This window comes from Scardinius erythrophthalmus, assembly GCF_964197995.2.
Source record: "Scardinius erythrophthalmus genome assembly, chromosome: 14".
NCBI lineage: Eukaryota > Metazoa > Chordata > Actinopteri > Cypriniformes > Leuciscidae > Scardinius > Scardinius erythrophthalmus.
In genome coordinates, this window is record NC_138234.1 from 14,390,819 (window position 1) to 14,534,997 (window position 144,179).

The 144,179-nt window shown below is 37.2% G+C and overlaps 9 protein-coding genes across 14 annotated transcripts; 6 read left to right on the forward strand and 3 right to left on the reverse strand.

Annotated features, from left to right (window-relative positions):
• Positions 1 to 14,179: 14,179 nt before the first annotated feature.
• Positions 14,180 to 31,713, reverse strand: LOC308701858 (uncharacterized protein). 2 transcript variants are annotated; one of them, XR_014031520.1, is made up of 8 exons: positions 31,170 to 31,713; positions 29,986 to 30,324; positions 29,103 to 29,423; positions 28,632 to 28,772; positions 21,620 to 21,928; positions 20,632 to 20,925; positions 15,906 to 16,738; positions 14,182 to 15,625 (listed from the first exon to the last, which is right to left on the reverse strand). XR_014031520.1 is itself a non-coding variant. In XM_081384327.1 (7 exons), exons 1-7 carry the CDS (start codon positions 31,201 to 31,203, stop codon positions 16,638 to 16,640), a joined length of 1,539 nt encoding a protein of 512 aa, XP_081240453.1. In that variant the 5' UTR covers positions 31,204 to 31,713; the 3' UTR covers positions 14,180 to 16,637. The 2 variants fall into 2 exon arrangements, 1 of the variants encoding a protein (XP_081240453.1); XM_081384327.1 differs by having other exon boundaries at positions 14,180 to 16,738.
• Positions 31,714 to 37,917: 6,204 nt separating this feature from the next.
• On the forward strand, positions 37,918 to 40,675 carry LOC308702631 (uncharacterized protein). The gene is made up of 5 exons (XM_081385629.1): positions 37,918 to 38,169; positions 38,501 to 38,815; positions 38,974 to 39,282; positions 39,544 to 39,834; positions 39,920 to 40,675. The coding sequence occupies exons 1-5, from the start codon at positions 38,121 to 38,123 to the stop codon at positions 40,105 to 40,107; spliced, it is 1,152 nt and encodes a 383-aa protein (XP_081241755.1). The 5' UTR covers positions 37,918 to 38,120; the 3' UTR covers positions 40,108 to 40,675.
• A 1,876-nt stretch (positions 40,676 to 42,551) lies between these two features.
• LOC308702632 (uncharacterized protein) lies at positions 42,552 to 52,835 on the forward strand. Of its 2 annotated transcripts, none has more exons than XM_081385630.1 (5): positions 42,552 to 42,956; positions 50,037 to 50,363; positions 51,013 to 51,333; positions 51,458 to 51,618; positions 51,772 to 52,835. In XM_081385630.1, the coding sequence occupies exons 1-4, from the start codon at positions 42,911 to 42,913 to the stop codon at positions 51,568 to 51,570; spliced, it is 807 nt and encodes a 268-aa protein (XP_081241756.1). In that variant the 5' UTR covers positions 42,552 to 42,910; the 3' UTR covers positions 51,571 to 51,618; positions 51,772 to 52,835. The 2 variants fall into 2 exon arrangements, with proteins under 2 accessions (XP_081241756.1, XP_081241757.1); XM_081385631.1 differs by lacking the exon at positions 42,552 to 42,956 and adding an exon at positions 44,151 to 44,222.
• A 285-nt stretch (positions 52,836 to 53,120) lies between these two features.
• Positions 53,121 to 59,075, forward strand: LOC308702452 (uncharacterized protein). 2 transcript variants are annotated; one of them, XM_081385303.1, is made up of 6 exons: positions 53,121 to 53,447; positions 54,166 to 54,483; positions 55,270 to 55,647; positions 55,792 to 55,896; positions 57,336 to 57,395; positions 57,529 to 59,075. In XM_081385303.1, exons 1-6 carry the CDS (start codon positions 53,405 to 53,407, stop codon positions 57,588 to 57,590), a joined length of 966 nt encoding a protein of 321 aa, XP_081241429.1. In that variant the 5' UTR covers positions 53,121 to 53,404; the 3' UTR covers positions 57,591 to 59,075. The 2 variants fall into 2 exon arrangements, with proteins under 2 accessions (XP_081241429.1, XP_081241428.1); XM_081385302.1 differs by having other exon boundaries at positions 53,150 to 53,447; positions 57,333 to 57,395.
• Positions 59,076 to 60,177: 1,102 nt separating this feature from the next.
• LOC308702514 (uncharacterized protein) lies at positions 60,178 to 70,187 on the forward strand. 2 transcript variants are annotated; one of them, XM_081385431.1, is made up of 6 exons: positions 60,178 to 60,332; positions 63,540 to 63,851; positions 64,946 to 65,230; positions 67,932 to 68,243; positions 68,795 to 68,908; positions 69,444 to 70,187. In XM_081385431.1, exons 1-6 carry the CDS (start codon positions 60,281 to 60,283, stop codon positions 69,458 to 69,460), a joined length of 1,092 nt encoding a protein of 363 aa, XP_081241557.1. In that variant the 5' UTR covers positions 60,178 to 60,280; the 3' UTR covers positions 69,461 to 70,187. The 2 variants fall into 2 exon arrangements, with proteins under 2 accessions (XP_081241557.1, XP_081241558.1); XM_081385432.1 differs by lacking the exon at positions 64,946 to 65,230 and having other exon boundaries at positions 60,200 to 60,332.
• A 46-nt stretch (positions 70,188 to 70,233) lies between these two features.
• On the reverse strand, positions 70,234 to 73,498 carry LOC308702524 (CD48 antigen). 2 transcript variants are annotated; one of them, XM_081385448.1, is made up of 5 exons: positions 73,237 to 73,498; positions 72,835 to 73,158; positions 72,463 to 72,756; positions 72,220 to 72,358; positions 70,234 to 70,987 (listed from the first exon to the last, which is right to left on the reverse strand). In XM_081385448.1, exons 1-5 carry the CDS (start codon positions 73,280 to 73,282, stop codon positions 70,984 to 70,986), a joined length of 807 nt encoding a protein of 268 aa, XP_081241574.1. In that variant the 5' UTR covers positions 73,283 to 73,498; the 3' UTR covers positions 70,234 to 70,983. The 2 variants fall into 2 exon arrangements, with proteins under 2 accessions (XP_081241574.1, XP_081241573.1); XM_081385447.1 differs by lacking the exon at positions 70,234 to 70,987 and having other exon boundaries at positions 71,955 to 72,358.
• Positions 73,499 to 76,151: 2,653 nt separating this feature from the next.
• On the reverse strand, positions 76,152 to 77,965 carry LOC308702657 (uncharacterized protein). The gene is made up of 4 exons (XM_081385665.1): positions 77,689 to 77,965; positions 77,231 to 77,536; positions 76,788 to 77,078; positions 76,152 to 76,595 (listed from the first exon to the last, which is right to left on the reverse strand). The coding sequence occupies exons 1-4, from the start codon at positions 77,735 to 77,737 to the stop codon at positions 76,444 to 76,446; spliced, it is 798 nt and encodes a 265-aa protein (XP_081241791.1). The 5' UTR covers positions 77,738 to 77,965; the 3' UTR covers positions 76,152 to 76,443.
• A 2,058-nt stretch (positions 77,966 to 80,023) lies between these two features.
• Positions 80,024 to 100,995, forward strand: LOC308702519 (uncharacterized protein). Its single transcript, XM_081385438.1, has 5 exons — positions 80,024 to 80,161; positions 85,614 to 85,937; positions 95,747 to 96,058; positions 99,397 to 99,499; positions 100,055 to 100,995. The coding sequence occupies exons 1-4, from the start codon at positions 80,047 to 80,049 to the stop codon at positions 99,489 to 99,491; spliced, it is 846 nt and encodes a 281-aa protein (XP_081241564.1). The 5' UTR covers positions 80,024 to 80,046; the 3' UTR covers positions 99,492 to 99,499; positions 100,055 to 100,995.
• Positions 100,996 to 125,856: 24,861 nt separating this feature from the next.
• LOC308702516 (uncharacterized protein) lies at positions 125,857 to 138,992 on the forward strand. The gene is made up of 6 exons (XM_081385434.1): positions 125,857 to 125,963; positions 128,357 to 128,692; positions 132,228 to 132,515; positions 133,731 to 134,042; positions 135,482 to 135,569; positions 137,062 to 138,992. The coding sequence occupies exons 1-6, from the start codon at positions 125,918 to 125,920 to the stop codon at positions 137,069 to 137,071; spliced, it is 1,080 nt and encodes a 359-aa protein (XP_081241560.1). The 5' UTR covers positions 125,857 to 125,917; the 3' UTR covers positions 137,072 to 138,992.
• Positions 138,993 to 144,179: the final 5,187 nt, after the last annotated feature.

The following is a 144,179-nucleotide window of genomic DNA, read 5'->3' on the forward strand; positions in this document are numbered from 1 at the left end:
CAGAAGCCTTTCGTTTGTTGGTGTGGAAAGAGTTTTTCACGAATGGATTATTTTAAAATACACCAGAAAAGTCACAGCGGTGTGAAGGATCATATGTGCTTTGATTGTGGAAATACTTTTGCTACTGCAGCTGTTCTGAATCTGCACCAGAGAATTCACACAGGAGAAAAACCTTACAAGTGTTCACACTGTGACAAGAGATTCAGCCAGTCTGGAGCTCTCAAAAATCATGAGATGATCCACACAGGAGAGAAACCGCACACATGTGATCAATGTGGGACGAGTTTTACGCTAAAACCATCCCTTAAGTCACACATGAAGATCCACACTGGAGAGAAACCGTACTCATGTGATCAGTGCGGGAAGAGTTTCACACATGCATCCACTCTTAAATCACATCTGCGTTTGCATTCTGGAGAAAGACCATATAAATGTCATCAATGCGGTAAAAAATTTCCTTGGGCAGGACAACTGAAGGTCCACATGAGAGTTCATACACAGGAGAAGCCTTACACCTGCACTTCATGTGGAAAGAGTTTTAGTCAGCTGGGTAACTTAAAAAAACACCAGAAAAGACACAGCGGTGTGAAGGATCACTTGTGCTTTGAATGTGGGAAGACCTTTACTGCAGCTGAGACATTGAAAAAGCACCAAAGAATTCACGCTAGAGAAAAAAACACGAGACGATCCAGTGTGGAGAGAAGCCTTTTGCATGTGATCATTGTGGGAAACGTTTCACTCAGTTAAGTTCTCTACGTCGTCATGCTAAAACCAGCTGTCCGAAATCAAAGTAGGGCTGCACAATTAATCGAATTTCTAATCGCGAGTACGATTACGGATGCCACGATTACGTAATCGTTCAAAGCCGCGATTACAAAGAAAATCCACTCTATATATATATAGATTATAAATATTTCTAAAGACTTTTTCTGCAGTAAAATTGTAAAACCTTCCGTTTGAACTAAAGCTGGATGTAATTATTGTGGACAGAGTTTCATGGACTCATCTGTTTTCACTCTTGGTCTTTCATCTGATTTTCATCTTAACCAATTAATTGATTAAATTAATTTCCTTAATTATGTTCCTGTTATACCTTTAACACCTTGGTTTGCTGATTCAAGTGTGTTTGATTCAGGTTTGAGCTGAACTCTGGATGGTTGCCCTCGATGAGCAGGAGTTAAAGACCTCAAATCCTTATGGAGAGACGTCTGAATAATTATGGTAAACTAATTAGCCATTATATTGAACTAAACCAGCAAAAATATCTGAACATATTAAGTCAGATGGTTGCTTAAAGTGGGAACTGGCTCTGATTTTGTACATCAGTTATTGAATAACAGTGGTTCTTTTCGGTGTTGGGCAAGCTACTTGGAAAATGTAGAGAGCTAAGCTAGCAGTTACTCTGTAGCTTCGCTACACTGAAGCTACTGTTGTGGCCAATTCATGATCTTCAGTTCAGGTCTTCAATGTCTGGTTTAGGTCTCAGAAGAAATCGTTCAGAGTCTAAGTTTCAGGTCTCAGAAGAATTAACTTTATTGACAAACAATAAAGTGAGAAGCCGGCTGGCCATCCGGACATCTGATCTTACAATGGTCTGCACTCATGTTTTATACCCTTTTTTTACATCATTTAATGTACACTTGGTGTCCAATTAGCATTCATATAGTTATATTTTTCTCTTTGCTCCTCCTATCACTTCACCACGATTAGAAACACCTGCATTAATGTCTAATTTCTATTGGTGGCCATACTGGCGCATGCGCTTTTCTGACAATGACTTTGCATATGGTTTTTCGGGTACTTTTCCATCTCTAGTCTTATTCTACCTTTCACCCAGTTTTCTGTCTTATCCTCACACGACTCTTATCCTCACATGCACTTTTGACATGTCCTGTGTTTCCCATCATACTTTGTTTTCTCTTTCTCCCTTAGTTGTAGGCCTTGTTTTCTCTTTCTCCCTTAGTTGTAGGCCTCCCTTATCCTAGGCCTAGTTCCTTCAATGTTTGTATCATGCATTTGGACTCATGTATGAGACAGATATAATTCTCCAACATAGACTCATGTATGAAATTCTCCAACACTACCACCCTGGGAAATGTAGCTAAGCTACAGCAATATGGCAAAAGTAGTTTACTACATCTAAGCCAGGGTTTTTCCTGCATAGAGAATTATGAGGCGGCCGCCTCCGTCAAATTTCGTGCCGCCTCCGGCTCTCGACAAAACTCGGACAGACAGTCATGGTCAGATACACTTTTTCCACCGTGACGGTTCTGTTGCGGTTACCGCATGTGTCCATTCTCAGTCAAACCGTATAGTGCTGCTGCTGCGCGCGGATAAGTAATAAAAACATTCCATTCCAATTAATCGAGGGTGGATGACAGATAAATAATTTTGTGTTGAGTTTGTTGAAAGACACGGAACTCTCATCACGGTAAAACGCAATGAACGTGCATCACTCTACTTTCGTTTTCCTGAATGCCATCAAGATTGAAACCGAGACTGATTTCATAACAGTTATAAACAAATAGTTAAAATTAAGTCATTTACATTTTAGACGCAATGACTGTTTTTGTTCTATTTCAGCAGCGAAAATAATTCCAAACAAAGATCACAGCAGAACAACCGCAACACTCACAGCAACACTTCAGCCATGTTTCATCACTGAATGATTCAGCGTTTTGAACGAATCGGTTGAGTCAAAGATTCAATTACCTATTCATAAACTGCCTCATTCGTAATGAATCAGCCTTTTGAACGAATCGTTTGAATGAATGACTCAATGACTCGCTCATTAAGACGGTCGCCTGCCGCCTCCTACTGGTGTTTTAGTTTCATAAAGTATCATTCTTTTCAACATTCCTTATTTGTATATTCAAAAATATTTAAAATAATCTAATTTAATAAAGTTATACTTTTTCCAATGTAAATTATTTAATTTGATTGGAAACAGCCTAATGCCTTATTTTAATTGAATGTATTGATTAAATTTAAGAATTTGAAATGAAAGATGGAGCAAACATTTAATAAAATAAAACCTTATAAAGGTACAAAAAATTATTCTGTTTTCAAACAGTGATGTAATGAAACATTGACAATTTAAGTTTGAATGGAGTAAAGCCTCTGTTAAGGATATTAAGGAAATGTAATTTTGCCAAAAGAAGAACTTTTATTTTAAATAAATGTTCATTTATAATTAGCCAACTTCAGTGTGATATGTAGCCATATTATCATGCTTAACACTGAAAATTTGAATAATTATAATGTGGTGATCAGATGCAGATATCTAAATCAAAGAATATGGGCGGTTTGCGGGTGGATTTTTTTATTTTTAACAGTGGATTTGGGTGACTCAAAGTGCACCAGATTAATGAATTTATCTTTAAAATATACAAAAATTTCTTCCGGGGGGGCATGCCCCCGGACCCCCTAGGGGTACAGGCCCCACCCACAAAAATAATGCCGAAAAACACATTAGGCTATATGATGATCTATGAAAAATAACATTTAATTATTTAACATTTAACATTAACATTATTAACATTTGTTATTATTAAAATACATTATTAGGATTTTACCACCTCCGCCTCATTTTGCGCCAGGAAAAACCCTGTCTAAGCTATTTTTTAAAGTTTCATTTTTATATTGAACCAACTTCAGTCCAAGTCAATGCTATCTCAGTGATCAATAAAACTGTCAGTCAGACAGATATAAAATTTAAACAATATGCTGCAATGCTTTGAACATGGAAAACTGATTAAATAGGCCTATCTTTAATATTTATCAAAGTGAAAGTGATTGATTCATGAAATGGTCTCGTCCCAGGGACAGTGTGCTTTTAAAATACAAGGATATTCATAATACTTTTGTACATTTTGAAGATTTTCAAAGTATGTATTTTCAGTGGCTCATGTGTGTATTGTTTTCTCTCTTCTCTTCTGGTTAGCATGGCTTACTTGTAGATAACTACACTATCTGGAGGCACAATAAATCTTACTAAATCAAAGAAGTTTTCATGTGTGAAGTATTCATGTATTTTGATTGAAATTGATTTGCAAGTAACAAAATTATTTCAGAATCAAATTCAGAAAGATATTTTTTGCTTGTGTTACCTTGGTACTGTAGCTTCCAGTACATACACATACATACAACAAGAAGCTTCATAAAATGTACAAATAAAAATAGACAGATACTGTAGGTTTAGTCAAAAACGTACAGATATTTAAAAATTGTTACAGTATTGTGAATAATAATGTGCAGAAAATGTGTACAGCAACATGACTCTCCTAATGCAGATGACCATGTTTATATGAATATGGAAACAATGATTTTTCACCAGAGACTAAAATGAGGAAAAATTATTAATAATCAATTTGGTTCTTTGAATATTTCCTATATTAATTCATATACATTTTCATTGTCCTCAAGCAAAATTTCAGTCATGTGGTCACCTCCTGATTCTGACACATTTTTCCTCTTAAACTGATGTCTCAGACTGGATTCCAATTATTGAACATCATAATTTTATCATTGTCATCATCAAGTTAACATTAATTACATTTGACCTCATTGGATCCGCCACATTCCTGCTTACAGCCACTAGACATTTGCTGTTACAGCAAGTTTTGCTTTGCACAAGATATTTGGGCCGATTTTATTGGAGAATTTCATCTGTCTCATACATGAGTCCAATCCAAATGCATGATATAAATATTAGGGATACTAGGCCTAAGATCTGGGTGGCCTAAAATTATGGGAAACAGAGAGAACAGGTCAAAAGGGGACAAAATGATGGGAAACACAGAACATGTCAAAAGTGTATGTGAGGATAAAAACTGGGGAAAGCTTGTGTGAGGAGGACAGGATAAAAACTGGGTAAAAGGTTGTACAGGGATAAGAGTGGAAAGTACCCAAAAAACCATACATGAAGTCATATTTAATAAGGCGCATGCGCAAGTATGGCAACCAATAGAAATTAGACATTAATGCAGGTGTTTCTAATCCTGGCGAAGTGACGAGGAGGAGTAAAAAGATAACTATGTTAAAGCTAATTGGACACCAAGTGAGGTAATTGGACACCAAGTGTTGAGAAAAAGGTATAAGACCCAAGTGTAAACCATTGTAAGATCAGATGACTATAGCTACCATCTCACTTTGTTGAACTGCTCAATAAAGTTAATTCTTCTGAAACCTGAAACTTCGACTCTGAAAGATTTCTTCTGAGACCTGAACCAGACATTGAAGACTTGAACCAAAGACTGAGAATTTTGTGTGTGTGTGAGTGGGGTGTTGCTTTAGAAAACAGTGCAGAGAAAGATATTGGATAAAGAGTCAAATAATCACAGGTTTCCAGAAGAGCTGAGGTTAAAGAACTAGACTCTAAAATTATATTATATTCATTATTTTAAACCTTTTATACTTTTTTTCAAAAATAAAACTTTATTCTTGGTTGTCTTGAATGCATTGATGGATATAAGCTGCATAACGCACGTAGGCTTGAGTGAAATATGGTGGGATATCTTGTCCCTAGTGGGCTGTGTTCCCACATAGGAAAGGAAAGGAAGTGTGCTGTGTTCTAATTAATAATTACTCTGTTTTTCATATCAAACTTGTTTTTCATATCAAACTCTATATTTTTTTCTGTGCACGCATAAGAGCAGGATCAGCAGAACTGAACATGCCATATAGGGTAATTTGTTTGCTGATACACCAATAGCAAATAAGATGAGAGGTGTTAAGGAAGGGTGTGGATGCTGTAGAAAGTACTATATTAACTTTGAAAAGAGGAGGACACTTTGCCTTCTCATGCTAGACATTGTCTGTGTGTAGAACGCCTTTCTTGCAAGAAATAAAGCATTGCTTATTCACTTTTGAGAAGTATCACTGTGTCTCTTATTTGATAAAGTCTTAGGATAAAGAAATTTCCACGACACAGTACTCTGCAGTCAAATGACATCTTATGGGTTTGAGGGATAAAGTTGTGCGTAGGGTTAGGGTGTGGTTAGATATTCTAGCTACATTTGCTCCTTCTCTCTGGTTGTCTAGCGGGGAGTAGCTAGATGTAAGCTCCACCCATTTTAACAGTCCACCTGGAAAACCATCGTGATGCCAAACACTCTCACTGTGACAATGAGCACTTATCAGGATCAACTAAACGCTGGATTTTCAAAAGCATGTGAAGTTAGCAGCACCACTTTTGCAGTAAACTTGCACAAGGTTCTTGAATGAATAGTTCTCTTACGAGAGTTCTCTCGTACTGCGTTTGAATAAACGCTGCGGGAAAAGTCTCTTTTCACGAAATACTGAAGCAAAATTATCCTTAATTTTCATATTTGTAAAACGCATTGCAGCAGTGCACAGCCATGGCGAGACGGCTCGCTCACTCATTGGCTGTTCTGCGGCAACTGCATGAGCCTATCGAGCGAGGGCTGATGCAACATCAGACCAATGAGAGCGCTTCGCGCGCTCCTCGTCACATCCCGCCGAAACGGGTGTGGCCATCCCCTATAAAAGGAGCTCGAGTAGGCTGATTCAACTGATTTTCATCTCTTCAGCGAAGCTCACGCATCGCTGGATCACGAAGAAGCAAGCGTCGTCAAGGCAAGCTTTTCAGCGGGACGAGCCCTTGAAGCCGCTGGCCTTCGCCGCCTCTACTGCCGTACCTGCTGCGCTTTCCGGCGCTTCATATCCTTTACCTGCTCTGTTTTGTGTGTGTGTGTGCAGTGTTCCCCGAACACTCACCCCTAAAAGAGCCGCGTCTTTTTCAAGATGCCATCCTGTGGCTCGTGCCGAGCCCCGCTCACCGAGGGAGACCGCCACGTTATTTGCGTCTCCTGTCTGGGCGAAGATCACGCAGCGCTCGCGGACTCGCCTGGCACACTTCTCCGAGCCTGCGCCCCCCGCCGCGGTGCCGCGCCGTAAGAAGCGCCGCTCGCAGCGGGCCCCGGAACCCACCTCTTCCCGACAAAGCCTGCCTGCTCGCCCGCCAGCTTCGCCGGCTTCCCCCGAAGCACTTCCCGATGCTCAGCGCCCGCAGTCTGCCGCCGCTTCATCTGAGGAAGTTGTTTCTGAAGTCGAGTCGGTCGATAAGGATTCCTGCTCTCTGCTAGCTTCAGGCAGTGAGGACTGGGCGAGCTCTGCGGATCTCACGCCTCCTGCCCGAAAGCCGTCGGCTAGAGCTAGCATCGAGGGGGAGCTCATGCGAGTACTCGCGTTGGCCGTGGCGAGCCTCGGCCTCGAGTGGTCTGCACCGGAACTCCCCTCGCGCACCCGGCTTGATGGTAGCTTCCTCCCTGGTGAGCGCACTTCTCCTGTGTCTAAGCCCGCTCCGTTTCTTCCTGAGCTTCATGAAGAAGTGGCGAAGGCCTGGAACGCTCCCTTTTCTGCACGAACACGTTCGTCTGTATCCCCAGCATTTTCCTCCCTGGATAATGCTCAGGACCGAGGCTACCTCACTCTGCCGCCGGTGGAACAGGCGATAGCAGCCCACCTTTGCCCGCCCTCTGCTGGACGGCGGACTAAGCCAGCGCTGCCGTCAAAAGCCTGCCGCATGACGTCGTCGCTGCTCGCGCGGATCTTCTCCGCCGCTGGGCAGGCGGCATCGGCGCTGCACACCATGGCCACGCTTCAGGTTTTCCAAGGCGATCTCCTCCGCAAACTGGACGAGATAGGACCTGAAGCTATCTGCATCACGGACCTGAGAAGCGCGTCGGATCTTTCCCTCCGCGCTACCAAGGCTGCAGCACAAGCCATGGGACGCTGTATGGCTTCCGCTACCGTAGCCGAGAGGCATTTGTGGCTGACGCTCACGGAGATGGCTGATGCAGAGCGCAACGCGTTCCTCGACGCCCCGCTATCCTCCGCTGGCCTCTTTGGATCTTCTCTCTCCGAGTTCGTGGAGAGATTTTCCGAAGCCCAGAAAGCGTCACAGGCGTTCAAGCACTTCCTGCCGAAGCGCTCCAGTTCTGCAGCGGGCCGTGAGAAACAGGCCCCTCGGAGCTCACAGCCTCAGCCCCCGGCCGCCCCCTCACAGCGACAGCAGCGCAGCTCACGCCCTCGCTCTCGCTCTACCAGCCGCCGCCCCACTCACCGCGGGCCGCGACCAAGGGTTGTGTTGAAGCCGGAAGCCCCAAAGAAATCCTAGCACGCCTAGGAAAGCGCAGGTGTGTAAGCCCCGTTGCGACCGGGCCCTCACCAAAGCGCACCGCTGTCTCAGTCCCAGGAATTGCGACTGCTTCAGCGTTCTCAGCAGAGCACAAGCCCGCACAGCTGCCCGCTTGCCTGCACACAAAAGCCGTTTTTACGGCTACCCAGATAAATCCCGAAAAGAGTGTATTTTCTGGTGTCCCGGCCAAGGCCGATGGTGCTATAAATGTAGTGTTGATGCCCACTTCTCTGTGCCCATCCCTACACACAAGCACAGCCCTGCACACAGGGCCCGTACTCATAAGATCGACGCAGTTCGATCGCCCCCCAAACATAGTCAAAGTGCCCACTTCCCAGTGCCCACAAACGCTATGTCTGGCAAGCCACAGGCTCCCTGTAAAAACGGGACCTGTGCGCGCCCGCTCTGTTCAAGCAGACAGCGCGGCCAAAGCAGTAAACGTGCCCGGTCCCCGCCCACGTTCACTTGTAGGCTGCATGAGTCCCATGAGACCTTCTCAGACCTCCCTCGTTCAGATAAACACTGTAGCGGGGTCGAGGATGAGCGTTTTGCCCGCTGTATTACGCGCGCTCCCCGCCTCAAATGTCACAGGCGTAACGCCTATGCTAGCGCGCCCCGAAGCGCCGCCGTCGCACAGCGATCAGAGCGCGCTTCGCATCCAACCCCTAGCCGGCCATGCAGACGCATGGGCCGCGCTTCCAGGGGTTTCGGACTGGGTGCTAGACATTATAAAGAGAGGCTTCTCGCTACAGTTTTGTCGACGCCCTCCACGCTTCACAGCGCGCGTCGAAACTACGGTGAATTCAGAAGTAGCACACCTACTTCGCGCCGAAATATCAAAACTGTTGAGCAAAGGGGCGATACAACATGTATCCCAAGCTCAAAACGAAGGGGGGCTATACAGCAGATACTTCCTAGTCCCCAAAAAGGACGGTGGTATCAGACCCATACTAGATCTAAGACGACTAAACAGAGCTTTAGTGAAACGCAGTTTCAAAATGCTCACGACCAGCAAAATCCTCGCGCACATTCGCCGAGAAGACTGGTTTATGTCGATAGATCTAAAGGACGCGTATTTCCAAATACAGATAGCGTCACGCCACAGGCGATTCTTGAGATTCGCCTTCGAGGGTCGGGCATACCAGTATACAGTCCTGCCATTCGGCTTGTCCCTGGCACCCCGTACATTTACGAAGTGCATGGACGCAGCGCTCGCTCCCCTCAGACTCAGGGGCATGCGAGTGCTGAACTATTTGGACGACTGGCTGATCATAGCTCAATCACGATCTCAGCTCGTGGAGCACAGAACCATGTTACTCGATCACCTCGAGAATCTTGGTATCACGATCAATTGGACGAAGAGCTCCCTGAACCCCAGCCAAACTATATCGTTTCTGGGCATCGTTCTGGACTCTTGCTCTATGACGGCGCGGCTGTCGCAACAGCATACAGCACGCAGCGAGGTCCTTCCGCTGCGGCGCGATTATCCCGCTCAAACGGTTTCAGAGGATGCTGGGCCTCATGGCCTCAGCATCATCAGTTCTCCAGCTGGGCCTGCTTCGCATGCGCCCTCTGCAGTTCTGGTTGAAAGCGCGAGTGCCACGCGGAGCGTGGGCACTCAGCCGATTGCGCCTCAAAGTCGATCAAGACTGCGCAGCAGCCCTGAGACCATGGGCGGCGGGCGATTGGTACCGTTCAGGTGTAAGCCTGGGGACTTCCTCGAGAGTGAAAGTGGTGTCTACGGACGCATCCACCTCGGGATGGGGAGCGCTGCTCGAGGGCAGGCCGTTCTTTGGCCTTTGGTCAGAACGAGAAAAGCTCCATCATATCAACTGCCTGGAAATGCTGGCAGTTCACAACGCGCTGACGCGCTTTTGTCCCCACATCAAAGACCAACACGTCGTAGTCCGCTCGGACAACACGGCCGTGGTGTCCTACATAAATCGCCAGGGCGGTCTCGGATCCAGTTCCCTTTACAGGCTGGCCGAGCGCCTCCTAATATGGGCTCAGCGCAACCTGAGCTCGCTGAGAGCGGTGCATGTGCCCGGGACACTCAACCTGGGTCCAGACAGGTTGTCCAGGAACAATGTTCCCACGGGCGAATGGTCTCTACACCCACAAACAGTCCGGCTGTTGTGGCAGAGATTCGGCAGGGCGGAGGTGGACCTATTCGCGTCCCCAGAAAACGCTCATTGCCCCGTGTTCTTTTCAAAGAACGACAGCGCGCTGTCCCACAAGTGGCCGCACTGCCCGCTATACGCGTTTCCCCCAGTCTCCCTCCTACCTCAGGTGCTGGAGCGAGTCAGGGAAGTGAAATGCCCAGTACTGCTTATAGCACCGTTCTGGGACAACCAAGCCTGGTTTCCAGTCCTGATGCAGCTAGCAGACTCCGCTCCATGGCCAGTGCCATTGAGGAGAGATCTCCTCTCGCAGGCCAGGGGCTCGATTTGGCACCCACACCCAGAGCTGTGGTCTCTTCATGCGTGGACGCTCAACGGTTACCCGTTAGCCTCACGGATGGAGTGCTGAACACCATCACTCAAGCTAGAGCGCCTTCCACCAGGCGGCTTTATGCCTCGAAGTGGTCGGTTTTCTCCAGCTGGTGTACAGCTCGGGGCCTGTCACCCCTCGATTGTGAGGTGACGGAGGTTCTCTCCTTCCTACAAGAGCTGTTGGACAAGGGCAGATCCCCTTCCACGCTCAAAGTCTATGTGGCGGCTATCGCAGCGTGCTCGACAGCAACGCCAGGCCAGTCACTAGGAAGGAACGATTTAGTCATCCGCTTCCTCAGGGGAGCTAGGAGGCTGAATCCCCCCAGACCTCCCTCAGTCCCGGTGTGGGACCTTTCTACGGTCTTGGCAGCCATGAAAGGTCCCCCCTTTGAGCCTATCCAATCTGTTAGCCTCAAACATCTGTCTTTCAAAACGGTGTTTTTGATGGCCCTCGCTTCGGTGAAGCGCATAGGCGATCTGCACGCGCTCTCTGTGAGTCCAACGTGCTTGGAGTTTGGGCCCAATGACTCCAAAGTCATACTCAAACCTAAGCACGGCTACGTGCCGAAATCCCTCAACACTCCGTTTAGGGCTCAGGTTATTTCCCTGTCTGCCCTGCCGGGGTCAAACGAGGAAGGGGACTCGAGCTGTCTTTGCCCCGTTAGGGCTTTAAGAGCTTATGTGTCCCGCTCCGCTGCCTTCAGACAGACGGAGCAGCTCTTTGTCTCGTTCAGTGGACGTTCCAAGGGAATGGCTGTTTCGAAACAGAGCCTGTCCAGATGGGTGGTTGACGCCATAACAATGGCTTATACTACCAAGGGCCTTCAGTGCCCGTTGGGCATTAGAGCGCATTCCACGAGAGGCGTTGCCTCATCGTGGGCCTGGTCTAGCGGGATTTCCTTACAGGAAATATGTACGGCGGCGGGCTGGGCCTCGCCGTCTACATTCATAAGGTTCTACAACCTAGAAGTTCCCGCCTTGCAGGCCAGGTTGTTTTCGGTTTAGCCGTATCAGCTGTCTACCACGACACTGATTTCGCAGGCGCACAACGCCACCGAAGACTTCACCGCACTTGCAAGCCAAGTATTTTCGGTGTATTCGAGTCAGCTGTCTAAACACGGCACTGATATCGCAGACGCACAGCGCCGCCGAAGTTCTCTGGGCAGAATTGTGTAAGACCCATGTTTTTCCCACATTAGCCAGGCTCCCTCCTGCCTATGTGATGTTATATCGCGTCTAGAACGCACCTATTTGGGCGAAAGTGTGTAAGTCCCACATTTCCCACATCAGCCAGGCTCTCCCTGCCTATGTGACGTTGTATCGCGCTTAAGGGCGCATCCATTGGGCGAAATTACGTAAGACCCACATCTCCCACATCAGCCAGGTTTTTCCCCTGCCTATGTGGCGCTGTTTCGCGCCTAAGGGCGCATATATCTGGGCAAATTTGCGTAAGACCCACATTTCCCACATTAGCCAGGCCTTCCCCTGCCTATGTGATGTTATATCGCGTCTTAGGACGCAGCTATCTGAGGGTGGTTGTCCCCCCCCCCCCCCCTCCAGACTCTCCGAGTCTACCGGGTGATTATGCACTGTATACCTGGACTAGCTTCCAGTGGTCGGTGTTTTCTCATCCCAGCACGCACGGCGTCTTACAAGTGGTTCCCGCAGCGTTTATTCAAACGCAGTACGAGAGAACTCTCGTAAGAGAACGTACTCGGTTACTAACGTAACCTCGGTTCTCTCTAGAAGAGGGAACGAGTACTGCGTTCCCTGCCGTGCGCGCGGTTCGCTCTGGTTCGCTTCGGCAATGAAAACCAGTTGAATCAGCCTACTCGAGCTCCTTTTATAGGGGATGGCCACACCCGTTTCGGCGGGATGTGACGAGGAGCGCGCGAAGCGCTCTCATTGGTCTGATGTTGCATCAGCCCTCGCTCGATAGGCTCATGCAGTTGCCGCAGAACAGCCAATGAGTGAGCGAGCCGTCTCGCCATGGCTGTGCACTGCTGCAATGCGTTTTACAAATATGAAAATTAAGGATAATTTTGCTTCAGTATTTCGTGAAAAGAGACTTTTCCCGCAGCGTTTATTCAAACGCAGTACTCGTTCCCTCTTCTAGAGAGAACCGAGGTTACGTTAGTAACCGAGTACGTTTATTGGATGCAAGCCAGTCTGTTATTGTCGGGACAACGTCTTTACATTTTAATGCCCCTTAACATGATGTGGATCAAAACGAAATTTGATTGGTTGCTTTATGTCAGTCAGACGGTTTGGGTTGTCTTTGGCCAATGAAAGCTGCGACATTCAGCCGTCAGTCTGAAGCTCTGGCTACGCGAAACTATGTAACCTGTAACTAACATGCCAGTTACAGTTCAGGTTTGACTTGATAGTATGTTCAAAGATTATATATCTAACTAATTTTCATAAAAAATAATGTTTTTCAACCACATATGGGCAATCTAACAATCATACAGGCAGTCTATTAACATAGACATTTAGGTGCCCATATCATTCACCTGGCGGCGCAACAGTTTTTTGCTAGGTTCAGGCCGACGCGGTGATAATTTTCACATCCTTTACCACGCTGGTTAAATAGCAAATGCATCTGTGCCCCCATGGGCGTGCTGGTCTGAAAAAGAAGTGTGTTCAGGCGCATTGTCGGCTCATTGCTATTTTGACTGAGGCAACTGAAATAGACTGCGCCATTGACCAACTGAAACCTGGTCTAAAGTCAATGGCACCGTATTATTATTATTTTTTTTTGTTATCTAAAGATTGTCCCATAGATGCGTTTCTATGCTAGAGAAGCGTTAATTTATTCTGCTTGCATAATCCGTAATGTAAATAGCAAAAGCCATGGCGTGAGCGCATCTGGCTTTTAAAGGGAATGGGAGATGACTGATTGGTTTATTGCACGTTATTCCCAAAACAAACCTTTTAGACCAACGCCGACCATTTATCCCGTCATTAAACTAGCAAAAATGGATTCGGACGCCCTAAATACACTTGCGCCCTGTGCTTTTGATCATGTGCTCAAATCTTTAAAATAGGGTCCTGCTAGATCCAGATTATCTTGCGTTTTGCATTAGTTCAAATGGGCAAGATGGAAACAGTTTATTTACATACTGATGGTGTGTTGTGACCATTGCATGTATAACACCATGGAATTATGCATTATGAATTTAGGCCCCACAAAGGTCTAACTTGACGCGCAATTATTCCAACATAGCCCTTGACAATCAGAATTCTAGAGTTTAAACCATAGTCGTTTGAGTGTGTGCAATATAGGCTGTATAGGGACGTTTACAGCCTTTTATAGCTATTCCAACATACATATATGTTTCAGAGAACAACCATAGGACATATACCTATTTAAAATACTACTATACTTACATTATTCACATGCATACATTTCAGAAAGCTGCTTCACAAATGCATTGAAGTTCATATTCTCTTTGCAAATGCATTGGAAATGCCAATAGCGGTCAAATATAATAGATCATAGTCAAATAATGCCATGACTTTGTAGCTGCATTTCTTCCACTTCTCAATTTTTATTTTTTAAAAACAATATGTAACATGGATATAGCAAGTTTTTGGCAACATTACCGTTATTATACAAAGTTTTTCTGAACATATGTACAGAGGTCACAACATAAATATCTTTAAGTAGTGTATGAGATGCACTCAGATGAGGTGCTGGAACAGATTTCGGAGGTGCCAGAACAAGTAAAACTGTTATGTTTATTTAAAATGCTTCAAGCCTTTAAAAGTTTTTTAGTCTTAATATGTCAATCCTTCTGTTAATTTTCTTCTTAACAATTTTCTTTAAATGTTTGTTTAGCATTAAATCATACAGGGACTTGTGCTAAAATTGTTGGATTAGAAAAGTTCCACCAGCCGCCACTGCTTCTGAAACTGTCAAAAAGCAAAATAATCTTTTAAGTGTCAAATAGTTCAGAGTTTCCCTATATCTGCACCACATTGACTGTCTGGAATCAGTTCAGATGTAGTGAACAATAAGCTACACAGCTATTCCAGAAGTGAAGTTTGGTAATTGTAGCACCATAGATCATTTGTAAGAGTCACGTGTCCTGAGTGAAGACAGCGATTGGTTAACTGAGGATTGTGTCTCTGTGTAGTGCCCCTGAAAGGGAGTTTGTTTATCAGTAACCACTCAAAATGCGATGCTTCACAATCACAGCTTTCACGAGAATCAATTGTGACAATAAATCAACAATTATTACACACAAAAAATGCATCAGCTCTTATTTAAACATATTTCTTAAATCGATGCACTTCAAGTTTCACAGAGTAAATAAACCTGAGTATGTAGACTATGAGGTAGTGTATATCTTACATTAAAGCATTTACACTCCCTGTATTCACAAAATTGCATCTCATTTAAAACACACATAACGATAATCACACATTCACCTTTTAACCAAACATAATAACTCTCAAATAACATTTATATTTAATCATCTTACTCTTTTGCTTTTTAGCTAATAGCTTAATGCTGTACTCAACCCATATTGCAATTTAAATTTATAAGTTTATAAAACACACAATATTTAGTTAAATTTAGAAAGCATACTATATATTTGTGTGCAATGTGCATTATACATCTGAAAGGGAGTATGTTTATCAGTAACCACTAAAAATGCGATGCTTCAGAATCACAGCTTTACAGAGAATGAAGTGAATCGCGAGAGCTCCCTGATAACGAGAATATGCATGCACACACGCATGCAACCAATGAACCCATTTTAACAAGCACCCGTGAACATTTCGTTTTTTAAAATCACATGAATTTACTTTACATTTTAATTAATTCAAAACTTAAAGGGATAGTTCACCCAAAAATGAAAATTCTGTCAGTAATTACTCACCCTCATGTTGTTCCAACCCCGTAAGACATTCGTTCATCTTTGGAACACAAATTAAGATATTTTTGATTAAATCTGAGAGTTGTCTAACTCCTCCATAGGCTTCTAAGGGACCGAAACTTGCTGGCCCAGAAAATGTATTAAAGACATTGTTAATATAGTCCAAGTGACTACAGTGGCTCAATCTTAAGTTTATAAAGCGACGAGAATACTTTTTGTGCGCAAAAACAAACAAAAATAACGACTTTATTCCACTTTTCATTTCCTTCTCTCTGGGCCTCGGGTCTTTTCACGTAGTGTTTAAGCGTAGCACATTTTCTGGGCCAGCAAGTTTCAGTCCCTTAGAAGCCTACGGAGGAGTTAGACAACTCTCAGATTTAATCAAAAATATCTTAATTTGTGTTCCGAAGAAACTGAACTATCCCTTTAACATTTTTAAAGTAGTTGACAACATGTAGCCTGGTTGACACCAGACCCTTCTCAGTTGTAACTGGGGATGGTTCATTCACAGCCCATAAAGGGGCGTCACCAACAGACAATGCTCAAGTACAGTCTAGGCGCAAATGGATAGACATAAAACCAATCGGAGTGATCGTCATTGTGTAAAGCACACCTCAAAAAATGGAAAATCCAAATCACAAACGTGCCTTGAAAAATTGGAAATGGGCTTGAATAGGCTCTTGGCCAGACGGACTTGCAGAGTAAATCTCAAATTTGCCGGAAGTTCGTCAGTGTTTTCCCAGGCTACAACATATGAATATTTCATAATTATTTAAACTAATTACTCTTTGTATAAACTGAAAAGGTCCCATGAATTAAACCTCAGGAAAAACACATAACTCTTCAGCACATTACATGTGCTCATGCTTCTCAGTTCTCAGTAGTTCTTCAGCAGTGAGATTAGTGTCAGTATCTCGACTCAACACGTGTCTTCTGTAACCTGCTGTTAGTCATGTGCTCATCACACAAGAACTCATTCCAACTTTTTCCAGCACACAGGTTCATTTCTCCCTTTCATAAAAGCAGAAATATTTTGTTGAGCTCGATTGTTGATGATGTCACAGTGATTGACAGTGGTGTTGGGCGTGTCTTATCGCATTATACTGAACTCTGCTGCTCATTCTCTCCATCAGGAAAATCTCCATTCAACAGCGGTGATATTTCAGCCATTGGTTCATTCACTCGGTCTCCTGAAGAATCTGACAGAAATAAAGAGACAATCACAGAAATTAAAATAAGAGAAAGAAATGCTTTTGCTGCATTTACATCTACATATGGATGATGTCAAAGCTACACAATCTCAAGAGTTTCTAAACATGTACACTAAACAAAAACAAATATAGCTAATATTTTTACAATATGAATAACTACACATCTTTTTCCTTGAAAAACTTAAAGAAAAATGTTAGGTTTTGTTCACACTTGTAGTTCGATTAGCTTGGTTCCTTTGGTCCGGACCAGTTTTTTAGAGTTCACATTGCCATTTTTAACACTGAACCTAAAGGCATAGGGATATGTTCACATTCTGACTTGTTGGCTTTATTACGTATATTTTGAGACGGAACTTACCAAACATCCAAAACAATGCTGTGTTCTGGGATAAACACGCTCGTTGTGTGTGCGTAGCCGAAACTATGAGCTATTTTGAGCAGCTGACAACTTGCTAAGAGCTTATAAAATTAGGGGTGTGCGATATCACAATTTTTGACCGTGGATGATTAAAATGTCCCCACGATCTGCTTTTGAAGAAATATCATAGTTGTAGTATAATGTGTGAGTTGTCACGTGAAGATACAAGAGTGGGAGAAGTTGCGGGAAGTTAGAAAGGAGAACGAGATGAGTGATTTGACATGCAGAGCTTAGTTTAATAGTGTAAGAAAGTGTAAGAAATTGTAGTCAGCCTCGACCCAGATTCCACTCCAAACTATATTTTAGAATGAGCTCATCCCCAAAATGGCTTAATTATCATAGAGATGAAGGAAGTCAAGTTATATTGTTTCTTCACCATTGATCACATCCTGAGCAGATGGTGGTCAATTGTAGTATGGGACTGGGTGTGGGACACAGAGAACTGTAAGAACTGATTTTTCTGCTGAGACAAAACTCACCCTGCAATAAAGCAATAAAACACACCCTGGACAGAAGATAGCAAAGACAGAGCACAGGACAGGATTGTCCTGTCCAAACTTTCCTCCTACATTATCTCTGCATCCCCCTCTCCCTCCACCCTTCCTCTCCCCCTGAGTCAAGTCACCAAAAGTTCATTAATAATGTCCATATCTCACATATGATGTATCTTGTGAATGCATTGTTTTTCCTTTTCATGTTTGGTATCATTTTAAGTATCTCAGTGTGATTGGTAAAATGGTCTTAATTTCATTGCAGTCAGTGGTTTAATGAGAAAGATTGAGAATTTAGGAGAATCCTGTTCTCTGGGTGATGACTCTTCAAGATATCTCCCGAAACCAGATGCTACCTCCTGGGGTACATGAATTGACCAAAAAATATTGGTACAACCCTTTTGTTCTGGTCTGGGTATTTAAGGGTAGGTGACAGAGCAGTCTTTGGGACACTTTAACCAGGATCATCCCCCATACAGTGCTGTTTCAGTGTTTTCCTGTTGGATAGTTTTCCTGTTGGAAAACACTCACACACCACTGTGTGTCTCTGTCAGGAATGCATTGCTTACTTTTAGAGTCATTTACTCATAGAGTCATCATGAGTAATTGATGTCATGTATTTATTATTTCTGAATTGGCTTTTAATCACTTGTGTAATTGGCATGATACATTTTACCTGACAAATAAATGTTGCATCTTGATTTATTCTGCATTTTTCAGAAATCATTATTACCAGGGCCCAGTTTTTCAAAAAAATGTAATCTGGATCAAATTGATCAGGATTTGGAAATCCCATGTTTTGCTATCCAGGTTCACCTGATCCATTTTACTTTTATGCCAGTTTTTTAAAGGAACCTTGGATTGGATCACTGTGATCCAAATACCAAATTTCAGGATTACCAAATCCTGTTTACTAGAGCCTTAAATGGAACCAACAGTGTAGCCTACTGGCTTAGCAAAGAACAACAGTTGGCAAAATACCGGTGGCCACAAATAACCATTGTTTATTTTTATTTTAAGAAACAGAAACACTGTAATAAACAGAAACATTTTACTTTCCTTATTTTGTTATAATGTTAAATTGTAGATTTTTTTGTTTTACCATATCTCATTAGATGTGACATGCTTCATATATGCTTCAAATATGAAGAAATGTATATATCATCAGTAAACATTGATTTTATGATCATTCACTTAAAAAAAAAACTCTCTGGTTTTATTTGGTTCGAAAAATCACAGCTGAATCCACCCTTCTGATGGGATCAGGATAATCCTGTTTTTTTGGATCAAATAGATCCCAAACCGAGTTCAAAGTTCTGAAAAACCCAAAGGGCAGGTTTGATCCAGATCAAATTTAAGATCGGATTTCATGATCTGATCTTAGTTCAGAATCCCTCTTTTGCTTTTGAAAAACCCATTTCCAAGATCTGATCCGATCCGTGATCCGAAATCCCACTGGATTACTTTTGAAAAACTGGGCCCAGTAGATTAAAGTGCAGTCTGGTGTTTCCATAAATCTCTGTCCAGGATAGATCACACCGAAGGCACTATGAATGGAGCATGGGGCACATCATAGGGAGACCTTCCGATTTCAGACTATCACTGACTTAGCACATTGCAAGTTCACAACTATTAAAAAAACTGCTTGTCAAATGCATGTATATTAGATGCATCGCATGCAGGTCTTAAAGAGACAGTAGCCTAATAGTAAACATTGCTGCCGCTTGTTCTTAAAGGGATAGTTCAACCAAAAATAAAAAAAATCTGTCATTATTTACTCTCTAGTGTTGTTCCAAACCTGTTTTAATTTCTTTCTTGTGCTGAACACAAAAGAAGATATTTAAAAGAATGTGGCTAACCAAACAGTTGCTGGTCCCCATTGACTTCCATAGTAGGGAAAAATATACTACGGAAGTCACAGGGGTACATCTACTGTTTGGTTACCCACATTTTTCCAAATAATTAATTTTCAACATAAAACTTATTTGGGTTTAAAACAACTTGAGATAGTAAATTATGATTTTACATGATAAATTTTACATTTTGGAAGGACTATCCCTTTAATGTTAATAAAACAACAAAACACAAATGACTCGCTGCTCTTGACTGAGAACTTTAATAGTAGCTTTAATAAGAATCAAAGTATAATTTATACAGTGAAGTCTATGTTGTGTTTTATTTTCATTTGTTTATTCAATTACTTTCTTCATTGCCACTGTTAAATACACCACCTGTAGCTGAAAAAATAAAGCACTGTTTATTTCATTTGTATATTAAGTTGTGTATGTGTAATGTGTAATTTTTAATAATAAATAATGACAAAGATTTTTATCTTCGCCACTTTGGCCTAAATGTCTGCCATTCTTTTTTATTTTATATTTTGTTACCTAAGGCTTTGTTTTTAAAATAGGCACATTAGTTTGGCTGTAATGCTCAGTCACTTGCAAAATAGTTGTGAATCGTGATTTTCATGAAAAAAATCGTGATATGATATTTTTGCCATATTGCCCACCCCTATATAAAATGTGTAAAGGAGTCAAAACATATTCAGCAATCCCTCCATCACATAAACAAATGAAGATCTGCTGCAAGGAGACGTGGCTCTGATGCCTGTACTGAACTGCCATGGGCAATATTATGACGAGAAAAAACAGGTATGCTTGAGCATTCGGTCCTTCTTAGGGTCACATCAAGTGACATCATGTCAGGTTTTTGGTCCGATTACATGTCATTGGTCTGTATTGTGTTCATTTTTCATTTAAACCACACCAGAGTTAGTTTGGAAGTGGATGAGACCCATCTTTTTAGTGGTCTCGATCTGCTTGTTTGGTTCGGATGGCAGTGTTTACACTCATTCAAATAAACTGCACTAACTAACTAACTAGTGATTCGCACTGCTCACATAATCTGGAATGCAAAAGCACTGTTTGAAAACTGTTGAGGACTGTTTTTTAATAAATGTTGTTACTCACCAGTGACCGTCACATTGAATCTGCTGAATGTGGTCTGTTCTTTGTTGATGATCTGTAGTTTAAAATGTCCAGAGTCTGTAGGTCTGATGTTTTTGATGATTAGAGCTCCAGTCGTCTTGTTCAGCTCCAGTCTGTCTCTGAATCTCTCATTATTAATATCAGTTGTTCTTGAATCAGCTTTAACAACAAGACGGTTTTCAGCTCCAAACGTCCACAGTATCAGATCATCTGGCTGTATTGTAGCAGCAGTCTGGAGAAGGGCAGAATCTCCCTCCTTCACCGACATTGAACTCACTTCACAACACAGCAGCACGCAGAAACAGAGAGAGACAGAAAACAAATGTTTGAATTCATTTTGTTTGCTTTTTCAACATCACATACATTTAGATGAGATTTTGTCAACTATTTTGGCATGTTACTAAACATGAACTTCATTTTAATTAGTTTAATCCCATAAGGGTGCAAGAAAACTAAACATTCATGAGCAGAACCATCTATTTTGCTTTGGTTTCTTATGAGGTATGCAAAATTGTCTATACTTTAGTGCTGTCAATCGATAAAAAATATATATCGATATAAAATATAAAATATATATTTTAACAAAAATAACTTACAAAAATATTTTCTCTTTAATTAATCGTGATTTATCACATCTACATTAAAGTTTTTAATATATATATACGTTTACACTGTGATAATATTAATGTAGAAACAACAAGGACAGAAGCCTATATTGTAATGATTTGTTTAATGATGTGTTAAACTGAAAATAATCGTGTTAATTTTTACAGCACTACTATATTTTTTACTGTTCGATGAGGAGATACATTGTTTGTATACACATTATGAATTCATAACGTGGCCCTATACTTGCAAGCAATCTAAAAGTAATTAAAGTTTGAGCACTTTGAAAAAGCTTTAGTTTCAGATCATCTAAACTGATTACTTAGTGCATGATAACACATTGGAAGAGTTGATAATACTTTACCATTGACAGTAAGACTGTATTTGGTTCTTTTGCCGCTGCTGATCTGTAGTTTATAGAGTCCAGAGTGAATGGTTCTGATGTTACTGATAGTGAGATTCCCAGTTCTCTCATCCAGCTTGAGTTTGCTTCTGAATCTCCCATCAGCACCTGCCAATGTTCTGGTCCCTCCATTGATTTCAGCAATGAGATTGTCTTCAGCTTCATAGCACCACTGTATCGTATCAGTTCCCTGTATTTGAGTAAGACCGGTGCGTAGAGTGACAGATTTCCCCTCCGTCACAGTCTCTTCCTTCTCTTCACATGTCACAGCTAAACAGAAACCAAATGTGTTCATGAGTGTGCAGGTGGACATCTCTATTACTGTACATTAATTTATACCAGTCCATATGACTTATGACTCATGATATATTCCAATTCCTAATCAATCCTTCTTCCAAAACAAGTTTTTAACCTTACCCTGATTCACTATTAAGCCTAAAATGTGTTTTAACATCACTATTAGTGAGGATAGTATAATCTCTGTATAATATCAGTCTTTATATGTAATATATTTAAAGTGTACCTAAAGTATACTTGCAATAGATCCACTTTATTACAATCAAATCAAATATACACAAGTATATCTTTAGTTGGACCTCAGCATTATTTCGGGATAACTAAAGAACATTAAGTACAATAATATTTGTTACAATTTAGCTAAATTACAATTGCAGGGTATTTATATTAAGTACATAAATATGTAAATATATTTGTGGTATTCTTAGCATATTTATTTATTTTTTTAACCCATGTGATAATGAGCTGATGAGTTGAATCAGGTGTGTTTGATTAGGGAGACAAAGAAAACGTGCAGTGTTGGGGTGCCGCCTGCCGGCAGGACAGGTTTGGGAACCACTGCTCTAAACAATACTTTTGTTGGGAATGATAGGCTATGTAGATTTTACTATGATAAAAAGGTTATTTTATGAGAGAATGCAAAGAAGGGAATGTCATGACTCATGACAGGTAGGATCCATTTGCATCATTACCATAGTATTTAATAGTAATAGAGTGATATTGTAGGCTATATAGTCTAAAGAAAATATAAAATAGGCCTACGGATGTTTTCTTTCTTTGACTTTCAAGTTTTGCCAGTTATGATAAGACTTGAATTGTAACTGCATGTATGCATATGACATTGATATTATGCATTTTAATAAATAAAGACAACATGAATTTAATTATAAATATTTGTATGCTGTTTAATTCAAATAAAACATTAAAGGGGGGGTGAAATGCTATTTCATGCATACTAAGTTTTTTACACTGTTAAAGAGTTGGATTCACATGCTAAACATGGACAAAGTTTCAAAAATTAAGTTGTACGTTTGATGGAGTATTTCTGTAACAAAAATGCTCCTTCCGGTTTGTTACAAGTTTCGTAAAGGTTTTTTTCGAGTACGGGCATGTGCGACGTCAGATGGGGCGGAATTTCCTTATATGGGTCCGAAAGGCACTTCTCCCGGAAGGGCGCGCGCGCGCACCCGTAGACCAGAGCCAAAGAGTATAGAAGCCCAAGAGGCGAAACTCAATAGAACGCTCCATAGCAACAGTTGCTCCCATGACGTGACGGCGCGGCCGCCATTATGGACTGAAAACTGAAGGAAAACGCCGAAAAATAATGGGAGTCAATGGCACTGAAAACTTAACATAACAAAAACTTAACATAACTTAATTTTTTTCTGGCCGTCATATCTCAATATGAAAACAATTTGAAATACATTAATGAGGATGACCGACGTTAAATGACAGAAAATATACGTCTATGTGTTGGTTATGCATGGCCTAATTACCCTTTGGAAAATAGTATTTTGGGACAAACTATTACTACAGAAGTACTATAAGACTACTATAGAAATACTATAGTGGCTCTAGGATATTATAGAGGTATTACAGAACATAACAGAGCATAACATACTTCTGTGATGTTCTGTAATACCTCTATAATATTTTAAAGCTGCTGTAGTATTTATATACCTGTAGTAGTCTAAAGGCCCGTTCACACCAAGGACGATAACTATAAAGATAACGATAAAGATATAATTCTAAAAATCATTCTCCATATTAAAGAATAACAGAGTTCACACCACAACTATAACGATAAAGATATGAGGAACGATAGGCCTACCGTTGGGATCAGTTTCAGAACGATTTTTTTCCAGCTGTCGAACGATAAAACACTGACAGCCAATCAGAATCCATTCTAATTTAAAGGTCTCGCGCATTTAAAATGGATCTGGATCATATGGGCGCGCGTGTGCTTAGAATAAAAAGACCGTTATCGGTCGTTGGTGTGGACACATATATAGTTATCTTTATCGTTATCTTTATAGTTATTGTGCTTGGTGTGAACGGGCCTTTATCGTACTTATGTAGTATGTCCCAAATTACTATAGTATTCCTATAAGATTACTATAATATTTTGTCCCAAAATAATATAAGACTCCTATAGTACTTTTTCGTAAGGGTATGTCCCCCACCGAATCGGCTTCATAACCCCTCATTTACACCGCACACGCCTGCGGCGCATTACGGCTGCGACACGGCTACCGGAGCTGATCGCGCCCATTCTAGTCAATGCTTGTGTTTACACCGGCCGCGACGCGGTGCGTTTCAGAAGATTCCCAGAAGCGGCTCTTCGCGCCGCTTCGCTAAATATAGGCGCCTAGTCTATTTTTGACGGACGCGCGTCCAAGTCGCACCGGGAATACAAAATAAAAGTAAAAAAAAAAACATTGTAAAATTCAAAATAAACACCCTGTGCAAACTCCCAAACGTATTACACACCAATATCCTTGGTAGAAACCATAGACTGTATGGTAGAAACTCAAAAATCAAGAAAAACCACGTCTGACAGGCAAATCACGTGGTCTCGCGCATCCAGTCGCTCCGCTTCTGAAATGCTCCTGGTGTGAAGCCGCCTTTCCACTGCGCATGACATTCGCATTCGATTGTCGCATTTCGCCCCCTGGTGTCAGTCGCACGGAACTTTGAAATTGGTCGTGAAGCAACCGTTACCCTCGGCTATTCACAATGGTAAAATGAATGATGTTAATGAATGTAATGCATGCATGAATATATCCACACAAAACGAATGACCCTCAATACATCTAATATAAAAAACAGTCGATTTTATAGAGCTAATCAATATAAATATTGATTTAATAATGATACAAATATTTTTTCAGCCATAATTATTAATAACCGTCATTTTGCAGGAATAGCGTTTACATTAAAGTATTAAAATATTGGTAATTCTAGCTTCGCGCTCATAGTTTTGATTATAATACATCACATCCGGTCGACCGGTCGCATACGGTCTAGCCGCAGAAGTTCAGATATTTCAACGCATCCGAAGCTCAAATCGGATCCGAATTTTCCGCATACGCATATGATCGGAACTCCCCGCAGCTCCCGTACGACTCATTGGAAATGAATGACTTCCGGTCCGACGGCTGTCGTTTGTCGTTTGCAGTGGAAAGGCGGCTTTAGTTGGCACCGCTTGGAGGACGGAATAAAACCTTGTCGCAGACGTAATGCACCGCAGACGTTTGCAGTGTGACCCCTCATTTACACTGCAAACGTCTGCGGTGCATTACGTCTGCGACAAGGTTTTATTCCGTCCTCCACGCGGTGCCAACTCACACCAGGAGCATTACAGAAGCGGAGCGACTGGATGCGCGAGACCACGTGATTTGCCTGTCCGACGTGTTTTTTCTTGATGTTGGGGTTTCTATCATTTAGTCTATGGTTTCTACCAAGGATATTGGTGTGTAATACGTTTGGGAGTTTGCACAGGGTGTTTATTTTGAATTTGACAATGTTTTCTTTTACTTTTATTTTGTATTTCCGGTGCGACTTGGACGCGCGTCCGTCAAAAATAGACTAGGCGCCTATATTTAGCGAAGCGGCGCGGAGAGCCGCTTCTGGGAAGCTTCTGAAACGCGCCGCGTCGCGGTCGGTGTAAACACAAGCATTGACTAGAATGGGCGCAATCAGCTCCGGTAGCCGTGTCGCAGCCGTAATGCGCCGCAGACGTGTGCGGTGTAAATGAGGGGTAAGGCCGGTGACACACTGGATGCGTGGCGTGAGCGTCTCAGCTGCGTGGCGTGTCCGTTTTTATTTCGGCTCCCATGTTAACAGGTTAGAGCTTGCACACTGCGTGCGTGACACGCGCGTCTCAAGCCTTGGTTATACTTTCGCCTGGCTCCTCAGCGCGAGTCTCCGCAGACTGCGCGCGCACCTCCCCAAACGGACAAGGCGTTTATACTCGACGCGCTCGCCGTTGTAGTATTCTTTGAAACGATAGGGGGCGACTCCAGTAATTATCCTCTAACCATCAGGAATCAGCGATGAGAAGAAGAAAGCTATACACACGTGACAATGTTTATTTTAGTACACGGCCACCAATACCACACTACAAAAAGAATCCTGTAAAACCCAGTAAACCCTGAGATTATTGCTAGTGACAATAAAACAAAATATATGGATATGAGAATGTGTATACAACATAACTAAATTAACAATCTCTTACATATTTTCTAATTTCACTAAACATTTAAGTTTTGTGAACATTTTTATTAAACATGGACCTTTATGTTCTTTAAAAATACTTTTTATGCTATTGTATGCTCATTTTTAAAATGTAAGCAACTCATTTAGACGTGCAAACTGGGTGCCAGTGTGGTGAGAAGTTCGAGCTCGGCCAGATTCGGCTCGAAGTCGTTCATCTTCGGATGCGGCGCCGCGCGCGTTGTTACAAAATCTGCCGTGCACACCGCCAGGCGAAATGGGCCCTTGCGCACCCAACGCGCGCGACCGCCCACTCCGCGATGACGTCATTTTTGCCGCGCGCACCTTCGCGCTCGTGCGGACGCGTCGAGTATAAACCAGGCTTCAGGCGCGGCTCGAGCCGCGCGGAAAACGCGTGCTTGCTAGAAATAGAACCGACGCCTATTTTTCACGCGACACGCAAGCGTCTTGGAAGCGTTTCCAAGCAAAATTGAATAGGAAAAGATGTTTATATGAAATTTTGACACGAATACATGTTAATAAATGTTATTTTGATGTTTGAAAGTGTCTAGGGTTTGACATAAATGCAAATATAAATGCAATTTAAAAAAATATTATCGATTTTCAAATACTGCACCTGTCAATACAGAACGAAATATTCTATAGTCTATATTGCCGTCAACACTGCCGACGTTGTCTTTGCTGCTATATATTTATGTTTAACATGAAGTATAGGCCTTCCACAACTCTCTCCCCATGTCACCAATATGTCACCTAGCAGCAGCAGCGCCGCGTCAGACACGCTTCTGGTGTGCAAAGACACAGAAAACGCGACGCAGCCGCCAGGCATCTGACACGCTTCAGAAACGCCACGCTCACGCCACGCAGCCAGTGTGTAGCCGGCCTAAACCCCTCATTTACACCGCACACGTCTGCGGCGCATTACGGCTGCGACACGGCTACCGGAGCTGATCGCGCCCATTCTAGTCAATGCTGGTGTTTACACCGGCCGAGACGTTAATATTTTACATAGAATATCACAAAAATATTAACAACTTGTTTTTTCAACATCTTCAGTGAAAGTGCACACAGTGAACGTTTCAATGGCAAGTACAAAAACAATCTGTGAATGTCCTATTACAGGCAAAAGCAATCTAGCAAGTGCACACATTAACAGTAGGCTACTAAAATGGATTTTGCCATTGACTGGCGCTAACGATTTCAGCAGCTTTCAGTCCATAATGGCGGACGCGCCTCCGCAGCGCCATCTACAGACTGTTACCCATAACACAACAGAGTTTCGCCTCTTGGGCTTCTATACTCTTTGCCAGAGCGAGAGAGCGAAAGCAGTACCTCATCTAAGTGCTGTGCTCGCTGCAGTCACAGGACTTTGTTTGTTCCCTGCATTTCGACGATGATTGTTTTATAAACAAGGCCCAGTTCGACGCCGGATTTAGCAGTCCCAACGATAAAGGTTCACGGTCGTGCGGGGAGTAAAACTCATAGACAAACTGCTTCAAATGTCTGTGTGTTGTTAGCTATCGCCGCGTAAGCACCGCCCAAACGGCACGCCTCCAGCCGCTCATTTTTTTCCGGAAAGACTCGGTACAGCCTATCTTTCTTTTATAAATATAATAAAACTAAAGACTTTTTGGAGATATGAAGGATGCAATACTACTCTATAGGTACTCAAGATTAATATGAGATTGACTGAAAATGAGTGTTTCACCCCCCCTTTAAGTGTTGTGTCAACTGCTGTGCTTAATGATGATGATATAATGCTTTGTCATGAATGATGGTATAAAAACTTTTTAATGAATTAAATATGTATTAAATTACAATTAGGTTTTTAGTGTAATCTTAAATGTAGTTGTTTGCGGCCTGCAATGACTAGTACTTTGCAGCTAATAGAGATCTTCATACTTTTTTCCCCACAGTAAAGCACAGTCCACAAACAATATAGAATATAGAACATTTATTCACAAGACCAAAGCGCTAATATTCCACAAGAAACTGACTGTCATAAAACTTTGAACTGTGTGCACTGTTGTCACTGCCATTACATATAGGTTGAGGTGCCTCGTGGGATCCAAGTAAGCAGTTACGCTAGGGATGAGATGAGTGTGCAAATCTCTGGAGGCATGCTACAAGCACAATCTCATCTCATCCCTTCCCTATTCTCACATTTGTAGTAATGACACTATAATGCAAAACGGAAATTGTAACGCGTGAGCACGCCATAGTTTTCTCATGCGCACTCGAAGTTTTCTTGTGAGCACGAGAAAGTCTGTATATTTTTTTATATTTGCAAAGGACCCTTCAGGAGCTCCGTAGATTTTGGAAGAAATTGATAAACGAGTGGCTCAAAATAAGGACTATAATGTAATGTGTAGACAGTATAACAAAAGTTTTAGCAAATTTATAGGAAACAGAAATTTTCTTAAAATTTTGTCATACTTACCCATTTGACTTTTTAATTTAGAGATTCTGCGGCGATAGTAAATCAGAGCAAAAGCTGCAGCCCCAAGCAGCAAAACAGGAACTAAAACACCAAAAAATATTCCTGCTATAGTACCCGAAGACAGACCTGGATCTGGGACAGCTATAAAGAGAGACAGTGAAAGTGTCAGTCAATGTGATGATCTGAAATGACTTCAAATATATGCTAATAATATTGTGTGCCAGGGTTTCTCAAATCTTGCCCTGGAGGGCCAATGCCAATGCAGAGTTTAGCTCCAACCCTTAGCTAAATCACCTGAGCAAACTTATCAAAGTCTTCAGGATCACTAGAAAATCACAGGTAGGTGATTTTGATCAGGGTTTGAGCTAAACTCCAGGACCAGATTTGAGGAACCCTGCCGTATGCCATTACACTGAAAGTTACTCACTCTTTCACTCACTCACACTCTTTCAGTTACTCAGAGTGACTCACCAGTGACAGAAAGAAGGAATCGCCGTGAGCTCTCACTGCCTCTAATCTGTAGTTCATAAAACCCAGAGTCTGTGGTTCTAGTGTTTCTGATAGTCAGAGATCCATTCTGATTCAGCTGCAGTCGGCCTCTGAATCTCTCATCAGCATCGTTTAATAAGGCGTTGTTAGTTTCAATATCGATTTTAGCTATGATGATGCCTTTATCTCCAAATCTCCACAGCATCAGAGCATCTTTGTGCATTTCAGCATCAGTGTTTAGAGTGACAGACTCTCCCTCCTTCACTGACACTGACTTCACTGCCTCCGTCTCACCAACCATGTCTGCAAAACAAGCAGAACATTAACAAAAATGTGTTTCACGTTTACATTCACAATTCTGACTTTTTTTTTCTCAGAACTGTGTGATATAAACTTCAAGTCAAAATTGCAATATAAAAGTCGCAAATGTAAGAGAATTGTGAGCTAATTTTTTTCTTCAGATTGGAACTTTATAACTCACAATTGTGAGTTTATCTCACATATCTAAAGAAGAAAAGTCAGAATTGTGAGAAACTCGCAATTGAGAGAACAAAAAGTTGGTTTTTATTTTTATTAATTCCATGGCAGAAAAAATTTGACAAGTTAACACAAGTTACTAATACAGTAATAAAAAATAAAAAATGCATCCTCCAAAACGTGGTTTCTATTTACATCTCATATCGTCTCATATAATTTATATTACACTCCAAAGAGCTCCGTTATTAGCTCCACAATGGGAAATTAAACCATATCCGTACCGGCTGGGGCCGGATCAGCACGGAATGGAACTGTTAAGCAATGGGAACAGTTAGGCCCAACGGTGGAAGTGCAACTAAAGTTACAATAAAAGACTTGAGATACTCACCACTGACAGTAACATTAAATATCTTTATCGTGATCTTTTTTCTAGAGATGGAGAGTTTATATTGTCCTGAATGTCTGATTCTGGTGTTTCTGATGGTGAGAGATCCAGTGTTTTCGTCCACTTGTAACCTGCCTCTGAATCCCACATCCTCATTGGTGACAGAAAATGAAGTCAAGTCGCCCTTTCTCCTTATTTGAGAAATGAGAGAATCTGTTGGTCCAAACAGCCACAGAATAGTATCATCGTTCAGTAGTTCAGTCAGATTAGTGTGTAGAGTGACAGAATCTCCCTCCATCACTGACACTGGCTCAGTTTCACCCGTCTCTGTACCAGACACACCTGGAAACAAACAGAACAATTTTTACTGAAACTGTAATATGCTGAAGAGTTAGCCTAATGTAAGTGTTTTCTGAGGTTTAATTCATGGGACCATTTCAGTTCATACAAATAGTAATCAATTTAAATAATAAATATTCATATGTTCTCAAATACTTAAAAATGTTATATATTGCATTAATTAATATGTTTAGTAAATTAATATGATCAAAAATCTAAATGTTAACGCTGTTAAAATGGATGCATCTGATTGGTCGCGTGTGTGAGTGCGTGTTCTCGTTATCAGGGAGCTCTCGCGATTCGCTTCATTCTCAGTAAAGCTGTGATTGTGAAGCATCGCATTTTGAGTCTTTACTGATTAACATACTCCCTTTCAGGGGTACTACAACACCAGAGTCATTTCAGTAAACAGATTCGATTGAAATATTTGTGTGAGCTGCTGAAAAGACAAACAGATCTTGGATTAGGCTACCTTTTTAGATTGTGACGGGAAAAAACTAATAAAAAATGTATGACCATACACACCCAAGCTAACCATTAACAAGATAAATGTAGCCTAGCCTACTTGAGAAGCAACGCTGTATTTAAGACTTATTTTCATAGACTGTATCTGTGTGGGAAAAAAAAGCATTCTCTGAAACAAAATCATGATAATATGCTTCATGTTGCTTCTCAAATAGGCCACAATGCATCTCGTCTCAGGATAAAAATACTCATCAAGAATATGATTTTTCCAGTATCTCTATTGGGTTTGTTAGTTCTTCTGTCATCACTAAATCTTGAAATCATTCTAAAAACTTGTAAATATGTCTAAATTGAAACCGAAAGGAAATAGAGATTCGACTTACCGTACATAAATGATAAGAACAGAAAGACCAACATGTTCCAAGTGTTTTTGTAGAGCTGTAACGAATCTGACTTGAACAAATATGATCAGTGAGCTTTATGTTTGTGTTCCGCTGAATCTCCGATGTTTGTCGTCCTATAGCTGAGTTGACCGTAGCAAGACAGACAAGCCTGAAAACTAAACTCAAAACAGTCACTAAAAACCTAGACTCCAAGTTCAGACTTTTCTCAACGTTTAAAGAAGACCCAGTATGTTATCCCTGAAAGAAATATACAGCAAATGTCAGGCGAGCAGGGCGTGGCACGAATTGCAGCCAGATTTCTAAGCTTAAAAAGCCTTGTACCTAACATGATTTATACACTTTTTCATGTAGTCTACTCTAACGAAAACCGTAAAGTATTTTACGAAGTTGCCTTTGCGACTCAGTTGTTTCGAAGTGCGTATCAAACTATCAAAATCAAGTGATTTCACTAGCCATTATATTTCAATGGCCTTCCTCAAACAAAGTAAGTTCGTCGGTGTTTGATGACGTAGCACGGTGTGCCAATGAACGCAGTCAAGTACTGTACAAAACCTGCAAAAACGCCTACTAGAGATACCAGCCAGTCTATACCAGCAACAGTGGTCGCTTGTGATGTGAACGGGAGGTTTTAAAGTGGTTTGCTGCGTTTTTAAGTGGTTGACATACGGCCAAGGAATATGGTTAATGCTTTTATTTTGTTCTTTGTATGCTTGTGGCATCTAGTTGGTAAGTGTGTTTTTAATAATGACGTCCCTTATTTTTTATAAATAAATTTGATGCATTACGTTGGTTTTCAAAGTTTATCAATTTCGTATCTCTTTAATATCTTTACAGACATAATTTATTAGTTCTAGGACATGCTGCGAATTTTAGTGGAAGGAATTCCAAAACAAAATTTGATATTTAGTTTTAAATCAGTCTGCGAAAAAATTTTTTGTAGTTTCACTTCTGTTTGCACACGAAAGTGAGTGCTGGAGAAAAATCACCTGACATTGAACTCCTGAACTTTTAATTGTTATTCTTTAAAAGTTTACTGCAATTCATTAAACATTTACTAAAGAAAATGTCTATAAATACAAATCACTGATAAGTGATAACTGTACGTCTGGTCATTAATAACAAACATCATGTCTGTTACAAAATATGTTCCCTTTTTTAGACATGACAGATGAAGTGAATACATGGTCAGTGATGGAGGGAGATTCTGTCACTTTAAACATTGATGTTACTGAAACACAGCAATATGTGTTGATACAGTGGATGTTCGGAAGCACTCGAATCGCTGAAGTCAGCAGACTCACAGAAACAAACTCGACATATGATGGTCCTGATGAGAGATTCAGAAACAGACTGAAACTGGATCAAACCGGATCTCTGACCATCACAAACACCAGAACCACAGACTCTGGACTTTATCAACTAACAATTATCAGCAAAAAGACCAGTTACACGAGTTTCAATCTTAAAGTCTATGGTGAGTAGAGAATAATAGTAATATTTTTAAATGTTTATTTTCCGTCCTTTTCACTATTCCATAATTGTATGATGTCTCAATGGCTTTAGTTCAATTTAAAATATGGATCTACTATAAAATAAGATCAGAAGTGTGTGATGAGACTAACGTCACAGTAACATCTGTCATTATCAGAGTCTGCTCAAAGTACTTTATCACCAGAAAGATCATCAAGCTCCAACTTTTTCTCGTCCAGCTGTGCTGTGAACAATTCAACCGTCAATCAGACTGAGGACAGCAACATTACTGAACTCTATCAGCCAAGTTCAGGTACATCACTCACTCTTACTCTGTTAATGTTTTCAGTCAGTGCGATATTAGTTCCTATAAAGATTATGTCAGAATGGAAACACTCGTGCAGTTGTGACCAAACATATTCATAGGTGTTGTTTTGTTCCTGCTGATGGGGCTAAACCATCAACCACATAAACCAATTAAAATTGCAAGATTTTTATTTACAATGCATTTATGCATTTGACAGATGCTTTTATCCAAAGCGACTTACATTGCATTCAAGGTTTGCATTTTATCACGACATGCATTCATAAAGAGATTGAACTATTTGTGCACACAAGTGCATTTGCTGTTTGTTTTTTGTTGTGATTAAACTGGAACAGAGAACAGACCGCAGAAGAGCGTCATAGATGTGAAGCAGGTGTGTGTGTGTGTGTGTGTGTGTGTGTGTGTGTGTGTGTGTGTGTGTGTGTGTGTGTGTGTGTGTGTGTGTGTGTGTGTGTGTGTGTGTGTGTGAGTGTGTGTGTGAGTGGGGTGTTGCTTTAGAAAACATTAGTGCAACAAAAGAGTCACATAATCACAGGTTAAACAAGGGACTGAAGCTTTAGTAGGCTCCAGAATTGTATTATTTTCATTATTTTAAAAAAAAAAAAGTAAAAAAAAAGTAACTAGATGCACAATTCTGATTTAGTGTTTTTCTTTTTTTTTTTTTTTTTCCAGGCCATATCCACTGTTGTGGTTTTACTGAAGCTGTGATTCGATTGGTCGTCTCTGCTCTGGTGGGCGTGTCTACTGTTGCTGTGCTGGTTTATGACATCAGATCTACAAGAAGTGAGCTGATCAGAGAAGAAGAGACCAGACATCACTGTCAGACCTCTGGAGTCAAATCAGACCAACAGTGTGAACTGAGCAGAAGGTTTAGTTCCAGATACGTTTGCTGAAGTTTACTGGTATAAACATGACTTCCTATACTTGCACAGCTGTTTATTAACAGAATGTTTTTCATCAATTGTACATTTATTGATTGTATTTGCACAGTATATATATATATATATATATATATATATATATATATTAGGGCTGTCAAAAGATTAATTGCGATTAATCGCATCCAAAATAAAAGTTTGTGTTTACATAATATATGTGTGTGTACTCTGTATAATTATTTTGTATATATAAATACACACACATGCATGTATATATTTAAGAAATATTTGCATACATATACTGTATATATTTATATATAATTTATATTATATATAAATATAATTTTTTTATATATAAACTACACATTTTTCTTAAATATATACAAGCATGTCTGTGTATTTATATATACAAATTTAATTATACACAGTACACACACATATATTATTTAAACACAAACTTTTATTTTGGATGTGATTAATCGCGATTAATCTTTTGACAGCCCTAATATATATATATATATATATATATATATATATATATATATATATATATATATATATATATATATTATTGATCTATTAAATTAAATTGATGGCTTCTAAACAAAATAACAATTAGCACCACATTTTATGCATTAGAATGAACTCATAAGCTTTGTTCAAAATTACTCTGTGAATGTTTTTCGTGACTTTTAATAAAGATTTTGTATTACAACAACTATTGTCAACTTTTATTTTCCTTCCTTAAACAATATAGTTCAAATATAGGTTGTATGTGATTGACAGAATTCATGTGACACACTAGCAGCTCCAGATTGTGAGTTGAAACCTTTTGTGGTCTCGGTTATTCACATCTGTACAGCTGTGGTTTGATCTGATGGATGGACAGACTGTAAAATAGTATAGCTAATAGAGAAATTAAGGATATTAGGAAATGAAAAACAGTTAAATGTGTGTATAGGCAACAGACCTGATTAATAGGAATTATGCAAACTTGTATGCAGAGTTCGGACTTGTAGGCTAGTCAGTGGGTAACTACTCTTTTCTATTTCTATGAAATTACTACGTACAGCCTCTAGGTGGAGCTCCAGCAGCGTCATCTAATTCAGGAGACACCTGTCACGAACACAGCATAAGGCAGACAAGATCATCGAATTACTGTTCTTGGAGATTATGTTCCCGTGAATTTTACATTTTTCAATAAACATAGAAAATTGGTAAAAGAAGTATCTTTTTTTACTTCAAAAAGTTAAAAAATAAAAACTATAACTTTTTATCCCACAAATCCAAAAACATTGATGTGTCCAAAAATCCCTCATATTATGTTAATCGTGTGTAGTAAAATGTACATGGTCACTCAATGGCTGTATCCCAATTCAAGTTTGCATCCTTCGAAGTCTGCGAAGTTCGGACTGAGAGTTGTTAAATGGGACGTCTCTAGCCTATGGAGGATTGTTCTTGTCGCCTAGCAACTGTGACACTGACAGCTGCCTTTGATGAATGACAGTAACATTTGTAGGCTACTAGGCTTTTTAAAAGTTATATTAAACTGTCTGAAAAAAACAAGGATTCACGAACTGTCTAATTATGCTCACCATGGTCCATTTCTGTATAAGAGTAGGCTATATACATTATGTATAATCACATCTTAGTAAGTCAACATTTGAACCGCTTTAAAGGTTTTGTTTTATTTTTACATATCATTAGACATTTGAGTAAGATTTAAAAGTGTAATTCGGCAATTTCTCTCTCAAAAAACATCCTGTCTTCACGGGCACTCAGTGAACCCTGGGACAGGCAAGCCACGAAGGATCTGATGTAGCCTATATCCTACATTTCACTGAAAATGAAGGACGAAGGACGCATTTCGAGACCACTGGATTCAGCCTCTGAATTGTGACCTGATTGTGACTCAGCAAATGTGTTGATTAGTGTTTAGTTAGATTTTATTACAACTTACAAACACTAGGTGGAGCTCCAGTATTAAAAAAAAAAAAAAAAAAACGTTTAACCAGGGGTGTCCAGTCCTGCTCCTGACAGGCGGCAGCCACTGTCCTGCAGAGTTCAGCTTCAACCCTTTTTAAACACACCTGAATCAGATAATCAAGCTCTAACTAGATAAGAGCTCAACTCTGCAGGACAATGGCCCTCAGGACTTGGACACCCCTGGTATAAACTGCTATTTTGAATTAAGAAGGATGCATTGTGGATCCTGATGGTGTAGTTACCAACCAAACACTGATATGTTGATGGAAACCATCTGGGCGGACAGGCTGTAAACCTGTGACCTTTGACCCACAACATGCAACTCTGAACATCATATTACACTGTTCTGTCTGGCGCTTTTCAAGCAAGCAATATTTTTCGGCCAGTTGCCCCAGAGAGACACTGTGGTAGCCTATAAACGATATGTAGGAAGCTTTTTTTTTTTTGTAACGTGACAACCAAAAAAACAGGAAATGACATCACAGATAGGACCCCTGTAGACCCACATGACTGCGTGTAAAGGTCAGTAAATATCTTTAAAATGATGCAAGATATCTATCATATGGCAAGATTAGTTTAGTTTCTGCCGAATGATTAGAAACTTCATCTCATGATTTTTGTACAAAAAAAAAAAAAAAACACTATATACTTTTAAAAAGTGTTAATGTATATAGCCAACTCGTGTGTATTCCATGAAAATACAGTTTTGGTAAAATCTGAAATGTGAAATATGATATAGTTTGTGCACGTAAAATATATTTTTCAAAAATGTATCTCTCTAAACTGCACATAGAAAACTGTAACCTTTCATCTTTAGCACTGCTAGTTTCAGGTTATTTCTGGCAAAGGTTAACAGAACCAGAAAAGTGTTTTTGAAATCACACCTACACCCACGTCCTGTAACATCTTCTTGTAGAAGAACATATCCTGTTTTTGTCTTTCCATGTTTGGGACAAATTCAAATTTACAACATTTTAACAACATTGTTTTCACAGATTTCTGCAGTTTTCATAGAATAGGCTAATCTTGAATCACATGCGTGTCAGTCAGATGTTGCCCTGTTCCTCTCCATACACATTCTATACATCTACACAACTTTCTGTTCTTCACTAAATAATTCATTATACATTATTTTCAACACCTTTCTCCTCGTTTGCCTTTGATCCATTTAACACTATAGAATTTCCCAGGTGAAAAAGACGTAGGCTAATGTTAAATGTATTAAAAATGTATTATAGTTGGCCTATATTTGTATTGTACTAAAAACATACTTAAGTACATTTTAATACATTTAATAGTACGTCTTTTTCACCTTTGTTATGTAAAAGGAAATCAGCCTGTGAGGTTCATGCTAATAGGACAGGAAGGGGTTCACAGAAGCGCATCTACAAGATGTGTGTCCATCTACCAGACCAAAACCACATACTTTCCAGATCTAAAGGAATCAGACCACGTCATGTTTCGTTTTGACTCGAAACTGAACTTGTAGAGTGTAAAAAAAAAATAATTAAAAAAAATTCATTTGATGGAATCATTATTCACAAAAAAACCACTGACATGTCTTCTGTTGGTCAGCCTTGATGTCTTATGATGATAGTACTTAAATGTGTAATATATATATGAAGAGATCATATGCAAAAGCCTCTAAGTGCCATCTGAAATTTTCTTCTAGAATGATCATTTTTATCAAGCTCGTATATTTAAGTTCAGTAATTTCACTTAAAGGGCAATGAAAATGACCTATTAATTGTCATGTAAGTGAAATTACTGAACTTAAATATACAAGCTTGATAAAAATGATCATTCTAGAAGAAAATTTCAGATTGCACTTAGAGGCTTTTGCATATATATATAGTATATACTTTAGAGAGATATTTAAAATATGAAATTCAATAAAAGGTAAATAAATAAATATACAACAGCATTAATGAAATTAATACATATAAATGAAACCCTGTCCTGATCAGAACTAAACATCAACACAAAAGCGTTCACTGATAATCGAGCGCGATCACAAGCGCGCGCACGGCTAGGCGCGCCCACACACACACACACACACACTCACGGCGGCGCGCAGAGAACTTCAGAGATTCGACGATCGTTATTTCGCTATTAGACTACGCCGCTTCAAGTGTACATTTTAAACGCAGATAGTAATTTAAATATAATATATTAAATATCGTAATAAACCCACGAGAGCCATCGTCAGCAAAGTTTTAGGAAATTCGTTTTTATTGCGTTTATTTTGCAGAAGTGATACAGTCAGAGAAAATGCTTTATGCATTTGTTTGGTTCTGTTTGTATTATGAACGCCTGTTTGGTAAGTAAATTGTGTTTTGTGTGGTATAGGCTCGAGAGTTACAAGATAGCCAAACCAGTGAGGATGATATAAGATAGGCCATAAATCAATATTTATTTTGGGGGAGAATCCTCTTGGGAAATAAATATTCTAATAAATTTGCGAAAAATGTAGATGTAGCTGTTTTCGTCCAGGTCCGAACTGGTCATCGTAGTTGACGAGCTACCATTTTACAAAAACCACCTTAAAGTGGTTTGTTGCTCGATCGTCCAAGATGGTCTACCAGCTTACAATGATGAGTTTGGACCAAAAAATTCTATTGAGTGACAGTTCCTGTTCCACTGTTTTCCAGGTGTGTTTGGTGTTGAGACGGGTGAAATAACAAAGGTGACGGAGGGAGATTCTGTTACTCTGAACACAAGAGGTGAGGAACTGCTTTGGATGTTTGGACCTCAAAATATTGTCATTGCTCAAATCAATAAAAAGGATGGAGACTTCAAAACAAATGAAGATGCTGATCATGGGAGATTCAGAGGCAGGCTGGATCTGGACTTGGAAACTGGATCTCTGACCATCAGGAACATCAGAACTGATCATGCTGGACGTTATCAACTACAGATCATCAGTAAAACGGTCTCATACAAGACATTCACAGTTTCTGTCTATGGTGAGGAGAGGCATACAGTGTTAATTGTTCTTCATGTTATGTTTTATTTGTTAGACCATAATTCTGCACAATTCCCTTTAAAATGAATTGAATTTGATCAGAAACATTAAAACACTTATTTAATGTTATTTTACTTATTTTAACTTCATTTTTTTCAGCCCGTCTGCCCATTCCTGACATCACCAGAGACTCTTCACAATGTTCTTCTTCTTCACCATCATCAGGATCATCATCATCATGTTCACTGGTGTGTTCATCAGTGTTGAATGTGAGTCATGTGACTCTCTCCTGGTACAAAGGAACCAGTGTATTGTCCAGCATCAGTGTGTCTGATCTCAGCATCAGTCTCTCTCTACCTCTGGAGGTGGAATATCAGGATAACAACACTTACAGATGTGTGATCAACAATCCCATCAGCAACCAGACCACACATCTGGACATCAGTGGACTCTGTCAGCCATGTCCAGGTACAACCGTGGTGATATTAGCTCATATTTAGTATGCAGCTCTGTTAAAAATGTGTGAATCCAATGAACTAGGTTATTTACTAACCAATGCTTCTTGCAAATGGCGCGTTGTTGTGATCAGTTTGAGTCTGTGCATTAAAATGTTAGACCTCATGTGGAAAAGAGAGTCTGTGAACATCTAAATGGTTCATTTAACAAAACCACATACATTGTAAACTCAGTCCTTTGTAAGGTTTCTCTCCATTCTCTCATGTTTTCCAGCTCCTCTGCCGATTCCTGTCATCAGCAGAGACTCTCCACAATGTTCTTCATCGTCATCAAATTGTTCACTGGTGTGTTCATCAGTGTTGAATGTGAGTGATGTGACTCTCTCCTGGTACAAAGGAATCAGTGTATTGTCCAGCATCAGTGTGTCTGATCTCAGCATCAGTCTCTCTCTTCCTCTGGAGGTGGAATATCAGGATAAAAACACCTACAGCTGTGTGATCAACAATACCATCAGCAACCAGACCACACATCTGGACATCAACACACTCTGTCACACATGTGCAGGTACATAAGCTGGGATATTAGAGCTGTATCAAGCATGTTGATCTTGAACTTTTTCAGTGGGTTTTTTTTATGTGTCTTTCCTCAGGCCGCGTCCACTGTTGTGGTTTTACTGAAACTATCATCCGATTGGCTGGCTCTGTTCTGGTGGGCGTGGCTATTGTTGCTGTGCTGGTTTATGATATCAGAACTAGAAGATCTTACCAGAAGAGGAGAGAGCAGACACCACCCCAATCACATGATGGTGAATATGATGATGTCACATCGGGCCACTAGGGGGCGATGATGTTAAGCTGTATTTTATGTCTCTCAGGAATATAAATAAGGGATATTACCAGGCATCTCAATCTCTATGCATGTTGTCAATCATAATGAAAATAAACCTTGAAAACCAATGCTTTTATCAACAGACAGTGTGTTTTATAACTGATACTGCTCTCTGGTGGTTGCTTTTGGTACCTACTGTTTTGCTTTTGAAGAACAGCTGTATCTGTTATTTCAAACATTTTCTTTTACTTTTAATGTAAGTTTTAGGTTACGCTTTATTTTAATGTGTCCCTGTTACAGTGTAATTATACATTAAAAAATTGAGTAATAGTATAAAACTACATGTACTATAGGGTTAGGGTTGGATTAGGGTTTGGTTTAGGGTTAGTTGCATGTAATAATGCCTAATTTATTGTTATTACTTTACTAAATACATGTAACAAGGTCACGTTAAAATAAAGTGTTACCAAATTTTATATTTTTATACCAAGAAAAAATATTTGTTATTGTTTCATAAAGTTTTTTTATTTACATGTGAAATTCTTTATTACATTACATTAAAAAAAAGTCTTATTTGAATACCCCTTGCTCATGTTTTTTTCTGTATTTTCAGTTTTACGTATGAATTATTGTAACATCCAGCAAATTCTTTAAAATCTAAAAATGTCATGAGAATGTTTCATGAATATATTAACCTGTTATTCGGCTGTCTTGATCAGCATAGATTGCAATCCCGTGCTTTTAGTTATGCTGGATTAGTTTTGTGTGTTTAAATCACATGTTTTTTTCTTTCTTTTTAGATATAGACCAGTGTTATTACAATTCTTCTACTTGCACCTTTTTTCACCCCAAAATAACTATAAGTTAAGATTCAGTCATTCAAACATTTCATTTGGATCATACTTTTTTATGCACATATTGTAGGTAATACTCCATGTATGTATGTAATCTATTAAAAAAAAATCAAAATACTATAGAATAAATGAAAATGCAGGATTTCAAAAATATATTTTTTATTTTCCATTAGCACAACAGAAAACACATACAACATCACTGACAAACAGCAAACTCAAAATAAAGTTAATTAGATGGTGGAAGAATCAAAAGAAGCCGTCTATACATGGCCACAGATAATATTAACACAGACAAAATGTATTAACATTTGTTATGGATTTACAAATGTTCTGAGATTCCTCAATAACATATTTTAAAGTCTTTGGACTCTGCATTTTCTTTCTAATCAAAAACAAAGCATCTGTGTACAATCTCAATTAACATCAATGTAATTATTGATAATTTTTTTTACAGGTGCAATTATTTTATGAACATGCATGACACATTTTAAATGAGTGATACCCTTACATGTTCTATTTGTATTAGAGAAGTACAATAATTTTAGTTATAGGTCAAGCTGAAAGATATTTCTAAACTCATTTCCAATCTCCACTCTTCAGATGTCAGATGCTGGCTGGAACGATGATGATCATAACTGTAGAAAAGATAGAAAAAGTAGTCAAGATTTCCCTATAATACATTTGTTGATATAACAGGTTTTTTAATAGTTTAAATTATTAATTGTAATATAAATTTAATTTGATAGCCACAGTAGATGAGATGACTGATTTACTGACATGATCAAACTTGTTTACAGAATTTAGAATTTTTATTAAGACTGTGAAAATCAGACAATAGTGAATTAAAATAATATTTTTAGTTATGAATACATAAACTAACTTTTATACTCAGTATCAGAGAGAGAATCCATAGCATGGCAATATATCTGCCATAAATATATTGCCATATATGAAAGCCATTATAGGGACATTAGGTCCTATCAGACCAAACACTACTTAGTTAACAGCATTTATTTTTATTAATCAAATGTAAATAAATCAATATCTAGTCTATAATGTACTTAGTGCAATACACCAGCTTTGAATGAGGAAATATAAAGCTGAATTTCACCTATGTAATAATATCCGAATAATATCAATTGAAGGGAACATGTAAATGGAGAATAGCAATGGACCTAAGACTGAGCCTTGAGGCACACCACACTTTATCCATGTTACGTAGGACATCTGTTAATTTACGGAAAAAAATAACATGGTAGTTGTCGGACAGATAATATCTTAAGCAGACTACCTGTCCACAAATGCCAATATGATTCTATATGCTCAAAAGAAAGTCATGATTTATAGGGTCAAATACAGTGCTAAGTAATGCTAAAATAGACTGTCCAAGTCAAGTGCTAAAAAACGTATTTTGACAAGTATAGGTCCATCTTGAATAACTCTATTTAAACTAATTTTTTTCTTAATTGCATATGCATTTCTTTTGAATCCTTACAATTAAACTCAAGATTTCGTCACAATATTTCTCTAAAACTGAGACTGATGTCAACTCACGACAGCACAGGTGCACATGTATTTTTGTACATGGAGGGGGGGGGGGGGGGGACAGTTGTTTGCGCATGTACGGTAGGTGGCGTTATGAGTCTGTGTCGTCCCGCGTCACGTTACCTGCCAGACGGAAGATTCAGCCATTTCGAGTTGTGCGCTCTCTTGTATTTGTAGCCTTTATGGAACGTAAACCATTTCCCACATCGTACATATCTTAAGGAATATCGCCTGTAAATCGCAGTCAATTTAAATAGTCTCGGCCATTCTTTAGCCGTTTTTTTTAGTAATTGTCGTTATAAATCTGGTTGGGTGCGGTTGAGAAACGACAGCACGACGGATTTATTTGGATATTTATAGCTACGATCTTCACCGTTTTTAAGCTCCAGAAATAACTCGACTCTTCAATCAAAATGGGAAAAGCGTGTTATATGTTTCTTGTCTTATTATCCGTGAAGGGTAAGTAGTAATGTTATTTTTTTGTAGCTATAACACTTTCGATTTTAATTAATAACCGGAAATAAATAACGCGTATTTGCTTAACGCGTATTTGCCTATATACCCGTATTTTCTTATTCCTTGTGGTTCTTAACGTGCCAATAGTGTTCGCGTTTATTAGGATGCATGACAGAGAGTGGAAAATGAATGGTGTGTGTTCTTTATTTTACGCTATTTGCCATTAAGAAGCCTCAGACACCATATTGGGTTTCAAGTTCAGGCCTTGCGATTATTATTATCAGCCTTTTGGAGATCGATGTCCAAATCACGTCGGGTCTTTGAGAATTACAGTTTATGCGGTTGTGCTATTCAGGTAGGCTAAATTAAATGAACATATGTTTCTCGAGTCTCTATTCAAGCTTTTTGCGTAGGATAATATATTTTTTTATACATAGCTATTTTAAGAGATGCCAGAGATGCCAATAGGCCTTACAATTCCTGTGTATCTGTTGTTAATATTTGAATATTTAGGTTTAAGATTTGAAGATGTCGGGGGTTTAATTGTTGATACATTTTTGTAGATAGTCGAGGCTGTTGCAGAAGACTAGGCCTATGTCTTTTTTTGCGTTATGTCTGTTGTTCTTCAGCCTAAATGTCCTTATTTTTCTCAAAGGTTTGGTAATCATAATTTGTTAACAGCTTTTAATCGCAGACTACATATGATGGTGAAATGCGTCAGGGTATTTCATGTAGGCCCATGTTACGCCAGTTCATGACGTTGTGGTGGTGTTCAGCTGCACGATCCAGTTTTTCATGCGTGTTTAGAAATGTCGTAGGCTACCAGCTTTAAAACTGAATCAACCGCATTATATGAAAATAATATTAGGCCTATATCTATAAGCCATGCGTTATTGCGTTAATTCTAATTCATGATACAAAGGCAAATAGTGGAATTAGTAGCCTAATTAACTTAATCATTTATTAGACGTTCTGTTACTAAAAAAAATATTAATTTTGTACATATATGTAATTTGGGTTATCATTAGCATCTATGCCATGCAGCTGATTATAACAGAACGCGTTTTTGTAAACACCAACATGAAATGCCTTTACATTAATGTGCTTGCAATGAAGATCTAGCAGGCATTTACATCATGATGACATGACAACTGGTGTGACGTGTGATATAATTTTCGCGAGAATAGTTGCGTTGTTCTGACAGACTTCAGTACTCAAGGGGGCGATAGAGTACATTTCTGACATCAAACCGGATGTGTTGTTGCTCAGGTGAGTTTGTATAAACATATCGACTATAAGTCATATAGAATATAACTTGATTTTACTAGTTTTGTCATAGTATTTTCAAACTCTTGCTGCGCCATGGCATTAGTTAGCGTTAATAAGTTAACAGTATTTCGTTACAGTGACTTTACGTTACGTTGCGTTATGAATTTGCGTAGCGTTTCTGAATGCAACGGCGCGTGTTTAACCCTTGATGTGTATTTTATGGTGGGGACATATTTATATTATTTGTGTCATTTGCTATGGCTGATAATTTTGTCCAAACCACTTTATAAAAGACTTGTTTTTGCTGAAAAGGGAAGTATAGCTTACTCCAGGAATTGTTTCTAATGCAAAGGAATTGACAAACAGCAGTGCACTTCGTTAGTTTGCATTATAATAAGTGGTGGATTTTAAGTTTGTGATTTTCTGTTATGGTTTTTCCTCAGTAGTGGATACAGATATAGGGTTGCAATGTTTTTTTTTTCCCCGGCATGCAATCAGCTTTCCTTTTATTCATGCATGGGATGCAAACAAATGTGTGTTTCTAAAATTCCCTTTATTACAGTTTATTAAAACTAGGCCAAGTTCATAGGTTTGATTCCCAGAGAAAGCATGAGCTGATAAATTATATTCCTTGAATGCATTCTATGTAGATTTGGATAAACATGTCACCCAAATTCATTAATATAAATGTAATCTATGCATGTTTTTTCAAATAAATGTCACAAGATCATTTTTAACTTAGCAATTATCTTTTTTTAAGATTAAAATTATTTTTAAATAGAAACACTGCCATTAACTGTGCTATTGCAATTGTTGTGTAGTATATTTAGTATGTTTTGGGTTTTAATAATCAGGAAAATACAAATTGACCAACTAACTCTACTATCAAGATACAATATTCACACAGGGGTTTTTTTTTTTTTTTTTTTGTTTTTTTTTTCAAAATTATTTTGAAATCTTTGAGCAAATTTTTCACAGAGACGTTTTTCAAAAAGAAACATTTAGAATGATGTAAGGGTGAATAAATGAAAGAATCTTAATTTTTGGGTGAGCTATCTGTTAAATAAAAATTTAACCAGGAATATAAAAAAATTCAGATATAAGGAGTTAAGACATGTGACCCAAAAATGGAAATTCTGTCATAATTTACTCACTCTCATGTTGTTTCAAACCTTTATGAGATTCTTTCACCTGTTGACCAAAAAAATATATATATATTGATGAATATTGTTAGCCCGACACTTGATGGTAGCATTGACTTCAATAGTAGGGAAACAAAAATACAATGGAAGTCAATGGCTCCCGTCAACAGTCTGGTTACCAACATTCTTCAAAATATCTTCCTTTTAGTTCAACAGATGAAAGAAAGTCATACAGGTTTGGAACAACATGAGGATGAGTAAATGATGTCAGAATTTTCATTTTTGGGGGAACTATACCTTTAAGGCCCGTTCACACCAATGAAGATAACTAATAACCAGGCTTGGGAGGGTTACTTTAAAAATGTATTCCGTTACAGTTACAAATTACTTCATAAAAAAAGTATTCAGTAACGTAATCCAAGTACTATAATATGAAAGTAATGTAACTGATTACTTTTGGATTACTTCAAGGTCACGTATATAAATAAAAAGTCAAGCAAGAAGAAATATTATAAAAAATAATAATATGAAATGTATTTATTAAGAATTTGGTCCAGTGTACAATATTTGCTAAATATACACACAGGCTAGTCTCAGCCTCAGACGTCACGCCCACGGAACGTTGGCTAAACGTCTGATGCATATGGTACACTTAACTGGAAACACTTCAGGAATGTCGAAGTCGTCATCTAATTGGTTGAATTTTATCGGATTTCCGGGGGCGCGAGTGTCGCGTTTATTTTCGGTCAGCCGGGAAACAAAGCGCAGACGTGTGATTGCGGAAGAAAAACTGTTGTGTTTACATGAGTGACACTGAGCATTTATCAAGATCAGCTAAACATAGGATTCTCAAAAGTATACGTGCACGAACAGATCAATGACTTACTGCTTGTTTTCTTCTCCTTCTTTGATTTTCTATGCTGACTGACTTGTTGCACGCCGGTCTGTTGTTGTGGGGACATTTCCACGCCCCGAAACGTGACGCTGAACGAAACAAACTGTAATTGGTTGTTTGACATGTCGGTCAAACGGCCTTATGGGCGGGCCTTGTGCAAAGAAAGCTGCTATGAATTCCAGACCTTCAGCCATCAGTCTGAAGGTCTGGCTACGCGAGACTACACACAGGCCTGAATATATATTTAAGAGCTATACAGACATCTAGTGGCTTATGTATGGTATTACAGATTATTTAGTTTTATTTTTAACTAATTTTGAACAAAAAAATAAAAACAAAACATTTAAATTTTTTACACAATCTACATATTAGTTTATTTTTAAATAGGCCTACATGTTGACTAAAGCCGTGATCTTTCTTAATTTGCCTGACTGAACTTGCAGCGTTGGCAGTGGGAGTTCCCCTACGTTACCTAGACAGCGAACATCCCGTTACGCGAGAAAAGATTACGAAAGGACATTTTGGGTACTAAAAAAGCTACTCTTCTAATTTCTACAAAATAGCAGCGGAATTTCCATGAATTAAAAGCGATTTTACCCGCAGACAGCATCGTTTCTACTAGCAGCAGTGATTCAATCTGCGTCTGAGGAGATTGTAGAAAGCTGTTATTTGCGCATGCACCAGCGCGTGGCACATGTGAGTCATTACTGGCAACAGAACCAGGAACTACTGTTAGTCAAGCAGCGCTTAATTTAGTGTTATTATGCCAAAATACTTATTGATTTAGTTTTAAATTAAACCATTGTAATCCTGAAAAGTATTCCCCCTTTTTTTCAAAATGTTTACTACGTTTTGTGACGTAACTGTAACGGATTACAGTTACTGGATTTTTGTATCCTGATTACATAACGCCGTTACATGTATTCCGTTACTCCCCAACCCTGCTAATAACAATAGAAATATAGTTTTAATGTTACAATTTCACAAGGAAAATATATCGTCTGAATCACTTCAGAACTTTTTTTTTAGATGATGAACAATAAAGACATTGACAGTCAATCAAATCTATCCGGCTTAAAAGAGCTTGAACATTTAAAGCGACAGACGACAAAACAACTGCATGCACTTACAATAAACAGAACGATATCGTCCGCTGGTGTGGAAGCTAATACAGTCATCGTTATAGTAATCATTCTTGATGTGAACGGGCCTTTACTCTGCACTGTATAAAATTGATCTTATAGCTGGACATCAAAGAAGGCAGATTTTGACCATCAATATGATCATTTAATCGATTTTTGACATTAGTTAATATGTCAATGTTTTTTTTTTAATTGTGGTCTGTTTTCAACAACATCTGTTATGCATTATATAAAATTATGTTTAATTTCCAATTGGCCAATCTTTTGTGGAACTATAAAACAAGTTGTTCCCAATCCTAACAGGAAGAATGATATGTTGAGGCTTAGCAGTTATGAAAGAGTTTCGCAAGAAAGAGCCCATCCCCCAGTAAGAGCCTTCGGCGTTTACATAAAAAGTAGTAACTGATAACTGGGAGAAAAGAGGCCCTTCTGTTTTGAATGGAAGTCAGTGGAGGAGAGGCCTCAACATGTTGCTTTTGTGTGGAAACGGCTAATCACTTAAAGGGATAGGTCACCCAAAAATGTTTTTCACCACTATATTATTACACTCTAAAAGAGTTTAAAGTTATCTGTATAAACCTGTTTTTTTCATCATGAAAAAAACTGACATGGCATTAAATTACAAGCATGCTTTGTCTGGATGCAGCATATGGTAGTCCAACTGTTAGTAACTGTTTCAAAAGGGCAAGTGTGACATGCTAAACTCCATTTAAAGTCATTTAAACAACATTTTTTTCTACTTTAATTATTACTTATAATAATATGATTGTTGTGAATGCCGTTTCATGGCCTCATATGAGTCGTGGGTCTACATAAAATAATTGAACTTTTCATTTAAATTCATTAAATGTAATACAAGAATAAGAAAAATGTTGTGTAAAATGATTTTACACTACAGCATGTCACAGCAGGTCACTTGAAATTCTTCTCAATTATATATGAGAGCAAATGAAAAACGTGTGCAAGCTTGTAAATGCTTTGAAATGATTTGCACAGTGTACAACCTTGAAATGTCCTGCGAACAGTTCTTTTTTTTTTAATTTATTTTGTATTATTGTTTGTTCTTTGGTGTTCTCTGTTAGCTCTACGTTTATTCCAGAATTCTGTTGGCCTTTCAGTGGCTATTTAAGTGTTTCTTAGTCTGATAAATCGTGTAATTCATTATCTAGAGTAGACCGCAGTTCATTGATGGCGGTGTCACGTGGTGTGTGTTACTTTTCTCAGCGGTGATTGGAGTCAACTAATCACAGCAATTTGTGATTTACATGAATCGGATTTAAAATGAATAATTGTATGGAAATAGCAGGGGCGTGAATTTTGTTTTATTTTGAAGTACCTATTCGTGTTACTAATGCATTTAAATGATTATACTTTCATTGAACACATGTATTTAACACAGCCAAAACCCTCCATAGATGTGTATGCTACTCAATGGAGAAATCGTTGTTCTGAACCGTAAAGCGCCCTCTCGTGGAAGAAACTGACTTGTGTGGGAAAACATTAACCGCCCAAAGGGCGTCAAGTCCGCTCTGGTAGTAAGAAAATCAACGTAAGGAGAAAAACAATGTCCCTGCCTGTCAAATTGTTTAACACATCAGTGTAAATTGTTATTTTGGTCAAGTTAATACGGCGTATGTCACTAATTCACCCGGCCGTTGATTATTTACCAAAACTTTTCAGTGAATTCGTATCATCCACCATTTTTGTGCTATGACAGATCTCTGTTTAAACCTAAACGAATGGCATTATACAATGAATTTCCTCCGTGGTGTTGAACACAGATACAAAACGGCTTCGGTGTACATAAAAATATGTTCCTTACCCGTATTTTGGTGACTAGCCGTCACAACGTAGGTCCTACAATGCATTATCCACCGCGTCGGTTAATATTCTAAACGCGTATAGGTTTCTATCAGCATTTTATTTTTCAAAAATAATACGTTACAGCTGTGCTAAGCCGTCTAAATGATTAAACAAAAACAAATAACGTAAATCCCTTATTAGTTGATTTATCAGAAGAAAACTATCATCGTCTCTATATACTATACAAAGCGCTACTGTATGATCCAGTTTCAATTTTAATATCGTAGCCACACAATCGCACACCAGTTTCCGCATTCAGCTCGTCCCCTATCTCGCGAGATTTCATTTAAAACTGTTTATATCGAGTGACAGTTTTTGTTTTATTCGCATCCAGCCATACATATTCTACTAAGATTTCCTCAAATGGTCTGTAGATGCTCAGTTTAAAAGTCTGACCATAGTTTGTTCCCATTATATCATACATTTTATGTTTCATTAAAATAGAATGTATATTTGTGCAACATATAGGCTGTTTAAAATCTAAATATGTATTTCTCAAACAAACCTAGGAATTTAACAAATAGTAGTACACTGTATGTAGTCTGCATTCAATTAAAATGCTTTGTTTAACCACCATATTGTGTATTTGTGCACACGTTTGTCTATTTATAAATATTTTTTTTTAGAAAGCCTGTCAGTGGGCTTTATATAAAGCCCATTTTTAGTCCTGAATAGTAGAAACTACACTGTTGAAATAATATATATATATATTTTTAAATGATCTCAGCCAAATCTGTTATAGGTGTTTAATATGTTTCTGATTGTTCTCCAGGTGTGTTTGGTGCTGAGCCAGATCCATTGAAGACAATAGAATTGGCGGAGGGAGATTCTGTTAAACTAGAAACTTGTGTTACCAAAATACAGAAAGATGATGAGATGGAGTGGAAGTTTGGACCTCACGTCATAGCTACAATCAAGGCCAATAATGTCTTATTATATGACACTGATGATGCACTGTTCAAAGACAAACTACATCTAGATGAGCAGACTGGAGATCTAACCATCAGAAACACCAGAACCAAACACTCCGGGCTTTATGAAGTGAAGATCGTCAATATCACCCATACAATTCACAAGAGATTCAGTGTCACTGTCCTTGGTAAGAAATCAATGGCTGATTGTGATTAAAGGGATAGTTCACCCAAAAATGCAAATTCTGGAATAATTTCCTCTGCTGAACCATTGACTTTTGTAGTATGAAACAATTCCATTAATTGTTTGGTTACCGACATTCTTTACAATATCTTCTTTTTTGTGTTTAAAAGAAGAGAGACATTCGTACAGGTTTAGAACAACTTGAAGGTGAGAAAAATTATGACAATTTTCATTTTGGGTGAACTATCCCTTTAAAGTATGCAAAAATAAGTTTAAAATATGTGTTATGGAATGTTATCTAAATTGAGCAACAGAGTGTTCTTTTAATACTTTAAACATTTCTGGATAATGTTCCTTCATATTGGGTAAATACCAATACAGAACGTTGCACAAATGTAACGAATCAGATAAAGAATATGAATAGTTTGAATTTAAATATGGAAATCATTGTCTATGTTTATGCATATATTTAGTATATAGTGACCCAGTGGGGAACTGGAAATATGTATGTACAATTTATTGGAATAATTATAATATCAATATATTGAGCTAGTGAGATTTCATGTATTTAAAAAGAAAAATTATAGAATTATTGTCTGAACGCAATCATTAACATCTGTTATTTCTGTGCATTTTGTCTATATGTATTTCAGATGCGATCCCTAAGAAAGTGTCAGTAACGGAGGGCGATTCTGCCGTTTTAAAGCATGATATTGCTGATATAGAGATTTATGATATGATCGTGTGGATGTTTGAAGATGGAGAGACTTCCATAGCTCAAATCAACAAAAAGACCAGTAAAAACCCCTCATATGATGAAGACGATGAGAGATTCAGAGACAGACTGCAGCTGGATCAAACCGGATCTCTGACCATCACAAACACTAAATCCACAGACGCTGGACTCTATAAACTAAAGGTGACCGGTCAAAACAAAGCGGTTAAATACAGGAAGTTCCGCGTTACTGTCAGTGGTGAGTAGATCAAGTGTCTCAAAGTAATAATTGTTTGTGCTAGTTTGTGCTAGCAATTGTTTGCGCGAGATGCTTGTACGTATGATTTATTACCGAACTGACCGTCTCCCTTTGTCCATTGCAGAACCGGGCCTGTCCACAGGTGTTATAGTGGCCATATGTGTGGGTGTCACTGCTTTAATCCTGTTGGGGGTCGGGATTTGGTGTCGCAGTCGAAGACATCAAGCTTCCTATTAACTTCATCTGATACTACAATGAGGATAATCTAAACTTTATTGTACAAGAGTAAGCGTTTGTACTATATATACATAGACATTTGTGATTGTTGAAACAATATTAACAGTATTTCACTTAATGGATTCGTTGATTGTGTAAATACTTGCATTTTTTAGTTGTAAGGAGTGATGCAAACTTTATTGTTTCTGTGTCTTCTTTCAGATGAAGACAAAGGGAATGGGGTACAGGATCCATTGAAAGGACAGCAGTAGTGCAGAGCCTCTATATACAATATGCACGAGCTGCGGATAATGAGTAGTGAACTTCTTTCAACGACTTCTTTGGCATAAACCGAGGAACATGCTCATATGCGTTGTACATTTGCTGGAACGGTTTGCACTACATGTTGATCAATGATCCTGTTATTTTAGGGTACAAATGCATATCATTACCTGTTTTCAGTACATATATAATCATGTTGGCTGGTGGGACTGTTCACTGCTGCTTTAAAGGTTTGAGGTGGATGTTTTATTAGGTCAAATGGCATCAACCGCAGGTTTCATTTTTATTAAAAAGATAGTTTTTCTTAGTGATTTAATTCATGCTTTACAGGGCTAAAGAGGGAATTATGTGATGGATGCTTTTTTTTCATGTGCAGGATGAGCCGGTTTTGGGGTAATAATATTAATGCTTATTTTCTTAGTCTTTTTTATTTTTCATAGTTATGGAAACTTTGTGCCTCATTTTTGCTCTAGAAGTATATTTTACTGTCACTGTACTCTGTTTACATTAGGATAGTTTATGATTAACTGCTGTTAATTTGATGCTGACATGGATGTTGAATGTGTCCAGTTATGTAAGCCCACATAATTATTTTTTCTTTTAATGTGAAATTTGAAGTTTTATTGAAATTAATGAGGATTCGTAAGTAATATGAATGTCAAAGTTATTGCACTTATTGTAAAGCCACTGAATGGCTTGAATTGATTTGATTTGTAGCCAAATTTTTTGTTATACAAATCTCTGCTTGGTTGTAATTGAAAATTACGATGCTTTGATGCCTTTTTGCTGTATATTTGGAATAATAAAAAGGGAAAATATATACAGCAGCACTATAACTATTTAATCACAAAAACATGACTTTTTATCTTGAAGCTCAGTTTTTACAGCATCTGTTTACATAAATGATCAGTGAGCAGTTTTGTTGTAATCTTGTGCCGGTTAATATGTTTATTAATGTATGATGTTAATATTTCAGAGGGCAGGTAAAATGAATGGTTTCAGATATTTGAGAATGTAGTTTTTGAATCATTTAAAATGTATCAAGTTCCGTCTTTTGCTTTGTTCTGTCTAGGCCAAGATTCTTCTGTTCTGGTTCTAAAAGTTTAACATTCTCAGAATGTAAATTTGAAACCATAACTGTCATTTTTAGCACAAACACTGGAAACATCTGCGGTACAAGAGGAAGTGGTACCTAGATGTTCAATGGTTCAGTTCCTGGTATTGTGCACCTTTGAAAGACTGGTAAGATAAATCTCAAACCACCTTAACAAGATTTCTTTATTTCCGTTCTCTAGGCGGCGCTGTCCAACTAATCGATATCCCAATAACATGCAGCTGTTTCCAGCAGACGTTTTTCAGCGCCTTTCCCTCAAACACAAACGAACTGATTTCTCTTTCTGCATTATGAAAATCATCCCTTAATCGTTCTCTATTTCGTTCTTCAGAGGGTTTTTCATTCCTCTGTTCATCAGTGAGGGAGCGGCTCGGAGACTGTATTCAACAATCAGAAACCGCACATATTTATATAAAAATCGGCTTATAGAAGTCAGATTTTACTATCTTGTCCAAAAATATGAATAGTCTAATTTTCCCCACTCTCTTAATTTTTGCTGAAGGTAAGTCGTTGAACTGTTTATTTTTTCAGCACTTTCGTTTTCACGCTTTAGAAACCATGTGGGACGAACGCACGATTATATGTTTCAAGGTGTTTGAATAACATGTAATAATGCCTTTGTTTTGGTGACGGGATTTCATAAATTAATCGACACAATCCATAGTTTCCGTCCGATGTAGGCTACCTTGTGCGATTTGCATGTGGTCATTGTCCGTAAGCGTTTCTGTATAGCCTATACGTTTAAACGTCGTAACGCCATTGTTGTAGTTTTCTTGGATTAGCCGAGTTTGCATTTTGTGTAAATGCATACACTTTTATTTACCTATTTTACAATATTATTGTTACATGTAGTTACTATATTAGCTTCTAACTTTATATTAAATGCAGCTAAACCTAACCCTATATAATAGCATATAGTTAGGCTACAGAATATTACTCAGTACCTAAATGTATAATTACAGTGTAACAAATACACCTTAAAATAAAGTGTAACCAAATCTTAAAATAAGCAGTTTGTGTATCTTCGTTACCTTTATTAACAAATGCTTTTTTTAGTCAAATTAAAACCCTAAAAAGTAAAATTTACCCTTTAGTAAAATTGTTCATTTAGCATCACATATTTCCATCATTTTAGTTTATTAGATCAAATTCAGTGAGCTTGTGTGCTTACAGTGAGTTTAATGTGATTAACTCTGTATATCTTTTTTTTTTTTTTTTAGGTGTGCTTAAGGTGGATGGTGTGAAATTCGTTTCAGTGAAGGAGGGAGATTCTGTCACTCTAAACCCTTGTCTAAATCAAATACAAGAATACAATTCGATACAGTGGATTTTTAAAAACCATGTCATAGCTAACATCAAAGGCCAAAAACTGTCAACAGAAGACGGTCCTGATGGGACATTCAGGGACAGACTGGAGCTGGACTTTGAATCTGGATCTCTGACCATCAGGAACATCAGAACCAACCACTCGGGATTTTATCAAGTGAACATGATCAGCACAAATATAACCTCGAAGAATTTCAGTGTGACTGTAACTGGTGAGTTGCGCAATAAGGGTTATATTTACCAGCAGCTTAAACACATTGATTATTTTTCTGTTAATATGCAGTTTATTGTAGTTTTTAAAAGTAAGCATTTAAGTAGGTTGTTGCATTAAAGATGTAAGATAATTATAAAGTTCACTTACAGTTAAAGTCAACTGACATACATGACCAGAAACTCTCAGTGATTACAAAAACAACAACAGCATAAATGATGAAAGAAAATAGTTCTAATATAAACAGAATGATCTCACCCGCTTGGTCATTCCATTCTAACTTTATAATAGTGAAGATTTAATCCGTATGTGATGAAGGTCCCGTCAGGATCAGCCTGATTCCTAATGTTGTCCTGTTGTGAAATATCTCTCTCTAGGGTCGTGTATTTCCTTCCCCCTATCTGGCCGTTTCTGGCCCACAGTTTGGGAGTTTTTGGACCACATTGTAACAGTTAGGTGGACAGATTATAAAAATGTGGTTTGAAATTATTATGCAAATGTGTCCAGGGGAAAGTTGTCACATGTGTTTACCTTTATACATTTATTAATTACAAGACCTGGTATCCTATAATGCATTTTAAATACAGATATGTCTATGTTTTTAAACCCTGCTATAAGGTCAGATTGATTTAAATGAACTGCATATTTTTTCCCCGATTAATAAGAGTGGAAATGGGTTCAATACATTCTACGAGAGCTAAAAAAGGTGACAACATGCCCCGTTCTCCCCTATGTACATTATTATGATGTATTGCAGTGCAAATAATCAACTGTGAAACTTTTCCAGGTGTGTTTGATCCAGACGCAGATCAAATAAAGGCAGTGTCGGCGATAGAGGGAGAGTCTGTCACTCTGAACACTGATATTAAACTACAGAAAGATGATCTGATGCTGTGGAGGTTTGCAAAGGCCACAAAAGGCAATCCAGTTCATCACAACCCGTGTCAAAGCGATGCGCCTGCCATCGCTAAAATTTACGGAGAAACTCTGGAGATCTCATTAGATCCTGGTGACAATGATTTATTTAATAATATAGTGAGGTTGGACAAACTGAACGGATCTCTGACCATCACAAGCATCAGACCTGAACACTCTGGGATTTATATACTACAGATCAGCAATAACACTGGGACCAAATGCAGGAGATTCAGCGTTACTGTCAATGGTAGGATTGTATTCGTTTTACTATTCTATTTAGTATATTTTATTTGAATAAGATGCATGCAGGTAAATGAGATCCTCATTTCATTTGTGCTAGTATGAAAAGTAGTTGCCCAACACTGAGTTAATTTCAGTTCATTTCTTTTAGATGCTACAGAATCCCACTTGTGTGTAGTTTGGATGTCAGTCGCTCTAGTACTTATGGTGATTATGACGGTTGTGTGTTTGGCTGCGGGCATTCTATACAGGAAAGGTGAGTAACAGAAATGCAAATCTTTTGAACTGTTTTTATTAGTTGTGATTATTGTAATAATGCTTTAGTATGAAAGAATATCCATGCACTTAACGCTTCAAAAAGTGCTTAAAGAGATAAAAGTAATCCATATGAATTGAGTGGTTTAGTCCAAATTTTTCTGTAGAGACTCAATCACTTTATATGATGAACAGATTTACATTCAATGCACACATCAGGTATAGTAAACAAGCTCAGTCATGCTTGATTCATTATTGTGTGTCATGGCAACACAATCTCACAGCAATTTGTAATTATTTTACGTTTTGGTGAATCGGTGGCTAATTCATATCTCATTTGTACATTTTCGCAAGATCTGTTTAAACCCCAGTGATGGGTAAGTTTAAGGACGGGGTTACGTGTGTTCCTTCTTAATGACTTCATTCTAAAAATCATTTGTTTTCATTTAATTCAAGTACGAATTCATATGAACTTAAAATAGTTATGTTTTCTTACGCTTGAGCTTCAGCAAGAACCAATGAGGACTCATGCAACACACTGTGGTCTCTCTTCATTACCCACTTATGTACTTAGGAATACATACCAAAGAAGTTGGTTTATGTGTATAGAGTAAAATATGGACTTTTCCCTCATTTTTCATGGACAAAGTGTTTAATTGAATTCTGGCCTCCTTTCAGGCCCCTAGGCTGCAGCTTTCAGCCCCACTCTTTTTATTTAGTACTTTACCGCAGCCCCACTCGCACAGTGCAGCCTGCAGGTTAACGATGACGTAATTATCTTTTGACGCCCCCGACAGCAGCACCATGTGACCTTGCTAAAAAAAAAAAAAAGTCAGTTGTTGGAGATATGCGAGCAAAAAATAAGAGATAAAAAATGTATAGTAGAAAGCGCAAAGACGGCACTGAAAAAGCCAGAATAAAAGAAAAGAAAACTCTAGAAACTGACGCGTACCCTTTTCCTCAAAACCAACAAGAGTTACAAAAAATAAAGACGATGAGACGGCTGGTTAGCGAACATTTTTAAGCTAGTTAGGAGCAGTGGAAGATGCTAGTGGCCGAGCAAAACAACGTTGCCAGCAAACCACCGTTCATGTTTAGGTATCAAACTTTTTCTTGAAGCTCTTCAGCAGCAGAAGCCTCTAGTCCAGTTCCCTAGCAGTAAAGAGTCAGGCCCAGTAACATCACCAATGAGCCCAACACACCAGAATGGGCAAGTAGGATTGTCATTGAGTGAATATAAGAATTATAAGTATCACTATTAATGAAGAGCATTGTGTACACCTTCTCAATGAAGAATGCCCTGAGATAATTAATGCTACCTGACGATTCAGCATTGCATCAATGAAACTGACTTGATTTGATCAGAAAGCTTTGTAAAAAGGGGAGATTTGTGGTGAGAAATATAACCATGATTTCTAAAATTTTATTTTGTCTCAGTAGCAAAGCTAAGATCCAGTTATAGGAAGCAAGAGACTGAGGCTCTCACTTTGGAAGTCACAGGTAAGCTGTTGTACCACACTGTGTGAATAAGCAAACGTGATCACATTAGTTACAATGAATTACAAGGCTGTAGAAAATAGTGCACAATTGCAGACTTATATACTGAGGTTTTAATAACATTATTTTAATATAGGTAGTCATGAACTAAAGTCTAAGACTGAAGATGAGTCCCACTCCGGCCTACCTCCTTTGTAGATGAATCAGGAGAAACAAAGTCATTGAGCAAGTGAGAATCTGTCCCTCTCAACTCACATAATGAACGATGTGTAAAGTGGATGTATAAACATCATTGCAAGAATCAGTAGAGCAGCCAATAAGACCTGTAAGAAGACATGATGGTGCTGATGGGAGATTCAGAGACAGGAGCTGGACGGTAAGACTGGAGCTCTGACCAATCAAGAGCACCAGAACTACAGACTCTGAAGATTATCAACTACAGATTGCCAACAATGGATAGTTCTGGTCCTTGATTCTGATTGGTTGAGCCACGTTCAAAGCTGTTGTACATTACTCTAAATATACACCTGTGAAATAGCTAAATAAATTTGTTTATGGACACTGCACATCGTGGCTACCAACACACCTAACCACGGCTTCTTGGGGCTTATTGCTTTAATTGATCAAAACAAAATACTAGTCTCAGAGATAGAGATATTTCAGTATCTATAAAACACTTCACACTCATTATTGGTCAAGAACTGACCTAATGAGAAATGTCTCATACTGTATAGATAATATAAGAGGTAATGCACTACACTTAATGATTCTCTGACTGATGTTCGTATATTTCAGTGGATATTCATTAGCCTATATAATCAAAAGTGCAATTAATGAATGTGGATGCTTTGTGTTTTTGTACATATCCTATATGCTGTATCATGCTGATCGTCTGTACGGGATTATTGTAATGCATTAATTACAGAAAAAGTGTGTTTTACTGATTGACCTCAACCATTGTAATTTTCACACAGACATATCTCTTCTGCAAAAACGTAACTGACTTAATCGTATCTATTAAGGCACTTTCCATGGGTGTTTAAATTATTTATTTCCCACTGTTCTGTACTTTAAACCCTGCTTTTGGTCAGTACTGTTATGAAACACTTGAAATTCAGCACTGTAACTTTATTTTTTAAGTTGTGTTGGATAAAAACATGTGCTGCTCAATGAATAAATGTGGATATCAATTATTCCCCATTTTCACAGACAAGGCTTCAGTCTAGGCTTAGACTAAAATGCATGTTTGAGCTGTTTTAACTGAAAATAACTTGCACTGATATATCTTAAAATATGTTAGTGTCATTGTTTTGTCTCAAGATGCACACCAGTAGTGTTTTATTTTTCTTTCTAAGGCACATTTATAAAAGCTACTAAAATGTCCTGATTAACTAAAGTCTAATCCTGATTTAATCTAAGCCCTGTCTGTGAAACCAGGCCTTTCCTGTTGTTGTTGTTTTGTTGTTTTACATTCAAATATTATTAAGTCTTGTGTAAAAACTGACACTGTTGTGTGTTTTGTCAGTTAGTAATGGACCAGATCTGAGTATGAATGTGAAAACTACTGGTTCACTGCTATTTGCTTTTATTGGGAATAATGGGTCTAGGTTTGTTTTCGCTTTAAATAAAAAAAAATTCAGTGTAAATGAGAATTATAACAATAAAAAAAGAAGCAAACTGTCATGGAAATAGTTTTGTATCTTTTTTTGTTGGTTTGTTGAACAATATCAGTCGTTTGGCTGCATTATGATTTTTATCATCATTTTATAGAGATTGCTTTGCTGGAGCATGGATTTATTAGGCCTACATAATCACGTTCTAGTGTAGCAATAAATGCCTCCGGATGGAGTTCACGTGCAACTTTTTTCTGTCCGCGCGCGTATGTGTATATTTTGTGCGCATGCGTCTGTCCGCACGCGCAGAGAAAATGCGGAAAAGTAAAATAAAGCTTTTCTGTTAAAGGAGAAGTTCACTTTTAAAATGAAAATTCTGTCATCATTTACTCACCCTCATGTTGTTTCAAAGCTGTATGAATTTCTTTCTTATGCTGAACAGAAAGGAAGATATTTAGAAGAATATCAGTAACCAGACAGTTTTTGGGTCCCAATGACTTCCATAGTAAATTTTTTTCCTACTATGGAAGTCATTGGGACCCAAAAACTGTCTGGTTACTGATATTCTTCTAAATATCTTCATTTCTGTTCAGCATAAGAAAGAAATTCATACAGCTTTGAAACAACATGAGGGTGAGTATATATGACAGAATTTTCATTTTAAAAGTGAACTTCTCCTTTAAGTAGGCTACCTGATAAAGAACTTTTTGTGTGTTCGATTAGCCTTTAAACATCAGCCACCCAGTTTTCAACCATCAAACGAGTATTTATTTTTTTAATTAAATGTTTAAATTATTTGTGTTTATTTTTTATTCTGGGCCTAATTTAATTAATTGTTCTGAAAAATTTAAGTTTTGATGAACAGTGGAATCAAAATATGAGGCTGAAGGATAGCACATTATGGTTGTTTTTTGGTGACTACATGTTGTAAAATAAAATAAAAACACATTCTTATAGGACGTTTAGCCTAGTTTATTAAGGTTTATTCTTACCAGCCCCATTTATTATGACCTGGACACCAGAACTCACACTCTAAAAGTCTTAGAATAATCTGAAGATCAAAAACCCCGAATAAAAACATGAATAAGTTTCTGTATGAATTGTCCTTTTGATTAAGTCTAGGTGCACTTTGGGACGCTATGAAATAGTATGACGTAACACACCTCTTCCTCAGAAGTCACGTGACCTGGTTGGCTTAACACGAACCCATCATCAGTAGGCTACCCTGCATTACTTCTGTCATTTATTTTGTATGCGGTCAGAAGCGGCATCAGGATGAGGAACCATACTTTCCTATTTTGGGTTGTATTAGGCATACTCGTGCATGGTGAGTCACATTCATTCGTATTTATTCGACACTTTCAGTTTCAATATAAAACGGAAACAGACTATACATTTATTGTATAGCCTACCTCCGGTATTTCATGACATACACGTTTTATTAATTTTCTTAAAATAGATTGTTGTGATAAATCAATGACAGGTGGACATTTAAGTGTATTTTAGGGTAAGGTGTGTGTGCGTGTGTTTGGTAGCCTAGTGAACACTAGAGAGCGCAGATTGCCTCTAAAAACACAGTAGTCCTGTCAATCATGATGCGACTCACAACAGATATATAGAGCATTAAGATGTTATTGATCTCTGGATGACGTCACGCGCCAATTTTGGGTCTTGCACTATCTAATGAGCTTATGAGTTGGAACAAATGTGTTGGATCGGGAGATAGCCCTATACAAAATTTGAGTGGTGTGGAGATGGGGAGAGGTTCGAGAAGCACTGCAAGCAAGCAAAGAAAGAAACATAGTCCATAGTCCAAACAACCATTGTAATTATCATTATTAGTTTTAAAAGTAGATTGCTGTTTGTTGTTAAGTGCCCATGTAACAGCAAGTAGGGTGGGGTTGATTACTGTGGTAATCGATTTTACTTTAATTGACAGAAGAGTTGAGGGTGAGTAAATCATGGTCTAATTTTCATTTTTGGGTGAACTATCCCTTTAAGAATAATTCAGCCCCCTCAAACCCAACCATTTCATTTACAAGAATTTAGTTTAAAAGGTAAGCAAATAGTGAGCCTTTTAATTGAAAACATTCTGAAACCAACAGAACAAATACACAATTTTGTTGAATTTTTGTTTCCAGTAAGTGCTTGTGGAAGTCTAATCAGACAAAGTAGGCCTTTATATAGGTCTTTAATATGCCATTTGCAATCTAAAGTAACTGCAAATCCAATTCTAAGCCAGTTGTGAAATTTTACTTATCAAGCTCATTGTAAAGTTTTTTTTTTTTTTTTTTTTTTTTTTTTAAGCATATTATGAAAACTTGTGAAAGCATGCTCTCTAAAACCAATGGATGCATGGACCATTTTAAACCAACTATGTCAGCAGAGCCACGTCTCAGCTGCACACAAGCTCAATTTGTAATAGGAGTTTTTGTAAGTGCCTTTGCATGGTTGTGGAACAGGAAACCGTCCATTTGTTCTTAGCGTTAGCGCTTGAAGCACATCAGAATATAATGGGGCATCAGTTTACCCTTGGGGCTAAAGGCACACCCTATTAAAGAAAAAAAAAATCACTACTCTAATAGTCTATTGTTGAATAATTGTTTTAATGTTTTTTATTGAACACTGATGGAGCAACAGATTATGTGTGAAAATAAATCATAAAAGTGTGTTGTTTGTTTAAAAATCTTAAATGTATGAGGTGGCAATAGGGCCTTTTACCCTAACAAAAGGCACACAGTATTGACACAAAAACTTTAGCTAAAATAATATGTTTTTAAATAATGTCTGAGTCAATACTTGTTCAAAACAATAATTTAAGCAAAGTTTGTACTATATTTTTGGCTTATTTTGACAAATAATAGAATTCATTTTAGTTCAATAGCTAAATATACTGTCTTTAAGAGCCCACTGAAGTGCCTTGGGACATGCAGCATGCCATGGGATTATGCATGTGTTGACACTTGACAGATTTCCACAGAAACAGGAAGACAGGGCGGGACATATAGCAGCACTTTCACTTACCGGTAATTTCTCGGTAAAACAGCCGTTTCCTCCTAATCTCTAACTATTTTTCCTCATAATTTCCACCATATCACTTTAAAATACAGCATTCTGTGCAGAATTAAAATGGGTCCGATACGTTTTCTTGAATGCGCCGACTCATATCCACTCTGTGGTGTTGTGGACCGGAGAAGCGGCGGTCCGCGTGACACTAACGTGTATCCAGACTTCATTCACCCCAATGGAAAGCATATTTGTGACCCTGGACCACAAAACCAGTCACATGGGTATATTTTTTTTAAATTGAGATTTATACATCATCTGAAAGCTGAATAAATAAGCTTTCCATTGATGTATGGTTTGTTAGGATATGACAATATTTGGCCGAGATTTGAAAATCTGGAATCTGAGGGTGCAAAAAAATCGAAACGTTGAGAAAAACGCCTTTAAAGTTGTCCATTTATGTTTGCGATTGTGCTGCATTCACTCACAAAAATAAATGTTTTATATGTTTACGGTAGGAAATGTACAAAATATCTTCATGGAACATGATCTTTACTTAATATCCTAATGATTTTTGGCATAAAAGAAAAATCGATAATGTTGACCCATACAATGTTGGCTATTGCCACAAATATACCAGTGCTACTTATGACTGGTTTTGTCATCCAGGGTCACAGAATCGTTCTCTTCCCCCATATGTGCCATTCACCATGTAGAAAACAGTAAATACGTGAACAAGTGATTTCAGCCTCATATTCAGCGTGTATTTATAATGTATAGAGATTCTAGAGAGGATTTGATTGGACAGAACATTTGTTGAGAAGCTGAAGTGTTGCGTGTTATCATCAAAATCATTGATCCATATTGGCGGAAGTGAGAAACTAAGTTTTGAACGCATATATCTTCTCAATGCTAATTTTGTAATTGTTTTGGAGCACAATGGATAAGGTTATAGATAACAGTTAGACTAACATATTCATACTAAAAAAAAAAAAAATTGATTTCAAAACTTTTGATTTTTGATTTCCAATTTGATATATGATATTTCCCATGAAAAACCATGTCAACAAATGGAAAAGTCAGCAGCTGTTTATTATCATTGTGCCTTTCATCCCGACAACAGGGATGACTTTTACAACTTTTACTCCAAATACCATACTTTTACATATTCTTCCTTTATAGAAAAACTGTTGCTTTAATTACCTTGAACAAAACTGAAAATACTTTTTTCTAAAAATATATTCATTTTATTAATTCTCATGTGCTAACATTTTAAAAATACATTAAATATTAGAACAAATTAGCACAGAATCAACTTTGCATATCTGTCAAGGATCAGCCAAATTTCCACGTGCATCATCAAAAGCGGTTAAGAAAAGTGCTGAGCTGAATTTTTGTGCTATATAGTGTTTTAAAAGAAAATAATGTAAAATGTGCCTTTTCTCTGTTGTATCATACTTAATGACATATTTTAACACTGCGAAATGTAACATTTGCAACGTTTAATCTTTGAATGCTTGCTCTGCAGGTGTTTTTGTGGCTGTGACAGATGAAGTGAAGCCAGTGTCCGTGATGAAGGGAGATTCTGTCACTCTAAACACTGGTGTTTCTGAACTACAGAGCGATGATACGATAGAATGGATCTTTGGAGATAAACTTATCATAGCAAAGATATCAAAAAACAAAATCTCAATAAATGTTTTCAAAGACAGGCTGGAGCTGGACAGTCAGAATGGCTCTCTCACCATCAAGGACATCACAAATGAACAAGAAGGACCTTATAAAGTAGACATCAGGGGCCGTTATGAGACATCCAAGAGATTCAATGTTACTGTCCGTGGTGAGTAACTCAAGTCTTACAGTGGGATAATTCTGTGGATTCATATTTGTCTGAGTATAATGTAATTGTTGTGAAAAGATCGTAAGTTTTATATATATATATATATATATATATATATATATATATATATATAGGTTAACTGTGTTTGTTTGTTTGTGTGTTTGTTTGTTTGTTTGTTTTATTCATTTGTAAACTGCACAGTTAAACATCAAAGCAGGAATTGACAAAGAATAGATTTGAAAGAAATATCAATATTATCTGACAGACATAAAAACTGTAACACTAATGCTTTAGAGTATAGAGTTATTTTCATGGAAGTGTGACTATTATACTAAAACATTAAAAATAAGATCACAGATTCTTCTTTTGTAATTTCATCCATTTTTCAATCCACTTCTAAAATATATATATTTTTAACATAATATTCCAAAGCAGCTTTATGACCATTATTTTTGCAGGTTTTATTTATATATAATTAATTAATTTTTTTTTTTTTTTTTTTTTTTTTTTGCAATAAAAAATTCTAATTGTAACAAAAGTCCTATGTTGTGTTATCATTTCCTGACTGGCTGAAATGCAGATGACTGATTCTGAGCTAAGGTGCCTTTATTTCTCAGATTTTGTGTATGATTTAATATTCAATTAATATAAGGATCAGATTAAGTGCAGTTAAACCTGACGTCTGCAAAGCAATCATTTATTTGTTGATACAAAGAACAGTGGTTACACCATCTCATGTTAAACAAGTTAAATAAGGTGTGATTTTTTAAAGTAAGTTTATCAGCAAAAACAAATTGAGCATCATTTAAGATGGTCCAAAGACTGAGCCAAGGTCAATGAGACTCATTTACTTATTTGTTTTGTGACCTGTAATAGTGCACATTTTAAACATGTTACATAAAAATGTTTCATGTTTTAAATGCTAAGCTTTTGGGTCGACTTTCAGTGTGGTCTCAGACTGTTACACACCACTGTACATAAATATTAAAAAAATATATATATATTGAAATTGCTTAGGCCTACATTATTATAAGATTAATCTCTGATTTAAACTGTTTGTGTTTGTTCTCCTCATGTGTTTGTTGTTGAGACAGATGTTGTGGAATCACTATCAGTGATGCAGGGAGATACTGTCACTCTACACACTGGTGTTATTAAAAAACAGGGAGATGATCTGATACTGTGGAAGTTTGGAGATCAAGTCATCAACACTGGTCGCTTAAACGGCGCTGTTGACGTGAGCTGGAGTAACGTTCAACTCAATGATCAAACCGGAGACCTTAACACCAGAAACATCCGACGTGATCAGACTGGAGTTTATAAAGTGGAGATCAACACCAGCAGAATGATCTTACATAGAAAATGTAATATTACTGTTGGTGAGTAGCTCAAATTTTCTGTATATTTTATATTAAAAATATTTCTGTTATCATTTGACAGATAGGCTAATCTAAGTTGATTAAATCAACAAGAATTTCGACTAGTTAAAAATCAATTCTTGGATATGAACAATTTAATTTGAATGGCAGCCTATGGTGACATAGTGAAAATACATTAGCCTAAAGATTTTACTTGTTGAAATTTAATTAGGCCTATTGATATCATGAATTTGTTATTTCTGCGAGTGATTACGTCATTCAGGGGCGTAGCAACCGGGGGGGACGGGGGGGACACGTCCCCCTCACTTTTAGAAACCGGTGATTCTGTCCCCCGCATTTTTTTTTTTCGGACAAATGCCCTGATTAAAACAATTTTTAATATAAAAATAAAAAATAACCAGGCAATCACCGAAAACGTGTGTGGATGGATGGATGGATGCGTGTGGAGGAATGGATGATTCTGTTTTATTTCATTTGATGTAAGTGGCGATTGATAGCCTATAGTTGATAATAATACAGGCCTAATGTGCGCTGTCGAGGCTCGTGAAGTTATAACATTTTAGAAACAATATAGCCTAGTTAAGAAACAATATATAGCTAGGCTACACACGAGTCGACCAGCTGTTTTCCTGAATGCCATCAAGATTGAAACCGTGACTGGTTTCATAACAGTTCAATAAACAAACAGTTAAAATTAACTTACAATAATTTTACTTGATGTACTCAAAAATGTACTCACTTACATTTTAGTCGCAATGACTGTTTTTGCTCTGTTTCATCAGCGAAAATAGTCCCAAACAAAGATCACAGCAGAACGCGCATCTCACAGCAACACTCGTTGCATTACTGAATGATTCAGCGTTTTGAACAAATCGGTTGAGTCAAAGATTCAATTACCCATTCATAAACTGCCTCATTCTGAATAAATCAGCCGTTTGAACGAATCGTTTGAATGAATGACTCAATGACTCGCTCATTAAGACGGTCGCCTGCCGCCTCCTACTGGCGGTTTAGTTTCATAAAGTATCATTCTTTTCAACATTCCTTATTTGTATATTCAAAAATATTTAAAATAATCTAATTTAATACAGTTATATTTTTTCAATGTAAATTATTTAATTTGATTGGTAACAGCCTAGTGTCTTATTATTTTAATTGAATATATTGATCAAATTTAAGAATTTAAAATGAAAGATGGAGCATAAAATTAGGGGGGAAATGCCTTTATAAAAGGTACAAAAAAAATTGTGTTTTCAAACAGTGATGTAATGAAACATTGACAATTTAAGTTTGAAGGGAGTAAAGCCTCTGTTTAGGCTATAAGGAAATGTAATTTTGCCAAAAGAAGAACTTTTATTTTAAATAAATGTTCATTTTAAATCAGCCTACTTCAGTGTGATATGTTAATTTGAATAATTTGATACCAGAATTTGAATAATTGTAATGTGATGATCAGATGCAGATATCTAAATCAGAGAATATCATCGGGCGGTTTGCGGGTGGATTATTTATTTTTAACAGTGGATTCGGGTGACTCAAAGTGCACCAGATTAATGAATTTATCTTTAAAATGTACAAAATTTTCTTACGGGGGGGCATGCCCCCGGACCCCCCTAGAGGTACCAAGCTCCACCAACAAAAATAATGTGGGAAACACATTAGGGTATATGATGATCTACAAAAAAATACACATTTAATTATCTTATTATTAAACATTATTAGGATTTTACCACCTCCGCCTCGTTTTGAGCCAGGAAAATGAACATCACCTTTGGGTCACGTCCTATGGTCACATACAGCTTTTGTCCCCCCCACTTTTATAATGGCTGCTACGCCCCTGACGTCATTGTTGTTATCAATAATTAACATTTTTACTAGTGGAAATGTAATTCCTGATATCAAAAAGGGGCATTGTTAGCCCTCATATCAAGAATTAGCATTATTTATCAATTAGCAAATTGAATTGTTGATAAGAATTCATTAATAGAAGGCAAACCGGCTTGCCATTCGCTTGTGTTGAATTCAAATGAGTCAAGCAACTTGTGCTGGTTATCACTTCGATAGAGCAGCGAAAGTGTCAAGCGAAATCGTCAGTGCTGTGCGGATGATGTTACAGCTAGGAGCTGCCGACTACTGGATACACAGTTTAAGCCATATCATCGCTTATCATTTGGTCTTTGTTTCCCAGGTGCTCCACTAACTATTAGTGCTTAATTTGCAGGGTCGTGGTGGGGTTTTGGCGATCGGCCACCTTGTTTGGGCCCAGGGGCTTCATTCCCTTTCATCCGAAAATTTAATTGACATCTAAACCATAGCCCAATAATAGACTAGTCATCAATTAGATGACTAACAAGATAACAAAGAAATAAAATGAGTGAAGAAATAAAAGCAGACACATTGTAATCACTGTTTACTTTGCTTACATGATGGAATATAATAGCCTACATCTCTCAAGTTATGTAACCAAATTCAAGGTTATTTTGTCTGGAAGTGGATTACTCATAGCCGAACTATACTGGGTTATAGTTAACCTTGATGCTGCTTTTGGTAGATTGCGTTGTCATTATGGAAATGAGCCGTGTTCTTTAATTTGCACATTTTCAGTAGTAGATTAACCGCAAAACACTTAACTGCGTGATTAAAAAAGTATCATTCATATGTGTAATCATATGTTCTTCATATGTGTTTGTTGCTGTGACAGGTGAAATGACGCCAGTATCAGTGAAGGAGGGAGAACCTATTACTCTAGACACTGGTCTTATTGGAGCAAAGGGATATGATCTGATAATGTGGAAGTTTAAAGACCAGCTCATTGCTGAACTCAATAAAGGGACCGATAAGTTCTCAAGAGATGACACCAGTGACGAGAGATTCAAAGGCAGACTGAAGCTAGGTCAAACAACGGTATCTCTCATCATCAGCGACTCCAGAATCACAGACACTGAAGATTATTCTCTACACATGATCAGCAGCACATACACCGTTCAGAGGAACATCAGTGTTACTGTCAGTGGTGAGTAGATCCAAAACTTTAATTATCATTATCTTATTTACATCTGTGCTCTGTGAACAATTTAGATTTAACATTTGATAGATAGATACATACAAACAATAACGGAATAGACATTCTCAAAAAAAAAAAAAAAAAAAAAAATATATATATATATATATATATATATATGTGTGAAGAGTTCAGATGCAAAAGCCTCTAAGTGCCATCTGAAATTTTCTTCTAGAATGATATTTTTTATAAAGCTTGTATGTTTAAGTTCAGTAATTTCACTTAAATAACAATTAATAGGTAATTTTCATTGCCATTTAAGTGACATTATTGAACTTAAATATATGAGCTTGATAAAAATTATCATTCTAGAAGAAAATTTCAGATGGCACTTAGAGGCTTTTGCATCTGAACTCTTCATATATAGGCTATATTATGCAAAAATGGGGAATTTGAAAAATATTAAAAATATATAACATTATAAATTAAAATAATATAATATTATAAATTAAACTATTAACACGATCAGACTGAAGCTTACTCTGATTACTGTCTCTCTTTAGCTGTTGGGAAACCTCAAGATTCAGGTCTTCACCCAGGTTATGTGGCACTGATATGTGTTTGTGCTTTGCTGGTGGTGGCTGTATTAGCTCTTGTGATTTACTTCAGATGCAGAGGCAAGTATCACCCAGTTCAAAATACATGAGCGAAATCCGATTATTAAGACGATTATAGATGGCCGTACACTGGCATAGCCTACTGTGATCTGAGAAACATTTATAGTACTGCAAATAATGATCTGATTATTTTAGCATTATTTTAAACATTTCTTTATGTCTGTTGGTGTTTGTGTGCATATGATTTACCTGTATGAAGGTTGTTATTTCAGATATTAAACAGCATCAAAAAGAAACAACATTAATACAAAAATATTAAATATGGCGCTGGCCTTGTGATTTTTTTTTTACTTCATAAGCAAACAGAAATTTGACTGTAATATTGCAGTTTGCAAATTTACAATTTACATGTCCTAAGATTGGGAGAAAGTTTTACAGTTAAGCTTAAAGAAAGCTTGAAGATAGTGTATGGCCCCATAAAAAGCAACACTGAAAGTAAACATGCTATTGTTGTGTATCCGATGATTACATTTTTTTTGCCTGTTTTATTGAAGTTAAGGGTGTACTATAGATTTAAATCTGTGTTTGCTTCCAGGAAACACAATCCTCTAATCTGGAGGTCCAGCGTGGTAGATATACGGATCAGTTTAGTTCTCTGTTTTGCTGTACATGTGCTGTGAGTGATTTCACTGTTGGCAGAATCTCTGTTTTATTTGTCTGTGTGAATGCATGCATGACCTGCATATACTGTAAAAAAAAAAAAAAAATCACTCTCAGATTTTTTTCTGTTTTGATGCATTTTTTATGCATTACATATATACCACTGTAACAAAATAAACGTGACATAAGTTGTATAAATTAACAAGAGCCTATGTAGTATAAACAGAGAAGCAAAGTTTGGTTGATGATGCATACGTTTGCATTACACACTGAGCAGTGTATTTTTAATTTATATTGACAGTTTACAGAACTTTGAGCATTACACTTTTTGTGTAAGAACTTTGCTTTTTAATACTTTTTATTGCAAAATTATATTTCTATTTTTTATCTTTTATACTTCTTATACCCATTTTGTAGTGTTTTCATAATTTGTATAGTTTTGTTTTACTGTTTTGTATTCTTTCTTTTTTTAAACTAAATCTGACTTCTGTTTCCTGGTCAGTTGTTAATCTGAAATCTGTTCAGATATACTTTTGTTTATACGGTCTCATCATTTCTGCACTCTAGTGAACAAAGACTGTAAAACATGAATCAAAATCAAGAAAATGTTGCAAATATTCACCCCTGCTTTGAATGTGCACTGTATGTGAATGAGCATAATAAAAAAAGCATGAATCATATACTTTAATTTCCTATGGACATGTAAAAATGTACTATATTCTTGTCAAGTCAAGTCACCTTTATTTATATAGCGCTTTTAACAATACAGATTGTTTCAAAGCAGCTTTACAGGGATAACAGGAAAATAATGCAACAAAGTTTGTTTCTACTATACAGCAGAAGAAAACAGTGTCATAGTCCATCTTAAGTAAGTTCAGTGATGGTTCATTTTCGTTGTAAAAAAGTTATTTTAATTTAATTTATATATAAAGCCGCTCTGGAGAAAACAGTGATGTCATTGTCCAGCTCAGTTCAGTTCTCATATAATGGTGTCATATATGCATCTCATATTAAATTAGATGTCCCCAACTAAGCAAGACAAAAGACAAAAGTGACAAGGTGGAAAAGGCGACAGTGGTAAGGAATCAAAACTACATCAGTGACAAAATGGAGAAAAAACCTTGGGATAAACCAAGCTCAGTCGAGGGACAGTTCTCCTCTCTATGTACACTGCAAACAGTGATTATGAATTTCAGGCAGCATTACAGGTCAGAAGTCAGATTGTATCAGAACATTCAGAATATTATCCAGTTCCATCTGGTTGAAGATCGGAGTCATCACGGGTATGGAGACGGGTTTGTTGAGGATCAGTGCCCATGGCTCTTGTGTCGATGAGGCTTTCACAGGGGAGAGTCTAGTTGACACAATCTCTGCTGACACTTAAGGGATGAGTTGTTGTCGTGTCTAGGAGAAGGTCCACCATCTGATCTGGATACAGCTTTTTACAGCTCGGATCCCACTTGTGGTAAGGTTAGTCATCTAGTTAATAAACTTTAATGTAATTTTTTTCCAACAAAACATGAAAAAGTCAAGAAAAATGATATATATCTAGAGTCATTTTAAAGGGTAACTCTCGCCAAAATGCAACCTAGGGTCTTTTTGTTAATCGACTATTTTTGACTGTCAAAATGCCAGCAGACACAGCTACAGTGAGTTGTTCAAAATCTTTCTTTTTAGTAAACTCTGTGTATACAAACAATGTTCTCAATGCTCAAGTTCATGTGAAGAGCCCCTGGTGATACTTTGATGTTCTGTCAAGCCTTCTTAGTGTTTTAAAAATAGTAATTTTGATGCTATCATAGAAGTGCCCCAAGCACTCCCATTCAAAAGGCAATTTTGACTGAAAACGAAAATACGGTCAAACTTAAAAGTGGCGTTTCCATTCTAATTATGCTTTTAAACGAAAGTTTGCCTCGGGTAGATTAACAAAAAGACCCTAGCTTGCATTTTGGCGAGAGTTACCCTTTCAAATATTTTCAGTTTCTATCATTGTAAAGTTCATTTAAATGGTTGTAATATTTAGGCCGCTAACATGGGGATTTGCGATTGGTCTTATAGGTGCAAAGTGTTATTTTTTAATTACTACATTTCTTAATTATACATCAAACTATTTCCCAAAAACTCAATTGTTTGCATCCAAATTCAGTCCAGTACAAAAGTTTGTTCATGCAGTTGTAGCAAATTAGCTCTATTAAATATTAATAATCATTAATGACTTGTTATAATTGATTATGAATATTTGGATCAGTTAATATAATTAACTTAATGTTGTAAATTAATATCACAATCAATTAACCTGTTTGTCCCTTGGCTTGAACACTCAGGATTAATTGTTTATTAATTCTAAGAAATGTCTTACTTTCTTACTTTACAGTACTACTAAGAGCAAGTAGTCAAAACCTATGATTAGACACTCCAGATATGAGCTTGAGACACGGACAACTTTACGTGTGACATGAACAAGATTTTATTATCTAGACTAAACACTTAAACTATAGACAAGATAGGCAAGATGTTTACTTGTCTTAGAATGTCTCATTTGCTTTTTTGCCTTCATTACCTGTAACCTAAATGGCACCGGATTGGCATCAGACTAAACATTTAAATAAATCAATAATGAAAGAAATATTTAGAAAAAAAATGATGAGGCAGAAGGAGAAATAAACAAAAATATAGAGTGTATTATTGAAATGCAATATCAGGTATATCACTGTTTGATTGTCTGTGCTCTTCCGATTCCTCTGATGTCATTAACCAGAAGAACAACAGCGACCACAGCAGCCACTCCCATCAGAGCAGTGACGACCAATCGGATCACAGCTTCAGGTGTGTCAAAACAAAGGTTGCAATCTGAGGAAAGACAATAAATTGAGCAAAAAAAAAATATATATATATATTATAAAAAATCCTCTTTCACAAAAATCCACCAAACTGGTTTCAGAGTAGGCCTATACCTGAACGTATCTGACAGAGCTGAGTGATGTCCAGATGTGTGGTCTTGTTGCTGACGGGATTGTTCAACGAACAGCTGTAAGTGTTTTTATCCTGATATTCCACCTCCAGAGGTAGAGAGAGACTGATGCTGAGATCAGACACACTGATGCTGGACAATACACTGATTCCTTTGTACCAGGAGAGAGTCACATCACTCACATTCAACACTGAACACAGGACAATCTTTAATGATCTTTCAGCCGATAAAGAACATTGTGAAGCGTCACTGAAGATCACAGGAACGGGTAGAGGAGCTAGAAAAAAAAGGAACTAAAAATAAACAAAAATAGAAAGATTTATATTATTTAATTGAAACACAAACTAAAGCTCACCATAAACAGTGACACCAAATCGTTTGATTGACTTCTTATTGTTGATAATGATGCTCAGCTGATAAACTCCACTGTGTTCATTATTGACGTTTGTGATGGTGAGATCTCCAGTCAGTCTCTCGAGCAGCAGTCTATCTCTAAATCTCTCGTCGTCATATTCTGTAACGTTTCCCGCCGCTATTTTGGTTATTCGAGTTTTGCTCGATCCAAACCTCCACTCGATCTCATCATCGCTCTGTATGCCAGTAAGCCCAGTGCGGAGAGTGAAAGAATCTCCCTCCATCACTGACACGTTTATCTCATCAGTCTCAACACCAAACACTCCTGAAGAACAAGATTAGATAACAGAACTATGTAAAAACCTAAATCATTTGAATGCTCCAAAAAGTATTTAGAACTCACCAGCCAGAAGAAAACAACATGAACTAAACAAAACAGCGTGAATCATTTTCTTCAACTGTTCCGAGGTAAATCCATCAAATGGCTTTACGCCAGAAAAGAACTCGGCTTCATTTCATGAAACACGACATGGTCGCGTCTTGAAGCGTGCTCCATTATCTTAAACACAATGTACAAGATAACTTGCGGGTTGGAGCCAAACGGCGGAGAAAAACTCTTCAGCCAATCAAAAGACTCCTTACGTCTGCTCGCCTCCGTGTGGTGCGCGTGCCGCGTGGTTGTGTACGTGAACGCGCTTCCCACTGATAAGAGAAACGAAGCTCAAATACTGATGTTGTGGCTCAGTTTCGCATCCTTTTTTATTCCTTAGCTTTTAAGAACACCGCAAAACAGAATCCTGTGTTTATCACTTGTTTCCATAGATACTTTATTTCAATAGCTAATGACAAATTTTTAGACTTTACCACGATTTTACTTTTGACCACTGACAGCTCTCTTTCTGAGGTGCTGTTGTGTTATTCATCCTTTCCAGAATGTTGCAGCACTTGTTTGGTTTGATGTACTGCTGTTTTAGGCAACATATGAGAAATATGAGCTGTTAAAGAATGCACAAAGGGTATGCAGCGATGAAAGTGTTGATGGATTCACTTCTTTATATAATTTTTTTCGAATCAGTGTAGGAAAATAATGTCTTTGCAGATTTACCCATCAGTCATCCACACACATGCAATAGTAAACAAGAGTGAGACGTTTGTCCACTCAACAGAAACCACATTCATTTGGGTCAGTCTGACTCAGACCACAGCAGTTTCACTTTGACTCAGAAATTGAGCTACAAGAGTGTCAAAAACATTCAGTGGAAACCAGATGTTTCTTGCACGAGTAGAATTCACTATCTAGGCTTATTTGACTGTTTTTATTTTGTGCTGTTTTGAGGGGAAGTCATACTTCGAGATTAATGAAATCAGTAAAAGAAGCCCTTCACCAAACATCAGACAACCAAAATTACGCTTGTTTGTGATCGTGTGTTGTCTTTCCTCCATGTTTCGAATTGTTTTAAGATAAAGATCCTAAACGTAAGTCATCTTAAACGGATATCTGTTCTCTGATCTAAATGTAATGAATGCAGACTGTCTTGGTTCTTGTGGTTTATTTTCAGCATCTTCTGTTCACTGCAGTTATAGGCCCTGGCTAGGGAACAACAGCATTAACAAAAACCTCTCCATCATTTCCAAACCTGAAAGGAGACACTAAATAACTGACATGCCTCAAATCTTCACAGTAATTGTTTGTGCATTTTCCCCACTTCTCATTTCATACTGACCAATTTTTTTCTTGTCGCTTTGAGTTCCAGCAGACCACATCTTGTAGATGTTTGACAGTACTTTTTTTAGACCTCAGATGGGATGCTTGTCTTGCTCCTGAAACGCCGAGTGACTTATGTGACCTAGTGACTAGCTCCCTCTAGTGACTTGTGTGACCTAGTTACTAGAGACGTTTCAATGCCATTTGCCATGTTGCTTATAATTTCTGTAAAATTGGGGTGGTCCCAGTTTAGGGGATTGTGTGTCCTATTCACTTTCATTTTAATTTGTATTTTATTTTAAACCTAATTTTTTTCTAAACAGTGATGAATGCTGGCTTTCTTAATATAGAAGTCGAACAAGTAACATTAAGTACTTTAAATTCACTCAATTCAAATTCACAAATGCTGCCACAAAGCTGTACATATATTGAGCAATAACAATAATAGAGCAAAAAGTAAACTTTTTAAAATGTATTTTGTTACGTGTCAATTTCTGCAGGTTACATAATTACTCAGGAAATGGCAACAACAGTTTTTTGCTTTGTTTCAATCGTCTCAGTGGCTGCGTCCGAAATCGCATACTTCCCTATTATATAGGCGAAAAACAGTATGTGACAAGAGAAGTATGTCCGAATTCACAAAAACCTACTCATGAAAGAGTAGGCAAAAAGTACCTGAATGACTGGATTCTGAAGTGTGGATATGATGGACACTTTACTATCCCATGAGGCCACGGGAGAGGATTTGTGACTGGACGTGGAGCGCAACTGACTCTAACAGGTTACATGATAATGACAAAATGGTGAATGTAGTACATCAGTATTACATTCATACTACACACACTCATACTATATAGAACATACTTATTAAGTGGTCGCGTAGTGACTTATTTAAAACAAGTATGCTCAAGAGAGTATGCGATTTCAGACGCAGCCCATGTCTGATGGCTTTAGACTGAAATGAATCCCAGATAACACATACATCGTAGAGACGTCTATTTGATGTGCGAGTGATTGCTCATCTGCAACGCAGAGACGTTTCCTGTCAGATGTTAAATAGACATTTACAAAATGTTTTCAAGATGTTTATGGTTTAGAATGTATGTAAAACTGACTTTTTAAAGACGTTTATTAGATGTTTGCACACAGCAGATGCTTCCCAGACAAAGTGCTCTTTATAAGACACATTGGAGACGTGTGCTATGTGGGAAGAACAGATTTCCAGTAAGAGAGCGTCTGCCCAGTCTTTTTTGGGAGCTACTGGGGGAATTTTTAGGTAGTGAACTGAATTGCACTGACTACTCAGTAAGATGCGTATGTGTTATTACAGCTGCAAGGAAATTTATAATTATTCAGAACAAGTCCCATAAAAAAACAGGCTACCAAATGAATCACATTATCAATTTTTTTCAGCTCAAAACTCTGTAATTTGACAAACGTCGTTTGCATCCCTGGATATTGGTCATTTAACATTTCTAACGTAAATGCTTGTCAAATATAACATTTTATCTCACACTTTTTGACCGTTACAACTGAAGCGTTGCACTAGCCTGCATTTGACATTTGACATGAACTGTTATGAGTATGAGATGACAAAATCAACTACACATAGTATAGTTATTAGGCATTTATTTCATGACTTTTTTTTAATAAATCTAAATGGAGTCAATTGTAATGGATTTATATCAGAAAATAAAATTAAAACAGTAATGCATCATTATCATTATGAATATTGATACTCTCTTTAAAACACATGAATAAAAAAACAACAATTCCAAGAGGGTCCTCAGACCATTGGTCCTCGGGGCCTAAATGTAAAAAAAGATATTGTTTTAAAACAAATGAAAGAGATAGAAACAAAAAAAGACAGACACTGCTTATTCCTGTTTTACAATACCAGGTACATTACTGTTCGATGAACTTAGTTTTCCTCTCCAGTTCAACTCTTCTGGATCTGATGTCGTAAACCAGTACAACAACAGCAGCAACAGCAGCCACGCCCATCACAGCAGTGACGACCAATCGGATCACGGCTTCTGCTCTTTGACTCCAGTGGTCTAGAAAGAAGTGGGCACTTCTTAAAAACTGCATCAAACAGACTCTACTCTCTTATTTTCAAAAACCCTCAGAAAAACAACAGAAATTCTGACAAATAAACGTCTGAATAAACATTATAAATGGTTGGCAAGCTATTGAAAAGGTATCAGTAAGCGAGACACTGTGAAGAAACACTATCACCACTGTCCTACCTGGTGTGTGACAGAGTTTGTTGATGTCCAGATGTGTGTTCTGGTTGTTGACGGGATTGTTCAGCACACAGCTGTATGTGTTGTTATCCTGATTTTCCACCTCCAGAGGTAGAGAGAGACTGATGCTGAGATCAAACACACTGATGCTGGACACTAAACTGGTTGCTTTGTACCACGAGAGAGTCACGTGACTCACATTCAACACTGAACACAACAGCACACTTTTGGACACTGATGATGACGATGAACATTGAGGAGAGTATTTGGTGATGACAGGAACAGGCAAATGAGCTGGAGAGAAGAAAAAAAAATCCAAGAATAAGAATGAAGGTATAAGAGCTGTAAGAGTTTATTGCGATGTCAGTCACAAACAAAAAACTTTTACTAGGCCTATACACATTTTTCAAAAATAAATCGATTTAGCGAACATATTTTATACTCACGATAAACAGTGACTCGGATTTCTTCGATCGACTCATTAAGTCCGATAGTGATAGTTCGTTTATAAGCTCCACTGTGTTCATTACTGACGTTTGTGATGGTGAGATCTCCATTCAGCCTCACGAGCTGTAGTCTGTCTCTAAATCTCTTATCAACACCATATTCAATGCTCCCATTCGCTATTGAGGCTATTAATGTTCTACTCGATCCAAACCTCCACTCGACCTTATCAACGCTCTGTAGGCCAGTTAGACCGGTGCGGAGAGTGAAGAAATCTCCCTCCATCACTGCCATCTCTGTCACAGCGCCTAGAGATCAAAATTAAATGTAAATAATTATGCAACGTAAAAGTAAATATTTAAATAATGCAAACACTTAATCCTTGCACGATTTAAACAATAGGCTAGCATGTCATCTAATCTGTACTAACACTGAAGCCATAAATAAATTTATAACTCACCAATATGAGGAAAAAAACATAAACAGAACAAAACAATAGCGTGGATCATTTTCTTCCACCGTTTGAGATAGTTCCGTACAAAATGTCTAAAAAAAAAAAAAAAAACCTGCGGTCGAGTTCATGAAACACGACAGAATCGCGTCTTTCACATTTTTTTCATTATCTTAAATGTTGTGTTGATAATTTGCGGTGAGTAAAACAGAGAGAGAGAAAAAAAAAAGAACTCTTCAGCCAACCAGGGAACAAAACTCTTTCAGTCTGCGCGCTTCCGTGAAGTGCGCGTGATTGTGTAGCCTATCTACATGAACGCGTCAGTAAGAACAAAAGATACTGGTGTCGTGGCTGACTTTCGCATCTCGCTTTTTATCACCTTTTATATCACCATGCTATAGGAACCTGTGCTTATAGCTTGTTTCCACAATAAAAATCGTTATTAATCCATTTAACAGGGATTACTCCCTGACTCACAGCTCTCCTGCTATTAGGCTATGCTGTGTTTTGCAAAATTATTCCCACTTCTCATTTCATAATGACCAAAAAATGTTGTCACTTTGAGTTCCAATAGACCACATGCTGTAGATGTCTGACAGTTTCTCAGCAGACACAAACTGACCCTTAATGTTGTTAACATGTATTAAGTGTGATTTAAAAATGTGTATGATGTATTTACTAATATTGAATTCATCACTTAATCATGACATTCTGCACTCTTTCTGTGGTTGAATGTAATGTACTTATTTGCATACTTGCCGTCAGTGTCACTGACTGGACGAAGCGGCATGTGACATGTTTACATAACAGCTCTAATATTGCACATTGTACTATCAAGTTTATCCTTGTAATGGACTTTTCGAACTATATAGATAAGAATGAAGCGGTCTCTTCTTCACTCCAATTGTCACCTTTTCTGTTACCATTAGATTTTTTTCCCCTCGATCGACGTATACAACGCACAGAGTTTCCGTAACTGTCCAAAGCATGTGAATATGGGTATAGCTGCAGCCTGTAGACTGAGTAAAGTTCAGTAAAACGTTTCCACAAGTAAAAATAATGTTTTATTTTAGATCAACTAGAAACTATTTTTAATTTACGAATTTTTATTTTGAAGTCATGACAATTGGATGAAACCATAGCCAATGGCGCAAGTCTTTGTTTGTGGAGACACCGCCCTCTTTTGGAGGTTCTGCCCACTTTTGGAGTTCACGCCCCATTTTTGAAATCTCCAGTCTGCAGCTACCCTGGTTGACACCAGACCCTGCTCAGTCGTAACTGAGAGTGGGTCTGGGGAAGCTTTATTCACAGCCCAATTCCAAAGGGGCGTCACCAATGGACGTCGCTCAAATGCCTCTGGGCGCAATTGGATAGACCTAAAACCAATCAGAGTGATCGTCATCGTGTAAAGCCCGCCTCAACGTTTGTGATTGGTGGCAAGATTTTGGAAAGATTGGAAATGGCTTGAATGGGCTCTTGGCCAGACTGACTTGCAGAGCAAATCTAAATTTGCCGGAAGTTCGTCTGGGTTTCCCCAGGCTAGTCTGCAGCTTTTCCTAATTGTGAATATGAGACACGCGACTGGTTGTTGGTTGCGCATCTAGCTGTATTGTTTCACACTGTACAAGTTTAGCAGCAGCACCGCAATGCAGGGTTAACAGCACAAAAGCAGTGCTAATCCTTCATCCTAAGCAGGGCTTCATAACCCTGGGTGAAAAGTGGTGCTAACCCTGCTTCTAATTTACAAGCGGGACACATTCCTTTAACCAGGGTTAAAAGTAGGGCTTAACGATGATGACAGTGTGAAAAAGCATTTTTTTATTGCAAGGAATAGCCTAATACTTTTTATTTTTTTTTTTTTTTTGCAATACAAATGTAGCCTATTACCATCAGATTTTTCAAATTAACATATCTCTTCTCTTTGCATGGGTGGGTAATGAAATCTATAAAGGAACATTCTATATTAACCAAGTAAAATGTATAAAAATAAAAAATACTGCTCAGTGGATGTAAGTTGTTTTAGTCTTTATTTTAAATTTCCATTTGTTAGGCTTTTAGCATCAGACTTCTTTAAAAAGAGACCACCTCCCAATTAATCAATAGTATTTTTTAACAAAACAGCTTTATTAGCTACAATACTAGCTTAATTATTCTTATTTTTTTTTAAAGATCACAAACACATAATAAACAAACATTTTATATTATAGTCAATTGTCTGTGAAAATACTTTTGGCCTAGTCAAGGTTCACCTTTTTTTTTTTTTTTTTACTTTTCTTTTTTTTTCTTTTTTTATCTAGTCAAAGTACACTTTGAAATGGTATGACGTGACACACCCGCTTTCTCTAGAAATCACGTGACTTGTAAGGTATGTTACGAGCCCATCATATCCCGAATCACTGCCGTTGTAATTTGGACGCATTTAGAAGCGACACCAATATGAGGGATACTACTTTGCTTTTTGGGGTTTTATTACTCGTGCAAGGTAAGTCAATTTTATTTGTATTAATTCAACACTTTCGGTTTCACTATAAACCGGAACAGACTGTTATTCTCGTAGGAATATCACATCTATTTTTTTTTTTTACACATATATCTACAGTTTTTTTAAACACAAGCATGCATCACTTTTCTATAAATGGACGTTGTGATAACTCACATTGCGAATAGTGACAGATGAAAATAACATTACAAGCGTATTTTGGGGTAAGTTTGAACACGTGTGTGACTGTGTGTAAGTAGTGCAAACTAGTGTGCTGACGACCTACAATAGGCTATTATGAGCATTACTATTTTACATGACTGCAAAGTGCAAACGCATGACAACGCATGTAGGCCTAGTGGTTGAACGGAACAATAAATCACTCTCTCAATCTATCACTCAATTTCTCTATTGCTCTGTCGCTGTCATTAAGGCATACAGGGTGCGGTTAGGCTTACTTGCCATAAACTACCACCAGCTCGTGATTTTCGCTATTGGATGACTGTTGTTACAACCTGTTATTATAACATTATATAGACCAACCCCACCTTTTTTTTTTTTTTTTTTTTTTATATGCTTATTCCAAAAAAGGTAAATAGGAATTGCTTTACATTAAAACAGCAAATAAAATGTATGCATCGTGCTATTTTGTTCAGTCTTTTGCGTGTCTTTGCAAAGCATGCATCCTTGTCTGCTGAGTCATGTTCTGTCATTTAACATAAATACAAATATGAAATTACGTTATTTAGCCTATACCTCAGAATAAAAATAGGGAGGGAGGGGGGATGGGTTGCAACATGTTAAAAATACCTTAAATCTCACTAATTAACTTTAGCTTTTTGTCTCAATGAGTATAGAATTCTGAAAATATTAACTGTTTTAGACCTACTATAATATTATAGTATTATTTATAAAATAATATTATTGTAGCCTATTATTTATTTATTTAGTGATATTTATCAAATAACAGTTATTGAGTTTTGTTTATGTGTAGAACATAGGCCTACACAGATTCAGTGTGCAGGAATTACAGATGATATTCAATCTCTCCATATTTCAGTGTCAAACAGAAAGAATTTAACAATTTGCAATGCAACAAACTTTTATTAAACATGCAATTTATAACTTGTTGCAACCGTCTCCAACCCTATCAGCCATGACAGAACATCATATTCCTGCTAGACACACTGACTTTGACACATGCTAACCATGTCACTTAGAAGTCAACAAAGCAATAATTCAAAGTAAGTTTTGATTAATTCATACAAAATGTCAGGACAGTATGACAAAAATACATTTACTTTCATGCCTCCAAAACAAGTTTTGTTCAATAAATGCAGCAGCAGAAGTTGAATATGTCTTCTGTCTTCTTGGTGGGGGGAGGGTCTATGAGTGACATCACTCTAGCTTGTTTCTGATTGGAGAAAAATGACATGTTGCACCCATGCCCTGTTACAACTGTCCCCGGTCTCCCCTAATTCGAAGACGAAAAATTAAATAAAATGAATATTTTATGTTCTGTGGAGAGCAGTCCAGTGGGTAGTATTCATCCGGTGGGTAGTATTACTTTTGGTTTGCGCAGTGTAATTCATAGAATTACAAAAAATATTTTCCACCTAAAAGTTACATATTTCCCTCATATTAAATAGGCTATAAAACGCATGTGTAGACTGATATTTGTCTAATGTCTGGACTCCTTTATTAAGGGAGTATGGATATATAAACAGACGTTTAAATATATTGGTATTATAATGCATTTTCTGAGAATTTATTGTTCAAGTTTTGACTGCAAATGTCACATTATGCTGGAATTGCCCAATTTTAAAGAATTTATCCTCAACTAGCTTTGTGGTGTAGGTCTGCGTATTTTATAATGTGAACTTCAAATAATACTAATAGTAATTTACAGATGTGGTAGCATTGGATCTGGACGGGAAGGATAACGCGATTCTGCTTTCCCACACCGCGACACAGGTTTGTGGATCTGAGTGTCGCGATTTCGGTTTCATATTGCATATCGGTAATCGCTTGCAAATCTGCGGGTGACCGCGCTCACCAATCTTTATGTGTGAAATACTAAACGACGCCCACTACTGGCGGAAACTGTAATGGGATGAATTGGAACGTCCTAAGCCCTTGATCACTTGGAATCTGCTATGGAGTTGATATATTATTAAAAAATGTTATTTCATTAAGAATTTGTTTAATGCAGCATCCAAATGTATATGCATTGTGGGACATATAGGTGCCTGAAATGTAGATCCATTCAGATCCATTAAACATTCATTAAACATAACAGAATGATTCAGCACAATCATGTGCATTACTGAACACTAACTCAATGCATTATTAAACCCCACTTGAGAGAACACCACACCCCTGTTGCAGATTATTTACGTAGTGTGAACACCACAACGACTTCAAGACTCCAGAGCAAGTCATGTGGTCTAAACAGCACAGCGATCTGCCGTTGTTTAAAGTTGTCTAGTGTGCACCAGGCATTATGTGTAATGTTCGGATTGGTTGATTGTCTTGATAATGTTCACAGTGTCCCTTGTCTTGTCATTGTGTATTTAAGCCCTCATGTTTGACTTGTTCCTTGTCAAGTTTTGTTTCTGTATCCACTGTTAGTACGTCTATGTCTATGTTCTAGCCCCTGCTTATGTTCATGGTTAAGTTTTGAGTTTCATGCCAAGCCATGCTTTTGTTTCATGTTTGATCACGTTTTGATTTGTAAATAAACTGCACTTGGGTTTTCACATCCTTACATTAAGAGTAACATTGTTTTTTATTTGTTGTTGTTTTTTGTAACAGTATATTTCAGGCTGTTTAAATGAATATTAGGCTACTACTATTACTAATATTGCCACATACCTTTTACAATTTGCATGTATTGTAGAAATTACAAGTCACAGTAGGCTTAGTTTTCAAGTGACACAATGCAAAAAATCTGTTAACTTGCATTACTGACACTGAAAACTTGTGTCAAGTTAAATTTACAAACTTGCAAAGCAACTGTTAACTATAGACTGTAAGAAATTGCTGTATTATGTAAATGCACCAGATTTCGGCCAAAAATTATGTATTAGGAGACTGAGATCAAGCTCAGTAAAGTGACTTGTTTAATGGTAAATAGTTATTTGCAAAGAAAATTCGGAAATTTGACCAAAAAAAAAAAAAAAAAAAATTGGTTAAAGCCTGTAACGTTTCAAGCCAAGTCTTTTTAAATCTAAATAACAGCAAATTTTAAGATGATGCACTGCATATTTTTGAGTCAGGAACAACATGTTTAAACAAGTTTCAATTGTTAAATAAAGTTTTTTTGCACATGCCGCTGACAAGTAGTAGTTAAAGACACCTAACTGATTTTTCTTTACTTGATACAATAGGTATCTAAAATTATAAAAAAAAAATAGTAATTGAAAGTGTAAACATCTTAAAAAATTATAATTAAAAAATAGAATGATACATTTATTATTTATTTAGCTTAAATAATGCTTTATTTCATATAGGGACATTCATTGCAGTTGCATCATTTGACTTTTGCAAATAATTTTACATTGAACTGGCTTCTACTTGGATGCCTGGATTAGCTTTTGCTTGTACTAGCAAGTTCATACATACACTGTAAAAAATGAATCATGAGTCTTGTAATTTTCATTAAAAAAATTGAGGTGATCATTAAAAATATTATGTATATTTTATTAAGAAAATTGTGGTTCAGTTTTTGTTGAAAATATTGAGAACATTTCACTAATAACACCAAGAGATACATTTTCCTATTTTTTTTAAGGAAACATACACAATTTTAAGGCTTGAATTGAGGAACTGATAAACCTAAAAAAATTAAGGAAAAGGAGCTACCTATTTATTTTAAGAGAATTAGCTCATTTATGCGACACCATTGTTTGTTCCCAGCATGCTTTGCACATGGCTGGAAATGGAGAGTAAATCTTGATATAAAGTGTTATTTCATGTGTTTTTGAGTAAAGGGAAACGTCTGTTAATGTTTAATGTTCAGGTATGTTTGACATTTGAAAGAGATCTATTATGTTAAAGTTTTGATAGTTACCATTGTGCAGAAGAGTAGGGCTTATGGTTAGGTTGTGAGTAACTGCTTTTTTAAATATCCTGAAGCATGTTATTTTATACATGTAGCAATAGCTCTGCTAATGATAGTTCAGTAACAAGTTTGATTCTGTGCTGTCCTAGCAGCATACAGTCTTATTATAAAACAATATATCTCATAGTTAAATATAAACAGGTCATATTCATTCACTTGACTTCACACAATTTTGAGAATAAAAAATACTTAAAATAAAAAAGCACATTTCACTAAAATTTTTTAATTCATTATGTCTAATTAAATTAGGGCATTTTACATGATTTATTCAGGTAGATTCCATGAATGAAATCAAGCTTAACTACTCAAAAATAGTATGTGTAATATTGTTACCATATTTTTTTTAAGTAAATAGCAGTAACATTTTTTACAGTGTAGGATTTGTAAATACAATGAAGAAGTTTATGATAAAACAGCCTTTTCCTAGTTCTACAATGGTTGTCACCTGGAAAGTGTACCATTTTAAACTTGAAAGTAACTGTTTTTATCAGAATTGAAGAGAGATGAAACCTTCTCTCTTTGCCACAATGATCAGTTGGGCTTCTCTGGTTGATGCATTATCATGTTTACTGTTATTATCTTGTCAATTCATAATAAAAGACCCATGTTTGCCACTGTGCCACCCTGAAATTTGAGAATATACAAATTGCCAGACAAAAGTTTTTATCTCAACAGCTTTAAAACTACTGATAGTTATAAAATATGTTTATATGAATGGTTTCAAAACATAATATCATGCCATAGCATGTTATTCAGAATTTCTTAATATTAAACCACCAATTTAAATAGTTATCTTAGTCTGTTCATTTGTACGGACAGTTGCTCCACCTGACATTTTAGGGGTTTAAGATACCAAACATAAAATAATATTTATTATTTGTACCGAAAATTAATTCAAACTAAATAGGTTTTATAGAATACAGTGATTCATGTCACAGATTAATCAAATTATTTTAAAAGGTACTAATACATTTGGGTACAAAAAAAAACCAAGCAAGTCGTGTCATTGCCCCTTTATCATGGCACAAGAATATGGAGCAGTATGAGAGAATAAAGTAAAGTAAGTTCAGGGACTGACCATAGATGAGCTCATAATATCCCTTCTGTACTGTACATGAATGTGAATGACAAGGATCACTTTAGAGAACTGCCTAAACACGTGGAACTATAATATCAAATATAGTGTAACATTGTCATTTACCCGTACCAGTAGAGGAATAGAGCTGTAAACAAACAATACATTGCCTAAGAAACTGTTTTCATTAATATAATGTATTTACAGAACAAATACTACACTATTATATAACAAAACTGTTCCTCTTTGTTCCTCAGGTGTGGTTGGTGATACCGATGGAGTGAATACAGTGTCAGTGATGGAGGGAGATTCTGTCACTCTAAACCCTGATCCTACAGACTTACAGGGAGATGAAGAGATAATATGGAAGTTTGGTAATGAAATCATTGCTAAAATGAAGGAAACATTTTATGGAATCATCTATACAAAAGATGTGATATTCAGAGACAGACTTGAGCTGGACAAACAGACTGGATCTCTGACCATCACAGACATCAGAACTGAACATGTTGGACATTATAGTGTAGACATCAGGAAGAGTACAGATGCTAAACTGAAGACATTTCAAGTTACTGTACATGGTGAGTAACTTATGTCAATCAATTGTCTCTGAACAGGTTAGTTGCAGTGGAATGATTACATGTTTTATTATTATGGGTTAAGCATTTATTTATTTATTTATTTATTGTAAATTGAATAGTTAGAAAACAGCAGCAACAGTAAAAAAATACCAATTCAGCGTAAATGTCAGTAAATTATTTAAAAATACTTCACATTATCCCAAGAGGTTTATGCTATTTTTATGTCAACTTTAAGAAAAAAAAACATAGACGTTTATAAATGACCAAATCAAATGTCTCCAAGTGTTACAAAATTAATTTTGTATTGAATTACAATTTGTCTATTAATTTCTCTTTCCTGACATATTTTTTCCATCTCTTTCTTTAACCACACGAGACTAGGATACAGTTAGGAAGATTTATTCTAACTCTAAGAAACAAAAAGCCTTTAATTTGTTTCAAATCATATGTGAGGCTATATATTGAAATCCTTTTGAAAGGTAGTGTTGGATTAAAGTGTGAGATGTACATTTAAAATAAGAAATTCTAGATTTATTTTATAACCTAATCCAGTTTCTACTGAATACAATTTATTTGTATAGCATTTTAAAACATTTAACAATATCCAAAGCAAACCAAATGCTAGAGTAGAGGAGTAAGAAATACACTGCCCCACCAAAAAAATAAATAAAATAAAATAAAATAAAATAAAATAAAATAAAATAAAATAAAATAAAATAAAATAAAATAAAATAAAATAAAATAAAATAAAAAGGGTTATGGTTTGCTTAAGTTTTTTTCAGGGAACACAGACTCGAGATGTTGTAAGTAGTGAGAAACAATAACAAACTTTTATTCAATCAGATAAATGGCAAGGTAAGTATATCGCTGATTAACTGAAATAAGAATATGTTTCTTCTTACAGGGTCTAGACTCTAGAACAAGACACTGAGAACTGGAGATGGAAACAGGCAGGGGTGGAGATGAGGAGAACAACACAACGGTAGGTATCTCAGGTAAGAATAACACCCAAAGCTTAGATGAGTCCTATGCTGTGTCCGAAATCGCCCCCTATACCCTCATTTACTGTTCCCTACATTACTCAACTAATATAGTCCACTTGAAGGAGTTGATGAAAACGAGTGAGCGCATTCGGACACTGAGTGCGCCGGAAGCTCTGCCGATTTTGCATAGTTTGTGCTTACTGTTTGATAATAATACTTTAAAACTTAGCAAACTGGCATCTCCAGTAGTAATGAAAAGATTTATCATGAACTCTGACATGGAGACTAGCATATAAATTATAATTAAACAATTTAATAATCAATTAAAAATGAATTTATTCCTGTATGATATTACATTGGACCAGCGCGGTTTGGAAAATGGATGATTGATCCAGCTGCGGCGCCAGCTCCTGGCGAGACGCGGGAATTCATTCAGCGTGCGACTCTCACAGTGCATTATGGGTATTCTCTAGCCGTTGAGCGTATATCGGTTGTACATTCGTTATTACAGTTCATTGTGGGATTGAAAGAATGCACTCAGTAACGTCCACTATGGTTTCAGACACCACTACAAATGGCTGTCCCCTCTAATAGTGCCCTATTGGCAGAGGTGTAAAGTCCAGGTTCAGAAAGTAAAAATCCTCCTCAGTATTTTGTTCCAATCACCTGGGTTTGCTAATTAGCACAGTTTTTCAGCCAGGAGATCAGCTGGCTGAGTTCATGGGTGGAATAAACATATGGCAGGACTTCTACTTTCTGACGCCTGGACTTTACACCTCTGCCTATTTGTACAGTTGTAGACCAGACAAAGATGATGTATGTGGTGTGTGCTTTTATGGTGTGGTGCAGATGAGGGTGATTACTAACAGGTGCGGGTGATTGTGGAGTGTGTGCAGGTGGGAGCCAGGGAGGATGATGGGAAATGTAGTGCTTAGAAATGTAGTGATTAGATTAAATTAGTTTAACTAATCTGACTGTAGTTAAACTAGATCATGCTCTGATTTCCTTTACTTGTCTTCTGAATTTAAGTTTATGAAACACACGTCAACTGTATTTCCTCGACGGAAAGGTGGTCACTACAGGTGTGTGTGTGGCCCAGACACACACAGCAGCAGCTGCGTATAACTATTGGAACAGATTTCAGTCTCTCGAACAAACTTTAGAATTTCATTCTCTGGAACGGACACTGGGATTTCTGTCTCTGGAACGGACTTAGAAACTTCTCTCACTGGAACAGACTCGGGAATTCCACTCACTGGAACTGACTCGAACTCCACTCACGAGAACGGACTCGGAAACTTCTCTCACTGGCGTGGACTCGGAAATTTCAGTCTCTAATTTCAGTATTTAAGTATCTGAAACAGAGTCTGGAATTTCCATCTCAGGAACCGGCTCGAGAATTAGAGAAAGGATAAGGGGTTTATTGGGGATAGATCGACTAAGCAGGAGAGCATAATTTATATATTGCTCCATCTCGCAAGTGTTAACATCCCATGGCATATAGGGCTCGTCTAAACCTATATAAAATATTTTCATTAGCAAAGCATTATCCAAATACACGATGGAAGACAGCTCTAAGAAATCTTTTGAAGTATTCCTCCTTTTGGAGAGGGAGAAAAACAGGTCAATCAGGCAGAGTTGAATGCTCATGGTTGTGGCATATCAGTGTAGGTCTGGGGCTGGTTCAGACATCTTCAGATAGACATCTACATCAGACCGTTGCACAAAGCACTTAAGACTCTGACTATCTTAAGTAGGACTACACTGCAATGCATTCTGGGTAAAATAAGACACTTTTCAAAACAAAAAACATGGCGGATCGAGTAAGCGCATTCAACCGCTCAGTGCAGTTTACCCCAGCCTAAAATATGTGTTTGTTGGAGGAGTATAAATGACGGAGTATTTTTTTATGTTTCCACTGTATCGATCGCGCCCGTGCCTTTCTCTCTCTCTGACACACACACACACACACACACACATTCCAGCATTGCAATCTTGACATCGCAGCCTGTTATGCAGCGTTCACACCAAACGCGAATAGAGCGTCAAATTCGCGTCTAGTTCGATGCTTGAACATTTTGAATCCATTCGCGCGTCCTATTCGAGCGTTATAAAGCGAGCGTTTGAAGCGAAATAGACGGGCATTCAGAGGTATGACTCTACTACCCCGTTTGAGCAGTCACTGTGTATTGTATTTTACGCATCGCCCGTGACGCTTGCGTATAGGGCTTGGGCGTCGTGACGTCATACTTGGCGTGGCGGCCATGTTGATGGCCTCGCGAATGTAAACATACAGCAAGTCGAACGAGGAGAAGCAGAGTTGGGAGAAAGAAAAGAGATATTAAAGTCCCTAAAATGATGCGGAATTTACAGGGATACGTTAAATAGGGAAGCCAGGGACCAGTAAGGTTATGTGGACAAAATCGGCAAAAAAGTGGAGTTAGTAGCTGTCAACCCTCCCGTTTTTTCCGGGTTTCTCACGCATTTGAGCTCTTTTCCCGCTGTCTTCCCGTTTTAGTATTTTCCTATAAAATATCCCGAAACATAAAAATTTTAACTTTCATCTTTCTGTTGCTATCCCTCTGCTGACAGCAAAAATTCGTACTACAAAACTGCAGCATTAACTAAGCGAGTTGTGAAGCTAGGTCTAACGTGACTTTACTTACAGATTGGCATGAAATCGTGCTCTCAAAACAACCATGCTGTTATCTTAAAAAGGCCAATATCACGCTAAGGTTGCCTTCAAGTAAGCAAAACGATGCTTTGAAAACATCTGTTTCGCTGGAAGGGCAAGGGGGTAGCAACAGGACAACAGTACAGAGACTGACAGGTCCGATGGAAGGGCTAACATTAATGTTATGAGAGTAAGGTATTAAAATACGGGATATTTTACAGGAAAATTTGTCCACATACTGGTCCCTGGTTTCCCTATTTAACATATCCCGGTAAACTCCACATCCTTTTAAATAAATGGCAAGCAAAGTATATTGCAGGGAGACAACAATCATGAAGATGAGGATGAGGCTTGAACAGTCTGACTGAGGTACGGACACTCCGCACGGACACATTCACATCAATGGATCGCTGATTAACTGAAATAAGAATGTGTTTCTTCTTACAGGGTCTAGAAGAACACACTGAGAACTCGAGACGAAAACAGGCAAGGGAACAACACGAAAGTAGGTATCTCAGGTAAGAATAACATCCAAAGCTTGGGTGAGCCTTGGTTGTAGACCAGACAAAGATGACGTGTGTGCGTTTATGGTGTGGAGCAGATGACATTTTGCAGTTTGAATGTATTGTTGAAACAGAAAAGATGACTTTATAGGAGCAAAGTCTATTCAAATTTTAAGTCTCAGATTTTTGACTCCTCTTCACATTGCTATTTCAAGTAACTGTGACTGTGTGGAAATTATAAACTTGTTTTCTGTTTTAAACTATTTCTGTTTCTTCTGCTCGTGTGTTTCTTGTTGAGACAGATGTTGTGGAGTCAGTATCAGTGACTGAGGGAGATACTGTCACTCTACACACTGGTGTTACTGATATACAGAGAGATGATCAGATACTGTGGAAGTTTGGAGATCAAGTCATCAACACTGATCGCTTAACCTTTTAACAGTCGCCCCCTCTAGTAGAGCTCAAACCCAAACATGACTTATACAGACTAAAACAGTCACAGTTCATGAACACTCTGGACTACAGACATAACTGACGGCTCTTTATAAAGAAGAGAGTTGTCAGTTTGATGTTCAAATATCAAAATTAAATACCCTACTATAGAAAATCAGAGAGAGAAGCTTAAATATTTTGGAAAGTGTTGATCCATTAATATAAAATAAAATACATTTAGAAATAAATATATGAAACGGTGCCAGAGCAACTTATAAAAGCAATGAGATTAAAGCCACATGTCTGAACAAGATATCATTTAAATTTAAAGGGGCACCACTAAACATAAGTAAGTTTTGTTTTTCTTAGTGAAAGTACATTGGAAAAAGAAAGACACTTGGAGATTCCATCAATATGAAATGTCACGCAATACAACACTATTCACAACTGAACACAATTATTGAAGCAGAAATTTATTATCACAACATATAAATGCTTTTTCTTTTTTTCTTTTCTTTTTTTCTGAAACAGTCTCGCTGGCACCAAAAAAGCACAATCACAGTGAAACACTCACAAAAGTCACATGACTGGAGGTTTCTGTCTGTCCTTTATTTCTACTTTTCCGTTCTCAGTTCATCCTCAAAGGTTTTTCCCAAATGTTCAAATCTATTTCCAGCCTTTAATTTTTGTCATCTTCTCTTCTCTTCTCATATTCATATTCTCTTTTGCATTATGACTGATTTACAGCAAACTGCCCCACTGCCATGTCATTCTCTCTATATTTTTGGGTTAAAATATTTATGTCTGCCTCCACTGTTCACGTCTCTTTACTTTGCTTTCATATTTTGCAATATACTGCCATCAGCATTCTGTTACCTATAGTTGGTACACATTTACACATGTTCCCTATTGTTCATACAGCATTGTGCATCCACCAATATACTTTTCCCTCCAGTCTGCAAACATTTACGTCTTTGCCTGTGTTTAAAACTAGTTCAGCAGAGGACACAGGCCTTCTATATGTGCTAAACCAAATGATATGTCCCAGCGGCCAGTTTTAATATGCAGACCACTAAAAAATTAGCCATTTGTATTGGTTGATTCCCAGAAAAGTTTAACACTGTGACTGTGTGGCGCTATCAAACATGGGAACATCCAGAGCAGTCTGAAATACAGTAGCAACACTACTGTATAGGCTCAACCAATGAAGTGTGTTTGGAGCAGGACTATCTGTTTGGAAAAAGCAGGGGCGTCATTGACAGACAGTCTGTGTTCAGAAAAAAATGTTTGATTACACTTTTTATTTTTGGAATTCAGTTTTGTTACACCAGTGATGCATCAATTATTTAACACACCTACAGTAAGAACACAGTACTAAAACACCTATAGGCTATACAAAATTGAATATGTACACAAGGCTGATTGTGGAATACAAACAATTCTCTGTAATGGTATTTGTTGGCTACATTTTCCATCCATCAAAACTTTACTGGTTTTCTCTGGCTTCCTGTGTGCAGTTATAGGTCAGGCATATTTGGATGTCCCAACAGCTGGTGATGCTATTAGAATGTTTTGAATGTCAGCACTGCACTGAGAATGATGGGGGCGGGGCTATTGTGTTCCTAAGACACAAGCAAATGTGGCAATATAGCGTTTACCACTGAAACAACATTGGTGTTCATAATTCACTGGAAAATTTACATAATTATTATTAAATCTGAAGACATGTTATGTAAACAAAGTCGAATTAATCAATATTCCTCTTTAATCAACACTTTTGGTACTAACATTTCTTAAATGATTACAAACTCTGCTTTATTGCCATTAAAACTACACTTGTATTTGTATTTATTGAATTCGTCTGCCATTTTCACTGGACAAAAAATAATTCAGAACTCTCAGATTCGATGTTGTGTGAATTGTTGCGAATTCTTGATACGAATTAAAATTATGTTGCCACTGTGACATTATGATCGTAGATATCGATGATCGAGCCTTTAAACTTTCAAATGACGTATGGTTTGTCAATATTCATTAAAATTTTGATAGCAAAATCTTTCAGTAAATACAATTTACAAACCTTGGAACCAGCGATGGTTTCGCGCAAGTTAATGGATTAAACAGCCCTGTTGACACGAGATGGAGAAACATTGATTTGAATGATCAAACCAGAGACCTCAACATCAAAAACATCCGCATCGATCAGTCTGGAGGTTATAAAATGGAGATCAACACCATCAGTATGATTTTACACAGAAAATTATATATTGCTGTTGGTGAGTAGCTGTTCTGTTCTATTATTGACTCTAACTCTAGTAAACAGTAACATGCTCAAATGAACATAAATTTACTGTTAGATTTTTATCTCCATTATTTTTTCCTGTGCCTCATTCTTAGTTTCTTTCACCAGTGAATGAATTTACAGGCCTGGGACAGAGTCATGAACTATGTCAATTGATACTCACAAATCCTTCTCAGCTTTTATTTGGGCACATTAGCATTTATACAGGGTCCAGGGGTGGTGTAGCAAATATCCAATGAATATACATTACATCATATATATAAATTGTCTTTTTTGAGCTGTGACCCTGCATAAAAAAACTCTGCACCTCATAGAAAACATATGACAAAATTACCAAACATTATGGTTTTTTTTTTCAGTTCCAGGTATTCAGTAGGTTACGTCAAATTCAATGGTTTTTTTTTAAGACCTGAACAATTACAATTTTATACCATATGTCCATTTGAGAATTTTTTTTAATCCTTATTATACTAATACCTATGAAAAATGTCATGTGGGGACATTCATGGACATGTATAATAACAAAATATAAGAACTGCATGAAGGAAATTAATCTCTTAAATGCAAGTCACCGTTTGCAAGAGGTTGGAACAAGCTGGACCAAGCTCAGTTTTTACTGGCACCATCTAATTCTTTGTTCTCCCTGACTGAAAATAAACGGTGTCATAGCAGGTTACTTTTTCCAGAGAACTTGTGCTTTACTTTCCTCCCCATCACTGCCTCTCACTTCTGCGCTCTGTCTGCCAATGAGAAAAACAACAGCTACTCTAATCTAAGCTGCAAAAGTGATGTATAGATCTGTACAATACTGTACAATACTCATTGAAATATGTCATTGAAATCACAAAATAAAAACAAATGGGTAACACTTTACAATACGGGTGCACTAATCTGCATTAATTCATGCTTCACGAATGCACAGATAATCATGTGTTAATGTATAACTCATGAAGAACTAAACCATTAATTAATGATTACTGCATCAGCAACTAATAAAGATTCTAAATGATTAATAATTAAGTAATATATGAATTGTTATTAATTAAATGTGTCAATGTATTAATTCCTTAACTTGTTTTATTAACTAAAAGTGTCAATTAATGCATTAATTACCACAGTTTGTCAAAGCAATGTACTTCAACTTCCAGTTGTCTGCTTTAATTAATCATTTACTAATGATTTGCAAATGTATCATTATGTTATGACTTTACTTGTTGAGGCACATGACTATTAACTAATTGTTAAGTAATATGCCATTTTGGTTTTGACATCCACACTAAGCCATGGATTTCAATTTCCAACCATCTACAACCAAGATTTCACTGAGTCCGATGAACCTTGTTGTTCATGGCACAGGACTATGTCAGGTTAATCTTGAGGTTGTGGAACACTGAACATATGCGATTGAGCACTGTTATTTCATAACACTGTGTCTAGACTGGACAAAGACAATAGAACGTCCATTATAGTCAGTTATACTACACTGGATGCGACGCGACGCTACACGATAAAACCCCGACAGTAAACCGATGCCACACTATATTCCTGACGTATAGGCTACTCAGAGCTCTTGTGCTAGTTCTGTTACGAAGGACAAATGGACTTGCGATGGTCTGTCATGACAGCTGGTCTCGTCCAGTTTAAACACAGTGTAACAGCTTCAGGAGTTCAGATTCTGGTGTGCTGATAGTGTGCAGCCCAACTCACATATCCTTCAAGTACATTCTCCGACATTACATTCACTGCATGTGCAAACTGTCAAAACCCATAAATGGCATATTACTTAACAATTAGTTAATAGTCATGTGCCTCAACAAGTCATAACATAATGATACATTTGCAGCTCTAGTTAATGATTAATTAAAGCAGACAACTGGAAGCTGAAGTACATTCCTTTGACAAACTGTGGTAATTAATGCATTAACTGACACTAATTGACACTTTTAGTTAACAAAATAAGTTATTAAGGAATGAATACATTATGACACATTTAATTAATAACAATTCATATTAATCTATCAATCATTTAGAATCTTTATTAGTTGCTGATGCAGTAATCATTAATTAATGGTTTAGTTCCTCATGAGTCATACATTAACACATGATTATCTGTGCATTAGTTAAGCATGAATTAATGCATATTAGTGCACCCGTATTGTATTGTGTAACCAACAAATGATTTATTTTATGACAAAACAGTAATATCTGGGGTAATAACAACTTTTAACACCAATCATACCCAGATATAAAACAGTTATTCAATGGATTATTCATATGTGTAATCTATGTCAGTGGTTCTCAACTCCAGTCCTCGGGACCCACTGCTCTGCACATTTTGTATGTCTCTCTTATCTGACACGTTCAGTTCAGTTCATGGAGTCTCTACTGACGAGCTGATGATCTGGTTCAGGTGTGTTAAATAAGGGAGACATACAAAATGTGCAGAGCAGCGGGTCCCGAGGACTGGAGTTGAGAACCACTGATCTATGTTCTTCATGTGTTTGTTGCTGCGAAAGGTAAAATGACGACAATATCAGTGATGGAGGAAGAACCACAGACTCTAAACTATTTTGCGCTTGACATTCTGTAATAGAACAGAGAGCATGTGACAGAAGGAGAGAATTTTCTCCACTCATGTTAGTTTATTTGGAATGCCAGAGGTCGATGTTATATGAACATATTGTTTGCCAAGCCAAGTGATTTTTTAATTTGCTGATCCAGTGTAAATAGTCAATCAGCAAATCTGCTTGTTTGTGTATTGGTAGATTTCATTGATCTTTATTGAAATGAGCTGCTTGTTCTTTAATTTGGACATTGCCAGTTATCAACCAAAGAACACTTAACTGTGTGATTAGAAAATCATTATTCATATGCGTAATAATAATGTTCTTCATATGTGTTTGTTGTCGTGACAGATGAAATGAAGATAGTATCAGTGAAGGAAGGAGAATCTGTCACTCTACGCACTGGTCTTATTGATAAACAGATATATGATCTGATATTGTGGAAGTTTAAAGACCATGTCATTGCAAAAATCATAAAACTAACCAATCAGATGTCATTATATGACACCAGTGATAAGAAATTCAATGGCAGACTCCAGCTAAATGAAAAATCTGGATCCCTCATCATCAGTGACTCTGAAATCACAGACTCTGAAGATTATCATCTGAACATGATCAGCAGCTCACACACCTTAGAAAGGACCATCAGTGTTACTGTCAAGAGTGAGTAGATAAAATCTTTCAGTATCAACATCTTATTTACATCTGTGCTCTAAAAATTATTTAGATATTTAGAAAGTTACACTTGAAATGGTTTCAAAGTATATGCATGAAATAATTACATTTGACAACATAAACAACACATTCTACATGTGTGACAATTAGCAGACCCCTATAAACATCTCAGCCAATAGACCTTGATCACTATCAGCAGCCGAGAGTAACTCGGAGTCAGCGGTGGTCCAGCTATAGTGGCTAAGGGACTACGTTCTCCGTTCCCTCCTTCAGGGAACGGTGGGTTGCATACGCAACCAGGACCTTCCCTTTCAGTCGAGAACGTCAGACGTAGTCGACGTCGACTGAATGGGATCTTATTATGGAAAGCGCCACTAGAGCTGCCACCTTCCAGTGCCTGGACGAAAGCCTCCTGACCCCCTGCAACTCTTGAGGCGGAGAAGTGCAAAGCTTAGGTCAGGGAAGTCAAATACTGTTCCACAGGACCACTGGGAAAGCGTACCCTGCCAAGGAAGGAAGGGACGCTGTGGAAACCACATCCTGCCCTAAGGGAGGTAACATGTGGAGAATACACATTTGGACTGGGCGGAAAACTGGGCAGTACAACATATGGAATGTCACTGGAATGACTCCAGCCTAAAACAGGGGGGAGGATCAACCGACAGTGATGGCAGAGGGGACTCTACCGAGGGAAGACACTGGCTCGCCGCAGGGAGCCGTACCGTGGAAGAATACACTTATGGGATCGTCATAGGGATCACAACATATGGACCCAGCCTAACACGGGTTCCACCAGTGCATACGAGTGATAGGCCTGGCTTCGGACGTTCCGCCACATCCTTTGCTGAAGGGTAAAGAGGAACTCAACAGGGTTCGGTTTAAGAGGGTACTCAACTGGTGCAAGAATTGCAAACGTATCCAGTCCATAGGAGGGGAATGGCACGGTTTGAACACTTCAAACCATGCTTACAGTGAAACTGGCTTCATTTCAGCGGTCAGACATAGAAAAGCCAGGGCTGGGTCTGCCTCCTCCGGGGCAGCGCTTGCAGGCTCACCACCTGGTCCCGTAGGAGAGGTAGGAAATTTGTGCACATATCCAGCCCGGGGTCTCAGGAGTCATGAGAGTTAGCCGGCCCGAATTCCAGGCGCGATTCGTTGACCGAAAATTCGGGCAAGTCCCTACCCTCTAGAAAGAGACCAAACAAGCAGGAGAACTGTTTCTTTAAAAACAGAATTTTTAACTCACTGCCTGTAGGGCTCAAGGGAGGTCTCTGCAGTGCAGTAGCACCAGAGATAAGTCCCAAGAAGGTAAAGAGTTATTTACTCTTGCAGGCAAGGCAGTTATTTCTCCTTGCTCCCCTCAGGAACCTGACGATCAAGTCACACTCCCCCTGCATTTGTATCCACTGCATCATGATGTGCGTCACTATAGAGGTCACAACATTTTGAGGTGTAGGAGACAGCCTCACTCCAACTGTTAGCAGGAAGGGAGAACTGAAGTGATCGAACACCTTCGGGATCTCCTCACGAAGAGAAGAGAAGACTCACTTCAACGAATAGGTTCCACTTCTAAGGGGAGGGAGCCTCACTTGAGGGTGCTCACAGAAGTGATGGTTTCTACGGCATAAAAGTTATTGCGGTAGTAACCAGAACCTCTGCATCCCATTCTACTTAGAACCAGACCTGGAACTCTCCAAGTCTAGACGCGGGTCCTATCATGCCCCATCCCTGAGAATGTACTCAGAGGAAGGAGTCAGGAAGGCTGTTGAGAGGAGAGGTCGGTTGGCCAATAAGGGGCAGCTAACAAGACCTGCTCCAACTCTTCCTGATTTTAGCACCATAGTGCAAGAAGGCTCACTGGGGAATGCATTTCTGCGGGGCCCCAGGGCCAGCTGTGGCAGAGGAATGAGTCCGGAGAGGCAACAGGTGTGACTGTGCGACCCCGAAGTGGTCCCAAACAGCTGGCCAGTTGGGAGCGGAGTCTCCACTGTCTGGACCAGAGGCTGTCGTAAGGCTTGTCAACGGCACAATTGAGCAAGCCAGCAGAAATAAGTGGAATGAAGCGACTAATGTCTGTCTTTATCATTACAGTATCAGATCTTCACTCAGGTTATATAGTGCTGATGTTTATAGTGTGTGTTATAGATCAGACACACTCACACTAATGTCTGTCTTCATCATTACAGTATCAGATCTTCACTCAGGTTATATAGTGCTGATGTTTATAGTGTGTGTTATAGATCAGACACATTCACACTAATGTCAGTCTTTATCATTACAGTATCAGATCTTCACTCAGGTTATATAGTGCTGATGTTTATAGTGTGTGTTATAGATCAGACACATTCACACTAATGTCTGTCTTTATCATTACAGTATCAGATCTACACTCAGGTTATATAGTGCTGATGTTTATAGTGTGTGTTATAGATCAGACACACTCACACTAATGTCTGTCTTTATCATTACAGTATCAGATCTACACTCAGGTTATATAGTGCTGATGTTTATAGTGTGTGTTATAGATCAGACACACTCACACTAATGACTGTCTTTATCATTACAGTATCAGATCTACACTCAGGTTATATAGTGCTGATGTTTATAGTGTGTGTTATAGATCAGACACACTCACACTAATGTCTGTCTTTATCATTACAGTATCAGATCTACACTCAGGTTATATAGTGCTGATGTTTATAGTGTGTGTTATAGATCAGACACACTCACACTAATGTCTGTCTTTATCATTACAGTATCAGATCTACACTCAGGTTATATAGTGCTGATGTTTATAGTGTGTGTTATAGATCAGACACATTCACACTAATGTCTGTCTTTATCATTACAGTATCAGATCTACACTCAGGTTATATAGTGCTGATGTTTATAGTGTGTGTTATAGATCAGACACATTCACACTAATGTCTGTCTTTATCATTACAGTATCAGATCTACACTCAGGTTATATAGTGCTGATGTTTATAGTGTGTGTTATAGATCAGACACATTCACACTAATGTCTGTCTTTATCATTACAGTATCAGATCTACACTCAGGTTATATAGTGCTGATGTTTATAGTGTGTGTTATAGATCAGACACACTCACACTAATGTCTGTCTTTATCATTACAGTATCAGATCTACACTCAGGTTATATAGTGCTGATGTTTATAGTGTGTGTTATAGATCAGACACATTCACACTAATGTCTGTCTTTATCATTACAGTATCAGATCTACACTCAGGTTATATAGTGCTGATGTTTATAGTGTGTGTTATAGATCATACATATTCAAACTAATGTCTGTCTTTATCATTACAGGTTCAGATCGTTCAGGTGCTGTATCAGGAATATCTGGTGCCAGTGTTGTTCTGATGGTTTGGGCTGTAACAGTTTTTTTACTGCAAGAAGAATAAGTAACGGTGTAAGTATTACATACAAACAACTTGACAAAGAAACACTATTAATACAGACATATTAAATACAGCACACAACTTGTGCTGTTTTACTTTAGACAGAACAGCCAACCTTATCATTAACACAAATAGAGCTGATCTGGTGGTGTTTTGATCAAAGAACAATGCTGCTGGATATTTTAGCCATTTAATATTTAGTCATTTGCACCATTGATTGTTTAATTAAAAAAAATGATTGACTCCTGAGCCAGTGGTCAGTAAGACCTTTTATATCCATTTAATCTAACTGTCAGTGTTGATATCACTCTCCATTAATTAGCATCATATCAGAAATAAAAGACTAAAGAACAAATATTAATTTAAATTAAAATTTACAAATCATAATATTCTCCACAGTGTGAAATACATTACAATGGTGCAGGCTTATAAACAAAAACAAGTGTAATGCAGGAGAACAAATAGCTAATATTATTATTGTTATCAACACTATTATTAATTCATTACTGTTTTCATTTTTTTAACTTGGTGTTTTTACTGTGAATATTTCTGTGTTTTTATAACAGGTTTCAGTGAAGATAAAGTGAATCAAACTCAGGATCAGGATGAGTAATGAGGAGAATCAACCTGTAATAATCTGTAACAATGTAAACATGCTTTGCATGACATACTGATCAGTGTAGATATATGTAACAATTTTCTTATATAAACCTAATTGTTTTTTTTATTGTCAATGTCTGAAATGATTGTAATGAAACATGAAAGCCTGTAGACTCATTTTTTTTAATGCAAAAGATTCAAGAGTATGTGCCGTTTACACACGCTCCCAAGAGCCTTTCTTCCGTTCTATGACACATTAAATGAATGCTTATACAATGTTCAGGATAATGCCGAAAGAGCTATTATGTACTGTAATGTCAATGTGTCATGCAAAGAGAAGGGATTAATGTAAACTATAGTCTCACAGTCTTTTTAATTTTAACTAAAAATACCTTTGCGGTGGGTATATCAGGGCATTGAATCACAATCAGTCTCTTGTCCATTTTGTGCTTGAGTGCGAGCATGAGTAATAGTTTGCTGGCTGCAGTTCACTTAACACGAGTAAAGATATACTGCTGTTTTATATGATCTTACTGAACTGATTCATATTTCAAACTCTTTTTAAAATGAATCAAATACAAAAGAAAATGTGATTTTATGAATCCATGATTTTTTTTTTATTTTTTTTTTTATTCATTTTATTGTGGACTACTGTTTGTTGCCTGGACTTCCTATTCTTGTCTTAAATCTGAATCCTTCTCATTTATAATTTTTCTGTATCACAGGTATTTGTAAAGCAGATATATCATAAATAATCTGAAACTGGTGTTTCTTCTTAGTGTAATCTTATTTACATGGGGAGTTGTGACTGATCATATAGGTGTAAAGTGTAATTTCTGTTCTATTAGTATTTCCATACATTGTTCTATGTGCAAATACACAATAAAGCCAATGGCTAAAACTGGATAAAACTAAGACTTTTATATGTTGTCAGAGTGAACAGTGTGGATGGATTGCAAGTTGCTGAAACTGACCAAGGCAAAAAGAAAGATTATGCAAAGTTTTATCTTAAGTCTTATCAGTAGAAGTTGGTCATTTGTTCTTTTAACCACCTTTTTTTTTACTAAATGGGATCTGACTGGCATCAGACTAACACTGAACTATATAATGCAAGAAATACTTAAAAAAAAAAATGTAGGACCAGATATGATGAATGAAGACCAGGAGTCAAGAGATGCATCAATTGAAGAACTTTTTTACTGAAGAATAGTTTGCAGTTTCATCAGCAGAAGTCAGCTTCAACACTCAGCAAGGAGTTCATAGGCCGCTCTGCTGTACACACTTAATACAGCAGCAATACTCTAACATAGGTCACTAAATCACATCATCACATCAGGTTGAATGATTCTGATTGGTTAAGACACAGATAAACAGAAAATGTCCACATGGGCTGTGAGTGAGAAGAATATCTCCATCGATTATCTGGACGACAGATGGTCATTTTATAGCCCCCGCGTGACAATAGTTCACCTCAGAACATCATGTAACAAAAGAGTGCTGACACACACACACACACACACACAACCACATAGGTGGTCGAGCTCTAGCTCTGACCAGAAAACTTTCCCAAAATACTGATAACGTACTTTCTCTCAGTAAGAGGTTCAGGCAATATTCATCATTAGTGATTGAAGATGAAAAGTAAAGTAAATGTTTTAGCTAAGAATTGGCACGTAGGCAACAGGCTTGAGTGACCCCAGAGACCTCGGCTGTCAGGGTCAGCTAGAAGAGTAAATCTAGGTTTTTAACAGGTGTTCGGTGCTTTTCTCACATGTAACTTTATAATTGGTAAATCTCAGACGCTTGAAGATGTCATTCAAATCATTTGATATTTAGCTGCATAAATATTGATTAATAACTCATTACAAATCACTGAACGGATATACATTGAAGCGCTGTGGATTTCAGAATCCAACCCATTAAGTGGCAATATTGTATAAAAACATTTTCAACCAGTTGATTACATTTATTACATATTAAAGGTGCAATAGGTGATTCTCTACAGAAACATTTTTGTTATGCTGGTTGAAAGTCTCCTCATATCCTGATAGCAATCACTATGTAAAGCGTGATATACTGTATATAAATATATATAATTTGTGGAAAGGCGTAGGACCGAAAAATGCTTGTTCAATCATTTCATTCGGTCGGACTGTGTTCCCTGTCAAGTCAAGTCAAGTCACCTTTATAACACTTTTATAATGTAATAATCAGTGATAATGTTACAAAATTTGTTTCTAGAAGAAATTAGCGTCACAGTCCAGCTTAAGTAAGTTCAGTGATGGTTAATTTTTGTTGTCAAAAAAGTTTTAATTTAGTTCATTTACATATATATAGCCGCTCTGGAGAAAACAGTGATGTCATTGTCCAGCTCAGTTCAGTTCTCATTTAATGGTGTCAATGCAGGCAAATCATAATATTGTGGAATATTAAAGGAGACATATCATGCATTTAAATCGTTCCTTTTAACATATAAATCATACATTTGTAGTCTATATAAAGCAGAACTGCAATGCTTGGGTCTGAATTCCTCATTATTGTAGCTCCACAGCCCCCTTTTCTACCCCTTTTCTGATGTGCGTCTGCAGCAACTCGTTTTGGTGCGGTCTCTTTAAATACAATTGAGACACGTCATACCCCGCCCCCTCTCTAGTTTGCAGAGGTTCAACTCCACCCCGTTCGGCCATTTTTGTAGTTTGATAGCAGAGATACGATTATAGCGGCACAGAAACTTTTTATTCACACGTTATTAACAAAATGTCAACAACGGAAGACTTGTCCAGCCAGCCTTACATGAAGACGTGATGAAAATTAAGACGACGAACCTGCAGAACAACGTCTTCATATGGATGTATCGCAATGGTGTGTACTGTATTTACACATGAAACTTTGGTCTTCCGACCTTTTACCACCATGTCGATTTATTTTGATTAATATGTGCGAGGGACAGAGAGCAAGACAGCGTCTAGTTTGGAGACGGTGATGTCTTGTTTACACTTTCGCCTGGCTCCGAAGAGAGAGAGAGAGCGTGCGCGCGACCGGGTCTCTCTCTCTCTGCTCGTTCTTTCAGTTAAACATACGCCCTGTCACAAGCGCGGCAGTTCATCTACATTAGACGGTGTAATGAAGCGTGTGGGTTACTACATCCAACAACCGAACATTTTAACTTACCCTCTCGTAACTTCTGCATCCTTTAGCTTGGACTACAAAATTGCAGCGAGAAATAAAAATGGCGGATTGCTCGAAGTGTTGGGCTGGAAGTCAATGTCCTTATTTGGAAGTTCCGCTGCAAATACTGTGACGTATTAGTTCACAAAACGTCATAGATAACAGAAAAATCTGAACAGGTTGAAAAATAAGGCCAAAACAGAATATAAAGATATCAACGAAGCACCTGAAGAGAATAATTTCAACTTTTCTGTACTTTTAAACACTCCAAATATACAACAAAATGCATTTAAGGGCTAAAAAGTTGGATTTAGCATGATATGTCCCCTTTAAATTAGATGTCTCCAACTAAGCAAGCCCAAAGCCAAAGGCGACAAAGTTGGAAAAGGCGACAGTGGCAAGGAACCAAAACTCCATCAGTGACAGAATGGAGAAAAAACCTTGGGAGAAACTAAGCTCAGTTGGGTGCCAGTTCTCCTCTGCACTGTTAGACTTTTCTGTAATTTCTACAGTTATTTACTTTAAATCCCCCAGTATTATACTGCTATTTCTCTTTACAGTAAATAACTGTGATTCCAATTGCATCATGGGAATTTTCTGTGACGTCTAACACCACATACAGAGACTTACTGTATTTTTTAAATTTGCTGTATATTACTGTATTTGACGTAGGCCTAACTGCCTCTCTGGCTGGCACCATTCCACCGTGCTTTTTATTTCCTAATTTTTGCCTTACACCGCGTGTCTACAACGCTATAATAGCCAGAGGCTGTCTATATTGGACACATTGAAGCGACCGGACCTTTAAATGCAAACCTGTTTGTCCCTTGTCAGAAATAGCGCGAGCGCTTGGACTCGTATCGGACTACGTCAGAAATATAACGGCCGCGGCGCATCACTACACTGTCTGGGATTTGTCGTGTGTGTCGCGTCAGAGCATCCAGTGTAGGTAATGGGGTCTGTGTTTTGTTGGATCGCGACGTTCGTGTCTGGCCCGGGGAAGAGACGGAATTCACTTCACCGAGAGAGAGATCAGCAAGCAAGGTAAAAAAAAAAAAAACAAAAAAAACAAACCCTGTGTGTGTTGACAGGATTGTGCCCAGTTTAACCTATGTTATAACGTTAACGTTAGCCTAGTTACTCGTCGTCAACATGGCGGTAACGAACTTTACCATGGTAAACTGAGCTAACGTTTCATTTTACACAATTTGTTAGATTGAATTGTCGAGTTAAAATATGCCAACGAGCAACGCGTTTACAAACAATAAATGTGAATAAACTAATGTGAAATTCTGTTTATAGCCTAATGTTGGCTGTGGCGAGCAGGACGAGGCCGAGGGCCGTGGGAGGACGGCGCGAGGCCGGTGGCGTAATTATGATGAGCTACACCTGTGAGACGCACCGGTCTCGCATCTCTCACGGAGGAGCGGAGGCATAAAGGAGGAGCGACGACAGTGAAGAGCGAGAGAGGACAGGCCTGTGTTTTAGTTGATGTTTTGTTTTTGGTTTGTGTTGCCAGCAGTCGTCCGTGAGGGGCTGCTGGCTTTTATTTTCATTTTTGTATTTGTGTCATTTTATTCATTAAATATTGTTGAATGTTCGCCGGTTCCCGCCTCCTTCTTCCCGGGTTTCGGCACCAATGTAACGAGGTATGTTGTTACGGGAAGAAGGAGGCGGGAACCGGCGAACATTCAACAATATTTAATGAATAAAATGACACAAATACAAAAATGAAAATAAAAGCCAGCAGCCCCTCACGGACGACTGCTGGCAACACAAACCAAAAACAAAACATCAACTAAAACACAGGCCTGTCCTCTCTCGCTCTTCACTGTCGTCGCTCCTCCTTTATGCCTCCGCTCCTCCGTGAGAGATGCGAGACCGGTGCGTCTCACAGGTGTAGCTCATCATAATTACGCCACCGGCCTCGCGCCGTCCTCCCACGGCCCTCGGCCTCGTCCTGCTCGCCACATTGGCCTACTGATGAGAACCTTTATAGTTTTAGCATTATTTTTCAAACTATACCATATTAGCCTATAGTTTTTTTTTTTATGGAATTTAATATTTAACGTTACTTCCATTTTTGTGTTTAAAGGCAACTGCAACAAAGCGCCAATTCGCGCCAGTGACTTCTAGCAAGATTCCAGAGGTAGGCAGCCCATTTGTGATATATTTTGAGATAAGTTTGCTGAAATGATTAGCATACGCTATGTGAAAATTGCTTTTGAGCCACTGGTGCAGACTAGGTAGCTTACAATATCTTATAAAATCTCTTTAAACTTTATATAAAATAAGTGACCTTTGCATTATGTCTAACTTTATTACACAGCAAATGAACCAATCAGAAGATGGACCATTGTCTTTGTTCAGTCTCACCAGATTAAATGTATCCAGGTAAGCACTGCAGTAAAACTCTCACTAATTCATTCATACCAAATCTAGCATTCTAAACAACTTAAGTTTATATTTTTGCATTATTTTGATATTTTATTAGCCAGAAGACTCTACCATTGCAGTCCCACCTGACTAGGAAGGTCCTAATATCAGCACACAGGTGGGTTAACTACTGTAGGAAGGAGAACGATCATCACACAGTGATTTCTTGCATGTGTCTTACAGTGTATTTGTCTCAAACAGGTACTCCTTCACTGCAGACAAGCTAAAATGGGCTAAAATCATCGATTTCAGTCGTTTTTTCTATGGATCTCAGCATTTTTGGACAGAATTTAGGATTTGTAAGTATTACAATTTAATCTGGCATAATTTAATTTAGTTCTTTTGTATGCTATTTATTGACAAAAGCTGTTTACAAATATATATTCTTAAGTTTTTGTGAAAATAATAATAAAAATTAACAAAAAAGGAGGTTAAAAATAATGTGACACTAATATTTTCTCTCTCTCTCTCTCTCTCTCTCTCTCTCTCTCTCTCTCTCTCTCTCTCTCTCTCTCTCTCTCTCTCTCTCTCTCTCTCTCTCTCTCTCTCTCTCTCTCTCTCTCTCTCTCTCTCTCTCTCTCTCTCTCTCTCTCTCTCTCTCTCTCTCTCTCTCTCTCTCTCTCTCTCTCTCTCTCTCTCTCTCTCTCTCTCTCTCTCTCTCTCTCTCTCTCTCTCTCTCTCTCTCTCTCTCTCTCTCTCTCTCTCTCTCTCTCTCTCTCTCTCTCTCTCTCTCTCTCTCTCTCTCTCTCTCTCTCTCTCTCTCTCTCTCTCTCTCTCATATAGTGTTGGGACCAGGATCTCCTCTGAAGGACTGAGTACATTTGTGTTTGTGGGCACGCATGCAGACCAGGGAACATTCTGATGTTGTCAATCAAGTTCTGAACAGGAACCAATCTTTGGAGAAGTTCATTTATTCACAAAGGTGGACAAAAACATTGTGTTGGCTTTTTAAAGATTATTTTGATGATGATTTTTACTCCTATGCTGTAGAAAAGATGGAGTAGACAGTCAGACATTGATAATGTTTCTTGAGCATCAAAGAGACTTCTTTCAAAAACATTAAGACACTTAAATACTTCTTTTGGCCACCAGTGTACATGAATCCAACACATTTTTGGAAATAAGTGAAATTATTTTTAAGGTGGGGTTATGTGTCTTGTATTGTGAAAAGAACTGTGTTTTGTCCTGTTTTGGACATTTCCTTTTTGAATGCTTAAAAATGTTTATATTCTGCAGTTTTGTGAATGTAATGGTTGATATTTCATTATAATACTTGTATAAGCTAAACAACCAATGACTCTACATTCATTTAGTCAGATGCTAATGTTTTGTTTATGGTTTTATGTATGTTTTCAAAAATGTTTGCAGTGAAGGACAGCACATAATGTGTTAATTTAACACGTTTACACATCTTTGTGCTAACCTCTCTGACATATTTACTTTGTTAAAATCATTAACACAATGAATGAGTTAAAATTAACAAAAAAAATGTTGTCTCTAAACTCACCCATTAATGTGTAAAAATTTCACACATCATTTCCAGCATTGGCATGTTTATTTTGTGATACGAAATGTTTTAAATTAAAAAATGGTATTTTGTGATAACTTTGTCTAATTGGTTTGTATGAAAGTAGTACTTATGTAGGATAAAAATAAAATTAATCATATATCAAAATTATCAAATCTAATTTATATTTAGTACAAATAAAAATAATTACAGTAGTGTACTGATAAGCTTCGTTTTTACAGTAATGCACTGTACTGATTAGCTTCATTTTTACAGTAATGCACTGTATTTACACAAAACTGAAATACGGTTTGGTACTGTAACTCTTAATTACAGTAACTTACTGGCAACAGTGTTGCCAGTAAGTTACTGTAAAAAACCCTTGAAAAGTCTAACAGTGTGGCTAATGAACGAACAGTGTATGATTATGATTCAGGCAGCATTATAAGTCAGAAGTCAGATTGGATCAGAACATTCAGGATATTATCCAGTTCCATCTGGTTGAAGATTGGAGTCATCAGGATCAGTTTGTTAAGGATCAGTGTCGATGGCTGTCGTGTCGATGAGTTCTTCACACGGGAGAGTCTATCTCTGCTGAGTGCTGACGCTTCAGGGATGCGTTGTGGTCGTGTCTAGGCTCAGGTCCACCATTTGATCTAGATATGGCCAGGATCTTATGAGGTGCCCCTAGGGACATTATTCAGAATTACCATGCATATACATGTACTTTTCCTCTCACATACACATATGGAACCAAATTCATTCATATACTATAATGAAATGCTCACACACATACAAGTGAAATGCTTTTATAAACACAACTGAAACGCTCTCATACATACAACTGAAAATATTACACTCACACACACAACTGAAACGCTCACACACATACACCTGAAACGCTCACACACACACAAATGAAATGCTCTCATACATACAACTGAAAATATTACGCTCACACACACAACTGAAACGCTCACACACACACAACTGAAATGCTCTCATAAATACAAGTGAAATGCTTTTACAAACACAACTGAAACGCTCTCATACATACAACTGAAAATATTACGCACACACATACAAGTGAAATGCTTTTACAAACACAACTGAAATGCTCACACACACACAACTGAAATGCTCTCACACATACACGTGAAATGCTTTTACAAACACAACTGAAACGCTCTCACTCACACAACTGAAAAGAATTTCAGTACGTTGTATGCAAGCATTTCAGTTGTGTGTGTGAGAGCATTTCAGTATGTTGTATGCAAGCATTTCAGTTGTATGTGTGAGAGCATTTCAGTTGTGTGTGTGAGAGCATTTCAGTTGAAACGGAAGCACATTTCAGTTGAAACGGAAGGCGGTTAAAGTCTCTAGTCCAGTTGGTGGCAGTAGTGCACCTCAAGACGAAGAACTAGAAGCTGTTGAAACTAAGCACGCGCAGTAAAGTTGGCAATAAATTCACAGATTCGAACTTCCCGGGTCAATAACTCGTGAGCTAAACATTGTTACTACACAAATAACACCTCTTTTTAAACGTAGTAATGTAGGCCTCAGTTAGACAAGCAGCCACAACGTAATTTTCCTCAAAACGAGCTTTCCCTCGCAGTGGACAAAATACATTGAACTCTATGCGCAGACGGCAGAGAGGCAGATCCGAAGGGACCGTCTGCAAATTGCAAAACCCGAAAAGCGTTATTACGAAAACAGTCAATAACTTCACTGTCACACACTAGGGCTGGTCCGAATACCATTTTTTGAGCTTCGAAGCTTTAGTAATGGACATCGAATATTCGAAGCTTCAGAGAGCGGGGGCTGAAGATATTCTTCTCTCTAATAAAGGCAGTATTCTATGTGTCTGTCTGTCCGTCCGTTCGCATTTTTATGAGAACCGTTCATCCGACTTCACAAGGTAGTGCAGTGTCGCATTTGGTGCAATATAGACACCACAGGCGACACGTTCAGAATTAATAAACTTTTAATAAACTACAGAAAAGAGCACGAGTGGGAAGCGGCGCTCCTCACACGGGCAGGGCTTATATGCGCCGAGAACGGACACTGCACTAGTGATATTAAAAACATCTTCCCCATGAACAACACAAAATAAATACACTAGGCCCAGATAGCAATTACATGTGGGCCACATGTGGGTATTATCAGGCACATATGGCCTAGATGTGGCATGGCTGAACAGATATGGGCCAAATCGTAGCCATATTTGTTTTGCCATAACTTTAAAATCTGCGGGAAATGCTCTCTTGGTTCACAACTGATTTTGAGGTATATGGCCCAGATAACAACGAACACATGAGGACCATATGTGGTTGAGCTATGGCACACAGTGAGAAACACCGACTTGTGGTAAACATTTGGCTTATACGTGGAAAAACACAGGAATCCTGAAATCAAGTGCGGCAAACATCCGCCGTTCCACACCTCAGGTTGCTCTGCATCTTCCCTCCTATTGGTGGAGAGAGACTACGGCGCGAGTTTAACTGCGACGCTGGCCAGCTGACGCCTTTTACTCTGCTTTCCTCACGACTGTGTACATTCAGGTAAGTGATGTTTTGGCATTTTAAAGTCATATAAATGAAATATACAGCATTATGTGTCAATATTGCATGTTATTATGCGTTTAGTTATTCGTTCCATCGAGGAAGGGGTTGAACTAGCTAATATTTTCTTCAGTTTACTGCTATAACTTACAATAAAGTTTAATGTAACTTAACCGTTAACTTAGGCTATAGCAGTTCGCTGGTTTGCCGTTTTAAATTAAGATGTTTTTGTTTATAAATCAACAGCTCACTGTCGTACACAATAAAATAGTATAGTTTGTCATTGTGTAGTAGCCTATTTGTGAATTAAGGCGACGCGGTCCCAATGTCGGTGTTGGTGTTACTGTTTGTCAGAAAACCTAAATCCTAATTTGTGTTCACAATCATTCAACTAATCATAATAATATAAAAATGACAAGAATAAACACATTAATACGTGTGCATTATTGTATGTATCTTTATTTAACTCTGAAATGATATTCAACCAAGACTTTTTCTCATGACCTTTCCCTCTTTAAAATTAAAGTTGTAATGTTAACGTTAGGCTATTAGTGTCAAGTCACAATACCAAAATTATGACTTTCGATACAATACCTGAACATTAACATGAACTAATAATGAACTGCACTTCTACTGCATATATTAATATGTGTTAATGTTAATTTCAACATTTACTAACACATTCAATCTAAAACAATTGTACTTGTTAACTTTAGTATGCACTGTGAACTAACATGAACAAACAATGAATTGCTGTATTTCTGTTAACTATCAATTAATTGAGCAGCCATTCACTGCCATTATAAAGCTTGGAAGAGGCAGGACATTTTTATAATTACTCTAATTTCTCACGATATAGTTTATATACCATGCTATGGTATACTGTCATACCACCCAGCCCTAATGTGTGGTATGGGTGGGGCAATGACAATAATTTCCATATTAAAAACCTAGAAAATATGGTTTCAGATGGAGTAAATAATAGTTTATAGTTCATTTTTGAATATAAAAGCACTTTCATTTTAGGGTGGGGGTGGTCTATTTAAATGCATATTTCAACCACTTACACGATGTTTTTTTTTTTCGTATCAGATTACCTATGTGGGTTTGGTTGGTGGCTTTGACCTGGATAACACCGTGTGGAGAGTGCTGAAAGGCACTTTTACAACTGCTGTGGCACGTTATGAATTGGAGAGAAGTCAATGGGAAGATTGGTGTCCAACGCCTGGTCGTAAAGGAAGTTGTCATTGGTGAGACCTTTTTTAGAAGTCACTTTTATTTGTATTGCACTTTGCACAATTCACAACTTTTCAAAACCGCTTTACAGAACATTGTATTTTTATTTCTGTTATCTCAGTATCGAACCAAACAACTTTTTTTGTCATTACCTGATCACATCCGTGGCTCACTTAGCCTAAGTGACTGCATTTTTTTATTTAGAAGTTTTATGTTTTGTTTTTAAAGAAAGTTATTTTTTATATATTGCGAATCATATTGTTTCAATCATACATTTTAAAGCTGTAATCACAATATAAGATTATCATTCTGTCAAAGTCTCATACCAGCGCATGCCTACAACTTTCTGTATTTAGTTCATTATCACTGTGTATTTAAAAGGTTAGTTTACCCAAAAATGAAAATTCTGTCAGTAATTACTCACCCATGTTGTTCCAACCCCCGTAAGACCTTCGTTCATCTTCGGAACACAAATTAAGATATTTATGATGAAATCTGAGAGCTGTCTCACTCCTCCATAGGCTTCTCTGTTATTGAAACTTGCCAGCCCAGAAAGTTAGTAAAGACATTGTTAAAATAGTCCAAGAATACAGTGGCTGAACCTTAAGTTTATCAAGTGTCGAAAATACTTTTTGTGCGCAAAACAAGCTAAAATAAAGACTTTATTCAATGTAGTGTAACAGCACAGCGCTTCTGTGTTGTACGTCAGAACGTAGGCTCACGACTGGCCAGCATTCCACACATGACCAGCGTCGGCCAATAGTGAGTCTACGCTCTGACGTACAACCCAGGAGTTGGAAAAACTTGAGGGTAATTACAGATAGAATTTTCATTTTTGGGTGAACTAACCCTTTATGTTCCTCCTTGCATTCAGTACTTGGCCCATTATTGTTTGTGTGTTTCTGCTTCCAAATTGTCTCGCATCATTGCAGATTATTTTGTGTTAGTAAAAACACTTATTTTTGTAGACTCTGTCTTTGGACTCAAACATGACATTAATGCTATCTGTGTTGGTGTGTTTTTACATTAGAGTGTGCATGTCTTTTTTTTTAAAAAAAGAAGCAGAATACATGCAGTGATGTAAATTTTATCCGGTTGTTGGTGCAAAAGTATTCTAAAAATCGAAATAATTTGTCATAAGGAATTACGGTATAATTCTGGCCCACATATTGAAAAATACAATTTGCAATTCCTTTTGAAAATTTACTGGAAAAAAACTTTCATACACTGGTAATTCAGAGGTGTTTAATTTGTTAATAATTGCAATTAAAATATTAAAGGATATTTACATTAATGATTTTTTGTATTATCCTGCAGCTCTAGCTTCCATGTTGTATTGCTACTAACATTATTTAAATTCTTCTTTATTGCAGGTGCAGTCAGGCAGAATCCCCATACTAGAAAAGGTCAACACATTGCCGACCGTCATTGGAGACTTCTCTGCACATCAACACACTTCTCAACTTTTTACCTTTCAAGTTTGCTTTAACTTTCTCAATTTCTCTTTAAAGTTCTCTTTACCAACTGTGATTTATTTGTATTACTCTCATTGGACTAATTAAACATAACATTAATACAAGCTTTGATCGAGTGTTTCGAACTTTGTTGTAAAAAATTAGCTTTGAATGCTATTTATATTATTAATTTGTATTCTTGAATGTTTTCAACTGAATTCTACTTAAAATAAGTACAACTGAGTAGCTGTAATTCTATGTATTCTTAAATGTTTTCAACTGAATACTACTGTAATTATTAAATTCAACTCTGTTGCTGTAATTATATTTATTTTGATAAATGTTTTCAACTGAATACTACTGTTATTATTCAACTCTTGCTGTAATTATATTTATTTTTATGAAATGTTTTCAACTGAATACTGCTGTAATTAAGTACAACACTTTAGCTGTAATTATTTAAATGCTTGTCAAAATAAATAGTTTTGAGTCCATTTGTTGTTGAGTGTTTAATTTACCTGTGAGTTAAGACTTTAAATACTGTCAGCTGCATGTGGGCCACATAAGGGCCGTTAGATTTTAACAGAACTCAACCGTACTAAAGTTGCATACCAGGCCCACATATGGGCCACATGAATTTGTAGTATTTGGCTCATGTTTGGTGGAGTTATGGCAGTCCTTTGGTTCAGTTCTGGCAAAGGAGATGTGGGCCATATTTGGGCCGGCAAACACAAACTAATCTGGGCCACAGCTCAGCTGTTTATCTGGCCCACATCTGTGCCAAAGGTAATTTGCTGACTGGGGGGGCACCTCATAGGATCTGGCTGATGGCCTCGATATAAGCAGAAAGACTAACATTAGCGTAGATGCCATTCTTCTTATGATGTAACGAGTACATCGGGTGTTATAGGAAGTGTTCCCGGTTCTGGCTAACCTAATTTATGCAGCCTAATAATTAGAGTTGGGGTACTCGAACTCGGACTCGGACTCGAGTCCAATTTTGATGTACTCGGACTTGTCACTCGGATGAATTTGTACTCGGACTTGACACAGACTCGGACATTTTAGACTCGGAAAATTTGCCGAGTACAGTCAAGTCCGGGCAATATTATTCAGAAACGAAACGAAACTGCTTACATTGTGTTGTGTCAGTGTTGAGCATTGTAGCCAATCACAGACATGAATATTAAGCGCATGAACACAGTGGCCAATCAGAGGCGTTTTGAGTCACCATGCGGAGAAGTCGCTCAAAAGAATCAGCGCGAGTTTTATCCTTTCGCACATCTCCTCATAAACAACAAAGTCTTGACGCGATATAAATAAGAGATTCGCTGTGCAGTGCGGACAACTTCAGTGTTTATGACGAGAGTTTCAGTGAGAGTGCAGAACGCGGTAAGTAAGTGATGGCTTAAAGTGAGCGCTATTGACAATCTAAATAATATATTTTTTCATGCTTGTAGAGGACCAGTGGTTACGTTCACACTGTAAATTAAAAAGAGTGATAACTGCATTTAAATGTGGGAGAGGATCCGCAGAATTTTAGTCCTGTGAGTCCAATGAAATTGCGATGATTGACACAGTAACCATAGCAACATGAGAACGTGATGACCAAGGCAACATTTTGGCGTCTAATAATGTTATGATTTTTGTTACATTGATTTAGCCTACACTTTACTCATAAGTTTACATACACCTTGCAGAATCTCCAAAATGTAATATTTATTTATTTTTTAATGAGGATGATCATAAAAACATTGTTTCTATTTATTACTGCCCTGAAAAATCTTTTTCACATAATGGATGTTTAATAGCTTAGTCCACATAAAAAAAATACAAACACAAAATACAAGACAAATTACATAGGCTTGATTTTAATATTGTGTTTCATTACCTGAATGATCTACAATTTTTTTTTTTTTTTTTTTTTAATGGTTGTTCATGAGGAAAAATCCTCCAGCTCCTGCACATTCTTTGCTTTTCCAGCATCTTCTGCATATTTGACTCCTTACTAGCAGTGACTATGATTGTGAGGTCCATCTTGTCACACTGAAGACAACTGATGGACTCATACACAACTATTACAAACCCTGCAAACATTTAGTGATGCTCAAGAAGGAAGCAACCATTAGGAGCCAGGGGGTGTACATTTTTGAACTGGATCATTGGTGTAAATTGCTCTTATTTTATTTAAAAATTCATTAATTAATTTAGTCCTGCCATTTAGAGGCTAAATAAGATAAAACAAAATAAGATAATCAAAAAAAAAAAAAAAAAAAAAAATCAACGTCATCTTGCTCAAAAGTTTACTCCTGGCTCTTAATGCATCGTGTTATATTCTTGACCATTACCTTGCAGAATCTGAAAGATGTACGATAGGTAAACGTATGACTGTAACTATACATTGGAATCATTTTGTAAGGTTTAACATATTAATTTAAGAGCTCAGTGTTGAGACCTTTCACTGGAATTTGATTGACATGCGATCTGACCAATCATAATGCAGATACCTGCTATTTTTGTCCGACAAACAAACCAAACCAGATAGTAGATTAAAGTCATTGGACTTGAACTTGAAAAATGCTGTGTATTGAATTCTTTTTGCAGTTCTGATGTTCATTCATGTTTAATTCGTGCTATAACTAGAAGATATTATCAGTTCATGTGTTGCTTGAGTTGAGGCCTATATTAAAGCACCACAAAACGGTGTGTATTGTTTTAATTTCATAAAAATTACAAAATTTGAAAGCTGAGACTTTATTTCATACCAGAAGTAGCCTTGTCTTGTCTGTTGGCGCATTGTCAGTGTCCTCTTTGCTCCGCAATATAGCTATATTTCACTGTGTGAGAACATGTGGAGTGAGAGCGGAATGGCTTGTCGGACGTAGCGACAGTAAGAGGGGCGGGTCTTTGTGAAAGGTCAATTTAAAACTATTCAAATCTTTGTGGACTCGGCCGGACTCGACTCGGACTCGGATGTTAAGGACTCTGACTCAAGTGCGACTCGGCCCTCTTTGGACTCGGACTTGGACTCGGACTCAATTGTTAAGGACTTGGACTCGACTCGGACTCGACAATGGTGGACTCGGACCCAACACTACTAATAATCATTTAACTGATTTGAATAATAGGAATGTGTAATGTCGTATGTGTATGCCCGGTTAAAGAGATGTGTTTTTAGTATAGCTTTGAACTGACAGAGTGTGTCTGGTTCTCGAACAATGTTAGGAAGACTGTTCCAAAGTTTTAGTGCTAAATAGGAAAAGGATCTACCGCCAGCAGTCGATTTTCATATTCTAGGTATTATCAACTGGCCGGAATTTTGAGATCGCTATACAGTATAGACGTGAAGGACTATAATGCATTAAGAGCTCGCTCAAGTATTGGGAAGCTAAACCATTTAGTGCTTTGCAAGTGATCAGCAATATTTTAAAATTTATGCAATGTTTAATAGGGAGCCAATGCAGTGTGGACAGAACTGGGCTAATATGGTCATACTTCCTGGTTCTGGTAAGAACTCGAGCTGCTGCGTTTTGGACCAGCTGTAGTTTGTTTATAATGCATGCAGGCCAACTACCCATAATAGCATTACAATAATCTAGCCTTGAGGACATGATGCAGCACTTTTTTGGTTCGATCTACAGCTGTTTTAGGCAATATGTAAATGAGATATTAACCCATCAGTCAACCGCACACATGCGGAGCAAGACGTTTGTCCACTCAACAGAAACCACATTCATTTGTCAGTCTGACACTAAACTAACCTGAAATAAACTCAGATGACTCAAAAACAAAAATGATTAGTTGAATTTAATAAAACAATTTATCGTAAGTGGTACGGTTTGATTTTAGCTACATTTAAACAAATGCATTAAGTTGAACTAGTTCAACTTAATGCATTTGTTTAAATGTAGCTAAAATCAAACCGTGTGCAACCACTTACAATAAATTGTTTTATTAAATTTAATGAATCATTTTTTTCAGTGAGCATTGGTTGGAAACAATATGTGTCTTGCATGAGGGTTTTTGCTTTTTTTTAAATATTATTTAACAGTACTGTTTTGAGGGGATATTTAAAGATTATGTGTAATTAAATACAATAATCTTAAATGGATATCTGTTCTCTGATCTAAATGAAGACTGCAGATGGTCTCAGTTCTTGTGGTTATTTCAGCATCTTCTCTTCTCTGCGGTTACAGACCCTGTCTAGAAAACAACAGCATTAACCAAACCTCTTGTTTATTTCCAAACCTCACGAAATACACTGAGTACAATGATGAAGAGCTTTACACATTAATTCTTTGTTTGTGTTGTTATTTTCACGTCTCATTTCATATATGTTTTGTCCCTTTGAGTTCCAGACCACATCCTGTAGATGTTTGACAGTCTCTCAGCAGACACAAACTGACCCTTAATGTTTCATCATGTATTAAGTGAGATTTTAAACTTCAGACATTTTTGAAGGGACAAAATAATCTTATACCATGTTGCTTATAATTCCCATGGATTGTGGGCCCTGCTCACTTTTATTTTATTTTAAAATCTAAGGTCTTCAGCTTCTTCCTAAAATGTAATATTATATAAGTACTTGATTTTTGAATTCATTAAATTGAATTGTGTCATAAGGTAAGCAAGGCAAGTTTATTTCCTGTATATATCACATTTCTTACACAATGGTAATTCAAATTGCTTTACATAAACATTAATCATAAAATAATCACAACAAGTGCATAAGAAATAAGAATGACAATAAAAGCAACTAAAAAAGAATGATTGAAATGTATGTATATGTATCAAAATAGTTATAAAAAGAATTAAAAGATGAGGCATGAATAAGATACAGTGCAGTCAGTCAGATGTAGCACAGTGCTCATTCAGTAAATGCACAGCTAAGATGTGTTTTGAGTCTGGATTTGAATACTGTTGATTTCTTCTGGAAACTGGTTTCAGTTGTGACTGGCATAATATAGCTAAAAGTGGTCTCACCATGCTTAGAGTGAACCCTTGGTATGTCTAACTGACTTGATCCTGATGATCTGCATGTCTGTTAGGTTTATATTTAGTGAGCATATCTGCAATGTATTGAGATTCTAGGCCATTGAGTGATTTATATACAAGTAATGATAGTTCAAAATCAATCCTAAATTTAACTGAAAGTCAGTTTTTTTTCCATTACAATAATCCACCCTGCTGGTGATGAAAGCATGAACAAGTTTCTTTAAGTCTTGACTGGAAACAAAAAATCTATTATTGCTATATTTTTTTAGATGATAGTATGCTGATTTAGTTATTGCTTTTACAGGACTGCTGAAACTAAGGTCTGTCTCCAAAATTGCATCAAGATTCCTGACTTGATTTTTAGTTGTTAGACCCCTAGCGTCAAGGTATGCGTTCACCTTGAGAACTTCATCTTTGTTTCCAAATGCAATGACTTTTTGTGACAGTTTTATGACAGTTTTGTCTTTGTTTAATTGAAGAAAGTTTTTACACATCCAACTGTTGACTTCATCAATGCATTGGCACAGGGAGTCAATGGGGCTGTAATCGTTAGGCGAAAGGGCTAAGTAGATCTGTGTGTCGTCTGCATAGCTGTGGTAAGCAATTTGGCTCTTTCTCATTATTTGGCTCAGTGGGAGAGAACAGGTTTAATGGGAGCCGTGAAAGAATTGAGCCTTGTGGGACTCCACATGTCATGGATGTCCACTCAGACTTATGGTCACCAGTTCACATTGTATCCCATCTCTTTTAACTATGACCTGAACCATATGAGGACCATCCCAGAAAGCCCGACCCAGTTTTCCAGCACGTGGATATGCCTTTGCTCTACGCCTTTCTGAAATTATTTCTCTTCTCAAAAATAAGGAAGCAGACTCAATTCACTTGCTTTGGGGTTGTTAGTCAGTAGCAAAAAGAGTGCAGGTGTTTTTTAAGTTGCTGTTATAATATTTGAAAAGAATGTCTGTCTAGCTGTGCCTACTTCCACATTGAAAGCATGAAGGCTGTCTTTATAGATGTTTATAGATAGACTGCTAGTTTCGTCTTCCGCCACATACGCTCAGCATTTCTGCACTTTCTTTTCATACTTTGAACTGCTGTTGTGACTCTCCAAGGTGCCTTAGTACCAGTCTTCTGACTTTCACAGAAGCAAAGTCATCAGTAACTTTATTAAAGGGATAGTTCACCCAAAAAATTAGATTTTTGTTCATTATTTGAAACACAAATGAAGATATTAAGATATTTTAATGAAATCTGAGAGATTTCTGTCCCTCCATTGACAGTCTAACCAACTATCACTCTGACGCTTCAAAAAGTTCCCAAAGAGATCATTAAACTAAACCATATGAATCGAGCGGTTTAGTCAAAATTTTCAAAAGAGAAAAGAAAAGACAACTCGCCAACAACTCCGAGCAAAATTACAGCCAGGAAGAAGAGCAAAACTGCATCAAAGGAAGGTGAGGTCCCTGGCCATACTGGAAGCCATTCAAATTTTGGAAAATAACTTTAATCGTCAACTGGTGCAACTTCGAGAGCAGGCCAAACAGAATTGCAGTCGTTAGCCTAACTAACGCTGAACAGTTCAATGTTTTGGTTGATCGGATAACAATTGGACAAAGCTAAATAGAGGTGTAAACGGGGTCTAAAACGTCCACTTTCGAACAACTTCCAGAGGTTTTTGAAAACGCATTCGACTGGATTGCTTTCGTAGTATAAACACTCATGTGGTCGTATGCATTCGAACAGCCACAAAAGACTGGCTTCTCTCCGCCTATGGACCTAATGCGTGAACATTATGGGAAGCTGCTAAACTTTGTCGGCTGAAGAACCAAGTTTGGTTTGAAGATGAAAAACACAATATCCTCACATCATTCCTGATTTCTAACACTCACAACCTTTGGCATTCATTCTCGTGTTACGCAGCACGTTTGAACTTCAGCAAGAACCAATGAGGTTCATTCTCGTGTTACGCAGCACGTTTGAGCTTCAGTGAGAACCAATGAGGTTCACTCTCGTGTTACGCAGCACGTTTGAGCTTCAGCGAGAACCAATGAGGTTCATTCTTGTGTTACGCAGCACGTTTGAGCTTCTGCAAGAACCAATGAGGTTCATTCTTGTGTTACGCAGCACGTTTGAGCTTCTGCAAGAACCAATGAGGTTCATTCTTGTGTTACGCAGCACGTTTGAGCTTCCGCAAGAACCAATGAGGTTCATTCTTGTGTTACGCAGCACGTTTGAGCTTCCGCAAGAACCAATGAGGTTCATTCTCGTGTTACGCAGCACGTTTGAGCTTCCGCAAGAACCAATGAGGTTCATTCTTGTGTTACGCAGCACGTTTGAGCTTCAGCGAGAACCAATGAGGTTTGTTCTTGTGTTACGCAGCACGTTTGAGCTTCAGTGAGAACCAATGAGGTTCACTCTCGTGTTACGCAGCACGTTTGAGCTTCAGCGAGAACCAATGAGGTTCATTCTCGTGTTACGCAGCACGTTTGAGCTTCAGCAAGAACCAATGAGGTTCACTCTTGTGTTACGCAGCACGTTTGAGCTTCAACGAGAACCAATGAGGTTTGTTCTTGTGATCAAGCATGTTCGGTTGAGCTTCTTTTTATGTTCACTGATCAATATGTGAAAAAAGCCTAAATTCAATCTGTCCATCATATAAAGAAATCGTGACTTCAGAAAATTTGGACTAAACCACTCAATTCATGAGGATTAGTTTTATGTTCTCTTTGTTAACTTTTTGAAGCATCAAAGTAGTAGTTGCGCAGCTGTCAATGAAGGAACAAAAAGCTCTCAGATTGAATTAAAATATCTTCATATCGTCAACAAAAGTCTTACGGTTTGGAACGACATGAGAGTGAGTCAGGGCTGGATTCACCTCATATTGAGACATATTAAATGTCATTCATTTATAAAGTAAAAAAACAATATTATTTCTCCTCATTGTAATTGATAGTTTAACATTCTTGTTTACAATATCTGGTTCATCGATGTCTGATGTTGATGTTTGTTCTCTCCACTCCTGTTCTGGATTTGATGTCATAAACCAGGACAACAATGGCAGCCACCGCAGCCACGCCCATCAGAGCAGTGACGACCAATCGGATCACAGCTTCAGTGGTGTCAAAACAAAGGTTGCAGCCTGAGGAAAGACAATAAGTAGTAAACAACTAAATAAATAACACCAACGAAAAACCTCTAACATCACTCCAGACCTACCTGAACTCAACCAATTGAGATCACTGATGTGTTTGGTCTCGTTGCTGACGGGATTGTTCAGCACACAGCTGTAGGTGTTTTTATCCTGATATTCCACCTCCAGAGGTAGAGAGAGACTGATGCTGAGATCAGACACACTGATGCTGGACAATACACTGATTCCTTTGTACCAGGAGAGAGTCACATGACTCACATTTAACACTGAACACAGCAATGAACATTTTGATAAAGGATGTTGTGTACAGTAACTAGAGATGTCAGGAATGGGCAGAGGAGCTGGAAAACACAAGAAATAAATGACAGTTAGTAAGAGGGATGCTTTGTTAGGGATTCAACGTTCACTGAGTCCGAGTTTATTATAATGTACGTCAGTTAGTGCAAAGAGTGCAAAAAGAGCACTGATACCGTCATCATTTTAACTCGTATCCTAACATTTATAATAGATTCAAATTTAATTACACTGAGACAAAAATGGCATAAAAAGCTTCTTTCTTTTTTTAAAGATGAATATAAAGTTGTATTCTGAAATATTATTATGGGTAAATGGAACTAACATGAATACACAAAGACAGGAAAATGCACTCTACAAAATAAGAAGAAATCTACTCACAATAAACAGTAACATTGTAAATCGCGGCTGGATCCTTAGTATCAATGCTTTGTTTATAAACTCCACTGTGTTCATGGCTGATGTTTGTGATGGTGAGAGATCCAGTGTGATTATCCAACTGGAGTCTGTCTATGAATCTCCAGTCATTATAATCTGTAGAGAAGATACCATTCATTTTCCTGATTCTAGCAATGCGAATGGTTCCAAACCTCCACTCTATCTTGTCATATCCCTGTATGTCAGTAATAGATTCTAGAGTGACAGAATCCCCCACCGTCACTGGCACTGCCTTCACCACATCTGACTCAGCAACAAGCACACCTGAAGAACAATATTAAAGAATGTAAATATAAAAAATATGGCAACACTTTACAATAACATCCTATTTGTTAACATTACATTGTGTCATGTGTTAACAACAAACAACAATATTTACAGCATATTTTAATCTGGTTAATGTTGATTTATAAACTTATTCATTGTTAGCTCATGTTTATGATACTGTTAATTTATACAACTTTAATGTATTAGTAAGCAGGTAGAAATTAACAGTAGGCCTAACCTATATCTATCTATAGATTAATAAATGCTAATTATCTTTCTTTTTTAGTCAATGACACCATATTATATTCACTAACGTTAACGAATTTAACCTTACTGTACTAATACCAAAAATGGAAATCCTCTTACGTTAATGAGAACAAGAGATATTACATATTCACATTAAACCATTAACATTAGCCGCCAGGAAATGAAAAAAAAAAACACAATAAATAACAAAAATAGAAAAAAAAAATAGAAAAATTACATAAAATCCAGTGCTTTAAAAAAAAATCTAAAAGATTTACATTTAATTTAGTAATTTTTTAAATGTGATAATGTGCAAAATTTGGTTTGCAAACTTTGCATTGAGCCCAGTTCTTTTTATGTATATGGTAATTTCCTAATAAAACAAAATAACTGTATAATGTTGTTCGTTACATTCCAAATTGTCATTCTCAGTATAAAAATGCACATCAAATATACACATTTCTATCATACACTTCAGTTTTCTACTAATAAAGGTTTCTAAATCTTGCAAAGATAATCTTGACTAAATACAGTGAAAAAACAGATGCAAAATAGTTTATTTTTCTAACGCGCAAATTTCAAATCCACAGACTTAAACATCATGTGTGTTATTTCGAGTGACGTCATAGGATGTACTTACCAACCAGATGAAAAAAACACAAACAGAAGAAAATAAACGCGTGGATCATTTTCTCCAACCGTTTGAGATAAATCGCTATAGTTTGCAGCCGATTTCGACAGAAAGTGTTTTAAAATACTATCTGTAAATACCTCGAAATACTATCTGTAGAATAGATAATTTGAGGTTTAGAGTCAAACAGAGAAACTCCTCCCCTCTGCGCGCCTCCGTGAATCCGCGCGAGAACGAACGCGCTCAGTTTAGCAGAACAGCGCTATTGGTGTGGCAGCTCGGGTGTTTATAATAATCTTGTCTTTAATCAGACTGTGTTCCTCAATATATTCAATAGAATGATGCTCTTGAATGATTCTGTTCTCTTGGTCAATTCAATTCAATACAGACTATAACACTTTCCACAATACACATGCACTTTACAGAAAATACACGTGCCTACATTCAAATTTAGAGTGATCTGTTATCAGAGGTAACTGTCTAAGTTATGTATTTCAGTAATGTAAATACAAGTAGAGCGCCAAATCATGAAGGCTATTCCAGAGTTAAGGAGCCAAATGTGAAAACGCTCTTCCTCAGTGGACTTAGATATTCTAGGTAGCCTACTATCAGAAGACCTTTTGTGACCTTAAAGAGTGTGATGGATTGTAAGGCGATAGAAGATAGGTTAAAGGAATAGTTCACTTAAAATGATCAAAATCATTTACTCAACCTCAAGTTATTTCAAACCTGTATGAATTTCTTTCTTTTGCTGAACACAAAAGAAGATATTTTGAAGAATGTTGATGGAGCCCATTGACTTCCATAGTAGAGAAAAAAAATAATAATTCTGGAAGTCTGTTTGGTTACCGGTATTCTTCAAGACATTTTCTTTTTCAAGTTTGAAACAACTTGAGGGTGAGTAGATGATGACATAATTTTCATTTTTGGGTGAACTATCCCTTTAAATACCCAGGAGCTAAACTGTTTAGAGCCTTAGGTCAGTAGCAATCAGAACTTAATATGTAACCAGAAGATAAAATTAATGTTATATGATCATATTTTCTTGACCTAGTAAGAACTCTAGCAGCTGCATTTTGGACTTGTAGCTTGTTTATTGAGGATGCAGGACAACCAGCTAATAATGCACTACATAAATCTAGTCTAGAGGTCATGAATGCATGAACTAACTTTGTGTTTGAGACCCTTGAATTCTGACACACAGCTCTCATACTCGCAGAGGTGTTGCATGTCATTTTTCTCTTGCAGCACTCGTTTGGTTCAGTCTACATTCAATAGATGTGAGTAAAAAAGGAAGTCTTAAAGGAAAATAATGTCTTTGTCCATTTACCCATCAGTCAACCGCACACATGCAATAGTAAACAGGAGCGAGACGTTTGTCCACTCAACAGAAACCACATTCATTCGGGTCACTCTTCCACTAAACTAACCTGAAATAAACTCAGACCACAGCAGTTTCACTTTAACTCAGAAACTGAGCTGAGAGTGTCTAAAGCATTCTGTGGAAACGTGTTGTAACTTGCAAGAGAAAAATACACGTTCATTTGACTGTTTTTATTCCAAAGTAAAGCTCTTTTGAGGGGAAGTCATTAGCCATTCACACACACTAACACTCAGGCATCCAGGAAAATGATCACATTTTATTTGTGTCTGTTTCTGTGTTCTCGCCTTTTTTTTAGGTTCTCTTTATTTTGCTTCTTGTTTAAGACTTTTTGTTCACTTTTAATTCTAATAGGCTAGTCCAATCAGATCAGACTCATGTTTAGAGTTGTTTTCAGATAACAATTCTGCAGCCATTGAATGCAAATAATCTTAAATAGGATCTGATCAGTTCTGAGACGGTCTCAGTTCTTGTGGTTATTTCAACATCTTCTCTTCTGCGGTTACATATCGTGTCTATGAGGAACAACAGCATTAACTAAACCTTTCCCTCATTTACAATCCTCACGGAATACACTGAATAAAGTGCAATGAAGAGCTGACTTGATTCAAGATTACACATGAATTCTTCTTACACATGTTATTTTCACTTCTCATTTCATATATTTTTTAGTGACTTTGAGTTTCCAGTAGACCACATCCTGTGACAGTATCTGTCTCGCCAGACACGACTGACCCTTAATGTTCTATATTATGTTGTCTAGGGAACAACAGCATTAAAAAACCTCTCCATCATTTCCAAACCTCACAAAAGACATTGAATAGAATACAACGAAGAACTGACTTGATTCAAGTCACATTATTGTGTACACGTCAATTCTGTTTTTGTTTTTTTATCTCACTTCTCATTTTACAGCGACTATATATTTTTGTTAATTTCAGTTCCTAGACCAATGACATATAAGTTGTTGGAATTGTTTTTCAACTTGTTTAACACTGATGTTTCAATCATCATCATCATCATCATCTCTTATTATTAAGTCTTCTGCAGGCCAGAACACAGTTTCAGCAGACCACATCCTGAAGACAGTTTCTGTCTCAGCACACATACACTTTCACGCAATGTTCGTGTGTATTTAACCCGCCATTTGCTTTGCACAATTTAATGTAAATGTGCATTTAGAGAGATTTGAAAGTTCAGAGTGTTTATTCATTCCCTGCGGTCATCACATTTTGTATTTTGTTTGATGTAGATATGTGATTACAAGGAAACTGAGCATGACTTGTGACGACTTGTGATATCAAGCCATAATTTCAAATCATATAACACTACATTTAGTATTTAGGTTATATATTGCACAGCTTCGCCTCCTAGTGTCCTGAAATGAAAATGTCTGATTCATGGGTAACAGACTGAAGTTGACCTCACGATGATGTAACTGTTTATTTCAACATTTGTTTATTTCAACATTTGTTTATTTCAACATTTTAACTGTTTTCTTTCAAAATGACTAAATAGTTGTATTGGGCATATTTTCCCCACAATGTACATTTTGACCAAAACAGGATCAGACAGTTTTGTTGTATGGCGATAAAATGCTCATGTAAAATGTGACTTAACAGGTTATGCTCTTATAGGAAATATGTGCTAATAATAGGTTATGCAGATGATCCAGACAAGTGAATGAGTTTTAAACTGATTTCTACATAAAGAACTTGTACTGACTTGTACTGTATCTGTACTGATTAACAGCAGCACTTGTCTTGATTCTGTTGACAGTTCCAGTTAATAGGCTATGATACCGACAAGATTGCTCAGAAGATTATAAATATCAATCTCTCTCTCTCTCAATCTTTCTCTCTCTCTATGTGAAAATGTTCAACCTTTTGACCAACTCTATAGGTTCACTTTGGGACACTAGTATGACGTAACACATCCGCTACCTTCGCAGAAATCACGTGACTTGGTCCGTTTGATTAGAGCCCATCATCATCATCATCATCAGTAGGCGATCCTGGATCACTGCTGTCATTCAGTTTGGATGCGGTAAGAAGTGACATCAACATGAGGAACCTTTCTCTCCTTTTGGGGCTTGTATTACTTGTTCACGGTGAGTCACGTTAAGTCGACACTTTCGGTTTTCAAAAGGCGCATGTTCTGATTTTTTATTTTTTTTGGGTGAAATTCTGAAACAGTGTTTCTTACCATTCTTAACTATTATTACCTTTATACAAATATAAATAACACTGTGAATAATGAGGATGTCAGCACCATTATAAGCGTAATTTTAGTAAGTTATTTTGTGCATGTGTGTTTGATAATGAAAACTAGCTAGGGTTCTGACGGCCTGCAATTTTCGTTCACTATTTTACATGAAAACCGACAACACAAACAGTGTTGCTGCTTAGAGTGGAATAGAACAGAAAAAAAATCAGAATCATTCGCTGTTTTGGTCTATTTATTGTTTTGTGAGGTAAGTGTTGTCAGTCGTGGCGCGAGAGAACTGAAGACACAAATAAAGCACATTAGCGCATCTTTAGTAAGATGTTGGTGAACTGGATATGATATCATATCAATAAGAATACCATTTTAACGTTTCTATCTTAATTTAAGGACGATGCGTGATAATGTTTATTGCATTACAACTTTCAGTGTAACTAGGTCTTAAGCGGAAATAGAAAACACGTGGTACCATCAAACGAGTAAAATTAGAGAGAATTTTTATTGCTGTTACAACTTGATCCTGTAACAGCAGGTGTGGGTTTGGTTTGTATTTCTTCAGAATAATTATGCCACCCGACCGCACCTTGTTTCACTTTAAAGATTGCAGTTAATTATTATTATGTTTTATTGTATGATTGCAAGAACATACAATACCATTGCCAGGGTATAGGCTATATTGAGAATTACCATAGAAATTACAGTTTTAAGGGCTTTGGAGTTGCTGGATGTAAGGAGAGTGTCCAGGTATTTAAGTTCCTTGCAAAAAACTAAAAAGTAGGGCTTAAGGACCCTGACATTAACATTTGTGTAAAAATAAATAAGTAAATAAATAAAAGTTTATTAAAATATTCATTTTACATCTTTATCAAAGTTGAAATGAGCATCTCATTCTGAAAGAAACTAGTCTTTGAGAAGAGTTATGGCCCCATAAGGAATGGGATACTCAGAGAAAACAAGATTAGGAGGAATTTTTCAAGATTAGGAAGAATATTACAAAACGAAACAGGATTCGTTAAATACTGTTTTATCCAATTGATCTTGAAATTTGAATTTAAGGAAATAAAATCTAGAAAGTTTAGATTTAGAACAAGATTAATATTTATTTATTTATATATATTCATATTTATTAATTTATAATTCAAGGATCAGCCAATAGAGTGGGATGACGTCAGAACCCGGTGGTTGCCGGTGGTTCCTATGAGATTTTCCTATGGTTTTCTCTTTTTTTATTTTATTGAGTAAAATAAAGCCTGTGGTAAACATAACGTGACGATATTTTTACGTTTTGTTATATAGCCTAACATAACAGTGTCCATGCATAACTACATGCAACTAACCCTCAACCAAATCCTAATCCTACCCTAACTCTATAGTAAGTGCATGTTGTTAATTAATATTACTCAATGCTTAATGTACACTGTAACAGGGACACCTTAAAATAAAGTGTAACCTGAAACCCCATATGTACAGTAAATCTCAAAGGAACTTTCGGGTTGCGTAACCATCTCTAGAATTTTGTGTTTGAACTTCCATTTTTTGGCTCTGTGTATTTCATATGGCATTTTAAAAACTTCATAAATCTGTAAGATCTTACTTCATGCTGTGGAAATACAAACCTGGAAGACTGAAAAGCAGCAGAGCTACATAAGGTCTCTAGGAAACATTTTAATCAAAAACAGTAAGGTGAAAACAATAATAGAAAGAATTAAAAAGTTAAAATAACAAGATAGTGTAAAATAAAAAAAATAAAATGGTATGTAGTCACGAATGTAGCCTGTACACTACTCTATTTTGTTTTTATCTTTGTGTCAGTATGTTAAATCTGGTCACGTGTTAATTGATATAAAATGATAGTATACTGTATGTTACATAATTGCAATTATCTGTAGACGTGTGAAATACCATGTTTTCAGGCTGTACTATTAAATACCGTGTATCATGTTTAATTTATGCATGATCTGTTTGCATGTGATCTTCCTGATACAGGAACTTACTTTTGACAGTTTACAAGTCATGACAGGTTTAATTAAAAAACACAAAAATGCAACAGATCTGCGATTCACAGTAGCATTTGCTACACTTTAAATAGTGTCAGGAATTATGTTAGGAAATCTAATTGCCTAAACCTTTATTTTCCAACCTGTATATAGTTTAGTAAATGGAATTAGCATATGTCACAGTGTTACAGTTAAATACATATGTCTTAGAAGTGCATGTAAATGGAAATCTTGACAGCTTTGCAAACGTAATCTGTTTAGAAACTTTCTGTTTGTTCCTCAGGTGTGTTTGGTGTTGAGGAAAATAAGTCAGTGTCAGTGTCAGTGATGGTGGGAGATTCTCTCACTCTAAACACTGATTTTACTAAAACAAAGGGAGAAGATCTGCAGTGGAAGATTGAAGGTGAAAGCAATATCATAGCACATATTGATAGAGAAGTCAACAAAATCACAGTACCTGGGAATAATGAAGAGAGATTCAGAGACAGACTGAAGCTGGATCATCAGACCGGATCTCTGACCATCACAAACATCAGGACCACAGACTCCAGAGTTTATGAGCTAAAGATCAAGGACAGCACGAATGACGACAAATACAGATTCATCGTCACTGTCCGCGGTGAGTAACTCAGTGTGATCATAATGTGGATTACCTGTCTGTGAAGATGAGTTGAAATAATCACAATTATACACAATAATCCTTTATGAATAACTTAAGTTCCTTAAGTTCATAAACACTTATGATGATTGAAATCGTGAAATAGCCTTAAATAATTACAAAATAAACTGCAAAATGTTATGTTTTCTAATATTTATTTAATGCATGGATTGCTTCTGACAGGGTTTCAAAGCGCCAAATGCGAGTAAAAATGACCGTTGAAACGATACTACTCGACAGTTGCCCGGTAACTTTTTTTTAATGAATTTTGACAATGCATGATTTTGAGAATGTGATATTTAGTGCAAACATCAAATCGCAACAGTCGTGATGTAATATAGTATTAATTCGCAGTAATGCTACTCTGTAGTGTTTGAGTCGCTTATAACTTGCATTTGGGAAACGCAATTTGCGCCAACCATTTCCCAAATTCATATTATTTTATTTTATGTTTTTTTTTTATTTATAAATATGTTGTCAACAAAAAGAAGCACTGCGGTTTTCCGCCAAAATAAAAGCTCAATGGTTTAACGTTTGAATGCAAAGAAATTAAGTAGTGCTGGGCAACAATTAATCGCGATTAATCGCATCCAAAATAATTGTCGTAAAAATTATTTTGTATATACAAATACACACACATTCATGTATATACTTAAGAAATATTTGCATATATATACTGTATATATATTTATACATAATTTATATTATATATACATGTAAATATTTTATATATAAATAACACTTTTACTTTTAATACTTTTTTTTTTCAATTTATCACATGCCTGATTCATATTCAAATAAGATTAAAGAGATTTCTTGATGTTTAATATAAATGATCCAGCAAACATTATTTTCAGAAATTCAAAAAAGATAAGCACAAACTGTACTTTTACACAATGAAGGCAATAGAGAAGGAAGCCAAGGATCTAAAAGCAAGCGGGTACTTTATATAAACAAAATACAGAACTAGTGAGCACAAGGAAAACACTGGAGAACAGCTACAACACACAAACCATCTACATTCTCCACAAAAGTTGTATTGTGATGAGAATGGACCCAGACTTACCTAAACACAGCAAGAGCTGATAGACAGGTGAAAGTAATGAGTAAATATGATAACCAACAATACAGGAACACATGGAAAATGTAAAAATGATACATCAGAATCAAACTGAACTTCAAAATAAGGGTCATTGGGAACTTGATTGAATGTTCTTATATATATATATATATATATATATATATATATATATATATATATATATATGTATGTATGTATGTATGTATGTGTGTGTGTGTGTGTGTGTGTGTGTGTGTGTGTGTGTGTGTGTGTGTGTGTGTGTGTGTGTGTGTGTACTCAGACTATATATTTTTTAAACATTTTAATATGCACACTATTTTGAGAGAGTTTATTATTTTAATGTTTTTAGTGATTACTATATGGAAGTTCAAACATTTAATTGAATTCCTGTCCCCGTTTTATTTAAATATTTAATTAGCATCATTGTAATTGCAACAGAAAGGTTTGTCAAATATTTTTAATAAGTATTTGTTTTCCGCTTTGCATTTGTTCTTTTATATTTTGTATTCTTTAAACCATGAGGAAATAAATCTTGTTACCACAAATGAAGTCCTATGTCATGTTGCGCTACCATTGTTTTGGCTGAAATTACTGATTCTGAGCTCCTTTATTTCCAGATATCATGATTTGAGTTTGTTTTTATCAAAAGAGTAGGTATAGAGGAGAAACAGAACTTGAAGACTCAATGTCAATCTTTAAAGTGACACAAAACCTGATGATCTTGTTCACCAGCATGATTTGAGATGTTCCAATGAGCATCTTGAGTTTCAACGGAAGAAAAAACATCTGACCGTCTGTATCAGGGTTTACCAAACTGAAGGGGTTAATTATTCACCCTCATGTTGTTCCAAACCTGTAAGACCTTTGTTCATTTCGGAACACAAATTAAGATATTTTTATATGAAATCCAAGAGCTTTCTGTCCCCTCATAGACATCAACGTCATTGCAACTTTCAAGGCCCAGAAAGGTAGTAAAGACATTGATAAACTAAGTGAGTACAGTGGTTCAAACTTAATGCTAGGAAGCGATGAGAATACTTTTTTGTGCGCAAAAACAAAACAAAAATAACGATGTAATATTCTTAGTGTTGCAGCCAGTCGCTGACGCGCTCAAACATAATTCCTCGAGTCCGTTCCATTCCATTGAAGTTTTTTATTGCATGTCGTGTGAATAATTGTACCTGAATTTCCAGTGGTTTTATTGTCCTACCGTATAGCAGGGAGGGTGATGGAGCTTTCAGTGAATAATCCAAAGCTTGTTACGGGATAAATGAGCGGTCAAAGAAAATATACGGCTGCACCTTGCTAGCCACGACAAATCACTTTCAAAAAAACTGAGCTCCGTGTTAGATTGAACCCATAAAACAGGTGCTGCAGTCACCTGTTTGCTGGTGGGCGGGTTCAGTAATGCACGCCTCCATGTTGCACTCATAGAAAAGCAAAACCAAAGCAATATTAAAGCAAGAAAATCTAAATATAAACAAATGTAACATAACCACACCAAACTATTGTTAACAAAACACATTATTATCATAATTCGACTCAAACCATAATAAAGAAAGCAAGTCTGGCTCCAACAAACGACTTTATTCAACAATATCTTCTCTTCCATGTCATTCTCCTACGCTGTTGACGTAGTGTAAACAGTGCAGCGCTTTCAGGTTCTACGTAAGAATGCCAGCTCACTATTGGCCAGCCCCTGCATCAGCATCACATGCATGTGTCATGGTGCTCACGTGACTGGCGTCGGCCAATAGTGAGCCGGCTTTCTGACGATGAACCCCAAAGCGCTGCACTGTGATTACTTGGGTCAACAGCGTAGGAGAATAACGTGGAAGAGAAGAGATTGTTGAATAATGAATAGTTGTTGAATAAACTAAGGGCTTACCGGTTTGGAGCAACATGATGGTGAGTAATTAATGACAGAATTTACATTTTTGGGTGATCTAACCCTTGAAGGTCACGAACACCTAGGGGTTTGTGAGGGAATTGAAGGGGGTTCTTGAGTCGATGACACATATAAAATCATAATAATGTTAAACTATAATAAATATTCTTAAAATAAGAACAAAAACAAAACATTTGTTTACAATAAAACAAATGAAATATTTTTGTTTTTACCTGCACGCCATGTGACCATTAACTGACAACAGAGAAACATTTACATGCAAATGGGTTGTTCATTTATTGAAATATTAACTTCCCGGGGGGACTTCAAGAAAATACTTTCGGTCAAAGAGTTTCAGCTGACAAAAAAGTTTGGGAATCTGCTTATTTTCACATTTAACTTCAATTTTAAGTCACAAATATTCTGGGTCTCAGGCATTTTTGCCCCATAGTGCATGTACATTTAAAAATGTATTGTATGAAAGTGACTTGCAGCATAAGATTAAACCATTTCTGTTTGTTCTCCAGATGTGTTTTTTGTTGATACAGATGGAGTGAAGTCAGTATCAGTGACTGAGGGAGATACTGTCACTCTACACACTGGTGTTGATATACAGAGAGATGATCAGATACTGTGGAAGTTTGGAGATCAAGACTTAAACAGCCCTGCTGACACGAGATGGAGTAACATTGATCTGAATGATCAAACCAGAGACCTCAACATCAAAAACATCCGCATCGATCAGTCTGGAGATTATAAAATGGAGATCAAAACCAGCAGTATGATTTTACACAGAAAATTCTATATTGCTGTTGGTGAGTAGCTGTTCTGTTATTCTGTGATGACTCTATAAACAGTTTGATGCTCAAATTAACTCTTAAGTTGACATTAAATTAGACCGAAGTTTAATGTTTAAAACTCTAGGAAACTCAAAGCGAAGGCCAGGAGACTAAGCAGGATTCTTTATTTGAGAACACGGGTAGCTGCAGTCATCAAGTCTATCTAAGGGAACTTTACATGGTATCTTATAGGGATTCAGTGGGCAGTCCTTAATGGTGCTGACAGTCCTTTAAAGTGTTGACCTTACACACAGCCTTAAAGATGAGCACTAAATCGAATCATCTAAAGACAATACAGGCAATTACCCCCGACTGAAGATTATGGTACCCCCCAAAATTGTATAAACATCACATGGTCGCAAGAACTAAGACTGTGTAAACCAGAGGTCACCAAACTCTGTCCTGGAGGGCCGCTGTCCTGCAGAGTTTATCTCCAACCAGCTCCAACACACCTGCTTGAAAGTTTCTAGTATGCCTAGTGAGACCTTGATTAGCTTTTGAGCTGTAACCTTCCTCTGCATAAAGAACTCTGCACCCCATAAAAAAAAAATACGTGACAAAAGTACCAAACATGTCATGTGTTTTCAATTTCAGGTATTCAATAGTATTGAACTGCATGGTTTTTAACATCAAATGTAATGTTTTTTAAGACCTGAACAATTCAAATGTAATACAATATGTCCATATAAGAACATACACATATGTACTCGCATATTATACCAATACATATGCAAAATGTCATGTGGAGACATTCATGGACATGTTTTTATTTTAAATGACAAAATATAAGAACTGCTTGAAGGAAATTGTACTCGTATATGCAAGTCAGCATTTGCAAGAGGTTGGAACAAGCTGGAACAACTTTTTACTTTTTAACAGGTTCTACTTTATGACATGCACCTATAATTCTTCCTGACTGAAAAGAAACAGTGTCATAGCAAATTACCTTTTCCAGAGAACTTCTGCTAAACCTTCCTCCCCATCACCTCCTCTCACTCTAATCTAAAGGTGTATAGTGCTGTACAATATAAGTTCATCAAGTCATTGGAATCACACAATAAAATAAAAACAAATAATTTATTTAATAACAAAACAGTAATATCTGGGGCATCAAATACTTGCAAAAAAATTATTCAAATAATTATTCAGATGTAATCATCTGTTCTTCATATGTGTTTGTTGCTCTGACAGGTGGCGTGAAGACAGTATCAGTGAAGGAGGGAGATCCTGTCAATCTACACACTAGTGTTGTTGAAATAAAGGGATTTGATCAGATATTATGGAAGACTAAAGGTGATCTTGTGGCTGAAATCAATCAAGTTACCAATCTGTTCTTATTAAATGACAATGGTGATGTGAGATTCAATGGCAGACTAGATCTTGACCGTCAGACAGGAGATCTCACTATTAGTGACTCTGAAACAACAGACACTGGAGTTTATCATCTGAACATGATCAGCAGCTCACACACCGTTCAGAGGACCATCAGTGTTACTGTCAAGGGTGAGTAGATCAGATCTTTCAGTATCAATATCTTTCAACATAAGAAATTCTATGCAAGAAATTAGACATTTGTTGAGGAAATTAAAATTATTGCACATATTGTCACACAGAACTTTAGATTTGTGTTTCAAGTATTTGTTCATTATAAGAGCTAAAGTAGTTCATGCTGAATGTTCGCTGAAAGATAGTATTACATTTTTTTTTTTTTGCCTATTACCACCTAGTATTTGAGTACTGTATTGCAACAGGTATAGCATTTCACTAGTTTGTTTGCCCTATAGTTATTAAGGTTAAATACTTAGATATACAGTACCCCTAGAAGGACTACTATTGCATGGAAGATGAGTATGATTGCCTAATTTATGTTGGTGGAGTTGGGGAGCTGGAGGGTTGCCAAAACAGCTGATGCCGGAGCAAGATGAGTGGTTGCTTGTATGATCCGCAGTTAATTGGAAAATTAGATGGGTTCACTCCTCCCGAAATTATGTTTAGGATCTTCACTCAGGTTATATAGTGTTGATGTTTATTGTGTGTGTTATAGATCAGACACACTCACACTAATGACTGTCTTTATCATTACAGTATCAGAGCTACACTCAGGTTATATAGTGCTGATGTTTATAGTGTGTGTTATAGATCAGACACACTCACACTAATGTCTGTCTTTATCATTACAGTATCAGATCTACACTCAGGTTATATAGTGCTGATGTTTATAGTGTGTGTTATAGATCAGACACACTCACACTAATGTCTGTCTTTATCATTACAGTATCAGATCTACACTCAGGTTATATAGTGCTGATGTTTATAGTGTGTGTTATAGATCAGACACATTCACACTAATGTCTGTCTTTATCATTACAGTATCAGATCTACACTCAGGTTATATAGTGCTGATGTTTATAGTGTGTGTTATAGATCAGACACACTCACACTAATGTCTGTCTTTATCATTACAGTATCAGATCTACACTCAGGTTATATAGTGCTGATGTTTATAGTGTGTGTTATAGATCAGACACACACACACACTAATGACTGTCTTTATCATTACAGTATCAGATCTTCACTCAGGTTATATAGTGCTGATGTTTATAGTGTGTGTTATAGATCAGACACACTCACACTAATGTCTGTCTTTATCATTACAGTATCAGATCTACACTCAGGTTATATAGTGCTGATGTTTATAGTGTGTGTTATAGATCAGACACACTCACACTAATGTCTGTCTTTATCATTACAGTATCAGATCTACACTCAGGTTATATAGTGCTGATGTTTATAGTGTGTGTTATAGATCAGACACACTCACACTAATGTCTGTCTTTATCATTACAGTATCAGATCTACACTCAGGTTATATAGTGCTGATGAATATAGTGTGTGTTATAGATCAGACACATTCACACTAATGACTGTCTTTATCATCACAGATTCACGTTCAGGTGCTGTATCAGGAATATCTGGTGCCAGTGTTGGTCTGATGATTTGGGCTGTAACTGTTGTTTTACTGCAAGAAGTGTAAGTAACCAAGGCAAAGGTGTAAGTATTACATACAGTACAAACAACTTGACAAAGACAAAGCAATGTCATGCGTTTTTTAGGCTGAAACATTTTTTGTCACATACAGCAAACATCTCCTCACTATCCGCTAGCTGCCTGTCCCCTGAACACACTGTAAAAAACACGTCTCTGTAGACAGCCCAGGCTCTACAAATGGCAACAAAAACAAACTGGCCCAACCTGGACCACGAAACATAACAAACAGTGTAGTAGAATTATATTCTCTTGAATTTTGATATGGTCAACACACGACCAAAGAAATTACATTCCGATGAACAAACAAACGAACATACAGGTGTTGGTTATGCGCGTGCCATACGAGGATGGGAAGTTCGAATAATTTTACTGACTCTCTTGTTCGATCTCGTTCATCAAAATGAAAGAAGCTTTTTTCGAGCCATTTCGTTCATCTAAGGGGCTTTATGTTATACTTTTAACACATCCACCTACGGAATCTTGATTATATTCTGAATTAAGAAATCATTATAATGCAGTCAAAAATAATTTACAACGAACATAAATAATTACTTTACCTTCAGAGTATTTCATTAATCTGTCACGTGACAGACGCAATGAATGGATCGTTCATGAACGACAGATAACAGCTACAAGTCACAAGTGCACTACTTGCTTTATGCAAGCACTATATAGGATAAATCACTATACAGGATTTACCCTATTATACTTATATCGACCCGAATTGATAGGTCAAACAGCAAACATCCACCAAACATCCACCAATAAATAGTCTATTAAGGCTGTCTTTGAGTTCACATGAACAACGGTTAAATTCGTCGGGCTACAGAAGAATACCATAATTCCTCCGTTCAATTAGGCCTAAACCATCGAGAGTCACGCATACCTATAACAACCCAGCCACAACACATTTTGGGAATAACATGCCTTACCTCAACACAGAATGGATTTCAAGGACTTCGCGCACAGATCAATGGCCATCGTTTATATTTTTTTCGACGAATCTGTGAGTTAACATGAGTGGAATTTGCACCGCAGCGCCACCACACCTTGATGCTCATGACAAGAATAGCATAGTTATCTTTATTGAAGTGAATTGCCGGTAGGTTTAAATCGCTGTCCTGCATGAATGAATGATATTTTTGCTATTTTACACATAATAATCCACATAATAATCCACGATGATCACATTACACACAACTGAAATTGCACGTCAAAATAACACATTGTCAATATTTTTTGAGACCCCCCAAAATTTCACAAATCACGTTTTCAGGGGAGCCCATGTCTTATTAAGGGGAGCCGAGCTCCCCCTAGCTCCCCCGTAGTTCGCACCCTGAACAAGTGTAATGCAGGAGAACAAATAGCTAATATTATTATCATAATTTTTATCAACACTATTATTTATTCATTACTGTTTTCCTTTTTTGACTTGGTGTTTTTACTGTGAACATTTGTTGTGTTTTTATAACAGGTTTCAGTGAAGATAAAGTGAATGAAACTCAGGATCAGGATGAATAATGAGGAGAATCAACCTGTAATAATCTGTAACAATGTAAACATGGGCTTTGCATGACAGTGTAGCTATAAGTAATTGCCCAATTTTTTTTTTTTTATTGTCAATGTCTGAAATGATTGTAATGAATCTTAAAAACGAGACCTTCCCCAAGTTCCTAGGTTGTCTATGAAAGCCTGTAGACTGTTTTTATTATGCGAAAGACTCACTCTGGGCATTGAATCACGTCAAAGACTATAGATATAGAAAGACTTCACTCATATTACTTATGAATGGGAGAAACTGTAACCCACAATATAGCGAAATAGTCCTGCCTTCTAAAGTAAAAGAATTGCATGTACGCATTGGGAGGTCTAACCTAAATAACTTTATTTGAGCATGAGAAACAACATTTATGGGACAGTTCATGTTAGATTTAGTTGCTGATTTGAAATATGTTATTTAATTGAGAGTTTAGCAAGCAGTTTTTGAGTTTGAGGACATGGTCTTGTGTGCCCAAAATAGATGTCCGGAGGTATTGCAAATATGGCCGCCGAGTGAACATATACTTTCCCTGAAAGGAGCGCCTCTGTATTAAATATTTAAAATGTTGTGTGAAAGGGTTAGAGGTGCATTGTGTAATATTTAGGAGGATCTGTTGACAGAAATGCAATATTATATACATAACTATGTTTTCAGTGGTGTATGAAGACCTTACTTAATGAACCGTTATGTTTTTATTACCTTAGAATGAGCCATTTCTGTTTATATAGGCTAGTCCGCGGGTCCCCTTACATCGAAGGAAGCTATCTAAAGTCAGTGATGAAAACACTGACACAATGATGAACAAGTAACAATAAAATTCGCAATAACATATTGTTTTACTGAATAATTAAGTAAACCTCATTTCTTAATTTATCTTTGTAAAGAAACCTCACTGCTTCTCTGCTGTCTCAGACGACAACATCTTTTCCTGTCGGCCACCGTAACTTCTGTTGGTTGCAATTCGCAACCTCACCACTAGATGTCACTAAAAATTACACAGTACATCTTTAGAAGCTTGTTTCTGCCACTGAATAAAAAAATAAAAAAGGTAATTGAGACTTTTTATCTCACAATTCTGACTTTTTTCTCAGAATTGCGAGATGTAAAGTCGCAATTGCGAAGTGAAGTCAAATTCTGAGGAAGAAAAGACTGACTTTTTCTCTCATAAAGTTTATATCTCACAATTCTCACTTTATAACTAGCAATTGCGACTGCTCAATTAGAAAAAAAAAAATAATCAAAATTGCGAAAAGTAAACTCGTAATTGCGAGTAAAAAGTCTGAATCATGAGATTAATTCACAATTACGTTTTTATTTTTTATTCCATGGTGGGAAAAACCTTCCATAGTTAAAATACATCTTTAACTCATCTAGTGTTTCTGGTACAATATTTGTTTTTTTAATGGATATACTTTTGACATAAATCATGCTTAATGTATTTTTTTCGCCTCATGCTTGACTACTAGATCAAAAGGGAACATTTTTACAGTGTTTTATGTTTTATGTACTTCTGATCTTTTTGTTTCCTGATCAAATCTGAAATCTTATAAACAGCTGAATAGCTGAATTCTAAGCCATGTGCACAAACTCAATAATATTTAAAGCTCTTTTTTTTTGTAGACTACTGTTTGTGGCCTGGACTTCCTATTCTTGTCTTAAATCTGAATCCTTCTCATTTAAAGTTTTTCTGTATCACATTTGTAAAGCTCATATATCATGAATAATCTGGTGTTTCTTTTTAGTGTAATTTTAAGATTATTTTCATGGGGATTTAAATTGTGACTGATCTTATAGGTGTCTGTTCTATATGTTCAAACATTTATCTATGTGGAAATACACAATAAAGCCAATGGCCAAATCTGGATAAAACTAAGACTTTTATATGGTGTCAGAGTGAACAGTGTGGATGGATTACAAGTTGCTGAAACTGACAAAGGCAAAAAGAAAGATTATGCAAGATTTTAACATTTCTTACCAGAGTGGCTCATTTGGTCTTTTACCTACCTTTTTTTTTTTATTTTATTTTATTTTTTAACCTAAATGGAATAACACTGAATAAACACTAACTAACACACTAACACTAAATAATGCAAGAAATACTTAAAAAATAAATGTAGGACCAGATATGATGAATGAAGACCAGGAGACAAGAGATGCATCAATTGAAGACATTTTTTTTACTGAAGAAGAAGGGTCAGCTAGAAGAGTAAATATTGTTTTTAACAGGTGTTCGGTGCTTTTATCACCTGTAACTTTATAATTAGTAAATCTCAGAAGCTTGAAGATGTCATTCAAATATTCTTTGAAGAAGTCATTCAAATCATTTGGTATTTAGAAGCATAAATATTGATTAATAACTTACATTATACTATAAACTATAAACATTAATAACTAATTACTGATAAATAATTAATTACAATCGCTCACCAGATATACATTGAAGCGCAGTGGATTTTGGAATCCAACCCATTAATAACATTATGGGTAAGTGCCAATATTGTATAAAAACATTTTCAATTAGTTGATTACATATTAAAGGTGCAATAGGTGATTCTCTACAGAAACATTTTTGTTATGCTGGTTGAAAGTCTCCTCATATCCTGATAGCAATCACTCTGTTAAGCGGTCTAAATGTATTTTTATAAATAAATATCGTTTGTGGAAGGTGTAGGACCCAGTGGCGGAGCCAGAGGGGGGTCCGGGGTGGCACTGGACACCCCTGACATGCGATTGGCCACCCCGGGTGCCACCCCAAAATTTTATTTTTTTAAATCAGTTGCTGATTTAAAAAAAAAATTACGTTCGCCGGCAGCGCGGCGCGCGCGCAGTTTTCAAACGGACGAGCAGAGGACGAGAGATGATTGCAAGATACCGAACTTCACCGAATAAGAAAACATCATATTTGAAGTAAGTTTTTAAGGTTTAGCATCAGGGTGGTTTGCTCCGAATAGCCTACATTAGGCCTAATACACGCAGTACCTTGCCGTGTGTACGTTACAGTATACAAATGTTCTAGCTAATGTGAGGATAGGAGATCAAAACGCAGGCAAAGAAGAGCAGAAACAAGAGATATCATAATGCGATCACTATATGACTATGAAGCTTTATGGGTGTAGGGTGTTGATGGACTCGATCTACTGTGTTTTGATCATCATTCTGAATCTGATCTAGATGTAGTCTTTGATAAAAATGCGATTTTCTCAGCTTTTTGCTCATGTTGCTTTTTATGAAACTTGCCAACATTCAAGTGTTGATAAAAAAAGATGCACAAAGCTAGAATAAAACAATTTTTTGTCTATTCATTCTTTTGGTATGTTCAGATATTCATACAACAAAATATTCTGGGGTGCCATGAAATTGTGAAAATTACCAAAACCACCATTTTTTATTTTTTTTTAATAGGCTACTGCGAGAAAGAGTTAAGATAAAAATGTTGGTAATTGGATGATGATTAGAATATAAATATGATTGGAATCATATTTTAAATTTGTCATATTTTTGAACAGGATCAATTAAACATGAAAAGAAAGGGAGAGATATCAGAGTACTTTTTAAATAAGCACAAACATAGTCCAGTCATTTTATGAAAAAAGGTTAAACAAATTGCAACAGAAGCAAACTCAAATAATTTTGTATCCTCAATATGTCCTGAGTAAGGAAAAAAAGTCTAGAAGAATCCCATTAGGGGAACTGTGTCTGGGGATTCACTTTTTATTTACCTTTTGTCCTTTGCATTCTCCTTACCATTGTCTCCTGTTCTTCCCTCAGACTCGTCCCCCAGAAACAGTCCCACAGACCCAGTCCCAAACCCAATCTCTTGCTTCTGTTGAGTTTGCTTCTGTTGCAATTTGTTCAAGGTTGACCCCCATTTTGGCTTAAAATGACTAACAGGCAGATCACTGCAAACAGACCCCAGCCCTTGCATCACCACTGGCTAGTCAGAGTCAGTGTGGTCAGACTTCAGGACCAGCAACAGGTCAGAGCATCTACCAGACACAGGCAGTCAATCACATACCCAATTCAGGAATTTAAGTTGAGATGATTTTGCCAGATTAAAAGGATAGTTCACCCAAAAATGAACACAAAAAAATAATTATAATTAGAAAGAATAATTATAAATTATTATAAAGAAAGAATTATGTTGTATTAAATCTTCCTAGGATAAGATTTTATATTGATGGGCAATACAATTGTTTACATTTTTCAAGTACAATTAAAAAAACAGTTTTTTTTTTTTGTAAATGTGAGCTTTTTTGTAAATAAACGCAGCAGTACATAACAGACACATGCTACGGTATCTTATCTCCTTGGTGCTTAAGCTTTGTTTTCTGCAAATATTTTGGATGTTCAACACTTATAGACACAAACAGAGTGACCCAATTCCTTCCATAAGCTTTTCCACTGTGTGTGTGTGTGTGTGTGTGTGTACTGTGTACCCCCGAAAGTAGCAGTGGCCACCCCCTGGCCACCCCATGTATAAAACTCTAGTTCCGCCACTGGTAGGACCATAAAATGTTTGTTCAATCATTTCATTTGGTCGGATTGTGTTCCCTGTCAGTCAACGTGTGTTTGCACACAGCGCAGCCTGTTCACACAGACGTCATACGTTATCAGCGCGTTCACGTACACTGTAGTGTAAAGACAGAGCGAGAACGGCAGACAAACAGTTGTTAATGTTCATTATTGTAGTCCTGTTACTCACTGTACTACTGTAAAGTTTTCTCAGCGGTGAATGGCACATTATGTAATCCAATAATGTCTCTGGTCGCCTCTCTTCTGGTCTGAGCGCATGAATGTGTTTTGGAGGAGGTGTGGCTTTGGACGGCCGTTTATAGTAAAGGTGGGAACGCTTTCAATGCTTGCAGGCTAAAGTTAACATTTCCCAGATCACCTATTTCACCTTTAAGTATTTCATATGTTTTAAATGATTATATAATCATTTAATATAATAATAATAATAATAATTCATGATCCTTGACTCATTTCTTTTTATTTATGTAGGCCTGTCAGTGTCTACAAAAAAAGTGCTCAAAAGGAAAGCAGTTGCATCACCTTCCTCACAAGCCAAAATGATTAGCATGTACCGTCCCTCCAATCCTGCCTTCTCATTTGAGAAAAAAATGGATATAAACTCTCTATCAAGATAAGATATGTTTATTTCATTTTATATGAACAAAGTTTTACTGTAGCTTTTATATAATTGGATAATTTTTAAAGATTTTGGAATTCATTAACGTCAGACTCAATAACAAACTTAATGAAGGCAGCCGAACTACCACAGCTAAACAGCAAGCACCAATTTGGGTTGCATTTGTTATTATGGGAGCTGGTCAACTTTATCGTGTGGAGCTATTTCTACCGAGGTGGATACATCATACACAGTATCATATGGAATTGTATTGGAATGGTAAAGAGTGTTGGTATGTGACAGGAGGGCCTCCACTCAAGGATAAAATATGATGAACAAGTCTAAGAATGTTCCACATATGGTTGAAAATACCATCATTGGCCTAGAAAGATAACATTCTGGGAGTCAAGACTATAAAAGAGGAAGGATGCCCTCCCTTCACTGTCACACTCTGCAGCCACTCTGTGTGACTGTACGACTGCTGGCCTTTTCCTGCAAGAAAAATAAACCTCATCAAAGACTATTTGAAATGTTTTCCTCTTCTTCAGTGATAGAATTTTGTTTGCCACCACAAGCTCAAATACTGATGTTGTGGCTCAGTTTCACATCCTTTTTTATTTCTTAGCTTTTAATAACACAGCAAAACATAAACCTGTGTTTATCACTTGTTTCCAGATATTTAACACAGCTCTCGTTCTCCTAGAGTTGCTGCTGTGTTAATTTTCTTTCCAGAATGTTGCAGCACTGGTTTGGTTCGATCTGTTGTTTTAGGCAACATGTCCTGAGATATAGAGAAATAAAAGCTGTTCAAGGATGCACAAAGAGTAAGAATCAGATGTTAGTGTTGCTAGATTTTTACAATTAATTTGTATTAATTTGTAATTTGTAAATCTGCACTAAAGGAAAATAATATCTCTGCAGATTTACCCATCAGTCAACCGCACACATGCAATAGTAAACAGGAGCAAGACGTTTGTCCACTCAACAGAAACCACATTCATTTGGGTCAGTCTGACTATAAACTAACCTGAAATAAACTGGTTTCACTTTGAAATTGAGCTACTAAAGTTTCTAAACTAGTATTCCGTGGAAACAATGTTTCTTGCATGAGGGTAAAATACACTTTTTTTTATTTAACTACTGTTTTGAGGGGATATTTAAGGATTATGTGTTATTAAATGCAATAATCTTAAATGGATATCTGTTCTCTGATCTAAATGTAATGCAGACTGCAGATGGTCTCAGTTCTTGTGGTTATTTCAGCATCTTCTGTTCTCTGCGGTTACAGACCCTGTCTAGAGAACAACAACATTAACAAAACGTCTTGTTTATTTCCAAACCTCATGAAATACACTGAGAGAGTACAATGTAGAACTAACTTGATACAAGTTTACACATTAATTCTTTGTTTGTGTTGTTATTTTAACGTCTCATTTCATATATTTTTTGTCCCTTTGAGTTCCAGACCACATCCTGTAGATGTTTGACAGTCTCTCAGCAGACACAAACTGACCCTTAATGTTGTTAACATGCATTAAGTGATATTTTTTATTTATTTTTTTTTATTTATTTTCCACAATTTCACACATTGCATATGTTGCTACATGTTGGAAGTAGCATATTACAAGGGTGACAAGTTACAAAATATACTACTTTTTCAGCAGCCAAGGACTACTACTATAGTACACACCACGGTTCATGTAACCTACCCAACAACTGATCAGGAAAAAAAACAATAGTGTTCTATTGTGAAAAAAATGGACTCCCAAGAAGCAATAGCTTATAAATAGGGGTCCATCCCACCACCAACACCACCCCACCCGCCTGATAAGGTTTATGTGAGCAGTCCAACTTTAGATGCCAGGACAACCATTCTTTAAATTGTGGGTATTTAAAATACAGTTACCTTAAGCAGACAAAAACT

What these genes read in the sequence shown, in the direction of transcription:
- LOC308701858 (XM_081384327.1), bottom strand. Translation starts at nt 31,203, where the DNA reads ATGTTGGTCTTTCTGTTCTTATCATTTATGTACG. An exon ending in TAAATTAAAAAGTCAAATGG is followed by an intron (nt 21,929 to 28,631) that starts GTAAGTATGACA and finishes GTTTCTGTTTAG; the next exon opens with CTGTGACATGTGAAGAGAAG. An exon ending in ATTCAATGTGACGGTCACTG is followed by an intron (nt 16,739 to 20,631) that starts GTGAGTAACAAC and finishes TATTTCTGTCAG; the next exon opens with ATTCTTCAGGAGACCGAGTG.
- LOC308702631 (XM_081385629.1), top strand. Translation starts at nt 38,121, where the DNA reads ATGCTTTATGCATTTGTTTGGTTCTGTTTGTATTATGAACGCCTGTTT. An exon ending in ATTCACAGTTTCTGTCTATG is followed by an intron (nt 38,816 to 38,973) that starts GTGAGGAGAGGC and finishes CATTTTTTTCAG; the next exon opens with CCCGTCTGCCCATTCCTGAC. An exon ending in ACTCTGTCAGCCATGTCCAG is followed by an intron (nt 39,283 to 39,543) that starts GTACAACCGTGG and finishes CATGTTTTCCAG; the next exon opens with CTCCTCTGCCGATTCCTGTC.
- LOC308702632 (XM_081385630.1), top strand. Translation starts at nt 42,911, where the DNA reads ATGGGAAAAGCGTGTTATATGTTTCTTGTCTTATTATCCGTGAAGG. An exon ending in TGTCTTATTATCCGTGAAGG is followed by an intron (nt 42,957 to 50,036) that starts GTAAGTAGTAAT and finishes ATTGTTCTCCAG; the next exon opens with GTGTGTTTGGTGCTGAGCCA. An exon ending in GTTCCGCGTTACTGTCAGTG is followed by an intron (nt 51,334 to 51,457) that starts GTGAGTAGATCA and finishes TGTCCATTGCAG; the next exon opens with AACCGGGCCTGTCCACAGGT.
- LOC308702452 (XM_081385302.1), top strand. Translation starts at nt 53,405, where the DNA reads ATGAATAGTCTAATTTTCCCCACTCTCTTAATTTTTGCTGAAG. An exon ending in TTTCAGTGTGACTGTAACTG is followed by an intron (nt 54,484 to 55,269) that starts GTGAGTTGCGCA and finishes AAACTTTTCCAG; the next exon opens with GTGTGTTTGATCCAGACGCA. An exon ending in ATTCAGCGTTACTGTCAATG is followed by an intron (nt 55,648 to 55,791) that starts GTAGGATTGTAT and finishes CATTTCTTTTAG; the next exon opens with ATGCTACAGAATCCCACTTG.
- LOC308702514 (XM_081385431.1), top strand. Translation starts at nt 60,281, where the DNA reads ATGAGGAACCATACTTTCCTATTTTGGGTTGTATTAGGCATACTCGTG. An exon ending in ATTCAATGTTACTGTCCGTG is followed by an intron (nt 63,852 to 64,945) that starts GTGAGTAACTCA and finishes TTGTTGAGACAG; the next exon opens with ATGTTGTGGAATCACTATCA. An exon ending in AAAATGTAATATTACTGTTG is followed by an intron (nt 65,231 to 67,931) that starts GTGAGTAGCTCA and finishes TTGCTGTGACAG; the next exon opens with GTGAAATGACGCCAGTATCA.
- LOC308702524 (XM_081385448.1), bottom strand. Translation starts at nt 73,282, where the DNA reads ATGATTCACGCTGTTTTGTTTAGTTCATGTTGTTTTCTTCTGGCTG. An exon ending in ATGTTGTTTTCTTCTGGCTG is followed by an intron (nt 73,159 to 73,236) that starts GTGAGTTCTAAA and finishes CTTGTTCTTCAG; the next exon opens with GAGTGTTTGGTGTTGAGACT. An exon ending in ATTTGGTGTCACTGTTTATG is followed by an intron (nt 72,757 to 72,834) that starts GTGAGCTTTAGT and finishes TTTTTTTTCTAG; the next exon opens with CTCCTCTACCCGTTCCTGTG.
- LOC308702657 (XM_081385665.1), bottom strand. Translation starts at nt 77,737, where the DNA reads ATGATCCACGCTATTGTTTTGTTCTGTTTATGTTTTTTTCCTCATATT. An exon ending in ATGTTTTTTTCCTCATATTG is followed by an intron (nt 77,537 to 77,688) that starts GTGAGTTATAAA and finishes TTTGATCTCTAG; the next exon opens with GCGCTGTGACAGAGATGGCA. An exon ending in CAAACTCTGTCACACACCAG is followed by an intron (nt 76,596 to 76,787) that starts GTAGGACAGTGG and finishes ACTTCTTTCTAG; the next exon opens with ACCACTGGAGTCAAAGAGCA.
- LOC308702519 (XM_081385438.1), top strand. Translation starts at nt 80,047, where the DNA reads ATGTTACGAGCCCATCATATCCCGAATCACTGCCGTTGTAATTTGGAC. An exon ending in ATTTCAAGTTACTGTACATG is followed by an intron (nt 85,938 to 95,746) that starts GTGAGTAACTTA and finishes TTGTCGTGACAG; the next exon opens with ATGAAATGAAGATAGTATCA. An exon ending in CATCAGTGTTACTGTCAAGA is followed by an intron (nt 96,059 to 99,396) that starts GTGAGTAGATAA and finishes TTATCATTACAG; the next exon opens with GTTCAGATCGTTCAGGTGCT.
- LOC308702516 (XM_081385434.1), top strand. Translation starts at nt 125,918, where the DNA reads ATGAGGAACCTTTCTCTCCTTTTGGGGCTTGTATTACTTGTTCACG. An exon ending in GCTTGTATTACTTGTTCACG is followed by an intron (nt 125,964 to 128,356) that starts GTGAGTCACGTT and finishes TTTGTTCCTCAG; the next exon opens with GTGTGTTTGGTGTTGAGGAA. An exon ending in ATTCATCGTCACTGTCCGCG is followed by an intron (nt 128,693 to 132,227) that starts GTGAGTAACTCA and finishes TTTGTTCTCCAG; the next exon opens with ATGTGTTTTTTGTTGATACA.